Source organism: Atractosteus spatula, chromosome 5 (assembly GCF_055471065.1).
Source record: "Atractosteus spatula isolate fAtrSpa1 chromosome 5, fAtrSpa1.hap1, whole genome shotgun sequence".
Classification (NCBI taxonomy): domain Eukaryota; kingdom Metazoa; phylum Chordata; class Actinopteri; order Semionotiformes; family Lepisosteidae; genus Atractosteus; species Atractosteus spatula.
In genome coordinates this window covers 60,155,880-60,300,058 of record NC_142710.1, presented here as the reverse complement: position 1 = coordinate 60,300,058, position 144,179 = coordinate 60,155,880, and the positions used below count along the sequence as shown (strand labels likewise).

Sequence of the window (144,179 nt, the reverse complement as noted above, 5' to 3'; positions counted from 1 at the left end):
TTGAATTACAGGAAATGTGTAAATTAAAATGCTTTGATCATGTCATAAGGTTAGAAACAAAACCTCTTCAAAAGGTAACATCACCATTTGCCTACGAGTGCTGCCTTGGTAGTAGCACTAGGAGGTTAAGAAGAGTTGCCAGTAAAAGGTCCCAATTAAATCCAGGTAGAACTGCATTTGTTAGATTGGTGCTGCAACTTGAATAAAGAGACTGATGCCACTGTTAATGGATCAGTTGATGAGTGAGCTTTGGAGAAGATGAAAGTGTTTGAAGGAGGAGACTGTAAAAAACCTATTTGGTTACTAATATTGTTGCAGAAAGTGACATCCCACCCTTGAAACCTGAATTCATTGAATTCTCTAGCTTTTAGCATAATAGAATTAATTGGTGGTGTCCATCTTGATTGAATCCTGATGCAGTGGATTAATTGATTTGGTTGCATTTGTCACAGACAGATGCATAGATATACTGTATGGAGTGGGGAGGCTTTGTCAAAACTAAATTTGTTTAAAACTAGAACAACCAAATGAAGCAAAAGACCTGACACTCACATAGCACTGGTATAAAACAATCTTTCCCTTTGTAAGAGTCTGCACTAAAAATAAGATTCTTTATTCTCAGGGAGTCTCTCAATCCATTGACTTAGGACTTAGATTTCCCGGTTTTTAATAATAGGTGACACAAATTGTGTTCTTTATTTAAAGACTTTGCCCTTGTCTGGCTTTAAAAAGGGTTACATGTTTTGTATAAACAAAAGGAAACTTTTCTAACAGTGCATTGTGGCAGATTTTTTTGTCCTCATACAGATTGAGAAAAACCATCAAGAATATCAGCAGCTTCAAACTGAAAAGTTAGACATAGCTAATGACTGCCTTCTTGTGCAGCTTCTCAGAGCACCTGACAGCAATTAAGATAAAGTAAAGAAAATAGAGGTCAGACAACCATTAGGGAGCTGTGATCATAATATGGAACGCTTTGAAGGTAGATTTTGAAACTGTGCAGGTAAAGTCCAAACCAGAGGTTTGTATTTTCAGGAATATTGATTATAAATTTGCAACCAGTTACATCCTGAACCTAGAGGGATATCCTACTCTGACAGGCTACAAGAACTGAATGTTTTTAATAATGAACAACAAAGCCCGAAAGGCACTGGATTCAAATAAAGTATTCAGCAATGCTGACAAAGTCCTCAAAATCAACACTGAAATGTGAGTAAGAGGACTCAGGTGGAACTAAGGGAAGTGTAGGGAGGTCCATTTAAAAGCAAGATCAGAAGGCACTTCTTGAAACAAAGGTTTGGAACATGTATCCAGCAATGATGGCATGTTGTTGAAGCTGATATTTTCCTTCTTTCAAGAAATGGCTGGATGACATCCTCATATCACTTATCTGGCATCAATAAGTTAGGTCTCTTACATACAGTATATTTTCTTGTGTGCTTGTCTTTTTCCTTTTGAAAAAAACAGAGGGAATACTTTACAGAATTTTTAAGAGATGTACTGTATGTAAGTGAACATTTCGATGTTTGCTTTTAGGCATATTTAACAGTATATTGGTATTTGGTTGCTGTACTCTGGGTGAATGTAAGCTATTTCATAGGAGCAGAATGTTTTGCAGTTCCAGACCTATTATGTGCCTGTGGCATGATTGTGACCCACCATCAATGGCACAGAAGGGTCAATGGCAAGGTCCATCTCTTTTATTTTTAAAGGTAGTGTGAAGAAAATATTACAACTGAATTAAAGTTTTTTTTTAGCTGTGGTAGAGAACAGGAGGTTTTTTGATTCAGCTTGCCATCTTTAATCTGGAATCTGCACTGAGCCTTTGTACTTTGCATGGGAGAGAGCTTCAAAATATCAAGCAAATGAGATGCACAAGCTTTCAGCATTAACTTCCTGTACATAGAGGGTATAGGCACCATTCTCTAAGTGATGTAGTGTAAACCTGCAGTATCAAGGCATTTAGTGTGCCAACTTTTCATTGGTTGACAACAAGAAGGCTCTTTTCAGTTTTCAATTCGGTTTCTTCCAGGCATATTGCACTTATAGTAGGTGACGTAAGTTGAATGACATTTAATGTGTAAAACACAGGTATTAGTTCTCTCTCAGAAGAACAGCTTCATAGGCATCCCGAAATTTAAGACTGAAAACCAGGCTAGTCATCCAAATTCATTAATAAAATTTGCCGTCTCTTACATTTGCACAAACAGTACTGTAGGCTCTTAACTGAAGTCTACCTTTTTTAAAGGAAGAAACAAATGCGAAAGAGGATTTCAACATCTTTCTCAGTTTAGAAAATAAAGTTCTTCAGAAGAAGAGGTCTCTTTGATTTCACGTTCCCTCATTCAAGAATTAACTACTCTGTCAAGATAGGAAAAGCACCATTTCCGCTTACTGCATATTGTCTTGTTTTTAAAGTATATTGCATCCTATAATTTACTTCAAAGTCTTGCAGCCTAGCAACTATTATTACCAGTGTAGCTCTACAAAACCATCTGGTACAAAAGATCATTTTAGAATCATCTACAGTATATTGAATCTATATTGTGTGCATTGTCCATTCGGAGTTACTGCATTGTACTGTATACCTGCTGTACTTTGCTTATTGTGATTTTCTCTAAAGTATCTTGCTCTTTATATGAGACTTGTCCAGCAATATACTGTATTAGGCAACTTAAATTTATTATGCAAGTTACATTTAAAATTTCTGCACATACTTTATTTATCTTTAAAATATACAGTCTAAACAAATATCATGCAAACAGATTGCATACCACATTAGTATGGTATACTGTACTTCCTCTCTACATTTTCTAAGTAATCTTTCTTTCAGTACAAAATCCAACAGAATGTTTTCAACTCCACCTACATTTCCAACAATTATCGTCTGGTTTTGTAAACTGAACACCTTTGAATTTCTCCAGATGGATTCAGGAAGTGGGGAGAAAATTTTAATTTGAAACCTGAATTGTTTCCATAGGTAAATTCTCCTTTTTTTGTACTCTTCTTTCTGTAGTTCTCTGAATTTAGAGGATTTTTCTCAATAGGCATGTTTTATGTACAAGTGACATACAGTTGGTGATGAAATATGCAGCTGAGTATTGTATTTGCTTCATGCTTGATTGCCCACTACCTCTGAGAGTTGTATTTAGAAAAAGAAAAAAACATCTTAATCCCCTCATATCTCCCAATTTTGGCTCTTCTCTGTGAAAGTGATGTCGAATGGAACACTGCTTTTGTAAGTACCTACAACTATTTTAATTCTAACCCTGTGATGCGGGTTCTTTGTCACTGCATGTCTAATTGCTTCATGCTGCTATCTGTTGATTGTTGGTTGATGCACTGTTTATATAAGGAACCCCTAGCTCCACCAATCCCTCCGCATTCATTTGTGTTTTTCTTTTGAAACCCAGGGAATATTGTTGTTTCAAATGAATCTATTTATTTTATATACAGTACACCAGCATTTGCTGCATCTATGAATTACAATACAAATGAAACAGCATTACCATATATTAGGAAATAACTAAGCAATACAATTATCAAAACACTGTAGAAACAAAAGATTAGGACAAAGATTTTAGATTCCAGATACCATTTGCGGTTTCAGATTTCCTATTAAACATTTGAGCAATTCAAGAAAACAATACCAAATGAAAACATCTTTTTCCAGTGTCTAATAATGCATAACAATCATGTTTATGGTCTATTATAGAGAGCTGAAGTTCCCTCTAGTGTTCAAGAAGTGTGGTGGTTTTTACCTAAAGGTCCATTGAAGATATTTTATAGCAAAACTAAGAGGTGAAATTAATTAATCAAACAAATTAATGAATGAAAAGAACTATACATGTTTCTATAACTATACACGTATACACTATACGATGTTTTTTTTCAGAATTTAAAGACATGCATTCATTGCTTAAGTTACACATTTTTGCTTTTATTTTTCATATTCCACTCAAGACTCAAATTTGCAGCTTTCACATCCCGATTCTTATATTTTCTTAATTTTAACACAGACTCTCCATCTAATAAACCAGATGTTTACATTTGATTGCAACTGCTAAGTGCATTAAAAAAATAAATGGTCTGGTTATTTATCAAATCTTGATTTTCATTTGACGATGATTAATATCATTCGTTCTTTCATTTGACTGACACCATTTCACAAGGTGACGAATAGTGAATTTGTCAAGAAGCCAAACAATATGCACCCATGAGGTGACTCATTAGGAATCTGAAACAGGCAGACAAGTGGTTTTTATTTAATCAAGGGCGAATAATTTTAGATGTATTCTTTTATTCAAAATCATGGAATTTATTTGCAGTTCCCCCCAGTGAGGAAAAAACAAAGGCCAATCAAGCCAATCACGGCTTCACATTGCATCTACCCAGGGGAGATGAAGGACAAGGCTCAAGCCTTCTGCAAGACGTGCGATGCCCTCATCTTCCTCTCTACCTCTCTACGCAGGCCTAGAATACAAACAAGAATTTCGTTGGAAAGAAATTGCATTGCCCTCGCTAATCCTCGGTTGCACTCGCTTTTAGACACACGCAGCCATACAGTAAACAAGTCCTGAAGAAAAATACTTCTTTAAACCTGTTTCCTGCGGAAATCTTGTAGTGTGGAACTGCAGTTCATGAAAACCAACTCCTGTCAAACTCTTTGTTCTGCTGTACACTCATATTCTGACATACCAGCATATTTAATTCTTAAGTTCTTCTACAATCAGTAGTTGTCCTGTGCTGAACGTTTGTCAGCATAACATTTTGAAGTACAGTATGTTTAAGATGTAGCCTAAAATTTGTAACTGTGATACACTTTGTTTACACCTTCCTCTAGGTATACAGTAAGCTGGAATTGAATCACTCTGAATCACCTTAAAAGTGTCTGATATACTTATTAATACTTAATAATCAATGACAAGATTCCAAAGCATTCTTACCCTTGAAACTCTCCTGATATTACTGTATTTATAAGAGCATCAGTAGTTTATATTGCTGTACCAGAGCAGAGCAAGCTCTCACTTGCCTCTCTGGTCTTTCTGATCTTGATTGAGTTGATGAAAATGGAATCCTTTGATAAGATGAACAAGCTCCTGCTTAATGGACTTCAAAGGGAAAAGGAAAGCACTCAGGTTTCTATGTTGTTTTGGTGTATTTGGTATCGATATTAATTGTGTTTGTAATGCACTTGGTTGATTTCCCATCAGGCAACTTATGATGTTGGTTATGGAGAAGACGTATTGTGTGTAGTTTTACTACGTTTTCTGTTTGAGATACAGTATGCATAATAGTTCAACACCCTAATACCTGTCCCATACCATTTTAAAATTACCTGCAAGCAATACAATATCTGATCAGAAAAACAAGAGCATGAGAGAGAAGACCTACTAAGATAAAATAATCTCAGAGACCTACTGGTAGAGCTAGGAAACAGATTGAAGCAATCAGCTGTAAACAAAGCAATATAATTATGGTTATTAATGTTGCACGTCTTTTATTTATACATACAGCATGATTTGTATTGAATTTTTCTAAAACGATTTCTGATTTCTTTGCTTTTTTATTAGTTTAGGAGAGTACTATGGTTTCATCATAGCAACCAGCAGGTTTTCTGCTTAATAGTGTTTTTAATCAGACATGAATAATCTGTGGTTACTTCTGCTTCAGCTAAATAACATTTAATGTGTAAGAGTCATTGTCTCTTATTTATATACCAGCATAGCAGGGGGGCGATTAATAAGACAGGCAGGGAGAATTTACAATGAAGGACAAATTCGAATACTAATATTTGTGTAACCTTTTCATGTCTGGACTCAAGTTTAATGCCACCTGTTTTAAGTAATTCTAAAACATTCATGTACCATTTTAGCCTGAATTCATCTCCATGTGATTCTTAAATTAAATTACTTCCTCTAACAATAAACTCCATTAAACAGAAGTGATGTATAATTGTCAACAGATGGTAGGCAAAAGAAAGCAAAGAAAAAAATGCCTACAGAGTATTTAGGAAAACATTTTAAAATATTCATGGGTTTTGCCCAGTTTTTTATCAGAATAATATATATGGTTCCATCAAACATTAGTAAATGGTTTTTCATGGATTGGGACTGATAATTATTGGTATTCTAATGATTACCAGTAGAATGTAAACTGTCTTCCTTTTCTCCCTTTAAATGGAATGGTGTAATAAACTGGACTGGAAGCTTCCGGAATTTGTCAGGGGATGTTTTTCAGTTGGGAAAAATATTTTTGTCTGTGAAAAAAAAATTCTCTACCCTACAAGGGTAAAAATATCATTTTTTTCATTGTCTTCAGATATTGATCTGAAAGTGCAGTGCCGTTTTTTACACAGTACCACTAATATGTCCATTTGAGTACATTAGTTGTTTCTACTAAAGGTTCCACAGCTTCCTGCATTTTTGGAAGCTTGATACCAAAGGTCCTCTCTGCAGGCCTCAGGTACCTTGTGGTTTTCACTTTTTTAATTAATTTTCATTCCCATTCATTCTGTCATTTCAGCCTAAAATGTGGTGTCAAAGAATTTTTTGGTGTGTGTTCTGAATCCCTGATTTGTATTTCCATGGCAACCAAGCAAGGATGCCAAACTTGATACTTGATAACATTTCTGTTTTTTTATTTTTTGTAGGTCGCAGATTCATTCATTCAGTCCTCAGCTAAAAACCTGTGACGCATACAGTATGTGCTGGAAAAGGGCCCAAAATCGGGTATTACAGAACAGAACAGAGTATGACAACATTGAAACAATATCAGGCAGGGCTCCCTGTTTTAGTTGCAAATGATCGACTAATGAATTAGATTAATTTAAAAAATGAATACACTAGTAGTGGTGGATTTGTATTCAGCGAGAATTAGGAAAATAAAATAATGCGTGCCCAAATGTCCTGGGCTTTACATTAATAACTAGTCATTCAGGTGGGTAGCTGCGTCAGCATGCGTAGGCTGCAAAGGAACCTGAAGAAGGCCCCACGGTCGAAACGTGTTCTCTTTCTTCTTTTTTTCAGCATGGAATAAACCTATTACGTGTTCCAATAACTAGTTATGCCTCTTCTTGGGGGCATTTTAACATAGCATGTACTGTAAGTCGCTGGACTCATAACTGGTGGGTTGTGATTTCAATTCCCCGCTACAAACAATGCTACCTTAAAACAAACAAAGCCTTGAGAGAAGTAATTTACCCTAGTTGCCCCTTTTCACCCAGCTGTATTAATGAGAACTAGTATTCCTGAGAGTATAGGCCCTGTGATGGACTGGTGTCCCATTCAAAGAGGAAGTCATATACTCTCTAATAGCTACACACCTACAGTAAAAACCAGGCTGTGACCCAATAAGCCTTAGAGTTTGGCTTGAATAGAATTACCTGCCTGCCTATTCCTCCTGTTGATTTTTTACATTATAATATATTGCACAATTCAGTATTTTTGTCCATTTATTTTAGCCAATAACCATTTTTAAAGTATTCCTCTAGCCGTTCTATAATTCTTCCACAACCTCGGTAGTATTCTAAATGTCTGCAAAAGATTCGAGGTTAATATTCAATTATTATTCAAAGATTAATATTCAACAACAATATAGTGGAAATTGTTGTAAGTCTGCAAAGAAAAAAAAGTATTCTAGATAAGTGAAATGGAGTAAGTGTTAGTTAACTAGTGAAGTAACAAGCCTTTATCGTCTAACACAAAAAAAAACCCTTGCAAGTTCTGGTTCATTAGCAAAATTAAGAATTCATGAGTTTCTAGCTGAAATGGCATTTGCGAATCAGGGCTCCATTTTGTTTAGGGTGACTGCTTTGCAAAATTATTTAATTGGTCTCCAGCATTAGCTCAATGGATCATGTACTTTGATAAAATGAAAGCAAAGATGCAGACAAATTTCTCCAAAATGAGAGGGATGTGGGAAAATATAGAAGTCAGAAAATGATGAAAAGGCTCAGCAAATGAGATGCAAAAGGTAGTGAGCTGATAAAACCGAAAGGTGACAATTAGATGACTACAGACGTGTTTAATCATCATCAGCTGAAAACTGTGGAAAATAATAAAAATACTCAGCAAATGTCAAAGAACAAGCATTAGATTTCCATCAATAAAATTGTAGGTAATGGATGCGCCTTACATTTCTATGCTTGTCTTTCAAGGCTTTTTTCTATATCCCATTATACATTAAATATTGTATACATTCTATATCCCAGAATACATCATTTGTGTGCAGTGCTAGTTGTATTCCTTACAGTGAAATACTGTAGCATACAGTAGTTACAAATGAGCTACATATTCATATCTATGACAGAGTCTCAAGATTCTCACTCATTAGAGGTACAGTAATTATAAAATGATTATTAAATTTAGCCAAAAAAAAATTCAAAAATGGACGCACATTTGTGGGGTGGGTTAAGCCCTTTTTGGGGTTTATAGAATGTTAGCAAAAAGCATCCTTACTTTTGGTACAGTATAACATTATGGTGAGGTAACCCGAGCATTTAAGAGGGAAATTGGCCAGAATTGTTCATACTGCAGGGCTAGTAAAATAATTGGTCAACCACAGAAACAGCTTAAAGAGCCATATTATATTTCAATTCAAAAGAGAGCTCAGCTTATCGCTGACGAGCCCTCCCACCCTTTTCATTCCCGTTTCCGACTGCTACCTTCAGGGAGGCATTTTAGAACCCTGTGGCCCCCAGAAAATACAATATATACAAGAAATCCTTTGTTCCTTGTGCTTTCGGTATATTAAACCCAGCAAGTGAGTGTTTCCTGTATGAAGCTATCGGATTATATGTATTGGTCGGGTAATATAGGCAGAGCGAGATGTGTACTGTACTGTATATTCGTGTGTATTGTTTCCTGTCAAGGACTGTTGTTTGTTTTTAATGCGTATTTATTTTATGTTGAAACCAAAGACAAATGTCCGCCCTTTTGGATGGACAATGAAGTTATATCTTATAAGCAAACTTTGATATGTATACTTGTGATGAAAGTGAGATCTTGATCTGTGTGTAAGTTTAAAACCAGAATTAGTCTTCTCCGCACTTTGTGCATTTTAGTTCCAAAGTTCTGGGAACATGTGGTGGTTTTTATTACATATGAAAAATGTTGGCTATCAAATCAAGAAGAGAGGCTCTAAAACCTCTAAAACTAAAACTTCAGCTCTTGTCACCACATTTCTAAAATTACTTTGCAGCACCTGTAACGCCACATAGAACTTGAATGATACTGGATATGACAGGCCCTTTGCAGATGGCTTCAAAAACAAATAAGTCTTTGCAGAGATCTAATTAAAGTTAATGATTAAATTCTTGGTTCTAGATTTAATAATGAGATGACAGTGTGGAACAGTGGACAGAACTTTGGGCTGCTTGACCAGGAGATTAGATTTTCATCTCCTTAAAGTGAATACTTTTGCTGTAAGTTCTTTACCCAGATTCCTCCAGCAAACCTGCCTGTACAAGTGGATATGAATATTTTCTATGTAGAACACACGTACTGTAATTGCAATCCCATCTGAGTAATTCTGGCTAAAATCTATCAACTAAATAATGTGTAAAAAGTATCTGCTAGACGAGCTAAAATCCCTCCAAACGAATGGGACTTTCCCTTGAATTGTATTGAGTAAAAGAATATGCTTTCAACAGTGTACGACAGACTGTTCCGCCACAGCTCTGCTCCCGAGGGGACATGCTGCTCAGAAAAGAAAACCAAAATCTGAGAATTAAAAATGTCCGTAATGCAGTCTGATGTAAAAATTAAAAAAAAAAACACTGTTTTGTCTGAATGGAGGTAAAGCAAATTCTTCAATGCTGTATCTCCAAGGTGTTTCTCATTCATTCATTATTACATTGTTTGTAATATGAACTTTAGTGACATTTAATGGTTAATGATAGTGAAGATATTAGGCAACTCCACTGCTCTCTGGGCATCAGGTGGAATTGATTTGTTTTCTTAGCTGCAATATAAGTGAAGATGAAGTACAAGTCAGACTGAAAGGCGTGTTTCCTACAGTGTTTGGAAAATGATGCTTAATGGTAACAAAATTAAATTGTTTGTCACTAATCTTAATAGTTGAGGACAAGCAAGAAATTAAAAGTGAGCTTGTGTGTGGCAACACTGGGATAAATACCTTAAAAAGTATTTTGTTCTTGTTTTCCTGGATCAATTAAATGTTTTCTCGATCCAAATCAGCTATACTCTATTTAAATCACAATGCATCAAGAATTGAGTGCTTCATTGAGTTAAGAACCTTGTTGGTCTTATTTCTTGTAATACTACAGTTATAACATAATTGTCTAATCAGAAAAGAATATCTAAGCTGAAACAACAGCTCATGTGTCTTGATAAATTACTCATTTAAGATAATAAATTATCTTTCCTTATACATTTAGAGTATGTGGTTATTTTGTTTATTTGCAGTTTAGTTATAATTAATATAACTGCAGAATTTACATCAGAATTACACCGTGGGGTATAATTTGGGCTACTAATAATAAATAACTTTGGGTATTTCAGTACAAAAACTTTCAGTGCAGAAATGATTGATACTGTAGGTTTCAAGGCAGAATAAGTAGTATTAGTGAGGTCTGAATAGATGGGTTCCGCAGCATAGTTTTTCAGAACTATAGTTTTAAAAAAAGTATATGTTTTTTTCTTGAGTGATGTGATCTTTCTTACAATATGGCGCTGAGTAGCACTCATTTATACAACAGTCAAGACAAGGTCTGCTGTCGTGGGAGGTGAGCTGAACAGTTAGCGCACATGTTGCTGCTGGCTTTCAAAGACAGTTCCGCAGCTGGTGGCATATAAACTCCTGAGCAATCTCCCTCTAGACAGGATATGGCGTGTTCCTCTCTAATACCAGCAGACCCAGGCCTGAAAGCAAAAAGCCTCAGGTTGTGGGTTCACTAGAGTGACAGAAAATCATGGTGTTCACAGCAGGAACTACAGTGTCTAAGTGAGATTTTTTTTTTAATATGGAACTGTATAGACGTAGTCCTACAGAAAAGATATACTGTAAATGAAAAATAAAGTATGTGTTAAAATGATGTCCTTCTCTGCTGCTGTGGATCTGGCTTAGAAGCAAATGCACGTCTTTGACTCATCTTTCTGTTGGAAAAAAATAATTCCACTGCACTGGAGCAGAGTGCTGACAAGCACACGTCACCGTTACTAATGAAAGGAGCGAATGCAGAAAGAGAGGTGAAAAGAGGCTGCTGTCAAAAGAGGGTGACATTTAAAAAAATACTGTCAGAAACAATCAGCGGCAGTGGGAGAGACTAATGCATATTTAAATCAAGGTGGAGATAAAGCATTCAGGTGACTGAGCTGAATCGGCACACAAAACAGGACGTCAAAGGAATGAATAGGGAAAGGCAAAGCCAGCAACCTGAAATGTAGTAATGGTGAGAAACACCACTGGTTGACTGCACTTGAAGTTACTGTACACTGTTGTTTTGTAGGCATGTTAGTAGTTGTATCTGCAGAACTCAGTGCCTTGCTTGTAAAAAGTGCAGGATCTTTCCATTTTTATTACACTGGAGAACCTGATGACTTGAACATATCAATTATTGACTTACATGGCTTAGGTGTTTCAGCTACTTTTAAAACCGTACTTATCTGAGGCCGTCTGGAATCAATAGACTGCTTTCTACAGTTTTCTGTTAGGTGGTGTGTTAACATTAAGGAGACTATGTTGAACTGTTTTTTAGCAGAGTGCAGTTGAAGGAAACACTGTCTGGAGAATGCAGTATGCTATAGTGCTTTTGCTATGGTTTTATGATTGATTAGCCCTTTAAGTTGCAGACAATTCCAGATAATTAAAGTGAGTGACTTACAGCATGTTTTCAGGATTTGTATTGTGTACCTCTCAGTTAAACTATTATATTGTATAAAATATACTAGCGTTAAGTCAGTAAAGGTTTGTGTTTTGCAAAGTTGCTTTTCACTTAAGTACTGTAAGAGCGACCCTGCAGCCATCAGGGAAATTGCAGGGCCACAGTTTCACTAGGAGCGGAGGAGAATGACCAATCACAACACATTCCATGATAACAGTGAGCCAATGACGTGCTACCACCAGGGGAATTCAGGTCACGTGATGCAGGCTCAAACTCACAACATCTGCATCATAAAGCTCCATCTGTGCTTAGAGCAAACACCTATACTACTCCAGAGGCCCAATTATATGAACTTTAACATGATACTAAATTGTTATTGAGAGTTACAGTACATGTCTCTCACCTTGATCAATACATACAGTAGGTACATACTGTATACTGTAGTATCAGAAGGAAGTAAAATATCGGTACCTGTAGGTGTAAAAATGAAATATAAAGTGTTTTTTTAAGTACTATTTGACATTTTTAAACTCACTTTGCTCTACTTTGAGAAAAGAAATTAGATTAATTAAGGTTAGGTTAGGTTAAGTCCCTTTGTTTTCTAAATATCTATGTTTTTTTAATCAGATTAAAGTCAGCACAATTTCATAATTTTCTAGATGTAGAACTTTGTTCAAGATGAGGTAACTGACCCCTGGAGCCCCCAGACATGCCTTCAGAGATACTGTAGATGAAATGTCATCCTTCAGTAGCTAAACAGAAAAAAAAGCACCCAGCATAAAAAGAATAGTTGAAGGCAGGAGGTTATAACTCTATACTGGGTGAATCAGTCAGTACATACTCTTATTATTCAGAATTTGGAATTGCTTTTTTATTATATGTGGAAACAATGTGACATGGTGGACAATCTTGACATGGTGACATGGTTTTTTGTAGGCTTATGGTTGCAAGCTCTGTACTGCATAGGCATAATGAGGAGCTGCAGGCATACTCCCCTGGTCCCAGTGAGTCATCCGGTGACATGACCCAGGTTCGAACCTGTGACACCTGAGGCAGAGCTCTCAACCCATTTTCTGAGTGTGCACCTTTATTGATTTTTTTTCCTCCACCGTATATTTTTCCCCAAAGTAAAACATGGAATTTTGTATTTTATTTCCACATTTGTCCCATTCTGTCACCACGAAATGAATGGAAGAGAACAGGAAATAGCATAATTACTTCTCCCATGCACCCAATAGCAATAATTGTGGTCCACCCTGTTTGGGAAGTCTACATCAGGTTATTCTACATGTGGGAGATCTGGATGTTACCGAAAGCAAAACTATTAACCAGTAAAAAGAAAGTACATTGCAGAAGACATAAAAGCACAGTTCGTGGAAGGTTAGTGCAGAGACAGCATCATTTTCTCTCAATGTGGAGATGAGCCCTGTGTCCAATCAAGCATCCCCACACATTTTCTACCTCATATTGTTTGGAGATGAGGACTCACTTCAGTGCATTCAGCAAATAAAGATCAAATAACCTGCTGTGAATAATGTTTTAAAAACTCTGGTTCCTTTCAGGATCTAGTTATAAGCCCTTATACCCAACTAGATAAAGATTCAGTCACACATGGCTGAAAGCGGTATTGCTTTTGAAAAATGAAATGTTTTTCTGTCTATCTGTCTATCTATCTTGCTGTGAATGCATGTGTACGGTATTTTTACAAAACAGACCCTATTTAGTCAGCACCCACAGAGTAAGGAGACGGCCTTAAGGAGAGGGTGCATATTGACTCAGGCTGGTCTAAAATTACAGGCGCTATTGTTGTTCCACTGGCTTTTGTTTTAACAGATAGATGAATAATGCTTACAGTTGACAGCCGGCGTGCTTAATATTCAAAGGAGGAACACAGTCAAACATTATTATTCTGTGAATGATGTTCCAAGCACTTGGAGGCCAAGTACTGCAATGAATGCAGTAGTCATTGAGCACGTTCACTAGATTACAGATTTATTTTTACAAACATAAGTACTGCTGTGGCCCTCTTTAAAATCTCATACACATAGAAACAGACCATATACTCATCCTTGTAAACAATTTTTGATTATTTTTTCTGATGTAATGTGTGCTTTGTTTAAGATGTTTCCATCTGTTTTTAAAGGAATTTCTGGATATTTGCTACAGTATATACAATATGCTAGATACTGTATGTTCCTCCATTAAACACATTTTATGCTGTATGGAGAGGAAATGAAAAAAAAGATGCTAACTGCAAGATGATATTTGTTACTGTTTCTTTCATTTTTATCTGCTGACTAACATTGCAGAAGCTCTCAGCACATTTCATACAATAATTTATTGGATTGCTTATATGTTTGTTCATCCAGTAGTAGAAATGTGGAGTGCATTATTTATTTCTTTGTAAAGAAGATTAAATTAACACAGTATCACCGCAATGTCTATAAACGTGTGCAGTTACCAATTAAGTTAACCAGAATTAAATAACTGACAGTATTTCATGCAAGGAAGAAAATAAAGAGCACTTAAACACCCCTTTATTGTACAGTAATTTATAAGCACAAAGCATGATCCATATCATCTTAGATAGAGCAGATTAGATGCTGCTCTAATCAGAAGTTGGCCTGCTTAAAATACGTGGAAGGTTCTACATATATGTTACATTGAAAAAATGTTATATTGTGAAAAAATATGCTTTTCACAATAAATATGAACTCAGCTTTAATTTTTGTTTTAAGTGATTATTTTTAAAACATTTACATGGAAAGATATGCAGAAAATGCATCCCCTTAACACAACACACCTCAACAAAGTTACAACTTAATATCACTTCTGATAGCTTTATACAGAAAATATATGTCTTAAAAATTTGGGGGTGCATGAAAATGAGTCATTAATAGTGGATATTAATTAAATAGGAGTTCAATGGGTAGATGGTGTGCCCTGATCCCAAAATGAGAAAAGTTCATTATTGCCTCTGCTATGCTCCTGTGTAATTTCCAAAAATTAGTCCAGGTCTTGTTATGCTATCTTACAATCGTTGCCCATGATGTTTTTCTTTTTTGGGTACTAAAGCAATACATAAATTAATGTATTTACATCTCTGTATATGTGGTGTGAGAACATTAGGTTACAAATTTGTGTCACTAGAGAATTACAGTACTAAAACCCTACTGAGGGACTCATCAGTGAAGACCTCCACTTGGAGAACAGGGCTTCCACAGCCAGGAATGTCCTTCCCTTTCTCCTCTGGTCTCCTTTCTCCTCACGTTCCAAAGTCCTGGAGCATGCTGGAGCTCTCCTTAAATCATTAAACCCCAGGGTCTTCTGTTACTGTGTCTACCACCCATCTTGAAGAAACTATATATGTAATTTCTATTTCTTCTTTCACACAGAAAACGTTTCTTCAGAGTCTGCTGTTTCGTGTTAGGGATTATCTACCTACCCCTTGAGTGTCTCCATAGGGTAGTTGTGAGAAGCCTCTGGCAAGCAGGAAATCTCCAAGTGACATATTTGATGTTTTAATACTGGCAGGTGAGTTATGAAACTTGATTTCATCTAGGTCTTTGTGTATGTGAAGCAATGTGTAATCCAAAGAGGTGAAGGGTACAGTAGAAATCAAATGTGTATCGATTAGTTGATTTTTTGAAGAAAACATTTACAAACATTTTTTGTAAAACAAACCAGTTTAGCCTTTCAGTTAGTTCAATTTGTGAATGGGTAAAATGAAGACATACTCTCTAACAGTCTTCTAGCAGTACAATGTTAAAAATGTTAAAAATTACTGTCCATTATAAAATTAACAATAATAATAATGTTGCCGCTAATGTTTAATCATCCATAGGTTCATAAATGACAGCTAATAAGAAAAGATAAATCTGCATTGAAGGTAGATATATCAGTGACTGAATGTTCTGTGCAAGTCAGGGATAATCTGTAGTAGCTGTAATAAACATTTAGTGCCCTTTATATCTTTAATAAGTTCTTACATAGGATAAATATTTAGCATTCGGGAAATTACTTTGTATTCAGGAAAATACTTTGCAGTAGAGAAAACTACAGTTAACAGTTAGAAACTAACTGTAAAGGAATACAACAAATTATTTTACTTCACAATGATTTAAATCCCTAATTCAGCAAAGGAAAAATGTATACCTTAAATCGAAACAGTCATCCATTCTTTTTAAACATTATATAATGCAGTCTTGAGCAGCTCAGTGTTCAAGAGAAAAAAAGGGGGGAACAGAAATGAGAGATAAGAATTGAAATTGTATTACAGGCAGCCTGTCATTGAAAGTGTCCTTTCATTTGAAGAGCTGTCATTTATAATGTATCAGAAACACGGCAATGATAGCAGACTCTCATTGAGCTGGCATCTTACGTGAGCGAAAAATGCTATTCTAATTAACATTCCCACTGACCCGAAAATAAACATTTATTTTCCTATCTTCTGCATACGTCGTAGATTTCTGGCACTGTCCTTTGATAGCTTTTGCGATTTCTGTTTTTCCCCCCTGTTTAATTTATGCATCACATTCATGCATAATTAATTTTAAATTTACCACTGTCTGAGTATTAAAATACCCAAACAAATTCCTTTATAATGGAGATGTAGGTCTTCCTCATTAGAAATTAATAAGATATTTTTCAGGAAATGAGAAATATAATAACGTTTTGCGACCCTAGCACTACGAATGATGGCAATTATTCATTTCTACTGACAAGTCTTAGAGCTGTGGGCTTGATTAGTTAACATTTAGAAATAGCCAAGTTCAACAGTGTGTCAGACAACTTGATTTAACACTTACGATAAATCTGCACAAATTTAAAAAGGCCACTTCTGGACATATTTGCCTGATTCATTTTAAAGTGTAGAAATGATTATGGAAATCAGCCTTTATGCACAAAACCTATATTTTATTGTATCCATAAGCCGATTCTGAAGATACTTGAAAACATTTGGAACTTAAATAAAGAAATGGTTTTCATCACACATATCCTATCCTAATTAGTCAAAATAATGAGATGAATCAGAAACATAATTAATATACATTCATTAATAATGGCGAGACTTCTCTCTGTTTTGTGTATTTAACTGTTTTTACAGAGCATGTTTTTTAATGTTTTAATGTATTCATTAAAAGTGCATTCTTGTATTAAGCTAAGCTTTCTTCTTAACAACTATTTAAATATTGTATGCATCTAAAATATCTTGTTTTCAAAACGTAGAGCCTGTAAATAAAGTGGGAAAACTGATGTTGTCTGTTGCAAAATTGTAGGTAAACATGTTCTCACCTTCAAAGCAGTTGTGAGGATTTATGCTTACTGCTAGGCTTCAGTTGAATTCATTATACAGTAAGTACTGTACATCTACAAATGATGGCAGCATCACAAATCCACTGAATATTGGTTCTAATGTAGACGTATAGCAGAATGCTTCACGTACTTCACATACACTATAAGAATATATGTGCTTGCAGGTGGCTTAACTAGTACAGGATTCTGCTCTGAAAATATGTGCAAACATACTGTAGCTGTTTTGGATTTGGGCATTGTCAGTATTCAACTGTGACTTTGACAAACCACAGTGCAAAACTGTCAGAGGTTACCAAGTTTTGGGGGGTTTGAAACTCTCAAGGGGCTTCTCAGATTGCACCAATGTAACCCTCATGGCAAATTTGACACCTGGTAAGACTTGGTAAAGGTCCTGTTTCCCTTTACCAGAAGCTTAGCTCTGCTGTTTGTGTCATGAAGTCGTACTGCAAAAAGAAGCAGATGGCCTGATATCAGGTGTTTCAGAAGATGCTGGTGAGGTGTCTTCATATCTTTCCCTTGCTGGGTTGTAATGGAGAGTTGAGCTGATAGAGCAATTGACAAGCTCCAACAATTTGGAAGCATGGAAAGATAAATTAAAATCAAAACTTAAACTAAAAAATCTAACAGAAATAGATCAAAGTAATTTTGACAGTACAGGTATTCAGTGCCAAAAAAGAGAACATTCTGCTTGTACATATTCTTCAGAAAGGCATTTCTAACATTAGGGATGAAATTATCAAGAGACTGTCTTGATAGACTTCAAGATAGACTTGATGGACTAGACTTTTACTAGTCCAATGCTCAGTACAGGGTAACACCTTGGAACATATGGAGCAAAACGATTAAATGAGAAGGGATCAGTCCTTGTAGGAATTTAAAGGTAAGTGGAGTGTTTAGCCTACCAACTCAGACCTTAAAATTGAACCTGTAAGAGAACTTTAAAACTGGGGCAATATATTCAATTGATTTTTCACCTCTACGGATTCACGTCTTTGCAAGATGTAAAGTATTACAGTACAAATTTCCTAATGGAAACTTGGTCCTCCTTTTCCTAGTGGGCAAACGTCCCATTCCATAGTTCAAAAGACTGTGTTTACAACTGACCCACAATGATTGTTGTCCAATAAATAGGGAAGCAGAGTAATCTGTCTTCCGCTGGATAAACACAAGATCAGTGTTCTGGCATTGGAATGCCTCAAAATAATATGAAAAAAATAGTTTGTTGCAATGCTGCTGGTTTTTTTAACAATTTGATCTGGGTTTTATTTTATTGCTTATTACAACTTATGCATACAGTACAAACCAGAAACTTATTTGAAAGAGAAAAGAGGAATATCTAAATAACATAACTATTCATTATTAAGTTGTTTTTGTTAATTGTAGCTTGCTTTACTGGTGATTTGTTAAGATATCCAAAGCAATAAAGTTTATGAATTGTTTTTGGCTCCTGTGATAGAAAGATTACATTTATCCAACTTCACTGTATCCCTTCTGTATACTGTACAGCGTAATGAGTTGAGGTGGAAAAGTGAAAACAATTCTGTCTCAACTTAACTTTCAACAACAGAACATAATGTGTTTCATAGGAACAAGTAATAGGTTTATTCCATGCTGAAAAAAAGAAGAAAGAGAACACAACGTTTCGGCCGTGGAGCATTCTTCAGGTGTGAGAGAGACAGGGCAGTAGGCAAAGGTAAAGTAGCGGGAGAACAAAGGCTGGGAGGGAGGAGGAGTGAGAGGCGGGAGCAGGGGACAGAAAGAGAGGCCAATCAAGAGGTGTGAAGTCAGAATGGGTGCAGAGAGGTGTATGAATATGAGTTGTATGTAATGAATTGAGAAAATTTAAAAGAACAGTAGTCTGTTGTTAAGAGAAGGGAGAATGTGTGATCCTAGCTGCAGAATAATTTTGGTTTCGGTGGTCTTTCTGATGTATGAGTTCGGAAAACCGTCTTTGAGAACACGGACGGAGAGATTAGAGTGGTCGTGGCCGTCAGAGGTGAAATGAGAAACAATGGGCTTGGAGAGATCTTTAATCTTCACAGCCCTGACGTGTTCTCTGAAGCGGTCTCCGAGTCTCCTTCCTGTTTCTCCAATGTAGATGGCTGGGCATTTACTGCAAGAGATACAGTAAATAAGGTTGCTGGAGGTACAAGATGCTATCTGGGTGATCCGGAATTGTCCTGAGGGGCCTTGAATGAGTGTGGTGGTGGATGTGTACTTGCAGGTGATACAGCGAGCCCTGTTGCAAGGGAAAGTGCCTGGTGTGGATGGTTGTTGAGGGCGGTCAAGGGAGCTGTGAACAAGGAGGTTACGCAGATTAGGTGGTCAGCGATATGAGATGATAGGGCGATCAGAAAAGAGGGCCCCAATGGAGGGATCATCCTGTAGGATGGAAAAGTTGTGGTTAATGGTCCTGGGGATAGGAAGTGTGTTAGGGTGGTAAGGAAACTCCCTCCTCCCTCCTCCCTCCCAACCTTTGTTCTCCCGCTACTTTACCTTTGCCTACTGCCCTGTCTCTCTCACACCTGAAGAAGGCTCCACGGCCGAAACGTTGTGTTCTCTTTCTTCTTTTTTTCAGCATGGAATAAACCTATTATTTGTTCCTTTGCAGCCTACGCATGCTGACGCAGCTACCCACCTGAACTATAATGTGTTTCATTATTTGTAGGAGCCCAAAGGACCATTTGCCCCAGAATCAGCATTAGACTGGTTGGCATTTCCCTGAGACAAAAAATACATACTGTAGCAACAGCTAAAGAGAAAAGAAACCACCATCTTCTCAAAATCTTTACAAATGTATCAGTAAAAAAATCTACAAGTCATCAATAAAAAGGTTCTTGTTTCTACTGACTACTACTACTGCAAATGTCTTATATTGGTACCATGTGATTTCTTAACTTGAGAGATGATACTAACTTCTATTTTTGCTAAATGTAACCTGAAGAGTTCTACTCAAAACATCCAAACAACCTTCTTTAGAACTTAATTCTTCAATACTTAAGAAACATGTAATTGTTGTAGAATACTGTGGTGTAACCTGAAAAAATACCAGTATTTGGGGGAATATTCTAAACATAAAGTGTTACTCTTTCACTCATTTTAAATGATGAAAAACACATTGCTCATAATAAAATTCTAAAAGCTCTTAAATGCAGTTCTAAATTATATTGTGTAGCATTTCTTCATTGACAATGAAGACAGTCACAAAAGCTGATATAAGAGACTATTGTTCCTTGGGAATTGATTAATTACCATCCTTTGTAGTTTATATGACAAATATTTTGACACACAATAGTGAATGTGTTAAATGTGTTTCTTGTTAAACTTTTTTCTATTATAACAGTATTTGTTCTGAACAATGGTTGATCATATCAGCTAACAACTTCAGCGTACAAAAGCAGCATCATTTCTGTGTTCCTCAGAGCTTGCCTACTGTGAGGACTCTGAAATGGTAAAAATGTTCACAGCATAACCTTAAGAAAACATCATTAGTTCAGACTCATCTCTCTTTTTTTAATCTTTATTACTGTTATTTTTAAGGGTCAGGAATGGAATAATGCAAAGGTCAAAAGCAAGGCATCACACATGGCATTTATAAGCTTCTTTTCCATTGATTGGCAATAATCTAACTTAGACATAACTACTGCTGGCAAGAATAATAAACAGCATAAAAATGGAGAACACAAAACTGTCTGTACTGTGGAATGATGCAGTGCTTGCTCTTCTGTCTTTTATAATGAGTGCTCCAGGACTAGTCTGCAGGCTAAGGACATGCTGTTCAATACTGAGACTCATTATGGGAAACTGGATAATGAGCTTAGGTTTCAACAGCGTTGCATGTGTATTGCCATTTGTGACTATTCATTTTCTACATGGACAGAAAGGAAAACAAAGGAAGGGAACAAGAATGGTGTGGAAAAAAAGGCTTGGGTGTCTTAGTGGATTCCTTCTATGCACTGCACAAAAGCTCATTTAAAAAGCAAATCAGACATTTGGGTAGTTTGTTGTGAGTGTAGATTTCAGTCCTGGAAATTTTATAATGAAACAGCTTAATACTCTGGTTATGTCACATGTCGAATAATGCATTCAAGTTTAGGCTTAATCAGATAAATGTTATAGGTGACCTGGAAAAGATTAAAATAAGAGCAGACAGACTTCTACCTCATTTAAAGGGCATGAGCAATAATGATACTTTAAAAGAACTGAATCTTTTTTTCTGGCAAACCATTGTTCTATAGCTGAAGACCTAGAGGTTTTCATTCCACCTGGATAATTTAATGGGTTTTTTTTCTCATAACTGAACCAGTTGAGATTTAAAGAGACTTAGGAAGCCTCAAGATTTGAATTGAAAGAGAATTGCCCAAAGCAGTCCTTGTTGATAGGGATCTAATTGAAGTCTTCAGATTATTTAAATGAGTGAAGAAAAATGTGTTATGGTATCAATGCGAAGTTATATCTTCAAACAGAGCATTGAACAATAAGTGGAAGCTTACCAAAAAAAGATTTGTAATGAATAAAAGCATTTGTTTGCACTTTAGATGCTACAAATGACATCAGACTGACAGCATTTTTAAGAACAAACATCTCATAAATCATGATAAATTAAGAACTTGCTTAGAAACCTTGTAGTAACCGATTAAAAAAATTTGATCATTGCACATGTAGTGAAGAACTTAAACTTGAAGAAGTGTTTTCCTGGAACCTTGTTACTTCCTATATAACATGTTCAACTTTTCTGTGTATGATTTGAAGTTTTCTTCAGGTGGCTGTTTACCTATATTTTATATATCTATATCTATATTTTATCATTTAATTTCCTTTATAAGATGCACATTACTTTGCTTGAGTGCAAAACATTTCCCATTTTTTTCCAAAGCATCACTGGCAATGGTGTAGCTTAAATTGTGTTTAAATTGTGTTTCTCACTATGAATATGTTCACAGTGAGAAAAATCTCTATGTCAAAAACAAGGATCTTTAAAAACATGTGGTGTATTCTGCAACTAAACACTTAAATGGGGATATTTAAAAAACATAAAATGCAAATCTCCCCTTGCTATCTGTTTATTCATGAAAATCCCCTACAATCAGTAATTATGACTGGAATTTTAAAAAGCTGTGGTCTACTCAAGCATGTGATGGAGGGATTAGGACCTGCGAACTTTTGCTCTAATGAAAAGACCGTGAGTTCACAACTGCATGTCTGGAAGGAAAAATGTTAAATAAATAGTTCCAGGTTTTATATTTGCAGTTCTGTCTTCTGAAATGCCAGATATAATCGGATGCATGCTTAAGTGGGGGGAAAAGCTCAACGAAAGAGAATGGACTTTTTATAAGACTTGTGGTGCTTTGTTGTATAAACCAGGTTTTATCAGAAAATACTTTGGTTAAATATCAATTTGACAGTTGGATCCTGATATCACGTACAGAGTTCTGTAATTTTATTTAAAACACTTTAACAAAGCCAAGAGAATTATTAAGAAGTTAAAATCTAATCTGCTATAGTGAGTATTATATTTAAATGTTTTATCCACTTTTCAATATAGACCCATTCATGTGAATAGGATTATTAAATTTCCAATCTACTAATTGATATTTAATTTAAATAGGGGATATATGTGTTTAAAACAATTTCTGGCTATTAAATACACACTTTAAACATGATTTAAACATGTCAAGAATCACTGAAATAGAAGCCTCTTCAAAAAAAAGATACAAAATAAGGTGGAATCTCTGGTCTTCTCTGATGACATTTTATATGAATACAGTCTTACGTAGCTCAAACAACACCTCCAAAATGCAGAAAACCTTTGTTTTTATTGACAGACCATGAACTTTCCATATGTTTCAGTATTCTGCTGCAGAATTCATCATTCTGTTAAGGAAGCTGACATGTTAAAGCAAAGATTCCAGCTGAATTTCCTAGTTTTTTTATACTTTAAAAGTAATTACATTGTTCACTCAGTTTAGCTGCCTTTACAGAGTTAACTCAAATGTTACATGACAATGTAAGGTATCAGAATGTGTTAATCAGTTAATAGCCAGATTCTTTAGGAGCTGAAGCTTTCTTGTCTGTCTCAGTTTTGAATCACCGTTGTTAAACACCTAATTGTTGGTAACCTGTTAGAACACAATAATAATATTTCCTTGAACAAAATTGTATGTACTGACAATAATGATACAAAACAAAATTATTAGTACTGGTGCTTAATTGTTATGCAACCAATATTTACAGGTACACATATATATAGTACTACAGTATACAGTATTTGACTACAATTAGTTACATCTTGGCAAGTATATGTTGTGATGAAAACAAAGAGTGAAAGTGAAAAACACTAGAATTACCAGATTTCATCCATCCATTTTCTAACTGCTTTATCCAATACAGCATTTTGTGGGAGTCTGAGCCTATATCAGGAAGCAACAGGCACAAGGCAGGACACCCCCTGGACAGGATGCCAGTCCATCACAAGATGCACACACACACAGACACAAACACACACACTCACACCAGGGCCAGTTTTCCCAAGCACCACCTCTGGTCTGTGGGAGGAAGCCAAAGCACCCAGAGAAAACCCACATGAACAGGGAGAACACAGTACAAGCTCCATCTAGATCGCACCCTTGGAACTGGACCCAGGGTCCAGCACTGCAAGGCAGCAATGCTGATCGCTGCGCCACGTTCTGCTCACTTACAGTGCCAGCTTCTGTGAGCGAAAACTGCAAGCTGAGGCGGCTAGTGCTCTGAGCCCCATCATGTTCAAGATGTTATTGAATGCCATGAAAAACAACGGAAAAGTATGTTCCTGTACTACCTCTGAGTCACATTTTGCATCGTTCTTACTAGCTCATATCTTCTTGTAATGAGAATAACTGATTTTCTATGCACTGTAAACCCACATCTTCACTGCTCACTTCCTGGTTTTCCAGTGAATGGAAATATAAGAACGCTAACCGTGTTATTTCATCCTGCAAGCTATAATTTGTCATAATTTGTCATTTTTAAAACAAATAAAACAGTATTTTAAATGTGTTGTTAGAGTACAGTAACATTATAGTTACAATGATACTTGCCATCACTGATGTCCATTAAGTACTCAATAATCAATAGTCAATTTAGCCTCAGTTTAACAGAGGACTGAATAGATATATAGTATAAAATACTGTACTCTTTTCTGAACACCTGTTATATGACTGAGAGTTCTTAGAAACAGAGGAATGTTCTGTGTTGATTTCTGTACTGTTAATATAGGTTTACAATTCCTACTCAAATATCTTCTTCGTCAAAGTCTTTGTCCTGTCTGATGTTTGGGTTGTAAGTTTGTTTTAAAACTCAGTGAAAATAATTGAACAAACGGCAGCTATTAATGTAAGTGCTCCTGGAGCTAATAAAGAACACATTCCGGTGGCACATTTAAAGCTGCTCCATGTGAAACCACAGTAATAAAATGTGTCACTGTAAATGCCACTTTTATGAGACAGGAAACCATTTTTCTAGCCTTCTCACCAGTGGATCAATGATATGCGATTTTGATTCGATGAACCTGAAAATTCAAAAAGACTCCAACATTGAAGTCCCTGCATTTGTAAAACATTGTTCACGTACTGTATGTGCTCGTCTTATCTTTCATCTAATACTGCAGGGTACGGCAGTGACGTAAATATTCAGGTGTGAAGTAAATGTTCACGGTTCACGGGTAGTGTCAAATGTTATTTCATTGGAATAAAGGAGTTATTTTGCAAGACACTGTCGTGTCCACTTACTTAAATTCAATTTTTATTTGGAGCTTTTGAGAAGAAGTGGGGAGAAAAAAGAAAGAGACTACCTGAATTCCATCTGGCTTTGTGTCAGCGGAAGACCCTTTGCCTGGAGCATGGCTTCTCTTTATGCTTTAATAGAGCCATCATGGGGGCTGACAGCTTGATTTGCCCCTGGTTGCTTTGGCGGTCATGCAAGAGTGCATAGCTCACATGCACTGCATTCTTCACTGCACTGCACGTCTTTGTGTGCAGAATTAACTCCAACCAGTGCTTCTCCCTAGGGAGAGAGCATAGCTTGTGTTAAAAAACAGTGCAGTATTTCAGGTTCCCAAATAAATTTAGACCTTGCGGTTTGCTGTTCTTTCTGCCTTATAACAACAGTGTACAAGATTCCCCACCTCATGTCTTCTTTTCACTTTGTAACAGGGTTTATCTCAGATTATTGCTTCTAAAAAAGCAGACTAACAACTTACATCTTTTTGAATGTGTCACTGTCCTTTACAAATCAAGCTGTTGAAAATATGGAGCTTTAAAATATTCCTCTGCTTCCTTAAATGTATGCTAAGCTTAGGTAAACTGAAGATAGTGAGCAAGCTTTATTTCTCATCTGGGTCGTGCCCATTGTCAAATCGAACACTATCCAAAACGTTTCCACAAAGACTTATTGGATTTAATTTTTTTCAGGCGCTTTGATTTTATGTTTGTAGAGTGCACGACTCTTCGTTCTGCTGGAAAATGTTGCTTTGATAACTTTAATAATGAAGAAACATCTTTCCAATCGTATGCTGTCAGTTTCTAACCTTTTTTTTTCTCTATTGTAAGCCTGTAAAGAACACAGTGGCCTCACAAATGCAAATGTCTCTGTCATTTAAGTATGTTCAAAAAACATTCAGCTGGGATTTGCAAAGGTCGGAATAGCAAGAGAGCACAGCGAAAGGCATGCAGTCATCTGCTAATAAATATGGAGTATTGAGCTTCCTCCATAATTGTCTTATTAGATGTATCTGCAGTTTTTGACACTGTGCATCAGGTGAATCTTGCAAAATGCTTTGAGAAACAGATGGAGTGGAGCTGTATGATTTTACCTTGATTGAAATTCCTACACATTATATACCAACTAAAATAGCGGATATGCTCTATTCAGGTTGTATTTGTCTGTTTTTCAAGAGATTCATTAAAAGTAAGGTGCTGGTTTGTACAGTGCATTTACAAAGGTAATATTTTAAACTCCTGTGACATCTGAATTGGAGGAAGTGGTTAGAAAATGAATGAATGGATGGATATTAGTTCCCATGAACTTTGATGTGGCAATAGTCCTTATTTTACAGTGGAATATGAGATGTCTCCGAAATAAGCAAAACAAAATCCTAGGGCAAGGACCACTCACAGAGCCTTTGAGGAAGGACAAAAAGTATGTTTCTACATATTTTATGTGATTTTTATTTAAATTAATTACACGAACGTATCTTCTGGAGCTGAAGGCCATCCATGAAAGAAGGCAGAGTGTCAGTATTCACATCAGTATTCTGCACCGAGTGTAGTTACATAACATCAAAAGCCTGGTGACAGTTCTTAAAGTGCTTTATATACAGCAACAAACAGTTCAGCAATTTATTACTACTGTATATACTATTACTATATTGGAAGCTATCACAAATAGAATTTGCTACTCTGTATCTTTTTAGCCAATTTCTTTATGCATGTTTTTTTTTACTTTCAATGCAATTTCTATTAAACCTTTGAATATACAGAATTTTAAGATAAAAAGACCTTCTGTTAGTTCTTTCATTTAAAGGTTTAGAATAGTAGTTCATTTAGTTAGAATCCTTCATAAAAATGTGCAAAAGCCAAAGGAGGTAGGTATGCTTTGCATATCAGATGCTCATTACATTTTCAATTTCAATACAGCATATAACTTAAATTTTAATACAGAATGATTATACTGTACTGTAACTTAAAACGTTTGTTTCATTTAGTGTTACATCCCTGTAGGACTTCAACAAGATAAATCTTCTGCTGTTTCAGTTTATGTTATGACTCATATTGAAAGAGATTTAGAGATGTTAAGGTCAATGCATAAAAAAATATTTTCAACACTGTTAGCATTTCAGACCAGGTTAAGATCAGAAGATGATCTGATGTCAAAATAGACTCCTAGTTACTGTGGGTTCAGGACTACCATATGACGTGCATTGCAATACAACTTAACAAATGGAGACTATATACAATCTTGAATTCCAGAGAATAACACAGGACAAAACAATTAACAAAAATGGCTTGTGATCTGATTTTCTCTAAAAAGGGCTCATATAGTATAAGGCTTGCAATAACAATTGAGAAATAAGACACATGCATCCCAGCATCTACTGTACATACAGTATGAAGTCGGAACAGGCTAATTTTGGTAAGGTGTTTAAAGGGTGCTAGAAATGGTGCAGCCATACTGCTTGCAGGTAATCCATCCAGAACAATAGGGTAAAGGTAGAGGTTAGTACTTGCTGGGCAATCCATTAATAAAGTTGTGCAGTAACTGGTCAGGAGTAAATTTTCGGAAGCAATCAGATGAGCCACAATCCCTCCACCCCCATAATTGTTAAACATGATACGCTGATAAAATGAATTGAGATGAAGTCAAATTTAACAGCTTGAGACTACTCTTAAATACAGTATACCTTCTGTCTGCCCTTCTGGTTAAAACACTTATTTGTTGAATAATCAAGTTTAAACTCTTCCACCATCTCTCTAGGGATAAAATGCCTTGCTATATTGCCAAGATGACCAATCCTGCTGTTTAGAATCCATTGAGTTCATTTGCCAAGCTATCATGATACCCATCCATTCTGATCCTGTGACTCCCCTCGGCACAGCTTAAACTTTTATCCTCAAGCATCCAAAGGTCCCTGCTCTAGAGCTCTCACTCTCTCCACATAGACTGGAGCCTAAACATGGACTGAAGTTCTTTTCCTTCTAGCTGCTCTTTTAAGACCCTTAATTAGCCCAGAGGAATGGCTAATTCTGAATTAAACCTGTCCTGATAGCTCCTTTTCCTCACATGGAAATTAACTCCTTCTGAATGCTAAATGTTCAACATACAGATTTTCCCAGTTAACAGGTGGCTGTCTCACACTGAGACCTCTCAAGCACCAAGATTCTTGGATTCAGCTGCTGGTTTCACCAATTAAAAATCGCCTTTTCAGGGAAATATAGGTTTGGATTTGTATAATTCAGAAAAAAAAACATCTGAAATAAATCAGACAAGTTATTAACAACATTCCAGTGACATTCCTTTCTTCCTGTGCTCCAGCATCTTGAGAACATTGTAGAGGCATTTGAAGTTTAAATTAAATGTTATTAATGCACTGAAAATGTCATCAGGTTGCCCTGTTTTTGGCACCATCAAAAGTTATCGAAGGACATTATAGCTATCAGTTAAATTATTAATCTCAAACCCTTGATATTGCATTGCACCTTTTAGGATTAAAGTAGTGTGTTAAATCTGATGGACTGTCTTCAAATTCTTTGCAGTTTTGACCCTTTCTATTTCAGAAGACAAAGGTTTTGTCCAGAACATAGATAAACATTTACTTATTTTCTTTTTGATGCAGTGTGACCTCTGAAGGAAAAGAGTTGACAGAAAAAGACTTGGAAAAAAGCACAGATCATTTTCTAAACTGGGGTGGAGTGGTCCATAAAAATATGTGTCAAATTAAAGTAGCCATCTGCCATATGAGAGTACCAATTAAAAGCCTCCATGGGCTCTCTGGTTTAATGGACCAGAAGATTTATCAGGCATTAAGAGCTTAATACTTCCATGCTGGGCACAATCGTTTGTCAGTCATTAAAGTGCTGCACTCTTGCCATTCGAACTTTGCCTCTTTTTTTGTCCTTTTGTTAAATGGCAACAATCACAGCATTAAAGAAGATTTTTTTTTTCCAACGAGCTAAATCTGTGGTGGCCTTTCACCAAGATGAAAATTGAATATCAGACATCCAGGGCTGCCTTTGCTACCATTTCTTTCAACCTTGAAAGGCATTGTTTGCTAACAGATTTGTTTCTCTTTGTAGCCTCCATATAGATCCCATTCTAACAGCAGAAGTTCTGAAAGTATGTGCTTGTTGTCATCTAGACATTGCTGTCAATGGTTGAACTTTCAATATATACAGTAGAGGCCTATTGAATAGAATACACAAAGGACAATGACTCCATTTTTAAAGTAAGTGCAAGCATTCTCCAGAACATGAAAAAACTCATGAAATCAGAAAAGTAACATTTTTGTTAGCCTATATACAATAATTACAGATAAATAATTTAATTAATTAACAATTGATCCATTAAAAATGTTGAATTAAATATTGTTCATCACAAAAACAAGGCTGCAAGGAAGTATTTTTCCTCTTGGAAGATATCTGCTTCATCTAATCAATCTGTTATCTTTAAAATATTTTATGCCTTTTACTATGACACACCACTCTTCTACTCTGTAGAGTTCCTGTATGATAGAAACGATCAAATCAATGAGAAAATGAGACAACATTATGTTTTCTCATCTTGCATTGCAAAATATTACAATATTTATTGTTCTTGCACTTTTCTCAGTAAAGTAATGCTAAAGCCTATATAATCTGCCTTTCAGTGGAGATGCGTATACTCTGATTTAGCTGTTGAGAATTTTGATCAGGCAGTTGAAATTTTAATCAGACTGATGTGTTTAGAAAGGTACTATTTAGTTCAGGAAAGAGTCATCCACAAGGAGAATTCATATAGTCGCTGGAATGAGAAAATTTTGTCATCTTTATTTCAACGGCTAATTTTAAGGAGACCACTGATGAATGTCTCATATTGCTGTAAAGTGATTCAGAATATTGAACAATTTAAAAAAACAATCTAGAAAGGGGCAAACAAGAATATTAAGAATATTAATTAACAACGGGTGATGTAGTTTTTTATACTGTAAAACAAAAACGCAAGGCATTCCTTTCTTAAAATAAGGCTAGTGAAAATAGTTGATCAAGTTTAATTTACTGTATACCACCGGCAAAACCATAATCACAATGACTCTCCCTAAAGCATAGTACTGTACATTTCTCATGAGTGACACTCCTACCTTTTCTTTCTGAAGGAGATTACCTGCAGGTCATTCCAGTTGTTTTCATTTTAGCTAGGTTGGGGGACACATTTCTATCTGTGTAAAGGATTTAATGCAGTTATTCCTGACTCATGGGAAATGTATGATATTGTGTATTGATTTTAGACCTCTGAAAAGTCATACAAGTTCTAAAATTAAAAAAAAAAGTCAAACTGCCTCTTTTGCTGTCCTGCAAGCTTTCAGTGTAAATGAAAGCCTTTTCTGAATTGATTCTCCCGGTTAGTTATTTTCTGTTCTTTATGTAAAGATGTCTGTTGCTCTGTTATTACATGAATCACAATGGGCAATCTCTGATGATAATTCTTTTGCTTTTAGAATAAATGCTACATTCAGATAATTTAGCAAATTGATCGTGTCTGTGGGCAATAGCAATACCGTGCACTAAAGCTGAGTCGCATGGGGATGGATACTACTGTTCTCCCTCCAGACAAGTGATTCCACAGAGCACAAATCCTTCTGTTCCTCTGGGCTGTGCCGCTAGCTTGAGTAGTCTGAATTCCTGTGCTTTTGTAGCTTTAAGTGTCACTGTTATTAGAGATGTCTGTTGCTTTTTCCAATGATTTATTTTCTTGTTCAAGTTTGCCCTTGCAGATTTTTCTTTTTTTTTTACTTATTACACTACAGTATATTATGAGGCATTCAGCTACTTCATGGTGTTATGCTCTAACTGGAGTGTATTATAACCATTGCATGATGATTTTGAAGTGGTCGTGTTTTTTATTGTTTCCAATTATAGAGTATTACTCATAATTAAATTATGCATTGTTAAATGTAATTCACATTAAATTCTTTCACAAGCATACTGTATGTCACTATTTCCTTTTAAGTAAGCATAACAATTCCTACTTGTAAGTACCAGTAAAATAAATGGCATGTTAATTTCACTGAGCCTATGCACATATAATTCATGTATAATTACATATTTCAGTATTATATTAATGTATTTTAAAGTTTTGCCTACATTAGAGAGATCTACAGAGATATGAGATGGAATGAAAAAAAGTAAAAAATTAACATGGAATAATACTTCTCAAAAAAGTAGTGAAGCACTTGGAGCTGTAATTCCTTTGAAGAGCAAACTTTTAAAATCAGCTGATTTCATCATTAGTTTCATTACCTTTGTGAGTGTGTGATCTAAAAAGCCACAAAAACGGAGTTGTTGTATTGATGTACAGTACTTTCCATACAGTGTAAGTGTTTGATTAGCAATTGTACAGAGGATTTAAAGCAATAAAAAATGCAAATGTAAAAAAATTGTTGCAAATTACAAATCAAGTCAATGCATCACATGCTGTGGCTCTAATTCATATACATACACCTGGGGCCAGTATGCAGCATGTAATTGCTTTAGTGCCCCTAATGAAAATTACCAGTGGCTCATTAAAGAGAGAAATGGTCTGGAATCTCTTCTCATTTTCTCTGTGACTGTTATTGCTTCTGTGCAAAATGTCAGGACATTTCTTTTAGAAATAAAGGACCAATAGGTTTTATTTAATTCAACATGGTTTAATTTCCCGGCTCCAGATCTGGGTGCAGACCAGTTAAAAACACTATGAATCAGTTCAATGGTTCATTATCATCCGGGTACTTCACATAACTTCACTCTTTGACTGACAGAATATTTTTTTCATTCCTGCACCTAGAACTTATCCTTTATACAGTATGTAGGTTGAGCCAATTTGTTTGAAACATACAGTAGGTTTGTTGACAAATGAATATCCCTTTCAGGGTTTGTGGGAGAGGTAGGGTTGAAGAAGCAGCTGACTTCAGCATTTACTGTATGTGTGGAAGCTGTTTTAAGGATTAATAAAGAAGTTATTGTTTTATATAAGGAGCATTAAAAAAGTGCAGGCCAAAAGTTTTTTGGCATACTGTATATTGCAAGTGCAAATATTTAACACACGCTGTGATAGGTATATGAGTATGTGATCTCATAAATGAACAGGCTAATAAATGGAGAATAAAATAAACTTTTGCCACAAGTAGAATTATGCAATTATTATTTTTTTGAAGAAGTGTTTGAAGTAGAGGAGTGAAAATAATTCCTGGTCACATTAAAATTTCACATGACAGCTTAAGACAAACTGAAAATCTTTAATTTTGTGCAATGGGGGGCCAGTGAGGGTACAGTCTTTCTTTCACATATTTAAGATCCTGCATAAAAGACCATTTCAAAAAGAAAAGAAACAAAAGGGAGAAGCTGAGAAAACCAGTAAAAGTTGTGCACAGGTAGGAGAATATTTAATTATTCAGTTTTTGTAGGAATCTGAAATAAACTACCGAGACATATTGCAGAAGTTGTTTCCCTGGAATCCATGTTTTGATTCTCTTGACAAGAAGATTCTGAGTTCGATTATCTGCTTCTGTCCATGACTTTTTTTTTCTGACACTCTTACTGTAAGAACAAAAGTCTATGCACCTATAAACACAAGTATGTTGACCCATATAAATGTTGATCCACAACACTGAGCAGGACAGGCAGAAGAAATGGAAACCTGCTACATTCCCATGTAAAACACATTTTTAGCATGTAAAACCATTTCTCTGTCAGTAAATGATTCAGCAATGGGCTTAACACAAATGTCTAAACAACTTGGCTAGATTTCTATTTGCTTGGTGTGCTCTTCATATTCACATCAGTTTGATGCACGTACTCTTGCACACGGCCCAGTACATGAAACCAAAGGCATAATTACATTTTCACATAAAGCAGCATGTGTTCGCCAGTCATTTTAGGAAGATTACATGCTTATGTAAGTCTCATTAAAAATCTTTTTCTCTGGATGAATAAGCAAAATGTAAGCAAGAAAAGCCAAAATAGAACCGTAATGTTTAAGAAGGGTAACAATTAAAAAAGCTACTAATAATTGCTTCAGAAATAGGCTGAATCCCCCTTATCAAAGTGAAGTGTCAGTGGGTGATTAAAAGGAAACCAGCAGTGATGAAAATGCAGGGAGTTTCATACTTTTTTGACTGAAGACACCGAAGAGTAACAAGGACAAGACCAATTAAAAAAAATAGATTAAATAACTTTTCTTGTTAACTCCAGGTGCCTCTTTGGCAGCAGAATTGGCTTCTTGGTTCAAAAGAGAAAAGCTTCAAGTTGGCGGCACATTGTTTTGTATTTGCAAGACTGGAGTCTTCAGGGCTGTGATGTCGATCTATCAAGTTGACTGTTAGTCCAGCTGGAAACACAGAGCCTCAGCCCAGAATAAAAGTAATGAGACAGGATCCTGCCAATTCTTTTTATATTTAAGGACATTACCTTGGGGATGTAAACGTGTTTCGAAACATAGCTGGGTTTTGGCTCTGTAGTCTACAGTTAGCCTAATTTAACCAACCTTTCACAAATAAGAAGGCAACATTTTGATTGATATCTGACATTTTTACTTTTCAAGTACTAGAGAAAGGAGGGTGAGTGGGGTGTGGGATAACAGATAATAATCTGAGAAAAGGCTCAAATGTCTGTTCTGCTAGCTTAGAGCGCCGTTGTTCTGTTACACAATCTGCCTTTTTAATTCCCTCTGGCTCAAATGCCAATTTTCTGCTATACTAGCGCAACTGACTATGAATTGCTTATGTTAATAAAGCGAATAAAATAACAGTGCAATTAAGCAATTAAACTGTTCTAAATTTAATTTAAAATACCAACCTTTTCCCATTCTCAGCCAAGATGTGGACTAAAATCATATTTTTTTCTTCTACAAACTGTAGCTCATCAGTAATTAACAGTTCGGTCACCTGCAAAATCATTCACTTTAATGGATAATTTCAGTCCATGCAAAAAATAAACTCATTTGTCTGATTCAGAAGGGCTAATGATGGCTTCTTTGATGATTAAATAAAACTTCTTAAAAACGGATGTCACTTCACAAATTCGTGAAAGCAAAAGTTCAATAACAGCTGAATGAAGAAAAGGCACAAAATAAATTATGAAAGATTTAATTTATATTCATTTTTGTTTGAGAAGCAACACCCCATCTCTGTATTACAAAATGTACATTTTGATTTTTTTTTCTATGGCAATTACATATCATTCTGTTTAACTGACATTTTACCCCAGCTAATCCACTAAAACTATTGCTTCTTTTAATAGGGTGTATTTCTCACAGTCAGAAGATTTTTTTTGGCTAGGAGCGTAAGACATTTCTGAAGAAGAGTGATGAGTTATCATGAAGCAAGATGATAAATTATTATTTTTGTCCATAATTACCTTTTACAAGGAAGGGCTCTCTATAAGACACAATTGTAAGAAATGGCAAATGTCTTGAAGGATCTCACTCATTAAGGAACATACAACTGTGTAAAGGTTTTATAGACATTGGGTAAAATTCAGAAATAAAGCGCAGAAAGGTATTGAATGTATTACAGTACATGCGGAACAACATGGTTATCTGGGCCTAGATCATTTTTCAGCTGCCTTTTCTAAGATCAACATTCTACGCGCAGAACCACTTCATTTTTTTGCATATTCCTGTCGTACATTCAGCTACCAGAGTTTTTTTTTTCAGGTGTAGTGTTGCTCTGCTTTCCCCAGAGGATCCTATCCAGGTCTCTTCCCACAGCACAAAATCAAAGAGCTGAGACGAGACACCCCCACCGCAATCAGCCGTTCAGCCGAGCTGATGAAAAAGATGTGTGCAGCTGAGGAGAAAAATAAATCAAAAGATTTTATATGTATATATTTTCATATAATTTCTTGTTGGGGTAGAAAAAGAAAAAAAAATCAAGCAGCTGCACAACAAACCTGTTTATTCTGCACAATTTGGCATCAGATGCAACAGACGGTTGAGTGGTTGGTGGTATGGATCTCCCATTAAAACATAATTTATTGCTGCCTTAAGAGCTGTTGCATTTTTTCCTCCTTCCAGAGACTGACTGCTCTTACACAAACAGCTGTCAGATTCATTGTTAAATGCTCATTATGAGCCCAAATGGCAAGACTCAGCTCCAGTACCTTGTGCTGCACTCAGCCCTTTAATTGATGCCCGGGCATTGACAAGTCAAACACAAACCGCTAAACATCTGACAAGAGTGCTGCTAAGCATGATCCAATTATCAAGATACACTTTCCCTTGGTCCTCCGCATGATCGCTGAGGTCAGGGGATTGCTGCCAGTGGCCAGGACTCGAACGAGTTGCTACACAATGAAAAGGACAGGCTACTTACTGCTTTCGTGACATACAAAATTTGATCTGCTCCATGCCAGTCAAGCTTTATAAGAAACAATGTCTGCAATGCATGTGAAAAACAACCCATATCATGTGGGTGGTATTATTCATCACTTGCCTCAGTTCTAGCTTAAGTCACCTTCTGGATATTCCTGCTTGCTTACATACTATGAGATTTATTTTTTTAAATAAAACAAAAAGCAGCAAAAATACTTAAACCTTACTCCCGACAAATCATTTTCTATCGGTTTAGTTTTGCATGGTTCTTCTTAGTGCTTTGCTGTCCAGTTTTAGCATCCCTTAGGAAACAATTAGGAAACTGATTGGCTTCTTTAAAGAATAGAGACATTTCCATAGAACCCATACATATTCTGTGTGTTATTTTTCAAAGAGACTGAGAATGAAAACTGTTTAAGTTTAAGTCTTCTTGCCTAGTATTTTTGCAGCTATGCTGTAGTATTCTTGTATTAAGGTTTACTGCTGGTATTAAGCAGACAATTTTTCCTTAAGTTAAAGAGGTTGCTCATGTCGCACAGATGTAGTGATTATGCCCTACAATAGAGACAACTTTATACAATCTGCATAGTGTTCTCAATTTGCTTTTTTTCAACATACATTATTTTTGTCTTCAGTTACAACTACAGTATGCTGCACTGATTACCTGAACAACTCAACTTAAGTCCCTAAAATAACACGTCTTATACAGTAGCTCTGATACCTCTGAATAATGCATACTGTACAAGTTCATTAGTTTTGATCACACTGCCACACTAAGCAAGAAGTTGAAAGAATGCACCTCAGAAATACTGTTGACTAAAACTTTATAGAAGAAATCACTAGGGTATGCTAAATGCTGTCAATCACATATAACCACTCAAAGAATTGATCAATTCAGGAGGATCAGGCAGGAAGCCGGAGGCTACCCGGCAAGCAACAAGCTCAAGGCAGGGTACACCCTGGACAGTGCGCCATCGCAGGGCCAGTGCAAGCCAAGCATACATGGGGACAATTTGGAAGCCATGGTAAAGGCCAAGAGGGGAAATTTGGCCAGGACACCAGGCCATTATCGAGAAATGCCCTGGGATCTTTAATGACCACTGAGAGTCAGGACTTCGGTTTAACGTCTCATCTGAAAGACAGCGCCCACTTCAGTATAGTGTCCCCGCCACTATACAGACCGCAGTGTGGGCGCCCCCCACTGGTCTCACTAGCACCACTTCCAGCAGCAACCATAGCTTCCCAGGAGGTCTCCCATCCAGGTACTGACCAGCTTGACTACTTAGCTTCAGTAGGTAGCCAGTTGAGAGCTGCAGGGTGATATGGCTGCTGGCAGCAACATAATTGTGTGGAGCCATAAATTCCAACTTAAGGGATTTCTTTGTCCATGGTAATCTCAATGAATGGTCTTACAGAATGTTGACCATATTTTGAAATTTCATTCACCTACTATTACAGCATCACTAGTGTCATTTTAAACAATGTCCATGCACAGCACAGATCAGTCAGTACTTTCTGCATGAGTCCATATAAAAAAATATATCTGGCAGCTCCTTGACAGATTGAATGAAAGAAAAAAATCTTTGTGCATATTCATGTTTCATCTTCATGTTTCAGTTAGAGCTCACAGTGGACACAGCATTGTTGGGGACACATTCAAGTCTGGTTGGGTATACCAGACTCAAATACACATAGTATTCGGTTTTTAAATGTGAGAAATGTGTTTTCTGATGAAGTTATATCAGAGCTAAATCTAAAAGAATAAAACATACATTATTCTATCTTATGTGTACCTAGATACTGATGTTTCTGAACTGCTTTAAGAATCAGACTAACAGCAGACAGTGTTTCAAAATGTGGGGTATTCTTGAATTAGAAGATAAAAGAATGTGTAGTAATAAAATGTGCCAAAACATTATGAAAGCAATGGCTGTTTATTTCTGCCAGGTAGCAGTTTTTCTCGAGATTGATTTGTTCGAACGTATTTGTTCAGCAAGCACCTGAAAGCACATTTCTGATTTCCCTGAAAAGGTCACAGTGCTGTATTGTAAACAGATCTTGGAACCTGATTCATTAAAGATTGTAGTATTGTTAGGTCTATCCTGACGTTGTGGAAACTATACTCAAGGACAGATGAGAAAAAAACTCAGATGTACAGTACATGTGATTTTACTTACTGCACACCAAAATATGCAAGCAAAGATTATCCTGGATTGAATTGCCTAGGCTTCAGCAAAAAACTCTTGCTCATCTTAAAATCACCAGATTGACCAATACATTACCAAGTTTGGTAAAAGGGTCGGTTATCATAATAAGGAACAAGTAACGGTTTATTCCGTGCAGAAGAAAAGAAACACGTTTCAGCTGTGGAGCCTTCTTCGGGTGTGAGAAAGAGAGGGATATCAGCAGCTGGGAGGGAGAACAAAACTCCCTGGAGGACTGGAGAGGAGTGGGGAGCAGGAGGGAAGCAGAGTGAACACTCAAGTGGTGTGAAGTGGGGAGAGGTGAAGGTTAAGTGACTTAATTGAGTGTGTGCCCTCAGATGGACTGACATCCTGTCCAGGGTGTATCCTGTACCCAGTGATTCCTGGAATGTGCTCCAGGTCACCGAGACCCTCTATTGAGCAAGTGGTTAATGAAAGTGATGTGACAATGATGTTAATTGCCATACTGTATCTCTCATAATGATACATGAGATATGAAGGCACCGTGCACAAATCCATTGTACAGACTGTACAATTGAGAAATCCCTTTTCTTCACATGTTTTCCTCTTCCTTTGATACTCCTGTGTCACACTGTGAAAGACGGAAATATGTTCGGTCCAACCTAGCAAAGAAATCCTTGGAATTATTGTCGTTTTTTTGCACATAAAGAAGATTTTAATGTGCTTTGCTTAAAACTGAGTATTATCACACCAAGAACAGAGTAGCATCGATAACATTAATGTCTGACACTGTCAGTGCAAATATGTTAACAAAGCAAGACAACATTAGGTACAACAGCAATGTCAACCTCACAGATTTTTAAATTTTGTTTTTTGGATTTACTTTACTTTTTTACTCTGGCTAATTAAGGGATACAGATAAGTGACTCAGTCCTTGCAAAGCAAATGTTTTTATCTGTGTCATTTTATAGAGGCTCAGTATGAGACAGAGAGATAGAACTGCAGTTAAGAGTGCTTGCCTTCTGTTTATTTTATGCAGTGATGAAGTTTCATCTGCTTTTTTTTCTTTTATTTAATTCATTGCATATTTAATACAAAATTCATATTTTTTTCATTGTGTCCATCTTTGAGTCAATGTTATATCCTGTGCCATGTCCTTGAAAAGTAATGAAACACAAGCTAAATTTGGAGTCTGCTGCCACATACCATAGACAAAAGGTAATCTTCTTTTCCTCTGTCTGTGTTATTTTATTTATGGACAGAGAGGATCATATAAGGCTGTATAAACTGACATTCAACTATAACATACATTTCACTGCATAAACAATGTAAGATACATGGATAATAACGTTTTCTGTGTAGATATTGTAACATGGATTCTATAATAAGACATTCTGTCAGGATCTATAGAAGATCTTTTTTCAAGGAGAAAGCCATGCTTTTCCTACAAAACCAAAATAAAATACAAGGGATAGGTATCCACTGAGTGCAAATTAAAGTGATTCTATAGTATTATATATTTGGGGGTTTTGGTTTGGTATTTTTAAGACTAAAGTCCAATAGAAGAAAAATCCAGATCAAGAATTTCATGCAGTTTTGATGACCTCCAACCTGGTTCCATTGTCATGAAATACTACAGTTAAAAAATAGGAATAGATAGTAGTCACAAAAAATATAATTATGAGTGCCTTAGTAAAGTATTAAATTAAAGTGAATTAATAACTGATGTCTGGTACATTTCCAATTCTAATAATTTTGGCTTTGGTCTCAATTAAAATTATATACTAGACTTTTTCAAAAGACTGACAAAACCCTTCAAAAATAAACTGTAACATTGTACTGATGTAAAGCTGTACTAGTGCTACTTTAAGTATAGTGATATCAACTGATAATATTGCTGCATTTATCAGAAACCAGAAAACTATGAACAGATTTGTTTTCCCAAAAAAATGTTCACAAAGAGTGAAACTTCATCATTAAGATCATTAGGTTTCAGACTTTGAATCAAATTGTGTAGTCTGTCTTGTTTTTGCCATGAATACCATTGAACAATATGAAGCATACCCCTTTAAGATCAATGCTTAATGTATTTTTAATTGACTAAAGAGATTTTAAACAGGAGCAGTTTAAATTAGATGTGACTATTACAGTATTATACTGTTGCTGTTTTAACATCACAATTTATCACAGCGACCTACAGCACACTGAGCCAAGTAAGGCAGGTGTGGATGTTGATTAAATTTGTTAGGTTTTAAAAAAATTGTTTACTGGTCCTAAAAAGGGGGCTAACATTTTTTTGGACCTAAACAAGGTCTAAACAAGTATGTACTGTGCATACTTTCCAAGATGTTTCAAGATTGTTCCTCCAGTCGGAAGTTGCCTTTGCAAACCTTTGGGGTGGAGTTGTCTAGGGTTAAAACATTAAATTTCTTTTTATCCCAAGGATGTTGTCTGGCATGATTGGAGATACAGTACCTTCTTCAAGTGTTTTTTAATACAGGCAGTTTGAAATTTGAGGGCAATACGGCAGTCATCTCGGCTTAGGAAATTAAATAAGGACATTATTGTATGAATTATAAGATAATAAGAACAATCCGGTATGAATTCATATCATATTTCATCATGTTTAAAAATCCACATTAGAGTAAAAGAGCAATCAGCATAAATCATTGGTAGGACTGCCGAATGGGCATGTTCAAAATGGAATACATTTAAATGGTTTTTCTACTTATAAATTTATCTTATTAAACGTTATAACTTAATTGCCGAATTTGTCACCCAGCTCAAACTGTGAAAACATCAAATATACATCAAATAGGAATGACATACTGTATTCCAATTAACAACTTGGCAATACTGAAGAATTCTAAAGGGATGAACGTATATTTAATCCTTCCTTTTATCACTTGGGAAGCAGGGATACCTTTGGAAAAATAAATATTTTCACTCCTTTTCTCTCGACTTTACGAAGGTAATTGATTTCTCAGTAGTAACAAGGTATCGACCAGCTGAAAGATACTAAAAAGATGAGTGCTTTGATTCAAAAATTCAATGGTTAACCATTGGCTGAAGCATTTATTATACAAAAAAAGGTATTATTATCTTTGCACACTGCTTGCTGTGCCATCCATTAAAACTGAGTTAAATACAAAGAACGTAGAAGACTGGTTGACAGCCTTTTATATGCAAATAAATTATAGGATATATGTGGCATTCATTTTTATTGTGAACATCTGTATGCTTTTTAATATTAATAAAAATACTTATGACATTTTACTATTCTTATCATAATGATTATGATATAAGGAGTACAGGGGTGCAGCAAACTGCCATGAAAAAATGGGAAAATTGCTCTTTTTCACTGCAACTTTATGATTCCTTTTAATCAAAGACTACAGTAAGAATCCCGAGACTGACCAAATGACACAATAAAACTAAACCATTGTTCTGTGTATCTTTCTCTGACAACATTTCTGAAAGCCTGTTGTCCTTTATTCTGATATAAAAGAAGAAAAAAAGGATGAAGTCCTAATAGAGGGAGATAGTCACGGTTTTGTCTTTCTTTGCTTCTATAGTAGCGATAAAAAATACACAGCTGCTTCTTCTTTCTAACCACTTTCTTCTCAATAAGAAAAATCAATTTCATTGCTTTATTTCCTCTTAAATCAACAACTAAGGGCAGCAAAAAAACATAAGTAAATTAAAATTTCCTCTATAGTTATCTCCTTATTGTATTGACTAATTCGTATGCAGTCACAGCTGTTCAACCTAATTGATCACTTTTTTTTTCTCTTTGTCATCTGAACTCAAAGGTTCTTTTTAATATGCAATCATATTTAACTTCTTCTTCAGATGAAATCTATTAGGACCCATTAGTGGAACAATAAAGCATTGAGGCTACTTCATTTTCTATTAGTTAATTCAGAGTTTAAACACCAGCAGGGGGCTCTGACTTACCATAAATCCAAATGAGACATCAAAGACTGCGATTGTATCTGGAAAATTACTCCTATTTGAGATGATGTACCTGATCGTTCACATATATATTTATTTGAAAGTATATATTTCATTGCCAATCTTTTATTGTAAAGTTATTCAAGATTACTGGCAGTTGAGACGAATTAAACTTGCATTGTTAAAATGAATATCTGTGTTTAATATAGAATTATTATCCATCCATCAATTTCTAAGCATGTTATCCAGTACAGGGTCACAGGGAACCAGAGGCTATCCCAGCAAGCAATGGGCTCAAGATGGGATACACCCTGGACAGGAAGCAGGGCTCACACAGACTTGGCCAATTTTCCCAGTATGTGTCTGGACTCTGGTTGGAAACCAGAGCACCCAGAGGAAACCCACTCATACACAGGGAGATCATTCAATGGAAACCATTCTGCTGTCATGCTACCCAGTATAACTGTTGTTGTAACAATGCTTTTTATCCTGCTGACAATACAGTATATTCATTGCTGTGTGATCCTGGTTAATCAGACGTCATAGGCTTCTAATCTTCTCATTTTAACTTTTAAAACTATTTCATATTATATAAAACCAAATTATATAAAACATTTTTTGAGGGACATGAACTAAACATCTCCAACTGCATAGTTTTCACATTTCAAAGCAATTATATGTCCCTTAATTTGTGCTATGTGTACATTTCGGTAGGAGGCATTTAGAGATCATAATTTTACTGATGACTACAAAGGTTCAGGAAGGTGCAGGGATAGTTTAATGACTAACAGACATCATTTATTAGGAGATCATCCAGAACCTTGCCAACTAGCTGCAGAAATGTACTGTATGGGTGCACAATGGATTTATGCTGAAGAATCTTCCTGACCTGTATTATAGTGTATTTAGTGGATACGTTACAAATTAAATTTATGCACTGACCTGTCCTCAAGTGTATAGACATATAAACAATTAATAGTGAAAATAATCTTGTGTCTTCACAGAATATTATAACATGCACAGACTGCATCAAGTATTGAAGAAGCCCCTACATCTACACATGGTGGGATCTAATGGGCTGTTAAAAGAAGAGGTTTTTTGCTAGCGTAGTTTGTTAGTTTTTTAAAAAAAAATTATAAGGTGCAGGTATAATCAACAAATAATTTGCCTTGGGGTCATCTTATGATGTAAATAGTGTAGCAATTTATGGCTCTAGGAAAAAAAAAACATTCCCTTGCAGAGGAATGCACCTCTTGTGTCACCCTTAACCTAGTGTGCACTATGACTAAGACAATGGAGATGTTGGTTGAGCCCTGTGTTTTTTATTTTTAAAGTTGAAATCCACAGGTAACAAATTTACATATTTACATTGGACTGACCAGTCTGTTTTCTTTCTTTCTTTTTTCTTAAGTGCTTCCTAGAATGACAAAATATCTTCTTTTTAGAGTTTGTTTCCTTGGCAACAGGGTATATCATTTGAAGTGATAGAAGAAGGCTTTGTGTTTCTGTTTATGACGGTCAACATATTGGATCTGGCTGCTGTAGGAGTTTGCAATGGTACTCTCTGCACACAAATAATTTTTCAAATATAGGGAATCAATACACATAGTATGAATTTTGCAGTGCAGAGTACAGGTTTTGTTAGAATTTAGCAGGCAAACTAATGAGACTCCCACTATATAAAGGTAGCAAACTGGTCAATTTAAGCTGCAGGCTCTTACATATATCAACACCAAGTGCTGGATATGTTAGCCTTGTTACCTTATTGCGAATACATGTGTACACATTTGTGGACATGTGGACACATTTGCACATTTGAAATGACATCAAAGTTATTGCTTTTCTTCACTACTTTTGTAAAACAACTTAAAATCTGAAGTGATTAAATAAAATTGCTGATCAAAGATTCTTCTTTTTTTTTACAGGTGACAATTATGAAGTTGAAACACACGGTCATACGTTTTAATGTACAAACATATTTATTTTTAAAAATTGTGCATTGAAGATAATCCAAAATTGAATCATATTTCAGGAAGGAAATAAAATCACTCAGATCTTTGGTCTTTAAAATGTCAAAGGAACAAAATGCATTTTTAAAGGGTATGTGTTGTTTGTTGTTTGGATTCTCAAGGGAATGGGCATAAAAACAGCATTTTTCTTAAGAGTGTTTATAAATCCTGACCACTTTTAATAAAATGAACCCCCTGGAAAAGGTTGTTGTCACTGTTTTATTTTTTAATAAAATAAGAAAGAAAAAAAAACACAGCTGTCTAAGGTAAGCTGCAAGGCATATACAAATTCTAGGTAAGAAATGTAAACTATCATTTTGCTTTTTTGTTCCTCCCTTATGGGCTTAATAAAAACTAAAATTTCAGTTTAAATATCCATATCATCTACCTCCATTCAATATATTCCAAATGCATATAAATTAATGACTAACAAGACACTTGGGAAAAAAATGGAACTTACAGGAACGTTCTAAACTTTATCCTCATTCATTTTTATGTCACTTCAAACTCCCTTCTGTCATATTTGTGCACAAAGACCAGCAGTTCATCTGCAACCTCATCCTGTGAAGGATTCCCTAAGAAACCATCATGCCTGTGTCTTCACCACCAGCTGGAAAGTTGTACTGTCAGATCCATTTTTCATTTCTAAAACGTACTGTAACCAAGCAGTTGCATGAATTCTGAAGGAAGAAATGAAAGACTATATTGTAAAAGCTATCTCCTCAATGGTGTGGAAGTTTCAAGTCATAGCCATGAGCGCAGCAAAATGTTCCAGCTCTTTCTAAATAAAGAGTTCCCTCTCATAAACAAGTAAAGCAAATCGAAAGAAAAGTATAATGCTATTACCAACTTCATCACAGAATATGTACCATATACTGGAAGCAAATAACTACAGAAAGTAACTACAAAACTTGTGAATGTAGTAAAATAATATTTTTTCTACTGTACATAGTAAAATGTTTCCCCACTCATTCATTAACCAAAAGCCACTTTTTTTGATAAGGATCATAGCAACCCCTAACCCAAAAGTGTAAGGGTGCAAACTGTGTACTAGATCCCGTAGACCAGCTCGTGTTAAGGCATGCTCACACACAGGGAATATTTAGAGAGACAAATTCACATCCAGCATGTCTTTAGGAAGTGAGAGGAATCCAGATAACACCCATTCAAACACATGGAGAACAGGGAAATTCCATTATTAAAGGCAAAGGTGATATCTTCAAGTTACGGTTATAGGCGATATTGCAAAATTGATTAGTAATGTGGAAATATGGCAATTGTAGCTGATCATCTGATCATTTGTAGATGGATAAACTATGGTTGAAAACTCTTGCTATCACTCGAAAGCAACTCTCTTACTAAAGGCTTATCCCAGAGTGTAATCCTACACATTACTGTAATAATCCATTAGCAAAGAAATAAAAGGCAAAATCTTTTCTTTTTTGCTGGGAACTTAAAATCAACTCTTTCAGAGCGGAGCACAATTAAAAAGGTCAAATTAGCATGTCACTGAATTAAAGTAATTAAAGTAAATTTTGAAATTTAGGACTGAACGAGGATGAAAATCAGAAGCCACTGATTGTACTGAAGAACGCAATTATTTTAAATGGAAAAAAGCTTTCTTACTTAATACTTAACAAAACACAGTTTCTCATCTTATGATTTTAAAACCTACTTGGACATCATGAACAATTATTTGCACAATTCAAAACATATTTTAAACTTGAAAAATGTTCATACTGCTTCTAAGAAAAGGCCCTGGTGTCTGTTCACAATGCACAGAAAGCTTCATTCACAAAGGATAAATCAAAGCGAAATCTGTTGATTGACGTGCTTGAGCAAATCTAGCGGCAGAATGAGGATTCAACAATTCTTGATTTTTTTCCCTTTTTCTCTACTTAAAGGTCTGGGTGAACAGTTTCAATATCCTCTCCCTTTTGTGAAGAAAGGGTTTATGTTGTGATGCATCCTTTCAAGTTGAGTTTTCTACTAAGAAAAGTAATCCGGTTAGCCATGCAATTTTTTGGAGTGTCAATGAGTACCATTCAGCACATCAGATTATCTGTCTTAAACCAGTAATTGAAGTTTGTGCGATGAGCCAAATTGTATCAAAGTCATACTTTAGAGGAAAGGCGTTATTTTTTCTTTCCCCATTCAATCAATGTAATTTCTATGGGGTGAGACTCAATTGAAATGACAACAATAGGTTTTTTAATATATTGAATTAAATAGCTTCCAGCCTGTCCCGAAGGAGACAGCGGAAGAAAGGAATGTATAAATGTATTACCACGCACAAGAAACTTTCTCATTTTAGCTCCTTATTTTTGTTTCGGGAAAAGGGCTTACTGTACAGTATGTGTATCTCCTCAGAGAGCCACCGTTAATTCACATTTACTTGATGTTCACTTCAATCAATCCAGTGTTGTGGAGATTTCCTATCATCATGTGTGCAGTATGATTTGAAAGCTGAAGTTCTTGTTATAATCTGCTTAGAGGCTTAGAGGTGGAATATGCAGGCCAGAGGAATGAGAATGTTGTCCCCTTAGCTTGTAAATGCATGATAAATTTTAAGCATATAATTTTAGTGCTGTTTGATTGAAAAGTATAAAACGTCAGTCATTTATTACCAAGACTCTTTTTTACTCTGGATTTAAAGACAAGGTAGTGGACACTCCTCATCCTTTATTATTTGTGTCAAATCAAATGTCAAGGTTGCTTCTTTTGAAAATAAGAACTGCAAAAAATATACTGTCATCACAGTGGCTTCTGTTGGTGTCAAGTGAAAACAAATTCTTTCAAGGGGCAGATAGTGAGTTAAAGACAAGCAGTATATACAGTACGTTACACACCTGAAGTCTTGCTTTCCAAATCAGACATCATGATATTTTTTTAATAAAGTAAAGGGCTGAACTCTATCCCATTTTCTTCTCATTGTGTTTTACTGTAGGTACAGGGGGCATAGAGTGTCCTTCTATTACTTCCTTGGATATTTTCAAAACAAATCAAGAAGTGTCATCTCTGTTCCCCTTGATGTCATGTCATGGGTCAATATTTGTGTTTTGCGTGATCTGAGATATACAGTAGGCCGTCAAAATCAGCCAGTACAATTCTTGCAATTGTAAGAAGGGATCAAAGGACATATCAAAATGGGGGGTCATCCTCCTCTATCAAAAACAGCATGTGAAAGAACAGGCATTCAGAATTAGTTGAATACAATTCTTTTATTTCGAAGAAGATCAGGATGTGAACTATGAAAATAAACAGAAGTAGAAAAAATGTTATATATAATAATAATCTAGTTTTTAAAACCCTTTAACTTGCTCTTCAGATTGGTTGGAAAAAATATTTTATACAATGCTTTAGTGATTTCTGATGTTTCTTTATAACATGGACTTCAGATTGTTGTAAAATCTGTTCTGAGGCTTGGTCTTCTCAATAAGTACTGTAGCCAATGTTTTATTCTGAAGTTACTGTATATAAAAAGAGACCAATGTCAGCAAAGTCGTAGGTTTTTTAATGAGCGATCACTGACACACAGTGGCTTTGAGTTATGTTGGATTTATGTGGACACTTGTTTCCACTTTTTAGAAAAACTAAAGACATTTATTAAATTAGTCAAATGCACTTAACTGTAGATGTTTTAAATTAATTTGTCATTGAGATGAAGTACGCTGTCAGGGGTTCAGATTTGATCTCAGCAGCCACTTCAACATACTGTAGCAGAAAAGGGAATTCACGTTTACACTCATTTTAAAAAATTAATAACATTTGGCTTGCAGATACACTGCTCACAAACAAAGTCAATAAAACATAACCAACATACTTTCAAAATATTGGTAACCTTTACCAGTTGAGTCCTCTATAGGCAGCAGAAATAGCTGGAACAGGAGTTAAGTGTGTATTCCACATAGTTCTGAAGTATTCACAGTTGAATCCAATCCCATTCATATTCCAAAATTTCCTTCGGATCAGATGGTGACAAAGAAAATGTTATGCGTGTATAGTTCCACCAATTTTTCATAGGAAAAAATGAGATCTGAAGAATGTTCTTGGGGATGGAAGAAACTTCTCAAGGCAAATACGCATTGCCAAACAAATACCAGGGGAATTCATTTATTTGACATTGGTTGGTGCAGGAGTTCTAATACTTTTTCTAGTACTTTATCTAGTACTTTTTTAACAGTAAAAGAAATACACTGACTTTAAATTATTTTTAATTATTTTCAAATTCAAATGGAAGCCGTACTACAGTATGGTATATTGTAGAATTTTCTAGTGAAGAGACAACATTGACAAAACCTCAAGATTTACACATTCAGACATATTTTGAGTCACTGAGTCACAAAAAGTGACTGCATCTAGAGATACTACTGTCCTAGATGATCTCACTTATTGTCACAATCAATTCTTTAACAAATGTTTCTCTGTCGGGCACCAGTATGGTGATGATGATGTTTTCTCATTAAAATCTGGATTATATCACAGGAAATTGTGAAAAAACTAAATAATTTGTGTGCTCTGAGCTGGTAGTATGTTTTTTTTAATAAAACCTTCTTAAGGTTGGTACCAAAGCAATTCTTGTTTTCCAAATTTAGCTCTTGCTGTATACTGAAACATTTTTCTTATGATCTCTTCCAACCACATCAACTGAAAGATAAATTAAGGTGATCTCTCAGTTGATGTGGATGGAAGAGTTCATAGTGGTATCAGTGAGACACATTCAGGCAGAAGAAGGATATGAAGTGTTTTCTTACATTTTTGAACTGAGATGTAGAGTCAGAAAAGGCAGAGCACTTTTCCTTGATATTCTTTAGGAAACTAAGGTACTGTATTAGATAAAATAAATTATACTATTCTCTTAAAAGCTGGCATTACTTTTAATGTCATGTAGTTCTTAATCAATTGGTCCTTAATTTATGTGTAAGACAGCTAAGCACTTCATCCTCATTACAAAGCTTTCAGTTCTATGGCTATTTCTGACAAATTGCTACTGTGCTACTGTGGTCTTGTTCCAAGATTATTAAAGCCTGTTAATATGACCTCTACCATGACATGAAACAGAGAAAGTTTTTTTTGACATTGGAGAACTGACTATGTCTTGTTAATGTTCTGCTTAATTACTGCCGTCAATTTGTAAAGCATCGAGGCAGGACATATTCAAACACCCCTTGTATTAAATATATGTGTTTCGATACATAATAATGACGCTTTATTGCCTACACTATACCAATTCTATTGCAATAGCACCAATTCTGAGGCAATCAATTCTAGAGCCAATCTGAATTTTGCAGCAATGTCTGAAATTGACATCTGTCATGTTGCTTGCATCACCTTGCTCAATTTGAACTTGAATAAATCCATCTTTGCTCTCTGTGTTTCTTATTTTGTATAATAAGGAATGTAGTAATAGGGAAATGAGTGCGTTGTCCTTGTCTATACACATCTGAATGAGTCCCTTATCATTATTTTTATCATCATTGCTAAGAAACCAATGTCATGGGTAACAACATATTTGCTATTTTCCCAGTTATTGTTTATGTTTAATACAGTATGTACTGTAAGTATTCTTTTTAAATGTTTCGATTTACAGTTTTATGTATCGGTGCTCTCAGAAAGGTCTGAGGTCCCTGGAACTCCTTGCATTCACTGCGATAAGTAGAATTTCCCTAAAAAGAATGGACTCTGGAGACAATTATTCAAAGCAATAGCAACCTACTGGGTGTGTATAGTTACAAACAAAACTCTTCATTTGAAGATGCAGTTATCAGATTAAGGGTATTATCATGTTCTCACTTTTGAAGTAAATATTAACGCATCCAAACATTTGAAATCAGTCACCTGCAATTAGTTTGCCCGCTGATGTATTTTTTTTCTTTACAATAAAAGACTGAAGTTAAAAAGGATTCAGCTACATTCCACTGATATTTTTGTAATTTCTCTGAATATGAGAAAATAACAAACTCCTGCAAACAAGTGATTTATTTAAATGTAATCCATACCAATGAAAGCATTTAGAATTGTACTTATTGCCGTGCTCTGCCTCAAATAAAAAGGAATGGAAATGCAAATATTGTTCAACAATCATAGCTTATTCAGGCATTCAAGTTTCTATGCATCTCAAGGATGTATACAGAAAAAATCACCAAGGAAGTTAAAGTAAGTCTGAACCTCCCTGTCAAAGGCATTCAGCTATACCTGTACTTGCAGAAAGATCAAGGAGAATATGATCATGAAAGAATTACCTCCAGATTAATAGACTGTCATAGCTGACAGTCTTCATTTATGTTTCATAATCTACTTATGTTAATTCTAACCTGAGAAAGGAACCTTTAATATACTTGTTTAATTTTATTTTTTTTAAAAAGCTAGTGTCACCATTCAAAGCCCAGAGCTCTTACAAGATCATGACATAAACGGGCTAAACATCCTACAGTAGCTCCATAATCCCACACTGCCTTTAGAGTTTTTGAAAGACTAAGAAGAGGAACAGGTCTACTGAGACCTGTCAAGCTTTGCAGGGAAACTTCACAAAATACTTTTTTAATCATTTTTGACTCGCTTTCACATAACTCCAGCTCTCAACACCAAGGCTTGACATGTCTCTCACAGCTTAATACATTTAATTTGTTTTGTTGTAAGCATTCTTTAGTCATTATTGCAAGTGTTTAACTGTGAGCAACTTGACCAATTGATTTTCACACAGCTCGCACATGGCGTCATTTTTGGAAATTCAGCAGGGTTATAGCACCAAGAGTAATCTTTTCACTGACTGTGTAAATAAATCAAGCCAGGAAAACAATCTTCACTTGAGATATTGCAAGCACCTTCATCAGTGTTCTAGATCACGAGGTGGGTAAACAATTATTGTTAGCTATATTTGTCTGTAGACAAATTCCTTTGTGAAACACGGTGAACACAGTTTGCTTACAGTATTACCAAAAAAGTGGGAGATTGTCTGCAAAGTAAATATCAGTGTGGTATAGACAGTATGATATTAATTTTGCAAATATGGTAACCATGAATTAATCTGTGTTTTACATGGGATTATTGAAGCCCACTGGAAAAAAAATAATTGACACAAACTTTCTCAGGAATATTGCTATCAATATAAACCAAAATATAGGTCAGTAAACAAGTATGTATACTTTAATCATTATTACTAAGAGTGCAGGTTGATTTCAAGAGCATTAAAAAGCATCCTTATAAAGATGAACCAAAGCAAATATCTGTCTTAGTGCCTGAATAATGGTCAATATGAAATATACTGTACAGTGTAATCTGTGCATTAGCATTGGTAGTACAATACAAAACATTTTGTGTATATCTTCTATGAAACACATCCTTGAAGTACTGTGCTATTAATTTCAATCATTCGCTTTTTTCCAACTAATTAAACAGTAGGTTTTGCTACTTTTAAATTATTATAAGGTTTTACAGGTGTACATTTAAATCCCCTACATCAAAGGATGCATTTTCTGACCGGTTTGTGCAAGTTCTTCAAATAAGGCTGGCTACTTGGATATCATCAGTATTTTATTTAATATGAAGCACATTCAGTTTGTGACTCAGTGACAGTTCCTATTCATTTCCTGGTGAAAACCAACATCCAAATTACATTCATCATAGCTCCATGGTACTGGCAGGCTTTTGTCTGAAGTGTTTCACAAGTGAATTGTATTGTATTACAGAGTCTATTCTACTTTAAACATCACTAAGGGTGTTTTAATCCAGACAGAGCTAGGCATAGGTATTTTTAAGGCAGTAATATAACTGAAATCTGCAACAAAATGTGAGACTAATAATATTTTTTACTTTTTTAAACCTATCAATATGAAAAGGCCAGTTATTACTCAATTTACCTCATCATTATCAGACCTGGACCGGGAGAAACAATATGCATGTATTGTCATACCGCCAACCTCTTTTTGTGCAAGCCTATTTGTATTGCTAGTAGCTAGTGGCTACTAGCAGTTAATCACAGAATCTCTACCAGTTTTGTCTTGAAAGAACCCATAAAATCCTATTTTTAAAAATGGTTTGGGACTTTAATCCAGATGTTTTTAAATTTTCATTTATAAACGTATATGTAGTAAATTTCTACCTACTGTAGGTCCTAACAGTAGTCTTCAAATCGTCAATACCTTTCTGGATTTTGAATGATTGGAGACTCAAGAGATTCTCTGTCTGACATATCTTCCAGGCTAAGTGAAACTCTGGTCTCTCTTCTATAGAAGAACTCATCCCAAAGCAGCCAAATCCTTTTTAGAATGTGAAGGAATATTCATTAAAAACGTCTTGATTTATTAGATGCTAAGGGCTGATGGACTTTATTTGAAATTCATTATCTGAAACACTAAACACTGCATGTTTTCAGCAACGCTGAAAGACACAAAATAAAAGGCTGGAGGTGCAGAACACTAAGGCAAAGAATAGTTTTTACCTAGCTTATTAAACAGAGATGTAGTTTCCTTAATGTCCCCTCAAGCCTAGCTCCATAAGCATGTTAAAATTGAAGTTATAAAAACGATTGGTAGTTATAGATTTGAACACATGCTCTAAGGTGATCCTACAGTAACTAGTGGGTTTAGCCCTCTTCCTACTGAGGTTTTATATTTAGAGTTAACAAATCATTTTTAAAGCTTTTTGTTTTAATAACTAAATTTGCTCCTAACATTCTGAAAGTAATTGTATACGAATTGAATATTGGCTATACAGCATTTGAATGATTCCTCATTTACTCACAGTTATGGACAGTTACAGTAGTTTTTTTTTAGAGTTTTTAATTTTCTTGAGTAAGACTGTATTTGAGCCTATACTCTTATATTTATATTTATATTTATATTTAAAACATGAACAAAAGACTTAAAACTTTCTTTTTTTGGGTTATCCTATTTGCTAGCCAATAAGGGCACAGTGCCATGCAGTACATTTTATAAGATTCCTGTTGTATTTCTTTTAAACAAAAACTAAAAAATTTTCAGCAAATGTTTTACTAAACAGAAAGACCATCTTTACATATAAAAATGACATGTGTGGTTATTATTGGAAGTTCTAAAATATACTTTACCATCAAATAAAAAAGCAAATATAATTCTGTAAATTAGTCATTTCAAAACGTCAAATGTGTACTCTTGGCCAGAACTCTGGAAGCATTTTTTCTTACTCACACCCCTAGATAACAAAGCATCCTGTTTGCACTGAGCAGATATCCATCTCCTTCTTTATAAATGTGCTATTGATATTGATGAAGAGACCAGCTCACAATTATAACAGTGTCCTCCTTTTAGTATGAAAACTGTCTGCGGTGCTTGATAAACTATCTTTGGGGACCTTTCCTACATTGAGAATATTAGTCAATGGCCTGTCTCAGTAGACAGTAGTTTTCGAATAATAGAAAAGATATAAATTAGCAATCTCTCAAAAGATGTTTAAGAACCTAGTGAGGAACAATACATTAGGAGATTTCCATTTTAATTTCAAGAACCTGTTTACTAATAAAAAATGCTGCCACAAGTGATTTAATACTTAGTAAATTGTGGTACATGGTATTAATTGCTGTGCAAATATTTTTTTTTTTCAACGAAATCTTTGGATCAGTGTGAGACCAGTCCTGAGCTTAGGGCCTAAAAACCCAGATGTCTGATGCAGCTTGCACTTGATTCAGGAGTCTGAGTTGTCTAGAGGTGGAGGAGAAGAGGTTGTTACCAGGAGGTTTTCTAAATCAAAAATAAGTTCTGTCACAGAATATGACCAGCGCAGCCCCCCCCCCCCCCCAGGAATTGAAGGTGTTACAGACCCAAGAGCGAAGCCATGACAATCCAGAGGAAGTGGCTGGCTCACTGCACTTGGGCACAGGAGAGGCTGGCACAGTGCAGTGCTGGCCCAAAGCACAACAATCCACTACAGTCCACTGACCCAGGTCCTGGAGCATGGGCATACTAGGTGTCCCTCTATTCTGCTTTGGAGCGGAGTGCTCCCTGGGGGAAAGGTGGGAAGAGCAGGAAGGGGAACTCTAGGGAAAAACTGGTGTAGGATTGGCATGAGCCACCAATTTCCGGAGCTGTGCTTAGTCCAGAAGGTATCTCAGTGCAGAGGGGTCTGACCTCCCATGCTGGAAAGGAAACTCCAGTCCAGGGCAGTCCAACTGGAGGGAGCCAGGAGCTGGATGATTCAACGCGGGGTCTCCTCCAAAGACCAGGTCAGGTCAATATGACAATGCTGTATCACTGAGGAGAAAAAGAGGAGGGATTAAATGCCCTCAGAGCACCCGCTGTAGTGAGAGATCTACAGTAACTAGATCCAGAGTAAGACGTCTCCACGGCGATCAAGGCAGAGCAGGGGTGTGGCCTCCAGCCACTGAAACTGCAACATGCCCCACTGGAAAACAGTAAGGGCGAGCATAACAACGTAAACACATTTTATTCAGCAAAACAGCTTTGTGATAAAGAATGAGAACTCTACTAATGAGACTGCCCAAGCAGGATAAATCAAATGACAAGTAATTCTCCCTTTTAAATGTTGATCCTCTTGCTTGTGGTTATTGGGTTTAAATGTTGAAATAATAAGAAGGATTTACACATTTCCTCTACAGAAGACTCTTAAAAGAAGTAATTAATTGGAGCATTATGTTCTTAATGTTTTTTCATCAATTCAGTATTGCATAGTGTATTTTTAATTATTCAGAAGACCTTTGTGTACCTTTGAACAATAAAACATGCTTTTACCAGCAACTTTTTTTTCTCTTACTTACGCAGTCTTTCCTTTCCTCTTTTTTGTTGGGCACACACAGCAGTCATTATTATTCAAAGTTGAATGGGGTTTTAATGAAAGATTTATCAACATTTCATATCTCCCAGCTTCTGTACAAAGGCCATGTGGGCACAGTGAGTTCTTCAAACAAATGCATGGCTTCAAAAAGACTTTCAAAAGCAGGTTCATCTTCAGAGTCTCTTTCGAAACCAAAATCGTCAGGAGAATGTAAATTTAATCGTAATGCTAACCTCACAAAGTCATAGTGACATCCTTTGCAATTGCCATAAACACCAAATAGGTATTGTATATGGAAAATATTTGGGCCTTCTTTCGTTCATAGAAGTGCATACAAATTACATTGTTTCAAGTTACAAATGAGCCTTTCCTAATTTTTATTAATAATAGCCTAGTGACAAAACACTGTAGCTTTTTTCATGTTAATTGCTAACCTTGTTGGTACAATGTCCCTCCATATACTGTAGAGATTCAATGGGTTTACAGCAACATACTGTACACTGTAGGTGTAAGTTAGTGAATATGAAATTCACAGGAGCTCACACATAAAATAATCCTGCATGATAAAAACTAAATTGTACAGGGTTCATAAGGAATTTCTTCAGGATTAAGGTGGCAAAAAATATTCTTTGGGACACCTTCAGGAGTCCATGATTTATTTAATTATTTGAAGAGTCCTGCAAACATTTACTTAAAGGAGAATATGGAGTCAGTATCTTGTTTACAGATCCTGCAGGATTTTTATTTTTACAGTCTTTTTGTGAAAGGTGACACTACAGCACAAGAACATTTTCCATCTTCATAAATGTTAGTTTTTAAAATACATATGTTTCTGCATCTAACATTAATGTATAGTTTCTCTTTACGCCATTTCTTATGAAGAAATAATAAAAAATAGAACATCTTGGTGAGCAATTCATTGTCTAACTGCAAGTGTGGAGGCTGATGAGAAGGGGAAAGAGTATTGATTTATAAAGGTGAATTTCCTGCAGTACAGATTACTGTTTGCATGGTCAAAGATAACCAATTGCATTTCTGTGCAAATACACATGATCTCAATCCACGAGGCATGAGCATGTTAATTCTGTACAATTTTTAATTGACATCCAAATTTTTATTTATGAACCGTAATGGGTGACGAAAAAGAATCTGAGTGATTCTTAATGTCATCCGCTGAAGTAATTGTTGAAAAAAAACAATGTATACTGTATGGATTCCAGCAAGAAGATGCAGGTCCCTTTTCTCTATTATCCAAAATCATCACTGTACATTTACCTGAGGCAGACACGCAAAGTTATCTTATACTGTCTTTATTAGCTTGTTGTAAAATATTGCCTTTATCTGATCAGTTCTTGGTTGTTGTTTTTTTGTTGCTCTTGTAAATGAGTGCTTGTGAAGAGTGCGGTTGCAGGAAAGAACTATGCATTAACTTTCAGATATATGATGTCATTGCTCCCTCCAGTGGTAGAATCCTATCGCTTCCTTTTACTGTATATCGACGGCAGAAAAACGGCATACTGCATACTGAATTGTACAGTATTTCTGAATTATCTGATCTTAGTTGGTACTTGTCCAATATCCCTTCTGAGTGAAAAAAATAAATTTTAGTGAGTCATGTGTCCAGATTATGTAACTTTCATGCATGAAAGTTGCATGAAAATCACTCTTTATTTCCCTAATGTTAGAAAATTAGACAGATCACCGAATTAGATGGCAGTGCTCCAGGACTGGACTCTCAAGAAAACTAAAAAGAATGGCAGACATTTCAGTTCATATTTAAAGTACTGGTGTACAACAGTTCATATCATCCGCTTTCTTGAATATGTTTTTAAATAAAGATGTATGGCTTTCAAATCATTATACAGTACATACGGTGCACAATTACACAGAGGTGGATTAAGTTGCCATTTCTACTTGACAAAACACACAGAAATTGTCTCAGAGGTGGATAAATGGACAGATGATGGATTTTTTTTTACTAAAACTATCTAGCCATCCACACAGTGTATAAATAAATGACTAAAAAAGAAATGGAGGATTTTGTATTGTACACAATGTTTAAATGAACAGTAAACATTGTATTTTATTCATAATACTTTGTGTTACATTTTATAGGAATCTACAGATTAGATTAGATCCACAATAACCATTCCATGTTAACTGCAGTTTTATGCACACACTTTAGTTCAGATCATTATTACTGTACATTACAATAATTCTGCAGCCATTAACAATTGTGAAAACCTAGTTCAGCCCCTGCAGCACCACCTTGTTTTATTGCAAAGTACTGTAGAGAATCACTAGCACTAGGTGATGGCACTGTAATACATGATATCAGATTCTAGTGTCACTCCGGGATCAATAACATGACACAACATACTGTATATACAAAAATAAAGTAGTTACTTTTAAAAATATATATATTTTTGAGAGTACTGTCATTAATTGTGAAAACTGGAATGATAATTACACTCCAAAATACAACATACAGTATTTACTCATATTATAGAAATAATGCAAACTGCATTACTGTATCCAAAAATGGGTTTGATCATATAGTACATTTTTATTAGGGATCAGGTTCTCAGTGTTTCCCTTCTATGTAATATAATAAAATGATTACAGCAGAGGCTATAAAAATTAGACATAACATTTGTAATTTAGTGTGCAGTATAAGTTATACAGTAATAATCACAAAATTAGTCAATTAGGAAACGTTTTTATCCACAAGCTACACTTTACAAAACATCCTTGCTTTAGTGTCTCATCTGGAGGACAGAAGGACATGTTAAGCAGATCACTCAGGGGCTTCCTTGTAACAAGTCCTTTTCTTGATCACTGGACCACTAGGCCTTATTGTAAACTTATAATGTAAAAAAAAATACCAGCATCGACGGACTATCTCTTTAAATGAATACAAGACGCAACAAGTGTCTCTCGTCAAGAATTGAATTACATGCCATAGTTCCACATTTACAGAGATTTCTGAGTGGCATTTAAAACAGGCCCGTGCATGCAGCTTCAGTCAGTAAGCATCATGTAACCTTTGCTGATGCCTTAGACTGGCTGGATGTTATTTATCATTGAATCTGGTTTCCATGGCACAAATGAAAGTTGTGCTGAGAACCGCAAATCCATTTCAAAGTGCTTCATAAAGGCCAGTATCAGTGTTCCATTTAAGCCCAAATGAATTACACGTTTTGCAAATGCTACTCAAGGGTAATATATTCTGTCCTCTCTGCTGTGATTTGCAAATTAATTAAAATTATTTTTATCCACACTTAGGCAAATCTTCTAAGTGTGTTTCTTAAAGAATTGTGAATTATTTAGTTTACTTTATTATTTTTTAATGTTAACCTCTTAAGTAGAAAAACAAAGATAAACACTGTAATTTATATTTATTGGGGAAAACACTCAACATAAAACATTCTTCTGTGAAAACCGTTGAATGCTAAAAGAAACGTCTTACATGATTTGCGGGGATAAAAAGCACAAATATCAAAGCATTTTCAAATGGATGAAGTACTCATATGGAATTCAATTTTTTTTCCAGTCGACTTATGCCTCACAGATTCCCAGAGAAGGAGAAACGCGATGTCTTAAAACAAAACATGAGAAAAGAAAATCAACAACAAAAGGTCTGAGGCATAGCCTCAATAATACCTTTTAAGAATTCTTGTTATTTGAAGTTATACTACTCTTGATTTCTACTAAGGTATGTGGTTAAATTCATACTGCTGCTCTGTTGTTAAATGGCTATGTAAAATAAGTTCAATTTTGTGTTTTTACGGTGAATCATTATGACAACTGAAATTATTTTTCCCATTTAATTTATTTTAAACTACTGTTATGTTGTTGCTATAGTATTTGTCTTTGAACGGTTTGTACTATTGTGGCCTGCTTTTAAATTTATTTTTTATGTAAAACAAAAAAATATGCTAAAATGTATTGATAAAAGCAACCTAAGAAATAAAAAAGCACTGTTTCAAACATTTCTATAAACCACAAAACACTTTTATTTGCAACTCGTAAAAAAAAACGTCAGTAAAAACCCGTCGTTTTATTTCACGACCGTACCACACGATGGCGCTTCCCACACAAGACGGTGAAAAATGTTGGCGAGCATTAGGCGGCCTTATAGATCTCCTGAAGGTCCTTGCAATACGTAAATCGCAAATAAATAAGTTAAAGTGTTACGTTGTAAAATATATTTTTTTCATTATTTTAAATTGGTAATTCGTTTTTTTATTATTACGTTCAATTGCTGACATTATGTACATCTAAGCAGGCACTCGTTTGACCTCCTTTCAGGCCCATCACGGCGAGAATAAGAATCGCGCAGAAGCATTTCGCGGGGTTGCAGCCGGGGGCTGAAGATGGCGAGTTTGAGGCGGTGCAGTTTATGATGGTTACAAGCTTTCTGATCATCTAGTAAGATTATTTTCGTTTTGCCCCTAAGGTCTTTCGATCCATCTCGACTACAGCGCGAAACTGCAGTTCCTTTCGCAACAGACCGGTAGGATTCGCTTCATCATGCCTCCGACGGGTGGCGGTTCGGGGCGGGATGCGATCAAGTCCCAGATCCTGAAGTTAATCGAGTCAAACCAGGTGATGGTCTTCAGCAAGAGCTCTTGCCCTTATTGCGTCAAGGTATGTGCGATCTTTTTTCGAGTTGTCTTCACGTTCAGTTTTGGGTTACCACTGCCTTATAGGGGAGTTCGGGGATCCTGAAATGGGTTTCTTGTAGTTCAGCTGTGACCACCTTTCGCCACTAAAGGAGATATGCGGGTGTGTCAGTCTGCTTGGGTTACTGCGATTGGAAACTTGTTTAATTTGTTGTTGTTGTTGTTGTTGTTGTTTTTTACTGCTCACAATAATACGTTCGTAGCTGAACTTAACCCTGAGTGAAGTACAAGTTGCTTTTTTTTATGGTGTGTGAACGTGTTGAAATGGTACAGCATTTTCTGATGGAAAAGAATACGTTATTCATTTTCGTTGATACTGGGGAGGTGGTTACAACAGGGTTGTGTTGTAGTGAGACGCATCCCCTGTTGCGATGTGAAACTTAATACACGACTGAGTCAGCGCATACTTGGCTCTGTGATTCATAGATGGCAGCAGCTGTCACGAAGTGCATGGGCACACTCGGCAGACGTCTGAAGTCTTCTGTAAATGTTGTACCTGTCGGTATTGTTAAAATGCACGGCTGAGATGTTGGCAAAGAAACAATATGATGGCATATCCCCCCGCACTAACCTTAAATTCACCTTTTCTTTAAAAACAGCTATTTTTAGCTTAACTTTTAAATCCTGCTGAGTCACTTTAAGAGGCGTCGTTTTCGCTGTTCGGAAGAAAACGTTTCGTACTCGGGTGCATCGGGCATATCAAGATTGTTTCCTCCAAACATTGAACGTAGTTCAGTTGTGTTTCAAGCAACGCTAGAATAAAGCTATTGCCCCAGACTGGTGGTACAGAGTTCCTAATCAAACTACGGTGACACTGCATTGCGAAACAGGAACTGCTGTAAATCTTTCAACGATCAAAGAAGGTCGTTTCATCCGATTGAGTAAGGGGTGTCGTGTGTGTTTTAAAACGTTCGTGATTGTGCTTTTCCAATAAAGCTTAGTGTACAACAAAAGCTATAGTATACGGAGTTCAATTACCAAACAACGTGTAACTTCTTTTGCCCAACTAAAGAAAATTGTCTGGCAATGGGCATCTCAAAATGAAATGTAATAATGGACTTGTGCCAGTTTTGGAAGACGTGTTCTGCAATGGTTTCTGAAACGCTATTACGCCAGCTGTTTTGCTTAACGTGCGTTTCACACACAATACTTTCAAGTTTTCTTGCGCAAGTGCAGTTTTTTTGATACTGCACCGAGGAAGGATATAAATTATTTTTCTTACAGCGTTTCGAAACAATATTAAGGTTTAATGCCTTTTCAATGCTACCGTTTCAAGAAAAGACAGGAGGTGACCTAAAGTACCTAGGTGTCTCGTTTGTCTTCATAACCCTTCCCTCAAGTTAGAAGTCGCCAAAGCTGACCATTCTGGAAAGAGAAGTTGATTCACTATTATTTGGTCCACATTCATTGTTGGTTGTGCTGCAATTCAATGACACTGGGTGGTAAAGGCAAGATTCAAAGGGAGGAAATAATAAATATGCTCTTAAGTTGTTGCCAGAATGTCATCAAGTCTTTTTGCCTGTTTTTAATGCTTTAGACTGGTAGAATGTGATTCACTGCAATTGTCTTGATGTGGGTCAACACGTGTCCATTCCTAAAAACATGTGTTGAAAAGAGATGCGAGGTCTGTCTTGCATATACAGTCTTTATTAAAACTGATTTTGTAGTTTCAAATGTATGAATACATGTGGAGCCATCTCTAAGAACCAGTTTGTTTCTTTTAACAACTCGCTTCTTTTGCTTGACAGGTGAAGGGCCTCTTTAAAGACCTGAATGTAGAGTTCAATGCAGTGGAGCTTGATTTAATGGGTAAGTGTTACTGAAGGCCTGTCTTGTAAGTATTTTAAAATGGTATGGTTTGAGTGTTTATTAGTTATTTAACAGAACATTAATTTAGGAAATAACTTTGAGGGGAGGGGTCAGTTTCATAGATGTGGGTTTCTGAATACTTAACTGTATTAGTACCTGTAGGAACTTAAAAATGAAAAGGAATCTAATTAACTAAACAAGTACACTACATGTTAATTAAGAGGCTGTGATCTCTTTTGGAATGAAAACCAGCAGACTGGAGTACTCCAGGATCCAAGTCTAAAGCCTCTGCTTTAAAAGAACAATGCACAAATGACTTTTAAAGTGCAGCACATGATTAGGCAGGAGTGACTGGAATCGAAACATGAGTGTTTCACCTCCTCTTCTCTGAAATCACTTTCTTTGGGGCAGTGGTCAAGGCCACTCCTGGATTGTGATAAGGGCTACAATGAGCACAGCGGAACAAGTGATTAACTTTTCTGGTTTGCCACAATTGCTTAATAGGCAGGATATGCAGGTATTGGGGTTTTTTTATTGGTTTATAGCCTCTGCTTTATTGGTTAATTAAATTAAGAGCTTTAATTTTCATTTGCTTGGAAAATGGGAGGGGGGGGTGGTTAGCTTTGGCATTGTTTAATTGCAAAATTCTCTATTTTTTAGTAAGATGTGCTAAAATAGGTTCATCAAGTAATAGCCAGTCTAAATTCAGGTGAATTTAAAGCGTTATCCAAAAAAATACTTGGTGTTTTAAAGATACAAAATAATATATCCTGAGCAGTTGCTCTGCTGCTTCTCTAAATGAATGAATGAAAGAAGGGTCCCCCCTCTTTCATTTGAACATTGTTCTCCAGCAGTGTGAAGTGTTAATGTTTTACATTCGAGAGTACTGTTGACTTTCTGCAGGCAACAAGAAATTTGCTGAATCATTCTCAGGAAGCTGCTTGGCTTCATTCCATCGCCATTTGCAGCTGTTCAGAAATATAATGCATTTTCCTTAAGTCCTTTAATGACGATAATAGTTTAAGTTTGTAGTACTTTTTCATGTTTCTCTTACTGTTTGAGTTTTTCCTTGAAAATGTTAAATATTTTAAAAGTCTTGTAATTTTGTTTTTCCCCACTGTGATGGACATGAATTACAAAGTCTTGTCATTTTTTTTCTTGGATTTTTACTTCTAATTTGTCAGGTATGTTTTGTGACTGATGCTTAAATATTTGTATTAAACATCTATGAAATGCAAATTGATAGGTTGTCTACTTTATTTAGTGCAAAAATAATTCCCCTGTTTCCAATGTGAAGTTATGTTTCCAACTGAATCTTTCAGACATGGCTGAAAACTTTCTGAATGAACATGTGAAAATACCCTATTTGTTCTCCAGGACATGTTTAACTTTACTTTTTATTGGTTATCTGCTTTAGTATTGTCAGAATTATTATAGGACGGTAGTATAACGGGGCATCTCCAGTCATGATTTTGGAAGGTTGGTCTGACCACAGGTTTTCATTCCAATCCAGTTTTTGACAGTCTTAATGACAGTGTTCACTGGATTGATTTAAAGACTTCATCATGTTAATCAGTTGCTGGTGTTTTGTAGGAAACCTAGAAATTCTGCATACTCACTGCAGCTTTGGAACCAGGATTAAATACCCATTGTGTAAAGCATGACTTTGTTTGTTTGTTTTTCTCAGATGATGGTGGCGACTTCCAGGAGGTGCTGTTGGAAATGACTGGGCAGAAAACAGTCCCTAATGTCTTTGTGAATAAAACTCATGTGGGTGGATGCGACAAGACAATACGGGTAATGGTGATGAAGGTCTTTTAATAAAATGAGAAACAAAATGTCTTGGTCAATAGCCAGTTGCATGGGTAATACTTTTTAAAAGCTTGCCTCCTTAATAGAGTTTCTGCTGTGGGCAGTTGGATGAAGCAAACTCATTTTGGGACACTGAGCAAGTTGTCAGAATCAGAAGTGCTTGTGTTGCACAAGAGTTAGTAAGTCCCTAGGTCTTACAAAACTGTTCAGGGTAGGCTAGTGGGAATTTAGGCAGATATTAGTGTGGAGGGCACCAACAAACCTCTTCAGTATCTAATGGTAGACCTCTAATTAATGTTTGTTATACTGGATATTGGAGAAAAATACCCTTGGTCACTTGAACCCAATAGCCAGATCCAGTCCTTCATGCCTTTCATGAACAGGATTGTTTTAAAAAAATATTTTGGCTTTGGCAGGAATTTCATTGGGAGGCAAATAATTTTCCAATGTCTATTTAGGCTTGTGAGCCAAAGGAATTTTCAGTCCATGTTTGAAGACTATTGAAGCTGTGTAGGCTACAGCATCACATGGTATGTGGGTGCATAGCCACTCCCTGACTGTTTTTCAACAAATGAAAAATGTTGTGAAGTTTTCTTGTGGAGCCCACTCTGGTATTGAAGAACCCTGGACAGGATAGGTTTGCTAATTAGTTACAGTTATCTCCTTTCTTCAACATGCACACTACTGTTGAGCGTGGAGTCATTGCTTACTATTACATTTCATTTTAAATCAAGTTAAAATAACTTGATTTTAAAATCTTTTTAAAATGTATGTGTGATCTACAAGCATTAAAAGCCCTCGTATTGCAGCAGATCATTGCCTTTTTTTAAAACTTACATTGTTTACTAAAGATAAATCGTTTTGGTTTTGAGTCTTCCTCTAACATCCTTTTTGAGATAAGGGCATAAATGCTGTTGTCAGCAATTTAATAGCAGTAGCGAGAATGAGGTATTTGACCGAAGTTCAGTTTGTGCTTAAAAGGCATTAGTTTCTGTTTGCATAAATTAATTTGCAATATAGCTTTGTAAGTTCACTTCTAATGGATTAGAATATGTATAATTATCTTTGCACATTCCAAGTATAAAAACATTTGCCTTTAGATACTTTTTTTTTTTTTACTTTCCTCAGACCACTGGGTTACATAATGCATGTCATTAAACCTTGTGTGTTCAACTGTTTTAATTTCCTTCTATTATTGAAGGTTTTGGGAGTGTATTTTAAGACTTTAGTTGAAATTACTTGTTTTTGATAGTTGTAGAAGCCAGGATGGGTAAGCTTATCCATTCAGAAACGATGGGTGCCATCATGTTTGATAAATGATACCACCCCGATAGAGAGGTCTGATTAGTGCACTTGCAGTCCTTGATAATCCCATAACGGCAGTGTTCACGCAGTGGGGCTGGAAAAAACCTGGGTTCAGGGGTTCTACGGAAGTGCCTAATTGTGTTGTGCTTATGAAAAGAAATTACTTGACAAGTGATATTCTCTTCCCCCCCCCCCCCCCCCCCCCCTCCCCCAGCCAGATAAGAACTTAGACAATATAAACCCAAAATACTAAATGGTTATCAATCAAATGGACTACTTCAGGCTAAATGGTGAAAATCCCCAGAAAGGACAAGGGGAGATTTAAGTGGAACTGAGTTTAGCACAAGAAACAGTAGGCAGTGATTCTTCATGATACCTTCTACATTTTTATGGTCTTGGTGTAGTATGGATTTACTTCATTTCTTTGAAATGAGTGCACAAAAGCCTAATTTGTGCACTGTGTACATGGGCACAGTTGAGTCTAGAGTTAAATAACCTTCTTGCTTACATTTACAACAACAGGAAGTAAAGGGAAATCTTCCACTGAAATCTGATATTCGTCAATGTGTGCATTTGCACAGAAAGGAAAAAATATAAAGTTTGCCCTGAATTCTTTGTATTGTCCTTCATAACTGTGGTATGTTGAAGTGTTAACTGGATTGGGATACTGTAGAAGCAGGGTTGGCGATCCCAGATTTAAACAGCTGTTATTACAATGTCTAGGTCTTTATTTCCATATAGACTTTAGCTTTTGATGGTTAAGAATAATTTTATTAATGGATGTATTAAAATGATAAATGTTCTGTATTTTGCTCTGACTGGAAGTGCAAAGCATATTTTCATAGCCCTGTGCTAGACCTTTGGCAAAACAAGCTGAATATCTTGCAGCTTTCAAAGGGCATATATGGACAGCTTTGTCTTCACTGAACAAATAACTTTCAAAATCAGAGACTGATAACCTACAAATCCTACTAAATCGTGACCCTCTAGTGCAATGGCTGGCTGTCCCTTAAACAAATCTTCTGGATTAACTATATGCTGACATTTTTCTTTAGATCTAAAGCTGTTTTACCCCGATATTAACCACTAGGGTGTCTTCTAGGCTCATAAAAACGGAATGCTCCAAAAACTCTTGGATAGCACGGAGGTGTATGACTATGACCTCATTGTCATCGGAGGGGGCTCGGGAGGCTTGGCGTGCTCAAAGGTGAGGAATGGTCCTTTACCAGCAACATTTCTCCAGCTGTGTCAGATCCCTATAGTAAATGCAATGTTTCTAGCTTTTAAAAGAAAATGGAAGTTCTTCTCGCCTTCTCAAACCTTTCAAAGATTCTTGGCTCTTTCCCAGATGCTCGGTGATTATTTCCTAATAAGACCGGCAAAACCAAGACGTTAGCTATACTGATGAAGTATGTTTAGAATACTGAAAAGAAAATGAAGCTCTGACGTTTTAGCTATTTCTTTAAGGCCTCTTGCTTGCTTTATCTGTTCAGATTTGAAGCTTGTGTTTTGCTCTTGCCCTTTACATTTGTTCTCCTTGCTGTGCCTTATTGTTCTCAACATGGTGTATTTAACAATCTTGGGTTGCATCACCACAAGTTGCAACATTGCACTGTCTATCTTGCACTTGTCTCTGCATTCTTGTTATTGTTATGGAAGTTGACTTGAATAAAGATCATGTAATTTAACAAGTGCTGCATTGCTGCCTCCTGGTTTCAAATCTGCAGCCGTTTCAAATCTGTCTGCATGGAGTTTTTGAATGTGGGTTTCCTCCCACATGCTGAAGACTGGTGGATTAATTGGCCCTCGTGTGAGTGTGTGCATGTCTGTGTGTGCCCCGTGATGGACAGACGTACCATCCAGGGTGTACCCTGCCAAGTGCCTGTTGCCTATCGGCTCTGACTCCACTGCAACACTGAATTGGAAGAAGCTGATGGAAAATAATGGATAGGTGTTATGACCCCAAGTGTCTAGGGGTAAAGGGGTGTAACACTTAGGATAATTTTTGGAAGCAGGTGGGTTCTCGTGGGAGACTAGGTAGTGTGATAATAAGGGTCAGTGCAAAAGTAATTATTTTAAGTTGAATAAGTGACTGGTTTGTAATTGGACGCAATAACACAGAGGGTAAGGGAACTAGATTGGTGCCAAAGAAAATGAAGTTTGTCCTAGTTCCTAGCTGGCTAGGAAAGTGAGGGAAAGCTAACCTGACTACAAAAGAAAACCGAAACACGGTCTTCAGCGTCTTCAACACCCTAGCTAATCCCTACTGACTACCCAAAACCATACAAGACAAATGGCACTCACCCGTACTAAACTAGTGTGACTAATAAAAGAATCAACTATGTGTGTGCAAAATGTACCCAACGACCTAAACTGACTCTCAACACAAAAGTTGACACAAATACATAAGTGAACTACGAATACAAATGAGAGTAGACAAGTAACAAGGTACAAAAGAACACAAAGGTTGACGCAATAATAAGTTTGGGCAAGGTAATGGCGAAACGAGGATAACCGCAAACAAACGAAAGGACTAAGAGACGAACGGAAACCAACAAAGCCGAAGCTATGCCAAAATGCGCACACGCACGAAGCAAAACAACAAAGCCGAAGTGAAAACCAAAGCCAAGCGGGACCGAAGTCAAATGAAAGGCCGCTTCCTTCTGAAAGCCTCCATGTTTTATACTGGATAAGATGAGTTGTGATTGGTCGAGAAGCTAATTGGAGATGATGTCATACAGAAACAATAGTGTAATGGTGGGCCAATGGGGAAGGGAGAACAATCGAAGTCAGTGTGGAACATAACAACAAACCCACAGACCACACACTGGGACATAACAATAAGCAGTGCAATTTTTTGTTTTTGACAGGAAGCAGCTACATTAGGCAAAAAGGTGATGGTCCTGGACTATGTTGTTCCAACACCAAAAGGGACAACCTGGGGTAAGAATAGCCTTGTTTCAGTTTGCTTTCACTTTATTTGAATGTTCGGTCATCTTTATCTTGTATGTTAACAATGTCTGTCATGCATCCTTTGGCGTTCAAACAGTGTACCTAGGTCCATTATTGCAGGGGTGATATTTTTAACACCCGGGTTTCAGGTTTGTTTTTCTTTCTTTGCAGTTGTCCAAAGTGCCATTACAAGTCTTTGCTAATTGGAGCCTTGTCACTTGTTCATACTGTAGTTTCGCTTTTAGGTTTTTTTGTTTATTGGAGTTTTGCTCCTTCCCTCAGGGTTGGGAGGTACATGTGTGAATGTTGGCTGCATTCCTAAGAAACTGATGCATCAGGCAGCCCTTCTTGGAACAGCACTTAAGGACTCGCGCAGTTTTGGCTGGGAGTACGAGGAGAAAGGTGGGTGACTTCTTGGGACCACAAAATTGATGGACAAAGTGAGTTGAAGCCTCTCAAGTCTGTAAGGAAAGGATGTCGCAGTACACCTAGATATTTTTTAATCGGCTAACCATAAATAAGAGCAGTATGCATCCTGTAGCAGAAGATATGTGGTCACTCACCTAGAAGCAGCTTAAAATAGTTTTTTTTAGAATAAAAAAATGCCTTCCTGAAGTAGTGATGTGAGTTCTATCACTATGGCTATAGAATTTTGTTTCTGAAGACTGTTTTCCAGACGTACTAATATACCCAGTTTTTCTTATTCATGTGTATTGTAGACAATTTTAAACACTTTTCAAGCAGTCATCTGCAAAATGTTTTAAATGTCATTGAGTCAAAAATATTGATTGTGGTGTGACACTGGATTAAAGATATTTTTATATTTTGATTTGGTCTAATTTAACTGAAAATACTTTTATTTTAACAAAAATTATTTGTTTTTTCATTATACTCTAAGCCAACAGCTCTGAGGCTTTTGTCCTTTTCCCTCTGGTACAAACACATTTATTAACCCTTGTCATTCTCTTCCTTTACCCTTCAGTGCTCTCTGTGAGCCCTCAGTCGCTCAGCATAAGGGAATACGATCTGTATTTCTAGGTTGTCATTCCTCTCTCCAGCAGTATTGGAGACACAGATGCCTTGTAGTGTGTTGTACCACTTTAAACACAATTTCATGTAGGACTTTGTCGGATTTTTCCTGGTTCAGCAGTCTTCACACATTCCAGGAAGTCATGAGCTCCTATAGCAACCTTGTCATGACCTTTAGTAGGACTTGTAAGAGTATGGAAGCATATGGGAGAAAGAAATCTGCTTCAAAATGTTTTTTTTTTTTCAGTCCAGCACAACTGGGACACAATGAAGACGGCCATTTCCAGTTACATTGGTTCCTTGAACTGGGGCTACAGAGTTGATCTAAGAGACAAGAATGTCACTTATGTCAATTCATATGCTGAGTTTGTGGAGCCACATAAAATAAAGGTAACGGAGTCAATATGGTAATATTTGCTTCTTTAATGACAGAGTACTTGAGAGCTGAGGTGAAAACCTCATTTAACTGTACAGAGAAGGGAATATTCAAATTACAGTAATCAGCATTATTTTCAATGATGAATGAATGTCAAAATGTGTGGTTTTAAAATGTCTATTATCAAATTGAACTTATGCTCCCTTTCCCGCAGTCTACAAATAAGCGTGGCAAAGAGACGTTCCATACAGCAGCAAACTTTGTGATAGCAACAGGAGAGCGACCTCGGTATCTGGGTATCCCAGGAGACCGAGAATATTGCATTACCAGGTGAGCTGGTTACGTCTGGATGGCAGCACAGTGGGAGTTTGCGTTCTCAGCCTCAGCTCTGATAAAAGCTCCTGAATCCAAAGCAGTAGAAAAAACAAACATGGACGAACATGTTTGAGTTTTGGTAGTACGTGATGATTTGGTATGGAACTGTCACCGATTTTAGTCTGATCGTTTTGCTGTTGTCAATGCACGCATATCGATGGGAAGCTGTTATAACCTGAGGTTAACATTCTTTTTAGTACTCTTGCTAATTCTCATGATCGGTTGTTCCTCTGCAGCTGGTTAAATTTACTGGCTAAAGGAATTTGAGGGAAGAAGGTTTGCACTTGTAAAAGAGAAAATGAATTGTATTATTCAAAGCTGTCAGATATTGCATACAATGCCTTTTCTTATTAATCTCCAAGATTGTATTAAAGGGATAAAAAAAAGTTTGCCATGTTCTGCTAGTTGTGCCAAGCAGCCCCGCTGGGCCTATTGTGTAAAGAATATGAGTAGGGTGTGAATATTCATGTTGTGGTGTCCCATGCATTATTTGTTTTTTCATTATCGTTATGAGAGCTTTATGAATGGATTCTTTTGATTCTGGCAGATATCACCTTTTGATTTGCTTGGAAAAGAGACGGTTCAGTTCATTGAATCGGATCTCTTTACAGCGGTAGCTTCAGAAGGGAACATAGTTAAAGGTTTTAAGGTCACCTTGAAACAAAATATTTAATGCTGTAATACACCTGGCCATCCGTTTATTTAAATGTCCTTAATTTTATTGTCAGGAGTACAGTTCTGAGAGATTCATAAATATGGATATTCTTCCATCTATGGAAGCATGTATGGATATGCTGGCATTGCAAAATGTCATTTCATTATTATTTATGTGATAGAAACCCCCGCAGGGAATTTTAATTTTTATAATGAAATTAGCCAGAAGGAATAACAACAGTGTATCACACAACTATAAGAGCTGTGGGTTTTTTGTTTTATTCTATTAAATCTTTCAAAGAATTTTCTAATCGGCATAACTTGAATGCAAGGTGTTAGCTGGCTTAAAATGCAGAGCGTCAAAAAAAACAATGATTTAATCTTATTTTTCAAAGCGGAGGTGGTCTTTGGATTGGAAACAAACTGCATATCAGAGCTGCAGATCACAAATCCCAATACAAGAAGATGAGTGATGTTTTGTAGGGAAGCTGTTGGTACACTAGATGTGCTTTTGCACTTGTAAGTCCTCCAGCTTGGTGTTGCTAAATGCAGAAGTGCCACGAAGACAAATGAGCTGCATATGTGGGCTGTAAGAGCAAAAGCACACTTTGGAAAGCCGAGCTGCGCGAGAGCTCTGTTTGAGGTGTCTTGTTTGTGTTTGCAGTGATGATCTGTTCTACCTGCCCTACTGCCCCGGGAAGACGCTGGTGGTTGGCGCTTCCTACGTTGCCCTGGAGTGTGCCGGTTTCCTGGCAGGAATTGGGCTGGATGTGACCGTGATGGTGCGCTCCATCTTACTCCGGGGTTTCGACCAGGACATGGCGAACAGAGCAGGAGCCTACATGGAGGAGCACGGGGTCAAGTTCATCAGGAAGTTTGTCCCCATTAAGGTAGGCCATTGGATGCTTCAAGTAGAGGTTCATTCGTGTGGAGGGCTGGCTTGTGAGACTGTAGGATGACCCAAAGCACAGGCTGAGCAGGAAATGAAAGATTTTGCTTGGCACAGAGTTTTTTTTTCCCCCTCGGTCTTCTATATCTGATGTTTGGCATGTTTTATTTTTAGCTAATGTTGATACTTTTTCTCTTGCCTTTACACAAAAGGTGGAAGAACTGGAGAAAGGGACTCCAGGCAGACTGAAGGTGACTGCAAAGTCTACAGAAAGTGAAGAAGTTATTGAAGGAGAATACAACACTGTAAGGATTTTTTTTTTCTTTTTGGTCAATATTTAAGCCTAAATCAGCCCAAGTCAGACATGGTTAAATTATAATAGTGAAGTATTTTCTATCTTTTAGAACGGTAAAGTAATGTTGCAGGCATATGGAAATAATGAAGGACATTGGCCGATGTTGGGTTTCCTCTCAAAAATAATAACCAGTAAGACTACATAGAGTCAAAGTACTTATAGGTTTTTGTGGGTAATGTTTAACATCTTAAGTGCTTAACACTTTCATTGGAGGCTTTAAACGGTGTCCTTTTTTGCAGGTCTTGATAGCTGTTGGCCGCGATGCCTGCACCAACAAAATTGGTCTGGATAAAGTTGGAGTTCAAGTCAATGAAAAGTGAGTTTTTTTTGTATTCATCCCTTTTAGAAGAGGAAAGGGACACTGTCCCTTTAAAGCAGTTAGCTTCCAAGAGGTCACGGTGATTCAGCAGAATCTGCAGTCTGCAGGGGCAGGAGCTCCTGCAGCAGGGGAGACTGAGTGATTGCCCGCCCGAGCGCCTGTGCGTGAGGAGACTGCTGCCCCTGAAGCCTCTTTAATACAACTCAGCTGATGTTGTCTGGATGTTAAGTGTAGGTGGGTTTGCTGAAGCAGTAATAGAGTGACCACATGATCTTTTACACTTTGATTTTTCTGACATGCTGCAGATTACTGCAGGATTGTAATGTTATTAAGGTCAAATTCCATGTTGCATGGTTATTTTACTTGCAAGAATCATATGCATTTTATTTAGCTCAAAAATAAATTGTTACTGTGACGAGGTAAACACAGTATGCTCTTTCTTCGTTTACTAGTGCGGACGTGTTAGAAAATATTTAAAAGATTTATATATGCATTAGTATTTTTTTCTTCTGATAAATCCCAAATCGTTAAATTGGTATTGGTCATTTTTTCTGAGTTTTATCAATTCAAACAAATGCATCATAGAACTTGACCTCTAGCAAAGATGCAGTCAGTCTAATTGCACAGCGGTTTGGAAAAAGATGCATAATCAATAATACAAAATGGCCACAACAACTTACTAATCTGTACTCATGATGAGATGGACTGGAACTCAAGACCTCCCCCCACTGTGGTTTAACCACTAAAAAGTCATGTGCTATGACCCATCTGATCCTTGTAGGGAGGGTGTTTCACTTCTGAAATAATGCAAGCCTGGTTATGTTGTTTAACAAATGCTCTGCAAAGTGCAAGGTTTTGGAATGCCACCATCTCCCGAAAATGGTTCTTTTTTTCATCGCATATAAATATTTCTTACTAATTGATCCAATTCTGTATTTTGACATGTGAATTTATCTTTTGTAATTCACTTGGTCAACTCCTGTCCTTATCATGACATGCCAAACATCACTCTGGAAGAAAATAAGTTTGTTTTGTACTTGAGTTTGTGAGGGATGACCATAACCAATGATGTCTTTGTTCTCCATGGTATAACATCCTGAAGTCCTATACTTTACATATCCTTGTTGGCCTCTCTCTTGCTTCAGCTTTTTGCATCCTTCTTCCACCTCATTTCCACTATTGCAGCCACCTCTGGGTTAACTATTCTCCCGTCCTCGGGCCTGGTGGTCTGCCGTTAGCCAAGAGGGTTATGCCAACGCTTCCTATTCCTAACTTCTCAATTAACATTCCTAAATGTGTTTTTCTCATTGTGTGAGATTCTTCCTTGTGAAAAACGTATGGTATGGCAAAGAGCTTCAGCATACAAGGATGAACATTTGTGAGGAACTGTGGTGGAATTCATATATCCCGTATTTGTTTGTTTTTCCAGGAATGGCAAAATCCCAGTAAACGACAACGAACAATCCAACGTGCCCTACATTTATGCCATTGGGGATATTCTCGAGGGCAAGTGGGAACTGACTCCAGTCGCCATTCAGGCTGGAAAACTTTTGGCAAGAAGGCTTTATGGGGGCTCCTCAATGAAAGTAAGATGCTTTTTAACCACTGGCTATACCCTTACCCAGTGTGTGAAAGATTTGTGAGCTGCCCCAACACTTGTCTTTCTCAACTTTTTCTCCCTTGAAAGCTCTGAAGTCAGTGTTGGCTACACCTGCTGCAATGGCTAACTATTAGTGATCTGCCGATACGTGTAGAAGATGTTTGCCTGTACATAACATACACTTCATAATCTTGAAAGACCTGGCTTACTGAGGTGTGATCACCGGTCTTTAATTTGTAAAGCTTTGAAGAAACCTACCAGCGTGCTTTAAAACCTAAAATTCTGACTGTATTTGTACTGAATTTTTTATGTGTAATCTCTTTATTCAGTGTTAATATGAATGTAGAATATGAAAGACTAAGTTAGCTTGTATTTTGCCATGGGCATCCACTTTTTAATGCCATTTGGGCATTTTCTACAAAATGTTAACAAAGGTTGGAAGAGTATTTTAAGTTAATTCTCTTTTTTTTTTTTTAGTGCGATTATATCAATGTTCCGACCACAGTCTTTACACCTTTGGAATATGGCTGCTGTGGCCTGTCGGAGGAGAAGGCCATTGAATTGTATGGGGAAGAAAACATTGAGGTTAGTTTTAGAGTTTCTTGTGTGCATGATCGAGATCTAGCAGATGCGACTTTTGGATTTCCTTTGTTGCATTGTTTAGAAAACGGAACAAAGAAAGCCAATGACAGAGGAGCAAAGTATCAATTTCATTCATTCATCAGCCAATGACAGAGGAGCAAAGTATCAATTTCATTCATTCATCATTAAACAAAGTTTGAATCTCCAGCAGCTTGTGCTGCCAAACATTTTCAACCAGCAGAGATGTAGTTTTTGTTTTAGTCCAGTCATACTGGGGCTTGTTTGCTTTGTACTGAGGGATGAATGTGCCTTTTTCTAAGAAAAGATCTACTTTATCTTGATTTGTCGGAACAGATTTTCCCTTTATATAACTTCCTCTGTAGAATGACTTGGCATAATGTTTTTTGTGCACCACGCCAGAAAACTGTTTCATGCCAAAATAATTAATAAGCAGTACTGTCCTTGTCCTGCTTTTGCTGTCTGCAGTTTTATTCCTTTTTTTTCTACTATAAAACAAAATGCTCACTTTATATACCGTTCAAATTTTGAAAGTGCAGATAGAGACTTGAGTTCCTGGCAACTTGAAGTCTGGGCCATCAATATCTGCATAGTAGAGATAAGCCTCAGCTCTGAGCTAGCATCTTCTGTATCTGCTCTGTTTGTGAACTGCATTTGTTTTTATTTTAAAGTGTGCTTATTACATTCAGCAATCTTCTCTCCACTCAGCGCTGTCTTATAGGTTTTTTTTGCATTCAAAATGTTGAAATCATGCGGGCATAGCATTTTCAGTTACAAACAATTATTACCTAATTTCAACACCTAATTTCATTAAACTTGCAGTTCCTCATAACTTCTGTTACTCATTTACTTCAGTAGAATACGTAATGGAACAGAATATCGCTAATGTGCCTCGGTTAATGTTTTGTGGGGTTTTTTTCTTTGTCCTACTTGTTCTCTGTAGGTTTACCACAGCTTGTTTTGGCCACTAGAATGCACAGTCCCAGGGAGGGACAACAACAAGTGCTACTCCAAGATTATCTGCAATAAACTGGACAATGTGAGTGCAGCTTCTAGCAATAACCATGTATGCTCTTAAAGAGGAAATACCGTTTTAATTCCATAGGATTGTTATCGTCAATGGCAGTTATCAGTTCAATATATTTAATTTTGACTTAGATGATAAATACAATATTTTCAAACCTTTTAACATGATTCAGACAGACCTCCCTGCTCTGTTTTTTGGTGGACAATTACAGTTTACGGATTTAATTCATTACTAACTGTATAAGAAAATGCAAAATGTGCTAAATTATAAAATGATGGTAGGGGCTCTTCTACCTCAAGAACTATTCCAAAATACAACAAACTTGAATTTAGGGAGTGCTAGAAACATGCATACCAAAGATACAAGCAAGTAGACCATGAGAGCTGCTTTGAGAAGGGTATTGTTTCTTCAGTTACAAATTTCCTTTTGTCCAAGTGTCCCTGAGGTCTTAATATCCTCATGTTTTAACATTACAGTAATGAAATGCATAAGGAAGTTGTCTTCTAACTTCCTCGTTTGTATCAAAAGCTGCTTCTAGGAAGGGTTGAGTGTGTTTTGCCTGATAGAAATACTTGGAATTGAAATATCTTGATTTACCTTTACAGATTGTTTTCCGTTTTGTATGACTGTCATAGTAGAATGACTGGGCATATTGTAAAGGTATTTTTTCCTCTATACCAAAAAGGGGGCTGCTAATCAAAATGTCTTTGGAAGTGTCAATCCTAAACCCGCTATGCACTGTAAGGACTGAATGACCTACCCCGGGCTTGATGTTCTTCATGCCTCTCTCTCTTCAGGAGCGTGTGGTAGGATTCCATTACCTGGGCCCCAATGCTGGAGAGGTGACACAAGGCTTTGGTGCTGCAATTAAGTGTGGACTTACCAAAGAACTGCTTGATAACACCATTGGCATCCATCCAACCTGTGCTGAGGTAATGGGTTTCTTCAGTCCTGTGTGTTTTGCATGTATGGCGTTGTTCCTAAAGCACAGTGCCATGTGAAAAGTATTAATCTCCCCTCATACTTAGAATTTGGTAAAACTCTGCTGGAACAGTTAATCTGTTGGTCCTATCAAAACTTAATAAAATGTAAGAACTTTTTCTTTGTATTTTCTTGTTTTGTAGCAGACGTGCTACAAAGTGACTTTTGCCCTTCAGATTGGATCATTTGGGGGCAGTCAAAATTTCTACAGAAAATTAAATCAATATTAAAGCACTTTCAATCTGAGCATAAGAATAATATTGAAAAACCATGTCATAAATGAATAACCCCCACTTCTAGCACTGCCTCCATGATGGCAACATTAAGCAATACTAAGCTTTTCTTTCCTTTCAGTACATTTTAATATAGGTCTTTGTTAAAAGATAATCAAATGGATTTTCCCTGTTTTCTATTGCAGATATTTACCACGATGGAAATCACCAAGCGGTCAGGAGCTGATATAACTCAGAAAGGCTGCTGAGGTTAAACCCTGCTGATACCAACGGCTGTCTTGTTAAATAACATCTCTTTGTAATGTCCTGTGACTGGCTTAAACTGCACTTGAATACTCTCAGGTAATTTTAAGCAACAGCAAAAAGTCATCACTTCATAGAGACACACTTGGTGTCAGTCACAGATTAGAGATGTTTTGCAGGACAAGTCTGTTAATCAGCAGGGTTATCTTTATAAGCCTTCCGCCTGGACATGCTTAGAAATGTACTTTAGTGCTTTTTTGACGTCTTGGCCAGGAACCGCTCTGAGGTTGGCCAAGACTGATGTCTTCTAAGCAGTCTTCAGGATTCTCTTCGTCCATTTAGATATCTACACTTCTTTCCAGAAGGACCATCAGTGCACATATCGTTCCCGACTGTCATGAAGCTTAGGATCCTTATATGAAGATAAACTTGTAGTCTTTGGTAGATGTGGTAGTATTTTTACATTCCAGAATACATTTCGAAAGTACCACATTTACAAAACCACTCATTGTTTAGTGTGCTTGAGGAAAAGGTTTCTCTAGTTTGTGTGTGAAAATAGTTTGACTGCTTTCACAGCCTAGTTTATTTAAAGAACGCGTTCGGTGGGCATCGTTGGGTTAAATGGAAGCACTATTTAATGTGTTTTAATGCTTTTATTCACCGAATTATGAATCTCTTGGCACTTATTTTTTCCACGTTGGTTTTTGTTCTTTAAAGAAAAAATATCCCCATATCTACCAAAGCCTTTATCAAGGGGGTACATCAGAAAAGAAGCCAAAATAGCTAAGGGTATGTTGGTAGATTTTTAAATGTGCAAGTGCTATAGAGACTCCATAGAGCTCTAACTAATGTTCATTTAAAAGCTGCCTGTTTTGTCTATTTTTCTGTATTTTGGTCAATTACAGTAAATGTTATGAATGTTTTAAGCCCTCTGTCATGGAACAATTAAGTATTCATTCACAACGTGAATGCCTGTTTTTATCAGCCTGATCTTGCTATGATGTTCAGATGACATGTATCCTGATCTAAATAAAGTTAAAATATGTAAAAGTGAAAACTGAATTGGGTTTTGGGTCCTTGCCGAGGTACAGAAGATGTGATACTACTTGAATCATTTAATTCACGATAAAGAATATTACAAACTGAAGGAGGGGATCCAGCCCATTTTGATATGTATTTATCCAGGAGTTATCCTCAAGTTGTGCCTTGTAATCTTTTTCAACAATATTGAAGGTTTTGTTTCACATGGTTCAGTGTAAGTAGGCTCTGAACATTTTCCTGTGTTCCAGTCCTAAATGTACTTTTGCCTAGGGTAGGTGATAGTTTGGGATGAAATCTCTCTTGTTCTTAACAAAAATTAAGATTAACAAAAATATATCTTCCTTGTGTATTTCCTGTTTTTAATAGTTACCCAATAACCATATGGTTTCTGGATTTTAACAGATTTATTAATTCAGCCTATTGAAGATCTGAAATCCAGTTTATCCAGTATTTTCAGAGCTGGATTGAGCTCTGACAGTTAAGTGGCCTGTTTTAAAGAGATTATAGTTTGACAGGAAAACCTAATATAATAGATTTTAACCTAATAACCGCTGTTACGTACTATAATGCAGTACTCGGTAGTTCAGCTGACATATTAATAAAACTTTCTTAAAGGTAAAGGCTTACTCCTACGGAGACTTACTTAGACCAAAGGAGCTATCTTTTAAAATAGGTGCTGGTAGGTTTTAGAAGTGAAACATTTGTACTGCAGCTTTAGAAATGCACCATGGATGATGGTGTGGTGTTTTTATTTGTTCTTGATTTTGCCTTTTTTTAACTCGTTTTCTGCGGCTGCATACGTCTGCTTTAATAATTGCCAATACCTCTAAACAAGACTGGTTGTGCTTTTTGTTACACTTTCACATTAGTTCATTTTTGTCGAGTCGTGCATACATCAATAAGGATTATTTGAAGTAGTGGCTGTTTTATGCACTTCTTTTCGAGCATTAAAAATCTTAACCTTCTTCAGTACCGTCTTTTCAGAAGGCTGAAATCATCTGCATGGGGGCACACGTTTTACGTGGACTGTACAATACATGTGAGTTGTGCAAAATCAAACCGTTTTCCGTATTATCTAAATGCTATGCCTACTTTTTCTTCCAGGAAAAGTAAATTGGTGGTGGCAGAGGGGAGTCCCCATTACCTGTAAAGCGCTTTGAGTGGAGTGTCCAGAAAAGCGCTATGTTAAGTGTAAGCAATTATTATTATTAAACGTACCTGTAGGTGTTGCTTAGCAACCAGTACTGTACGTTTCCCTTTCAGGTTTTCCTGATCTGCCTTTAGCCGGTATCAGGTACAGTTAAGTACCGAATAAGTTAATATTAACCTGACCTTTTGAAAATTTAAAATAGATTTAGTTAATACTTTAATCAAAATGGTTGGCCTTCCGTTGTATTAACCATGCAATACAGAGAGTTTGCTCATATGTTTACTCTTCTTGCAGTTTTGATCTAGACGTTATCATGGTAAAAAATATTGTATTAATTTGGAAAAAGTGCAACTTAAAATGAGTCAATTTCTTTTTTCCTCTTTTTTTTCCTGTTATAGTGAAGGATGATATCAGTGTACATTTTTTTTTCTAAAAATATAATTGCTTTCTCTGGACAGTACTATAGTTCATATATAGTTTTTTAGACGTTAGGTTTCTCAAGTACGTTTAACGTTTTTAAAAAAATCCTGAAATATTTGCCGATCTTTTCGGTCAAACTCAGGTTTAAGGCTGCACAAAACACATTATCACTAATCACTCATAACCCAGAAACTCTCACATACACTGTAGATGTTAGGAAAATGCTTTTATAGTACAAAGACGTTTTGTCGAAGAGACACAACATTGGTAAACCATTCTTTTTAAAATTTGTCATTAAAAAAAAAAAGGTGATCAACAGTGGGTCAACAATGAAAGTCAAAGGGAGGTAGTATCTGTGGCCAAAGTTACAAGCAATACACTAATTCATAATGCCTTCTTTACACGGGTTTCTTGAAACGGTCCTGTGGAATTCTGTTCAATACCTCTTGTAGAGCCTGGATAAGCATATTCAGAGATCTTTGAATCCTGTGTCCCACAGATTATCATACATGCATTAATTGGATCTGAGTACAAAGTATGAAGGTCATTCTTGGCATAACTGTCATATTCTTCCAAGAAAAGCGTTTGTTACCCAAGCAGCATCAGAATTTGTTTTCCTGTAATGTTGTACATAAGGAAGGGCAGCAAATGAGGTCTAACTACAAGCTGAGTTCTGTAGTGATTAGACACGCCTAGACCTCCCCATTGCTTGGTCTGACATGGAACTTAGACTGTGCCACACTCACTGCCATCCATCAGGGTGGTCTACACAATCTTTATTCATTGCTAAGCCGAGTTTGACCCCACTGCCAGTGAGCCCAGTTGTTGTGACTTAATCAAACCTTGAACAGACTTGATATTCAACAGGTAAAATCAACTCATCAGTTGTACCCTGTCAGCTCTCACTAATGATCGGATATAGTGTTTATGCAACAATCGGAGTGACCTCAGTGCACTGGTCAGTCAACCAAAATGATTCCATTATTATGTGTTTTGAAAAGAGTGATAAGTTTTATTCGAAGATCAGTAAATATGAATTGGTTTGTTATTTTTTCTTCAATCCCAGAATTCGATTTTGACATTGATGTAGTAATAAACATATAATTTATATAAACAAAAATATTTTGTGTGGTTGTGCAGATTTTAGATATGAGTCTTTAATTTGTGTTTGAGAATATTATGTTAAGAATCCAGAATACAGTTTGCCACTGTTAAGTGGTAATAAGATTTACATTTATCTGCTTGGGCAAGGACTGGTTCAAAATATACTAATTTCTTTCCCCAAGCCGTAAGAGGTGTATCAAACTGTCTTTTTTAGAAAAAAAATGTACTGTATCACATTATTTTGCTATCGAGGCATTCACATTGTGCTAATATTAGATCTGTGTGAAATATTAATGATCTTGGGTGTCTGGTTTTGCTGCCTTTTGATGTGCGTTTAATATTTTAATTTAGTCAGCATGAAACAATAGAGATGGGAGACCACAATTCTGCTATAAATGAAGAGGAGCAGCATATTCCCAGATCACAAGAGAACATGATTAAATCATTTCATTCACTCAAATTTGGTCCTCGGGTAGTGAAAACCTTCACCCAACCAAAGCAGTGCACAGACATAATAGGAGGTAGGCTGGATGAATCGTTTTCGTTTTTCAAGTGGTCCTTTCATCAGGAAATTATGCATTTTGTGTTTCCTGCACAATTTTGTACAGCAACGACCAAGAGTTCAGGTCAAAAACGCAATAGAATACTAAAGTCACTAAGCAAACGGAGGAATACTTCTATTTTGCTGAATTAGTGAAACAGCATGAAGATATAACTGCTGAAATTAATTGGATGCTGTGTCACCACCTTATAGCCTGATATGTTTAGATCTTAGAAGCTAAGCAAGGCTGGGCTTGGTTAATAAAGAGATACTGACCTTCCAAGGAAACCATCTTCCTCCCAAGGAAGATTACTGCTGTAGGTGATATTGGGAATCCGCTAGGTGGCACTGTCCCCTCTGGACCAGAATTTCCATATCAATACACCAGGATGGGGATAGGGGATATTGTGCTCTAGGAGGTACAGTCCTACACAAGATGTTAAACTCAGGTCCTGGCTTTTTGGTCATGAAAAATTCAATTTCAGTAGTCAACAGCGTCAAGGTATTAATTTCTCATGGGTTCCTTCCTTCTTTGAGATGCTTTGGGAAGAAAATTATAAAATTATACTTTATAAGATAAGATCACTTTATTGGCCATATACAATTTCTTGCATTAGAAATTTGTGTTTTCACATACACCAGCTTGCTCTCCATGAGACACACAGGCACACAGATGGGGGGGGGGGGGGGGGGAGAGAAGCTTGGGGTCAGAGCGCAGGGTCAGCCATTTATACAGCACTCCTGGAGCAGTTGGAGTTAAGGGCCTTGCTCAGGGACCCAACAGGGTAGGATTCCTCTGCCAGCCATGGGATTTGAACCAGCAACCTTCCAGCCACAGGTGCAGATCCATAGCCACAGTGCCACTGTTTATTAAACAAAGACCTAGTGAAAACTCGTGTTTCAGAACGCCACCTGTGGCTGCAGGTTTTCTTTCCTCCCGAGTTCTTAGCAACGAGTTTGATCTAATTATTGCCTGAACAGCTTTCACCACTTTTTTTAGGAAATGATGACAGTAGCACACGAGTTGTGTAATTTTGGAATAAACCATCAGGCTTACAAAAGCCATGCACAAATGTGGTCCTGAAAGGTGGAAGTCAGAAGGTTTTTTTTTTTAATAATAATTAAACATTCCTTTAATTTATGTAGTGCTTTTAGTCCAAAAGTATTCATTGCTGCTTACAATTTGGAAGGCATCCACTTCTTCAATCACCTATAGCACCTACCTAGATGACACCATGCTGCCTTTGTGTGCCAATAGACTCACAACAATGCAGATGTAATTTCTAGTTAAATTAAAAGGGAATTTACGTAGTACATAATTCTGTAAGCTTATAGTGTAATTAAGTCAGCACACTGGTGGTAACACCCCTACTTTTATAAACATTTCTGCCATGTGATCTTTAAGACCAAGCAGTCAGGACTTTAACATTGAATTTGTAGAATGCCACCAGCAACAGCACATAGCTTCCTATTACTGTACCAATCTGGAGCACTGGTTAGAAGTTGATGTTCTATCTAGAGGGAAGGAGGGCCCCCTACTTTTACATAAAATGCAAAAAAAAAGTTAAAATTTTAAGATTGACCACAAAACATTGAATTAGGTAGTTACGAGCTCAGCTGGAATCAAGACTTAATCATTACATTGTCAGCTGCAGTCTACGCATTTAATGCCCTGTGAAATTCAGTGGTGAACAGGATAATTTAATCTATCTGTAGTGCTCAAGACTGAAGTTTAATATGTTTGTTACAACACTAGTCATAAAATTATTGCTATTCTCAGGCATCTGCAAAAATAGAGCATGCTAAATATTTTTTTGAAAATTGTTTTCAACTACCTACTGTACAGTACAAGAGCAGAACTCAAATGTTTGAAATACTGGATTCTTGGGGCTGTTCAAGTAGGAGCGTCCGTTCTTTCAGCAATTCGTGTACGGTAAGTTAAACAAATAAATGTTGGTTTACAAGATTTACCGTATATTCTTTATCTCAAATATTTTATTTAGTTTGTATATATTATAATGTAATAATAATGTAATGACATTCTAATGTATTTCAAAGCTGTGCATAAAGTACATCTCGTAGATGAGACGAAAAATGACATTTAAACCTTACAAAACCATTTATTTAATATAATTTTGTGGCTGAGTTTAAGAGAGCCAACCAATTTTGTGAATATACCATAATACAGTATACACAATCACATTTCTCTGTTAATTCAACATGTCAAATATTGTAAACTGTATTACTACTTAATTGATACAAGGTTATCCAGCTGTTTACCTATAGATTTGAGAGAGTTGTTTGTGAGAACTTGACAGATTGTTTGTTTTAGTTATCTATGACTCCTTCTGGAGATATAACATTGTCAGAACTAGGTATTTTAAAAACCCATTCAGCTCCCACCTCATGGCAGATACAAGCCTGCTGACCCTTCCTAGTCAAGAGAAAAATGCTTCCCAGATTTATGTCTGGTATCTGTAATGTACTGTATCCTGTAGCCAATCACACTTCTTCAACACTTCAGATACTAATCAATTGTGAAAGTCTGATTTATCTCGTAGTAGAATTTTCAAACTCATTTTTGGTATTTTGGAACATTGAAACCGTTATATTGTTCATGAAACATCTGCATCTTAAACACATGCTTTCCATGTCACAAAAATACCTAATGGAATTTACTATGTTTGAAGTTTTTGGGAGTGTAAATTATTGAGTGCCAAATGTTTAAAAAATGAAGGAAGATAAAATTATCAAAAAGGAATAATTTAAAAGATAAAGCAGTTTAAACTGGTACATTTATAATGAAAATATAGCATTATAAGCCAGAAATTGAATTTCTAAACCCTACAGAAAATAACATATTTTCTTTTTTTTTACACAGTGAAGAGAGAGCCTATAGTTTTGGAAAATTCAGTTTGGTGTCATAAAAAAGATGATACAGTTGATGGTATAGTAGTCAGAATCGTTCACGGAATATACCAAAATTAAATCTGCCTCTTTTTAAGCCCTGTTTGTAATATACTGATCTAATCAAGGGGTAAAGTAAACAGAAACAGCTGTTCTTGAGTTCCATTAAGTACTCAGAGACCAACAAATCTACAATGTTAATTATGGTTTTGAGACACGAAAGACACCATCCCTGCTTTATGATATTGATTAACTGTCACCTTTGCAGAGCTGAGCATCAACTGGTTGATGGAAGCCAGTATGCAATGATGGAGCTAGATGTCGCTATGTAGAGGTTGTTCTGCTTTTCTGATCCAGGCCTTTTGTGCCGTGATACTGTATGAATGGCAGCCGGCTTCTGCATCTGAAGAATACCCACAAGAGTACAGTTCTATCATCTTCCACCTCCCCCTACTCCTAGATGTCCCTGCCTCGGTAGACTTTGAAACTAGGTGACTAATTCATCTCATCCTATAGGAATAACAATTAGAAGAAAACTTTAACAAATGTAGCAAATATAGAAGGTCAAGAATCTTGAATTAAAAGGATTGTTTAGATACAACTGCGTATTGTAGTTATAAAGGTCTGGAAAAATAAAATGTAATTTAATGAAGTACAGTACATACAGGATTGTCTATATCAGTACATTTTTTAAATACTGTATATTAAATTTTAGGATTTCAATTGCTTTGACCCTTTCCCATTGAACACTGGTAACTTTCTATGCTTTAGACAAGAAGAGCAGTTAAAAAATAACACTTAATCTATTTATCTGTGTGAACATTGCTTTATGGCCTGGAAAAACTACAGTATTGTTATTGTAGAATAACTGTTCAGAAACAAAGTGTATTCTTTTATTTATTAGCATTGTTTTTAATAATATACTTTTTTATGGGTGTGTTATTAAATGCAGAATTCACTGTGAATAGTGTCGGTTACTTTTAGAGGTCAAATTTCACCTTGCTTATCTCATATTATATTGCTAAAAGGCTCATTTCAAAGACATAATCAAAAGCATTCACACTCATTTGTAAATGTTTTGTCTGTGGAAAAGCTCTCTTGAGCAGAGTACTACCCTTCATAAGCTTCTTTTGTCTCTTATTCTCAAACAGGTGGTTCTATTGAAGCATGCTGTTGATCACAATCAGTTACTGAACATGTGCCAGGAATTAACAAGCAAGCTGATACAAATTTGGAATCTGCCAGTGCTTAAGCTTTCATATCAGGTTGCTATATCTAATGGTGTGACTGCCTTCACTAGGATGCTTGGTGATTGCGACAAAGACTGATATTTTTTTCCCCATTTACTGTCATTAAAATTATGTATTTGTGAATCATACAGTTCATGCAGACCGATAACAGCCACAAGCTAAATTTCCTGATTTGTGATATATCATTCTTGAGGTTTAAAACTTACACTAAGCTGGAAGTGTGCATTAAATAAAGTAAAAATACTGGGCTATATATTCAAAGAATTTAAATATTTTAACCCTCATTATTTCCTATGTGGATTTAAGGACCCACAAAGGCATTTTTGATATAAGTATAATTAATTTTATGATGACTAAGTGTGTTATCATAAAAGCCCATTGTTGTCTTACATTTGTATATGTCCTACAAGAAAATAACACTGTTGATATAATTACGTGCAAAAACTATAAAGGAAGAAGGTAAGTATAAATTAGAGAATTTTTTAGAAAAAGATGTACAACTTTATCTGCTTCCGAGATATTAATTATCCTAATTATGAACCAATGTTCCATAATACCATCTAGAGTGTTAAATTAGTCTGCACTTCTAGTTGTTAATGTTGCATTACATGAGACTGAATCACTCATAATGAATATCTGTATGCCAGATTTAATTACTGTTAAACTGCGGAAAATGTAGTTAAATGAAAAACAATCAATATTACTCAATTTACAGTCTTTACTTATCTATTGGCAGAGTTATTACTATGATAAATGCCTAGTGTGATATTTGGTAAAAGCCATCTGCCCAATCTATCATCAATAAAATTAAATTATAATTAAATTATAAGTGCTTTGAGAAGCCACCTTTAAAGCACTATATAAAACAAAGTGTATTATTATTATTACTCATGACTTAGATACTTCATTTTTTAACTTATATCCTATATTCTATCCTGTTACTGATAATGCAGTGCTAAAATCCTTGGTAGAAACACAAAGTTTGCAGAAGGCAGGTGTGATTAAGCTATATGCTGGCAGAATGGATACCCAGGTAGTAATACACAGTTCCAAGAGTGAAAAATAAAAAATGTAAGCAGTGACTTCAAGGTTCAGCTGGTAAAGACCTAGAATAAAGACCTTAGATTTCAGGTGGTCCAGAGATCTATGGTTTAGCTCTTTGTTTTATAAATAGCTGTTTTCTCCTGGAAAGAGTGCAAGGGTGGAGTGTTCAGTTGGACAGCATCAACAGCGATTCTTCTGTCATGCCAGATGTTGGTAGTCTTGTGTGTAAATATCAACAAGAGCTGCATCAGTTTTGCCATCAGTCATTTAACTGTGGGGGATTTTGAAGTGTTAAAAATATAGAGGATATATGTGCGTTTCATTTGTCTTGTAGAAGTATACAGAAAAGTCCCACACCATACTAACTGCTTAGTGAAATAACAGATGGAAAGATACGCTGAATGTTTACCTTAATGTAATAATTTAATTTCAGCTGGGCTCATTGTTGCTGGGCTGTAAATCTGGGGCTGTTGCTGCAGCTGACTTCCTGCTGACAGAATGTATCTAGAGGATACGGGAATGTACTGTCAGAATAAAGGAACCATGGAACTCAATCCAGAGGCAGGTATCCCTGCATTGGCACCACTGATCATTTTGTTTTCTTGTCAGAACGCAGATTACCATTATCCTCTATATTTAGTGCATCTACTGTATAATATCAGGCATCAAGATAGATTTTCAAAGGCTCTAGCATATTAGCCATACCTAGTAATTAATTCAGTGTATGAAGAATTTTTCTTAGAAAAAAAAGGTCAAACTGCCAAAACCACCAATCTGGCTATGACATTAGTTAATACAATACATAAACGGACTTATAGATTATCCATAATAACACCATACAAATGTCTGAAAGATTACATTTCATTTTCTACACTTTGTCTAACAATATAGGCAGCCCTTTGCAGGGTTTTCCATCAGCTTACATTCTTTACATGTACTGTACATTCAGGCATCCTGAATAAATCTACATGTGGTCACACAGGCTATATCAACAATTGCCATCGCTTCTCATTTGAAAGCATCCAAAGTAGATGTTTCTAGAGTGGGACTCAAAAAGCTTCCAAGTACAAATTACTGGTTGAATGGAGTCCCTCAGAATATAAACTAATTGTGAATGTCAGATTGCCTCCAAGTCCATTTCATTTTAGTTGTGTCACTGCTATTGGATCAGTAATGTTCTGCCTTAGTTCACAACCCCTCATATAATTCCATCTAGTAGAATGGTTTGTATATACGGGTAGCTGAAAAGTTTGGTAAATAAGTACTGTCAATGACACCTGTAACTGAGCCAAGTGAATGTATCAATTTATAGTATTAGCTAATCGAATGGAGCTAAATTAGTTATTTTTGAGTGGTTTTTAATCCTATGAAGTGATCTTACATTACTGATAAGTTTGTTTGTGAATAGGAGAAGATTATTTCTGTCCAGGAAATGTGTCCAAATATGACCATCTTGGCTTTGTGCTTGTAATTAATACATTTTCTGGAGGTTTTGAAAGCTTTTCTGCAAACTTTTCTACAAAAGAAGAAATGTAATGAATAAATCTTGGGGGAAAAAGGAGCAAAAAGCTTTAAAAGTGAATTTTTGAATTTATTTTTGCAATAAATTTTGCAAATATTTCATTATATTTGTAGAAACTATTGCAAAAGTCAAAAGAAGTGGTGTGAAAAGATTTTCTTTATGTTGTAGGGCTGGATGATTCATCAACTGAGAAATCACCTTCCAAATATCAGGTACCATGTTTTTAATTAATAAGGTACAGGTATACAATAAATGTGAAATGTGTTACAAATGTTACATGTTTCAGACTGAAGGTGATCATAGCTACAGTAAAACAACTACAGCAAAACATATTCTTACTTTTTTCTCTCATCTGTGGATTTCATTTTATAATTCAGTCTCCTCAGCTCAGAAATGTCTACGTCAAAAAATGCAATCACTGTCACATTGTGACAGGTACAAAAAAAAAGCATTTTCAACACTTGACAAAAAGCATTCTATACCTGTACTGTAGGTACAAATTGTACTGTATATGATAACATTCCATCATAAACATAGATATCAGAAAAACATACAGTATGTAAAAGTAGCTAGTGATAGTGGCTGGTCCTTACATACATTTTTATGATATCTGACACCCTTGACTTGAAAGTCCATTTCCTGTCATAAGCATTCATTAGAATACAAAATGATAGCCAAGTGGCCTGTTCAGCATATCTGTTACACAGCTGAATTGTTATTAAGTGCATTGTAGCATAAATAAACATAATGGTTGAAGTAAAACAAAAGCTGACATTGTTAGAAAGGGTTTTCTAAGCTTTTTAATAAATATTTTATTTTTGCTGTTTAGAAGGACAGTTAATTCTTAGGCTTATTAAATGTTTAATAGTACTTATGCAGTGCCAAAGTGCACTAAAGCAAGGCAAGTTATGAACTGTTGGCACCATCTGCTGGTAAAACCTATATTACTGTACAAATCAGTGTTTCATGGTTTCATTGATTATTTTTTGTCATTTGATACCCTTTTAAATTGATATTTGTCTGGTTCTCTTTCTCAGTTAAAAACACTGAAAATATGCTAATCACAAAACATTTGCAAACTGCTGTGAGTCAATGAGACACCCCCTGAGCATTTTGCCTAATCCTTCCCTCAAGTAATCTCGTATACTGTACAGTATCCGTACAGTACATGGTTGTGCATTTAAGATGGATTGATGGCTAGTGCTGCTGACTTGCAGGTTAATAGTTGTCTCTAAATTGTTCCTACATGTGTGTGGGTTCTATAAGTACTGTATATTTACTAAAGATGCACTTACTGCTAATTACCTTTTAAAGGAAGGTACAGTATATCATTGTAAAACGAACACCGAAAACACAGAACATGACCAAATAGGTTCCCGTTAACATTGAGTTAAATTATGAAAATAAGTTAAGGACAAAAACTGCCATCAGGGCACAAAATTCCATTTGTGTTATCAAGCTCTTTAAAGCAATTTTTTTTCACTTCACAGAAAGATAAGGAAATCATGAAGTGTCCAATCAGCTCCTCAGAAACAGAAGCCCTAGAAAGAAAATACTCAAGTTCATCACAAATGTTAAGATATATTAAAACTAAACAAAAACACTTAGTCACACTTAATTTAAGTACTTGATTTAAAGACATTTTAATGTGCGTGTCAGAACTTGACCTTAGTAGTCTTTGATGCCTTGACTCCACTGATCAATCGTTACCTTTGCTGTGTCCTTGTTTGGGGTTAAAATGGGGGAGGAAGTGAACGAATTTGGACCATTCCCCATTAAGCACCACTCATAATTTATTATAGCTAATAATAATCCACCTGAAACATTGAGAAATTCGGCTGCTTCAGGAAACTGATTGGAAAAAACAATGTACAGAATAATTTCTTCTTTTTTAGATGTAGTTCTACAATCTACAACGTCTTACTGTATCTCTTGTTGTTAATGTTTGTTATTGTTCTATTGTTCTGTTGGACCCTGTGGTAAAACACACTGTAAAGCTTGAGCTGAACATACAGTATAATTCTATTAAACAGTGTGTATTCTAACATGTTCTCCACACTTGGCTTGACTTGTTTTTTATATTCCTATATGATGCTGGTATAAGATTTCATGGTCATGTACACTTGTGTTTCATGTCTCATTTTACAGAGGGAAATTACCATTCACAGTACAGTGATGAATCAATTCATAATGCACAGAGCAATGGGAACTGTGCCTGGACAATAAGATGGCACTTGCTGAGACTGCAGTAAATATCAAAATAAACCTGGCCCCACAAACCATTTGTACGCAAAATGTTGATGTCATCAAACAATAAAATATAACCCTTTTCTCAAAGAAATGTAGATAATGACATTACATGAGCCAAATTTTCATCTTTAAGGACTAAGGAATAATTAAACAGTCGAATATAGCAAGTGTGATGAAGAAGGGGTAATGGGTTTTGTCCCATTAGACCTTTGTGAAAATTAATCTTAACAGCCTGTTTAACTGCTGTTTGTGACCAGTTTTCACAACATGAAGGAAATGGTCATAAACTGTGGGATTCATATCACATAAATAATACTCAATAATTAATTTTTACTTGTAAAACACTAAACTATTTAAACTGGACCCAAAAGTAAACTAGTTGGTTACATTCAACAAAAATATGGTATAGTTGCAGTTAGAATGGTCACGTTTGACATTTATATACAATTTCACCTTAAGTGTTCAATTACAGACCTCCCGTGTTTCTAAGAAGACCTCAGGGAAGCTGGAAAGCACAACAGTGAGATGCAGAAGTAAGTAACACCCCGATCTTAGCCAAGAAATTAAGGTAAGCTTTTGGATCTGAATGAGACTTAAATAAATACCCTTAGCCAGAACCCATCATGTCTAAACTGTGTCTGCAAAAGGATCTAAAAATCATTCAATTAAAATCAGTTTGCAAAATATTTTATACTTCCACACTTGCTTTTACAAAAGTAGTTTTTTTTCTTCGCAGAACTCGACAGAAACATTGTTATAAAATAATTGGACCAACAAATTAAGTAGGGCTTTCAGGAGGTTAGCCTAACAGCTTTAGTTTAGCTATTCCATAAAACAGTCCCATGTACAGTAAGTTTCATAAGTTGATGTAACTGATAAGGAACTTAGTTGCTTATATCTTAATTAATTATTACTTTCTTAAAAAAAACATTTTGATTATGACAATAACAGGAGTGTTGAGAAAAACAAAACAGAATAATGACTTGCACTTTATTATTACAAAGTCACTTTTACTTTTGATTTCTTTTTTAAAATTTGATGTTTTTAAAATTATTCTCATATTTATCATAAAAAGAAGATTACACTATAGTATTTTAGACTAGCGGGGTGCCAAATGTCTCATGCATAAAACATTATTTCATTCAGCAGGCTAAAGATGAATAAGATAATACTCAAGGGAATCTTTTGGGGTCAGTGGATCTAAAAATAGTCTGTAGACAATCTTTATTCTATTTTGCAATGTTTTTATAACTATACCCTAGTGTATTATTGCACAGAAAGTATTAGAACTTTAACCCTTACTGCTCCATCAGATGAATGTTACACATCTGTACACAATACACATTTCTATAACATTTTCACCAGCACGTCTAAAAACAAGTTTGGTTTAGTCTATGAATGCCAGTGCTTTGTTGATTTACTAAAGGTCTGCTCTTTGTGTTGCATTTGAACACAATTTCTATATACTGTATAGTACTCCCTGGATTGTTTTCCACTTAAATAACTTTTGTTATTAAAAATTATATTTTGCATTTATAGAGCACTTTAATTTATAGGGATTTCTAGCTTTATTGCCTGTAGGAGATGATCACAAAAGTGCAACAGTAGTTTCACAGCAACCCTTTGTAGCATAGCACATAAGGAATAGCCAGTTATGAATAAAACAGTAACCACTTACCTGTATCTTTAATACTCTTCAACCACTGACTTTCTCATTTATCTGTGCTCAGTCTGATTTTTACAAGATTTTAATAAGTGGTAAAATGATTGTTACAGATTTTGTGTTCAGACGTCATGCTTACAGTATTTTACATTTCTTTTTCATGATACAAAGATTACACACCAGCATTCATTTTAGTTTTGCAACAAATATTACTCTTAGTGAAACCTTTTCCTCAAGATCTACCATATTTAATCTTACTTTCTCTTTTGAGGTTTTTTTTTCCAAGCAGGGGACATACAGTATGTGCATTGTTCTTGTGCCACTTTGTAGTAACTGGTTTGATGTTCAGGTCTGTACTGTACATTATCACCTAATTTCTGATAAACTTTACTTGGTTTTAATTTTTATTATTTCAAAATGCTTGCTTTGAATTACAATATTATTTCCAGGATAATTATTTTTTTTCAATTGTATATGTGCATGACCAGCTCAACAAGACTTTTTTTCTCTTAGTCAGATATATTAGCAAACAATGTTGTGCTTTTTTCTGCTATACAAATGAGATGAGAACAAAAAAAACGTTTAAAGAAACAAAGTTCAAAGTAGGTACTGTAGCTGCGTCAGCATGCATAGGCCGCGAAGGAAAAAGTAAAGGTTTATTCTGTGCTGAAAAGAAAACAGACACAATGACTCTTTGTGGTCATTAAAAATCCCAGGGTGTTTCTTGAAAAGAGTAGGGGTGTTATCCCAGGATCCTGGCCAAATTTCCCATTGGCCTTTACCAATCATGGCCTCCTAATAATCCCCATCTTTAAATTGTCCCCATTACCTGTAAAGCACTTTGAGTGAAGAGTTCAGAAAAGTGCTATATACTGTAAGTGTAAGGAATTATTATTAATTTACAGCAGTACTATAACTAGTAATACAACCATATCTACTCATTATTATTACTATCAATTTATTAATATACAGTAAGAAAAATGTTATTTACTATATGCAGCAGCTTTTGCAAATCTGTGAAAATGCTCAAGGATTAGATTATATTGATTAGGAAGTACTGTAAACAACAAAACTGACAGGCCTTCGAAGTACGAGCTACGTACAGACATAAATTCAAGACATGCTGCTATAACCAATCCTTGTGTGTTTTAATATTAATCCCATTGGCTGAGATTGTTCTAGTTCTTGTGGTAGATATAATTAGCTCCAGTATTGTAAATCTACAAAAGACACAACAGGGCAGCTCCAGGCTATAGGATCAGTGACACCACTGACAAATACATGGTCATCTGATCTGGTCACCAATGATAGTATTTAGTAGTGTTTTATTCCTTTTTCACAACAAATACTTCTTTAAGGGGATTGCTGGATACACCCTCCTCAATGTTAGCCTATACCATTAGTGCTTAGCTACACTCCTCAAGAACCACAGTCAAGTAAGCTTTGTAGGTCTTAACCCAGCATCTTCTTAAAGAGCTTGTAAAGGTCTTTCACTGATTTAGTTAATCCCATAGTTCTGGTTTGGGTGGAATTGAAGCCAGATAAAAATATAAAGTTGTTCACCCAGATTTACAGTGCTGGATAAACTGACTCATTTAGGCACCAAAAGAATTATCCTGTGAAATGTGCTGAATGGTACTACAGATTACCTAGATTGTTGGAAGATTTCCCTTCACCACTGATTGGAATGAACTGGAGCACAACTGTCCAGTATGTTTAAAATGGAGGAAAATCAGGCAATCTGTTTAAAAATACAGCAGGTTCTTAATCATCTTAAAGGATACCTGGAAACTTAAAATTGAAAATTAACCTTCAAAATTGTTTTTCATACAAAACTCTTCACACATCTACCAATTCATTTCATTTTTACTTATTTCATATGTCTCTTTCTTGTCACATTGCTTAGAACCCTATATACAGTACTACACACCAGTACCACACTCTCTGTGTAGGCTTCATTTGGAAATTTAGCTATACTGATCCAAAGGAAGGGAGCATAGATGCTGCAATTAGCTGTAAACTTTGGAATGTAGAAATTGTTCAAGCATGTCCCTTAACATTTTTGAATGAATAGCCTGATTATATTGGACACAGAATAAAGGCTTTGATATTGACAAAATATTACAATTGTATTTGAGATGTCTACATCAGTTTGTTTTTGCTGTCTCTATTCCATTTCTTTTATTAATTTTTCACCTTTTATTTTAATAACATTTTATAGTATGTACTTTATACTGTGGTTCTTTCAGTTCTTCAAAGTTCTCATAATAGAGCACAGGATTTTAGATATGCATTATAGTTATTGCTTATGTTGCTTCATTGTATATTGTCCTATAATCTAGCTTCTTATATACAGTATATGGTTTGAGACCTTATTATCCCATTTCAATTTAAAACCTATTATTTTAATATCCTAATTAGCAGTGAAGTATACATTTAAAACTTGTTTTTTACAGATCATGGATATTTAAAGTCTGCATACTGTACACAAAAAACTTTGTCAATTCAAAACATTAGGTCTGTAACTGTAATTTTATTATAAAAGTTCAGCTGTAAGATTACAAAATAGCAAAAATATTCACATTTGCTTCAGAATCACTTGGCCTTTATTTCGCTGTAGTAATAGTTTTGTGTATTCAATGTGTAATCTTTATTGGTTGAAAAAAGTCTAAGAAGGAATTGATTTTTTTGCATCTGGAACCAGGCTCAGCAGTTTTAGTGCCAATGTATGCTTCAGGCTGCAACAGAGACCCTCATATACTGTATGCAGCCAATATCTATGAAGCCAGCAGAAACAAAGAGACTTGAGGATCTCTTTGATGTTTGTTCAATGCTCAAGAGACCACAGTCCGGTAAACCCATCCCCAGCAAAAGGTGGGCTTATCTTTTCTCTTTGTTGTATTACATTAGCTCATTGGACAGTCCTCCAACATGGTAGAAAAGTACAGTTGTACGTACAGTACATGTACACTTTTTCAAAGCCATTCTGTGCAAGGTGAGCTATACCAGTATTGTCCTGTACAAAATAAACTGCTCAGATGTAGTACTTTGATAATATTAATATCCCTTTAATTATAGTTATCCTGATACATACAACCAACATTTGGACGTGTTTTACAAATTAGGATAATGGAGAAATGGGTTTTTAGAAGGTGTGGTGTAATGAGGAGTAACTACAGTACGTATTGGTGCAGAACTATTCAGGAGGAAAAAATGTCATGTGTAGTGGTCACTTAATAAATAGGGGAAATATTATTGCAGATAACATTAAATTGAGAAAACTGAACTACTATAATAGATTTATTTCTGAAAAAAAAATGCTGCATTTTAATGATCACACTTTCCTGGGCTTAGGTGTGCACATAAGGTTGAAGGGACTCCCAGTGGGATCCAAGGAAGCTGAGAAAATTGATTCATGATTAATAAGGCCCAGCAAGGCTGCAGAACATCATGGACATTCTGTGGATGTCTTGCACTGGTATTCAAGAGGTGTGTTGTTCATTTTACTACATGTCAAATATAGTAGCATATCCTTTCACACTGTTGTTTTGATATGCAATATGTGAACTACATAGTGTTTATGTTAAAGAATTGCAGTTGAGATGGCCTTGGTCGTTGCTGAGGACAGGAGACGTACTGTACAGTGGTGTGCATCCACCCAAACAGAATGTGATGGTAAACGGATAAGAAAGGTATTCAGATGTCAAAATCAGTTTGCGTGCATTTGGCTTTTCTTGCAGTGGATTGGTTAAAATTTGGAGTATTGTTTTGTAATTTGTGGCAATTTTTGCTACTTTGATGTATTTCACTGTGAGGTATCAATTGTATTCTTACGGTATGTTTCTGCAGACTTTAAACTACTCTGTTCATTTAAATAGTCTCACACTTAGTTGACTAAGTTGATTCACTCCCTTTCTTAAAAGGCAACTGCAATTCACTTACATTCAGTTGATGACATACAATCCAGAGAATATATCTTCTCATTATAATTGTTTGTAGTAGCAGAGATTTCTTTCTGCCTCACAGGGAATTCATTCAGAGAGTGATTTAGGTTGGCAAGAAACATGGGCAAGCTGCCTTTCGTAAAGAACCTCAGCTGAACTTTTTATAAATAGTGCTCAGAAGGTGAAGAGCTTAGCCGCAGGATGGAACATGTTCTGTCAACAATTTATAGGTCTTGCTTATGAAATGTCTCCTTTATTTCTTAATTTGTTTTTGTTTTTTAATCTGTTCATGTAAATTAAATTGTGTTGATCATGATAGAAACTTTACAAAAAAGGGTGGTTTTTGTCATATGAAGTACAGTACAATAAGGTAAAGCTTTAAAATAAAATAGAAGTGTCTGTGCATCTAAAAGTACTCTTAGCCAAAAAGACTTAAATAAACACAACGTTTACTGTATGTTTATTTGTTGGGCAATGTGAAAGAATTAGATTCAGGTATTAAAAAATGTGAAAAATACTAATGGAGTCAGTCCAACGCATTTCTTTTTACTTATCAGTGAGACAGTAGATATAAGGACACAAGATGAGATTATACTGTACTGTACAGTATGTGCTGTAGGTGTATTTTGTGAAGTGCAATAACAGAGGAGTTTCGGGAAGAACTGTACACACTTGTAACAAATGAACAAGGGTTTCCTGAATTGTTCGTATTGCTTTTGTTATGTTCTGCTTCTTGGTTGAATTACATGTATCCAACATTTTTTCATTCGGGTTTAGCATGATGATGAATTCAAGAGCAATCAAAGATGATCAGATTAAACAAATGAGAATTGATTATGACAAAACTCTTCAAAATAGTTTCAAAAGTAATTTAACTTTTAACCTTTGGTTTAATAAACTAGTAATAACTTTAGAAGTAGTTCAAGTAGGTAGCTGCGTCAGGATGAGTAGGCGTAGGACACCTGAAGAAGGTTCTGCAGCCGAAACGTTGTGTTTCTTTACAGCATGGAATAAACCTTTACTTATTTCTTGTCCAAACCTAGAGTGAACTAGAATACAGTATTTCAGAGGACCTTATAAATTACATTTCTGATTACCTCCAGCTGAAAATAAAGACAGTTTCCATTAATTGACTCTTTGCCACCTAAATTGATCAACTGACAAGGCTGATAGACCGTCAAGATGGATAGACACAATGCCTTTAACTGAGATAGTTTCCTTTTTCTAAAATTAAATTGCTCACATTTTTCTTTCACTCATTTGAAGAAGGTGTGAAATACTGAGAGTATGTGATACATTCTAAGTACTGTGCTCTTTTATGGATACCTGTACATGTTCAAATGAGAAAATGTTGGTCACTTTGATTGTACACTGACTTTCTCTAAAATAATGCTTGAAACATATACATATTTTGTATAGTGATACACTTTAGAGAACTCAGACTCACTAGCTGAGAAGTTTAACTTGTTGGTCAAACAAGGCACTAAGTAGTAAGGCACTGAGTAAGTATTTGGGTCACATTTATGGACTACTAAAGAGTAGATTTGTTGTTTTAATTGGTGATTCAGCATGATAGCGAAAACTGATGGAGCATTATCCCAATGTTTTAACCAGAGCTCATAGTCAGTTTCTGAAGAACTGTAATGTGGGTTTAGTGCAATGGGGGAATTGTCAGTTTTGTTATTAGAAACCAAAAACAACTATGGATGCTTATGTTTTCTGGAAATTGGATAATAAAGACAAGGAAGTTACCCACATGACACATTGAATATCTGTTGTCATTCTGTGGATATAAAACACATATGATGTCAGCAATTTTCAAAGGTTTTCTTATGACTTAGCCAAAATAGTTAGGAGCATTTGCTCTTAAATGTTCGCAAAGGAGATGGATTTCACATCTACAGTATACTGGATTGTACTAAATACCTAAGAATTGAATGCATAAACCACTGAGTCTACAGCTAATGTATTGTACATATCATTTGACAGCGATTTCTATCATTTGCCCAGAAGAAGAACTTATCAAATATTGCCAGTTATTTTTAAATCAGGTTGCAATTTACAATGCGCAACCAGACCTTTTATGTCCTAATTGAGACAGAGTCGTGATGCATTTAAAGTTGTCTGGAATTTTGATGGATAATCAGAGCAATTTACAGGTAAAGTCTTGGAATGAGTTCAAAAGAAGCTTCTCACATCTGGCAGGGGGCTGCCTTTGAAGTCTGGAGCTGTTATGTTCCTTTTCTGAAACCCAATTATGCTACTTTCAAAAAATCAAAAAAGGCACCCCATTGTGAAACATAAAAAAACAAATCCTAACTGGGTTACATCTAAGCTTGCAGACCTTGAAGGCTTCATGCCATTTCTGATTAGTGTTCTGTAGAAGGGGATACTTTCATTAACCACTGTGGTATGGAAAGCTAGTGTAACAATGTGGGTGCCATTTTACAAAACATTAAAATGTCTTGGGCTATATTTGTAAAACTTTTACTGCAAAGCAAAATTATTACCACCTTTTTACCCTAGAAAGGAAACAGCATACAAGATACCTGCAATACGACTTTTTCAAAAATGGGTAATAAACTGAATGTGACATAAATGCTTTATGGTTACAGCCTCTGTATTTAAAGACTAGATCTTTTAAATGTTTGCTGTGTTTAAGTGTACAGTCTGCTATTATATTTCACAACAGTATTAAAAGCTAAATAAAATATACGCTAGGAAACTGATGAGATTATTTTTAATAGAATGACAGCATTTGGATTTAATCAACCCTTTTTACAGCAGATAAAACCCAAGGTCATTGAATTAGGTAAGAACAAGATAATTTGCTAATAAGTTAGCAACATGGCTGGTAGTTTGTTTAAACGTTCATTTTGTTTCCTTTCTCTATGCAGTTTCTCTGGCTTTCCATTTGTTCTGCTTACATTATATTCCCTTGGGCTGATTACTAATACCTCAGAGCATCCTGTATCATGGAACCAAAAACCCTCATAGACTCCTTTGTTCAAGACTAAAAAGATGAATTTCCTTTAATCTGCCTGTATTACCTATCTTCCTTTAAGACTGGGAATTATTCCAGTCTTTTTTCTCTGAGCTCTCTCCAGTCGTCAGTATCCTCTTTATAACAATGTGGCCAAAATTAATTTTAAATGAGCGAAGACGGATTCTTGTGTAAAAAAAATAGGCAAACAAAATCAGACAAAAAATATTTCGCACTGTGTTTAATCGAAACTCTGAAAAACAACTCCGGAAACAGCAGGAATAACACCCTTCAATGTCCACATCAGAGATCATTCCCTTTGGAAAGAATACTCCAATCTGGTAGCCCCTGCCACTCCAAGTGTCCATCATTATTCAGGGTTCGGTGATGTGGACGACGGAGACTTCCGTCCCCGCTGGGTGTTAAATAGAAATGGCCAGTAATTGTACAAATCTTGTCATGTTTGTCAGGCTAAAGGTGAAGGACAGTGTTAGATGTTAGCCTTTTTTTTATGATAGAGAGGCGCTGTGAAAACCCTAAATTAAAAATAAAACGGAGCACATTAGAAACTGCAAATATTAATTCGTTTTGATTAAATTAATTCAACGTGTTGCATTAAAAATTGCCGCAGGCCGACGAACACCACGACTGCCTCCATAATATCTGCGTATACAGTATTTATATAGGCGCTGATAATTCCCAAGACAGCAAAAATAGATCTAAAGTGTTCAAATATCTTTACTTTCAGTCATACGAATACAATTCTTATACTAATTCTAATACAAATACAACGGCTATTGACTGCTTTGGAGGTGGAGTCGAGTATTATACAGTACATTCACAGTATGTTTCACCTTTTCCTGCGGAATCAGTGTGGAATTTTGTTTGCAAACATCTGGGAAAGACTCCAAGAAGATGCTTATTTAACATCTACATCCTTTGATTTGCTGGTTAGTGGTGTGATATCGTTTAGTTTTAGATATCTGTCTTTTTCCAATGCAAGTATCGGATACAGTGTATAATTTTCTTTTTGAACACCAATATTACTGCTTGCGGGTTAAGAATGTGTTCATCAAGTGAACACTTTTCAGAGTGGAGCGTCTTTTATTTGAATGCTTGTTACATTCTAGTCTTCCTACGTTATATGAAAAGTAGCGATTGAATTGGCACTGTCTTCAGTTCTAATGTTTTTTTATAATAATTGTGCGTAAATACAAAAGGGAGAAATCTCAAGTAATTTTTAGAAGTGTGACATTAAAAGGACTAATCTAATAAGGCCATATACTGTACATGTATGTACAGTACAAGCGCACGACAACGGGTTCTAGATGAAAATATACCTTTATTTACACGTTTTATCCACTAGGGGGATCTTCAACTCGGAAAATAAAAAAAATAAAACACATATGTAGACGTAATTCAACGATGTATGTAGACATCGTTATTTTAGCAAATTCAATCAACACGTTAAAGTTGATGTCGTATAAAAGCTCTTTTCGGTCATTTAAAAATTAAGAGACTCGGAGTAAATACTTCTTTGTGCAGTTTTTGCAACAAGAAGAGTATAAATACCATTTCAATTCGTTTTACAATCTAATTGGACTGCCATCGTTTTGTGCTTTATGTGAAATATGGCATCGCTAGTGATATTTAAAGATTAAGCCTTTTGTGCATAAAAATTAAGATTGCATAAATGTGCTGTAACATAAAACAAGTTTGCATTGCACTGGTGAAATGCACTGTTCAAGACTGCTTGCAGTACTATTGAGTAACCACGTACGTTCATTGACTACTAGTTAGTAACTCATTGAAAAGGGGGTGGCAACTTTAGAGCTCACTGTAGGCTGATGGGAGCTTCTGTAGCACTGCCATGTTCGGGGAAGTTTAGAGTTAACGGGAAAAGGTGCTCTAACTTTAGCGTCTTCGTGCAAAGGCAGAGGAATATACTGTATGCTGTAGTTAAAGCCGCGTTTAAAAGACCGTGGGAGCCATACATGTGAATATCGGATGGTGGTTTTGTCTTGTGCAAAGTTTTTTCTTTTTTTTTTATACGAGTGCGGCCGGCCGGGGTAAACGGACTCGTTGTGGTCCGGATCATGGAGTTTTTAAGAAGATGACCTGCAGGCAGAGAGGTCCCCTCAAACTTGTCATCTCCGCAGGAGTAATAAAGCACACCCAAACATTTCGCATGAGCTACCTGTCAGGAACTAAGCTCTGCAGCCCAAAGGAAGCTCAGGATGAGAAAACCGAAGATCTGCCGGATGGTTTTGGCTACGTGTTTGGGGTCTTTTGTCCTTGTGATATTCTATTTCCAGAACACCGGTAACGTAAACCAAAGTAAGAATCTTAAAAGTATGTATTGTATGTAGCTATATTTAGTAGGTAGTTCTAGAATTCCGTTTTATTAGCTACTGAAATGTTCTAACATCAGAATTTTAAACAAACGTTTATTGTAGAGATATCCCATTATATATAGAGAGACCAACCTATTTTGACCACCTCTTTTTTTGGACATTATAGTCCTGCACCAGTCTAGACTAGTTCTGATATATACCTACTATATGTACGTCTATGTATTACAATATGCTTTTTTTCCATTTAATTTAAAAACCCAGTGCAGAAATTCTCTTGAACTTCGGATCTGTCACTTGTGACTGGCTTGCTTAGCGGAAAACGCTTCCCGCTAGTACAGTGCCAGCGGATCGGTCGGCCATCCAACTCACACTGCGGGTTGTGTAGGACATCTCTTTTCAATTTCTGATTTTATTAAAATGTTTAAATGCTAAGGTCGTATATTTGATGGCTATGTGCCGAATTAATGTACTATTTTTACTGTTGAAAGTCTCAGAAGCAAACGTCTGTTCTGAACGAGAACGCTTGGTGTAATCTTGTTCCGCAAATTACATTTTAATAATGTTCACCTTTTAATGCATTAAAGAACAGTATTGTAGGTAAGAACAGATATGTTTTGAAACAGCCTCTGCTTTCTTCCTGGGTGTATTCTTAACATATAAATGCGGATATGATAAATATCGGATTGATAAAAATATGTAAGATTAATTAACACATCAGGGATTTACGAGGAACGCTATATAAAATACATTTGACAGGCGTTGAATTAATGTCATGCGCACACACATGGTCTTCGGGAAAATCCGTGCTTAACATTTGATTAGAGTGTCCGAGCACTAAATAATATAGAGACAATTTTAATGAATGCTTATCCCTGTTCTTAATTGCTCTGGTCATTCGGTACAGAACTAATCGCTCCTTTCTTGTTCCTCAGTCATACAGTACCGGCATTTAGCAGTGGTCCGCCACACCATAATTAATTCTCTGAGAGCTAAACAAGTGAATAAAGTCATTTTGTCTTTATGCTTTAGTACTGTATACGTTCACTGCTGGGAGAACACCCCGTGTGTCACTTGTGAATTTCTGGACATCACAGTAAGGCTGTTGGCTTTTGAGTACTCAGTCTTTTCACAGTCGTCTTCGAGTTCTGGGACAGTGTCCAGTATCCAAATGAGGAAATATTAGGCCCTCGTCTCATTCTCAAACCACTGTGAATAACTCTCTGTGTAAACTTTTTTTTTTGTTGCTGAATTTGATTAACACAACAAACACAACAGTGATTAAAAGACATACCTGTACTCTTCTAATTTTACGTGAACAGATTAGTTAAAAATTACATGAAACATGCTTGTACGTATGCTTTGGGAACAAAGCACCATTCTCAATTGATGAATTAGAGGTAGAAAATATATTTGCCTTGGTTTATGGGTCACGAACAATGTTCTACAAGTCAGACTGAAATACTGCACATTAGTAGTCCTTTAGCAGAACACCTAAAGCTGTTCAGATGGCATAATTTCCAATTATTCTTCTAGGAACCAAGACTGGACATTAGGTTTAGAACATTATTTCCAAATAAGATAAATAATTATTTCCATACAGAAGAAAAAAAGAACTTTCTAAAGCATACTCATCCAGGTTTTTGTGCAAATAAGCTTTATATTTACTTCTTGAGGCTAATTGATTTCTTAGTTTAACAGTTTTATTAGTGAGATTTTTTTTTTTAAAAGCCTTTTTATTAGTTTACTGGGACATGAGTATTTACCATTTGGTCCACATGGACGAGCGCCATTTGTGGTTTCTAAGGTATTTAGAAAACAGAGCTCTGTACAGGGGAGGCACAGTGTCGCAGGGGTTGGCATTGCTGCCTCATAGCTCTGGGTCCAATTCCTGGGGTGCTATCAACAACGACTTTGAATGCCATGTTAGTGAGGGTTAACTCTGGGTGCTCCGGTTTCTACCCAGTGTCCAAAGATGTGCTGGTAGGTTAATTGGCTTTGGGAAAATTGGCCCTGGTGTGAGTGTGTGCGCGTCTGCGTTTGTGTCTGTGTGTTCCCTGCGATGGACTGGAATTCAGTTCAGGGTGTACCCTGCCCTGCACCCATTGCTTGCCGGGATAGACTCCGGCTACCTCACAGCCCTGCATTGGATGAAGCAGTGAGAAAATGGGTGGATGAATGGATGGTTTTAATACCTGGCTGTGATCAGGATCCGTCGATAGGAGAGGGCTTGGATTAATCACTGTATGACCCGGCACGTCCTGCAGCGCAGTGTCTGCTGTCACTGTACATTGCACTGGTCTTAGAAATTCTGGTCCAGATGGGGGAATGCTGTTGGTATACTGGTCCTGCAACAGTCATTTGTTTTTGCTTGGAAATCCCCCATCCTGGTGCTGATCGGGCCCTGCCTTAGTCTAACTGTGTGAATGGTCTTCACTAAGTGATGGAACCATTACATTTAGCACTTTGCCTTAGAATAATACTAATTTATATCTGTGTTTGGGGACATGTTTAAACCAATAAAAGTGACTTCAGCAATTAATCAGTTAGATGTTAGATGTTATAAGTTAGATGCATTTGCTTGGAAGAGAAAAGTAAGAGAAACACTATGTTATCATCAGCCTGTAAATAGTATAGGCTATTGGGATATTCTTACTGCAGACCAGTTACTATTATAGTTGAGAGAAAGAAATACAACCTTTTGGCTTTTAGTGAGCGGAAGTACTAAATTGCCTTATCTTGTGATGAAGTATTTTAATCTGTAATGTGCTTTTATTGGGTCTTACAATCTAAAGCAACTCCTTAGTCCTTACTTCCTAGTAACATGGCAGATGTTTCTTTTTAGTATCCACAGTCACTAAAACTGTAACAAAAGCGTGTAAAAATTGTGAAACCTGAATCATCTGCTGTCATTATTTGTATTATAAAAAGTGTGTGATCCCCAGTCAGTTAATCACAAATTCTATAGGCTTTCTCTGCTTCATGTTAAGTCCAATTACCAGACGTTTTTACTCCTGTCATGAGGAAAAACATTATTTCTAAATTTAAATCCTAATGGACTGCTTCTCATTAAGGCTAGTGTGAGTCCTTTATTTCTTCTGCTAAAATCCGTACTGTATTATGTGTTAAATTAAACTAGACCCAGTCTACTGGTCATTATTGTTCAATAACTATGTTTCTGTCCAGGGAAAATCCTGTTGGAGATATTTAATTACAAATGTATCAGTTTTTGTAATTGATACTATTTTTTTAAAGTAAGGTTAAGCTGTTTTATGTCTGAAATTTTTAGATAATAATATCACTGTGATCAACCAAGAGCCACATTGTCATCTTCTCTGTGCTTTGTTACAAAGCTCTTAAGGGATTTCTGTAAATGTAAAATATGTTGTTATATCACAGTGTTCATATGAACTTAACTGTTTAAGCATTAAAAAAAACCCTGCAGGCCTTTCATCCCTGTGTCACGGGGGACCCTAAAGAATCTGATCCTACACCACAGACACAATGGTAGCATTGAAATCTGAAGTAAATATTTAACAATTAAATTACCGTGAGAGGTTTTGTTTATTATGTGCTATCAGAGTTAATATTTTTTGGCAATTCCTTAGAAAGCATACACCCCAGCTTTGGTTCGGCTTGATCATTGCTGCTTCAGAATGTGGTAATTCAGCTGCAGGGATCATCACATTTCCTTCATTAAGATGGTTTTAATGATTTTTACTTGATGTTGAACTAGATATGGAACACCGCATTTAATCCCAATGGAAACATGTGCACCATATAGGGCTGTACATGTGTTACCTTTATCTCATCTTTAGGAGCACACATTAAAAGGCTGGGATTTGAATGATTTTCTTTATAATATAATTGCCAGTATACTGTAGCCTCTCCATTAATCAATAATGGATTAACATAGCTCACAGGTTCTGTGAGCTGTGCCTGCTGTATCTTTTACTCAAGTTCCATCAATGGGACAAGTTTTCCATTGTCTGTTTGGACATGGCTGTAGCGATCAGATTTCTATAATTAAGAAATTGAATTCTTCAATGCAGCTAGGATTGGGATTTTTATCTGGTGTTAAAGTATAAAGTAAGTTTATTACAGGCTGGTTCCTGCAAAGGAAGACTTTTGGCAGGGAATGGAAGATATGTTTCTGGTAAGGGCAGGAGGCTTTAAGAGTTGCTTTCATTGTTTTAATATTGATATTCTTTAACAAAGGCCTGGCTGCTGTTTTGGGTCTTGGGAAACCTCAACTGACTGTCAGTGCTTTGGGCTAACCTCAATATGTCTGAACAATGTGGGGATCTTGGTTAAACAAAGGTAGGAGGCATGCAAGTTCAATAGAGACCACATGATCTCATTAAGTATTTAAATCCAATTGTATACAACTCCCCTGTGAGGGTTACATCAGCCTAAATCTCAACAACATTGACAGGGAGGATATGATGACATAAGAGCTTTTCCTGGTTGAGCGTTCACACATAATATGCATGCATTGTGCTTGCTGAGTGCTGTTTTGCTCTAACTGCTCATAATGGAATTCAGCTGTACCCTTGAGGAAGAAATAATATTAATCTTAGTCCCTTTGTTTTCCAACATTGTTTTCATGAATACTTAAGGCATTCAATTACATCTCATCATAGGTAACGTAGACAGTTTTGGTTACACTTTAGGTTACAATCAGAAAGTCATGTTAGACAGCTAATCAGAGTAAATTTCAATCCTCGATCTGTATTTTTAGAAGAGACTGTGATGGTTAGAAATAAACATTTTTGTTTATTTATTTTTAAATACCCATTCTGTCAGCACATTAAAAATGTTGTTTATTGGGGTTCCAGAAGTGGTCTGGAACTGTCAAACCATAATCACAATTCACATACTGCAGTTTTAGTGTAAACTGCAGTGCTGAAAGCAAAAATTCCAATATTTTTTTTGCTTCCATGAAAGGATTTAAAAGGTTGCTTGTATCCACCATGAAACAGATTTGCTTCTGAGTCTCTTGTGTAGAGCTTCCATATGAAAAGTGGTTTAAATCTGAGATGTGACATGTTCACATCAAGCTGACATCGAGGGTAGGGTGTTCTCATACCTTCTTTGCCTGGACATGCTAGAAGATGCCTGTGGGTCCCATTGGGTTAGAACTGGCATTTTACAGCTTTATCAGCAATCTGGAAATGTTAGGCATTGCTGATAAAACTGACTGACCAATGCACAGTGCTTGATAACTTGGTTAATTAGGAAATAATGTATCTGGGTTGATCTAGCTATCTAGAAAGTCTGGGTCAAGTCTAAACTTGTTCCATGTCATTTTGCACATCTCTGCCTAAGACAATGCAGAAATTAATAAAATTGTTTCTTTTCTTAGTTTCCCAATCATCCTAAATGTACCAGCCTTCAAGACTGTACATTGTGAGAAGACTAATATAAAATTGGTTTTCATTAAAGTGTTACAATTGTATTTTTCTAATCATATCTGTATTTTGTAGAGTCCTTACATGTGGACTGGAAGAATTGCTCTTATACAAACAATCAAACATAATAATATACTGCGGAATCATTTTCTGTATGACAATAGGCGTACAGTATATGGATATTAAAGCATTAATCAATTTTCTATAGAGCAACTCTATATCTTTGCTTCAGGAAATTCAGTGATTGAAACTGGTTATCCAGACATGATGGATTACATCTGAATGAAAAGACCCAAATCCAGGGGCAAGGATAAACATCATAAACATTTTTAATGTTTAAATGTTACAAAATGTTTAGACAGAAAAATGGAAGAGGGGAGGATCCTAACAAGATCCGCAAGAGAGAGTAGAGTGAAAAAACAAAAAACAAGTAGAGCCCAAACCAAAAAACAAAATATCACAGGACCAGGTAATTAGGTGCTTATGCCTAAATACTATTTATATAAATAGTGATGTACTAATACTATATTAATAGTATTAAGAACAAATTGCACAGAAATAGGACCTCGTATTGCATAAGCATGTGGTTATGATTTAATTGGAATACAGAAGTATCAATAATGAAGAAAAATGGTAAACAATACAATGTGTGGATATACCTCATGTGAAAGACATGCTGTAGGTGGAGTCTAGCAAAATCCAGTACATCAAAAATAACAACAAAGTTAACCTAGATAGTTGACACACAACTCTAGTGCTTTCTCTCTACCTCCACGCTTGATGTCCTTATTGAACTAATTATTATCTTAACTGGACCAATATTATGCTTTCTACAGGTCTTCTGATACTGATGAAAGAGCTCTAGAAATGCAATTAGATTCCCACACTAGAGAAGTGGAGGTGTGGTTGCGCCTTTGCACTTAGAAATGATTGGGTTTCAGTTTTACTGTCGGCTTGTTTGCAGCAGAAACTCATAAAGGAACAGTGGTCTGAATTGCTCATCTACGCTTCTGCTTTGACTTTCCATGAAGGGTTCTGCTTTCATTTCCATTTATTATTCTTGACTTTTCGTTCTTCTTTTGGCCTCCTCTTTGCCACGTGGAGGTCTTTTGACTAACCCATCCGTCTATTTTCTAACTGCTTCCTCTCATTCGGGGCCAGAGGGGAGTCGGATTCTGTCCTGGCAAACAATGGGTGCAAGGCTGGGTGCACCCTGAATGGGACGCCAGCCCATCACTGGACAATCAGACACAGAGAAAACTACAAATTCCACGCAGTTAGCTCCACTAGGTCCAGAACTGAACCCAGGACCCCAGTGCTGTGAGGCAGTGATGTTAACCACTGTGTCACTGTAACTAACCATTGTCAATAAAATGTTAGAGTGCCTAACACTTAAGGTTTTATGCACTTCTGTAGTCCCCATTTTGCCCTTTCAAAACACCATATTCTAATATTACTGCTGGATTTGAACTGCATGAAAATAATTTAGTTATCTCATTATTTATACCACCTAAAATACCACTTTCATTCTGACCAAAGAATGCCTTACATTTTAATAACAGCAGCTGTTTTTCTATTGCACCTCCAGGCACTACCGTCTTAGCATACATATGTACAAGAACAGACAATTACAGTGCTTCTCATTGCAGTATGTGCACAGTAATTACTTTTTCAGAAAACTTTCAAAGCAGGAATGGGACTTCCAAGGGTGTATTTGTAAGCACAATCGCGCTTGTTTTTCAAGAAGGAACAACATGAAGCACACATTTGAGATAAAAAAAAAATTACAGCAGGTTATTCTGAGTAAAACACATTATCATGCACTTGACAGGATGATTAAAGGTTGCTACATGAGAATTTATAAAATGGTGCCTGATCCATATCCTAGAGAGGCACAATCCAGCAGGCAATGGTAAGTTTCCCTTCACTGTTAAACTGTTAAAGACTGTGGTCCTGTTTAGCAAGTTAGATTGTTCAATTGAAAACAGAAGTGGCCGCCTCTGGTCTTTGCAAGCTGTATGAATGGTTTTCTTATTTTAATTCCAAAATTCTATCAAATTTATGAAATTGAATTAAAAAAATTAAGTGTCAAGGGGGATTGTTCTTCCAAAACTGCCAGCAGAAGCAATGCTGCACAATCTAAAGCCTATTGAATTGCTGGTCTTTAAATCCAGGGGTGGCCGCTACTCATCTGTCAGGTGATGTGGTGCTTGTCAGTGTGTTTTAACTTAATGTGATCAGCAGGGGCCTATAAGAACCTTGTGTTGTGGTTGAAAACCTTAACATTCTCAACAAATGTCTTATTTGCTGCCTTTCAAGCAAGAGGCAATTTGCTTTGAGTTGGTGATTTTTTTTATCAAAGGACCACCAAGGATTACAGACTAACCTGCTTAACCAACCCCCTTGTGCGCTGAGCGCTATCCAAGTCCTAGCTCTAGATTTCACTCCAAAATTTGTTTTTTTTAATTTATAAATTTAACATGGCACATCATTTCTAATATCATTTATGACTGACAATAATGTATTTGGGAACTTAATGTGATGAATCCCATTTGAAATGTTGAAATACTTATAATTAGCAGGAAATTGTTGTACTTTGTCACTCAACAAATTATAATAAACATCCAATGTAATTTTTTTTTTCAAAAATGGAATTTTAAATGTGCAGAACATGGTGCTCTATGATGTGGTACCTTCTCTCCTTGATTACTGGAAATACATCATAAGTTCTTTTTTATTGTACAATCAAAACCCTTCCTCTTAGGGATTGCTGTATAATCATCGCAACCTTTCCACTGTAATAATACTGTAGCAAAATTGTTATTGTGCTAGACAGACTGTAACAAAGAGTCCATTCTGTATTCCATCCCACATAGCCTTTTTAAGCCTTTGATTTTTATGAGCTTTACTTTCCCTGTGTCAGATTGTCTGTTTTAATAAATGATTTGTAATTTCTCACATGATAACACCACGGTACAGCTATATCAGGCAAAATAATAAAACAGGCCCTTTTTTTCTCCTGCAATGAAAAGTTGCACAAACTCTCCTAAAGCCAGCTGGCTCTTGATTATATGATTTTTGTAAAAGGTTGCATTAGCAGAGCGTTGTGTGTTTAATGGGAAGAACACTGGGAGACGGCGCATTAATCAATGCCAGTCTGGCGCTGGCACGGTCTGTGAGCCCATCACTGTTCTGCAAGCCTGACTGGGCAGGAGTGAGCAGGCCACGCCAAATTTCACACTGGCGCTGACAGAGACCCATGAATCAAGCCTTTTCTGCTCCGAGCAAGGGCCAGGGACTTACAGGAGCAAATGAGAGCTTCTCAATAAAAACAAAGTTCAGTAAAGCTGATCGAAAACAAATTAGCATTTATATATTCTTTTTTAGCTAATGCTACTTTGCATTTGTTTTAGTTTCTTTAGCTAGAAAATTTATTTTTTTCCACAGTCAAGTCGGTTAGAATTTATTAGAAAACCAGGATATACTTAGGTCATATTATAGACCAAAATAGACTGAATTATACAATAGACAAAATAGACATATTATAGACAGAAATCCATGGGGGATGAAATTGTATATTAGATCAGTAACACTAACACCTACAAGCTGGTATGTGCATTACACTCATAATCCATGGGTGTGCACCTGAGTCTCTACCCTAATCCTCTGAAATCAAAACCTTTGTCTCAACATCTCTATGCCATAGTTCCTTAATAATCAGCATCTGATAACAGTGCATTCTCATTTTGGTTCATTATGTTCATTCAGTGCTTTATTTGAATTGTTTACTTGCTTTGACTTTTCTCCAAAAAAGCTTGTTTAAGCTCTAAAAATCCCGAACAGATTTAAACATTAGCTCTAGCTCTGTACCAAGATGGGTGATTTCTGTTCTCCCCTGATATCCCTTTAGAACAAGTTTATTTATTTAGAAAGTTGCCATATTCTGAGTCACCCTTAAGCTGAAAGTTTTTATCCCTTCCAAATGTACGGTCATGCTTTCATTTCTTGATAAACTAGGAGTTTCTTACTGCCTGTTTGTCATCATGTAGAGTAGATAATTCGAATATTTTTGTTATTGTGTCAGTCTAAGTTTTGAATGATGAAAGCAAGTACTGTCATGTGTTTACAATTAAGTGCACACCCAGAGTATTGCTAATTAAAAAGTGACTTGTGAATTAGGCAATAGTAACTTGGAAAGTAAATATGCTTTTTTTTTCTTTTATCCCAGTTTCTTTCACTCTCCACCTCAAAGTTCCATTGATCATCCAAATTTTTTAACATCTGCAGCACATCTAGAGTGGGATAAAACAACATCAGAAGGGAGCAGTATCCCCTTGTGAAAAGGAGAATGGAATGGACAGCTTTTCCAGCTGTGTAGACTCCCAGGCTGGCACCATGGATGCAGCCTGAGGAAAGGGCAGTGTGGGAAGGTGATGGTTGAAAGACTCTGCGCATTTCTTGCTGCAGGAGGCAGGTCAGCTGGCGATGCAGCCTAAACAAGGGGTTTGTAATAACTCCAACCACAAACTTTCTGTGCAGGGCAGCTGGTAGCCCTGGTATAATGTGAAGCTGTGGATCAATGTAAAGTCAGAAAAAAAGAGCTCAAAAGGTAACATTCTTGTTTTTTCCCTACTGGATACCTGTTTTCGTTAATGGCAAGTGCTTTGCTTTCCTATGAAGACAGTCCTTGTAAGAAGATGTTACCTCCAGCCTGCCTGACTCGTTTGGTTGGAGGTAGCTTATTGGTCCATTGACATCATCAGTCTGTGTCCAAAGGGCTTCACTTGAAACAACTTCCATAGTATGGTTAGGTGTTTCATATTAAACACTAAATCGTTTTGTGACAAGACGTGATGTAGATCGGAAAAGTGCGCTAAATTTGTTCATGACCTGACATTTTTTAATAGGCCATATGAGTCATTTTTTTGTGTGTCATGAGTCAGCTACCCACTCTGTAGATCAGTGACATTAACTCCTGGTCCTGGAGGACTGCAGTCCACTGATCAGCTGATTCAAGTAAAGTAATTTAGTCAAGAGTCCAGGATGGAATGAAAACAAGAAGACAGGGTGGCCCTCCAACACCAGGAGTTAATATAAATGCTATAGATGATGTATCACAAGTTTTCACAGAGTGGAAAATAAGGAGTCGTTAGATCACTTTGTTGTGTATTATATTTTTCTATTAATATATTATACTTTCCATTGTTCCATTAACTTTATCCCAAAGTAGCCACTAAGACAACTGCAGTTTTTCAAGAAAGGCTTCACATTTCACTCTCCAAATCAAACTTTCCAACTGTCATCCATCTGTTTTCAATAACCTCTTATTTCAGTACAACTGTGGCGAGTCCAACGCGGATGATAGTGGAGACTAGGCAGAATTCACCCTGGCTGGGATGACAGTACATCACTGGGCATACACATGGGAAACATTTCTGAGATGTCAGTTAACAACAGAAATGTTGTGGCAGGACCTGAAGCGGGGAGTTCATGCAAGAAAGCCCCCCAACATCACTGAGCTGAAGCAGTTCTGTAAGGAGGAATGGGCCAAAATTCCTCCAAGCCGATGTGCAACTATTACCTTAAACATTTGGTTGAAGTCATTGCCGCTCAAGGGGGTCACACCAGTTACTTAAACCATACGTTCACATATTCTTTCCAACAAAGAATTTAATGTTGGATCATTTTGATCAAGAAGAGAATGACAAAGTACATCATTTTGTGTGTTATTTGTTTTATTGGGTTCTCTTTATCTATTTTTAAGACTTAGATGAAGATCTGATCACATTTTAGGTCAAGTTTATGTAGAAATTCATATACACTATGTACAGTTCTTTTCTCATTATCAAGTTTAAAAGATGTATTTGGATTTACAGTGAACTGTCACTGAAATGTCTGGGCAGGACTTGAAAAATTGTATGTTGTTTTTAAGTAATTTTAGGTTACCTCACATAACCTACAATTTGTAGACATGCTGTACTGATGTTTGTGATTGTCAGTTGCAAAGGATAAAGTTACTGACATGAGATTTGATAACTATTGTATTTTAGGTGATTTTAGATGTCGATAGACATATTATTTTGTGAAAGCCTACTTTACTCCATCTTGTAAACTTCTATATTTGCTTAAAATGTCACTATTTAGGTTCTTTATAAAATTATCTGGGACACCTTTTGTCATTATTATCTGACCTGTCTACATTTTGTTGGTCATTACTGGGAGTGACCCTGCAGTCTAGGAGGTTACTTTCTGGATTGTTTCATCATAATAAGTTGTTTGACTTCGCTGGATAATATGAGCGACTTCATTAAAAGTGATATAAATATCTATAGGTTGGAAAAACACTCACGGAAACTGATATGTCAAGTATGATTATTATTTTCTAAGTTTTGTTTTACTTTGAAAAGAACAATGCTAATGCAATACAGTTAAAAGTAGGACAGTATCAAATTGCAGTTTTTCTATAAAATTTGCCATGCAGTCTTCCATTCGCCGATTTCACAACTTTTACAAGACAGAGATTTCTAGCCATTCCCTTTTCAACTGCTGCAGGAGCCTCCCTTGGGACAGAAAAACGTTTCTATCCTGGCTGCTCCAGATGGAAAGTTTGTTTGGCTAGCTAATTGAAACTTTCTCTCGGTTTAATACTAAGTGATTCTTTAACATGTTTTTGTAAGATGGGCTCAAATCCTATGAATTTGCCGTTTTTATTCCTTCACTGGAAAAGAAGCACAAAAGCAGCATTATATTCCTAATAAGAATTTGACTTGGGAGCCAGCGAAAATACGGTTTAACTTTTCTTCTTCTGAGCGCTGGTCATCTTAATAGTCATCCTTAGACTGGCTAACAGTTTTGTATGGTCTGGTCAGTTTCCTTTCCTGTGACTTGTAATCTAGGTGCAGTATTGAATTGTAACACTAATGCAGTTGTGAACTAAGTAAAGGATGCTTGGTTTCTAAGAGCATAGTTAGTAGAAGATAGTTATTGTCATTTATAGGGTATTTTTAATGAAGGGCTGATCAGTTTTCCATTTAAAAAAAAATTACAGGTCATGATGTAGTTTGATGACCAGGTCAAGAAAGCACTACATGCAAGAAGGAGGAGTTTGTTTTGGACTGAAATAAGGAGCTGCTTCCTTACACAAAGGGTTTTGGGGCCTCAAACAAATTCCTCAAGTTGTTAAAGCTGATTCACTGTTCCTTCAAGAAATGTCTCAATAAGATCTTTGGACCTCATTGATAGGCTACTAGCACCCAAAAACAGCAGAAAGGGCTGAATGACCTCATCTTGTCTGTGCCCTTTAATATGTTTTTATGTTCTGGTATCTTGATTTTATTTATTACAGTACCATTAAGAATATGAACACAAAATATAGTATAAGGCTCTCTAGTGAGTTACTTGGAATGGCACACACATTCTCCTTAAATGTTAGATTTCTTTATTTTGGAACCACAATAACTTTTGGCAGCATGAGACACATTTACGATGTACTGTAGATGCTGGTCTGGCCAGCATTGGAATCCACACTCCCTTCTTTCGCAGACACACAGAGATGCGTGTAGACACACACGCACAACGCCTGCATGTTCATAGTGTGCATCCGCACTGCCACAACACTTTAGTTTTATATTTTAGCTTTATGTTCTTTCAGATTTGATGGATTTCTCTTGTTTTAAAGAACTGCAACTCTTGATACTAGCTTGGAACAGCTTGTAATTATTATTATTTTTTTATTTCTTGGCTTTTAAAAGCTGTTTGCTTCAATTTCAGTGTATTTCAGTGTATTCCAAGGCACTGTGTTTGGTTCCTTGGAGTGTTACATGTGACATCACAGCTCAGATGTCTCCACATTAGGGTCAAGCTGTCCCTGTGTGCAACAGACTTGTTTACTTCTGCTTACAGAGGAGGTAACCCAAATCTGTTCGCCTTGGCTCCCCCATCCGTTTTCAGAGAAAACAGACAGCTGACCACCACCATTTATAGAAGTGTTGCCATGTCCACCACATACAGAACTCAGCAAAGAACTCAAAATGTTTAACAAAAGAAGGAATACTTTTCCAGTTTTGTCTCTTGTAGTACTTTTCCGTTATCTTAAGCATTCCATTTGTTGTGTTTCCAATTGTATCTTGCCTGCATTGGTATTCCTGTGACATTATTATTTGTGAAAAGAATTTATATTTTATTTATGTCATAACAAGTATCACTGGGCAGTTCCCTCAATCAATTTAAAGCACCAGTTAGCCAAATTAAAAGTTAAGAAGAAGCTCTAAAAAACTTGGAAAATGAACTCTCCACCCCCTGTTCCTCCTGCGAGCTGAAAAGTTCTCTATGACAACGTTACACCCAGGCTCTTTGATGGGGGTCACATGGTGCTGAGGTTTTAACGGTCTGTGAACCACTGTCTCTGTGTACTTACATGTCATCACTGGATTGTGTATAGCTGGCCTGCCTGCACTTTCATCCCGTGGTGTCTAGGTCAGAAACCCAGTTTGCCTTTTCTGCTTTTACTGCTTTTCATTGTGTCCCTCCTGTCGTATTTTTTTTTGGATTGTCTGGTCTGGTGTACACTGCAATACCTGTTAGTACAGTAGAAGAGCCCCACACTCCTTGAAGGTGGCATCTCTTCTTAGTTTAAATGTCTTTTAAAATCAGACTCAAATTTAAGGGTTCATTTTTTCCATTTGAATAAATAATTCCAAAAAATAAAGCAAGTGAAAGCTTGACACTCGTGAACAGAACAATGTGGAGCTCCTGTTAAAAACACCTACTGGGGAGGGTCTTACTGAATTGCTTGTGCAGAAACATTTACAGACAGTAAACTTTTAGGATAGGTCATAAGCTATACGGATAGTCTCTTCTATAATGTTTTTTTTTTTCAGTGGGCGCATTCTGTGGAAATTTCCATCAACAGGAGGTGCCTCATTAGTGCAGTGTGTTTGCATGTGTAAGGCAGTATTTTATCTGAAATTGAAATGCAAATAGCTTTCCTGCATGGCACCGCATATTATAAGATCCTCCTGCTGGATCCTAACTGGCTGCCATTTATTCATCTGCTAGTAATGTAGGGCCCAAAGCTGTAATGTCAAGTCACATTCTGTCTTGTGCAGAGGCAGTCTTGTGCAAAGAATACTGTGGCACTTCAGGATTTGATCAGTCCTTTACTGAGTACATTCTGGGGGTATTTGTGTGGTTCAGCAATGGAATTTTATACCTTTACGTTTTAAATGAAATTTTAGCGGGTATCTTTGCGTTCTTGCTTTATTTTTAGAATGTAGTGAGAGGAGCTAGATACAGTAAACATACAGGATACTGTGCTTGTATGTGTGTGGGGTATATGTGTTGTGTGGCTCCTAAAACAATAAAACAGCTAATTCCGTCCAACATATAAACAGTGTAGTGGCCCATTGAAGCATGTGTTTGTATGTCAGATAACACTCTTGCCTTTTTTACTTGAAATAAAAATTCATAGATGTTTTTAATACCTCTAAAACTGCTTTTTATAACATCGGAGATGCAATATGCCACAGTTGCCAATTGCTGAAACTTCATTACTCAACATTCATTTGTCCTAAGGTTACTGGATGCGGTGATATACTGTATAAGGAATTAACAGCAATTGTCTGCTTTGTTAATGGTCAGGACAGTATAGCTGATATATTACAGATTTTTTAAAGTTTGTTAGTGGCCATAAAGCATATGAAATCAAATGTTTTATAAACGAGATGGTCATTTGGCTCATATTTTTAGTTTATTTGGGGGCAATTGATTTGAATGTTGTCAAGAAGGTACGTTTTAAAGGTTTGAACTGAATTGGGTTAAAAAGGGGGGAAAAACGGTTTGGTGGTTTCTTACAAATGCCCACAACATTCCAACCAAAGATGTGCTTCCCATTTTCTGAACTAGAAATACTTCTGCTTAGTTTTCTTGGTGTTATTGAAGCAGTTATTTTGGATAATATTAGGCACTCCATTTAAGATTCAGAAGAGGCACTATTACCTTACGTAGGGTTTATGGGAATCTGGAATGAACTACTCAGCAGTGCTGAAGCTAATACCTCTACTTCATTCCAGAATTGGCAGAATGAAATTTGTGAATCACTTCTAGCAACTAAATTATCTGGATGACTCTAATGCTTTTCTCCTATGTGTAATCTTTCTTATATTTCTTACCAAAAAATAATGCAGCCAGAGTTGGTAATACAATGCAGGGTCTGTGTACAGTGCATGAAAAAAGACTTTTATTAGTTTTACTCCAGGGTATTCATTTGGTGTACACCTTGTATTTTACTGAAACCACGCTCAAGCACCTTTCAGCGGCCAAACACTGCCGGAATTTGATGTTTTTGTTTTTAAAATGTCTTTTATCTCACAGGAAACACCGACAGAGCTGTTCTTTGAAGTACTCATTTTAGATTTTCTAGACAAAAACGCTTAATTGTAGGTCTTTTCAGCTTTATTTTAATGGTAATCTTTGAAGTTTAACAAAGCATTATATTTGCACAACGTCTTGCTTTATGGTATATTTGCTTATCAACAAGTTTATAGTAATAATGAATTTAATTACAAACTGTCAGATGTTCCTAAAACATTACATATATAAAACCATATGAGTTTATACAGTATCAGCAATATTATGAGAGAGTTATATTTAAGTGTAAAAACGACATAGAGTAGTGAAAAACACAGTTATTAGAAGGGTGTAATTACATTTTTTGCATATGCTGTATAGTAATGTCTAAATGACTATTACTTTACTACTAGTAGATTTTAGATTAAAAATATTTTAGGCAGCAGTTAAAGCAAATATTTATATATTAAATTATTTTAGGTATGAGTAGGTAATTACAAGGTAAGTACTAAATGAATAATGAAGTCAATATTGTATAGGTTAATATGACGTTCTCTTCACTGTGTTGGTGTAGCTGGCTTAAAATCTTGAAAGAATATTTTATAGGAAAAGAATGTTTACATTCTAAGATTCAAGTTGTTTACTGGTATTCTGTATACTAATGCAAGACGTTTTTGTTTGCACTATTTAAATCAAATAAGGGTTAAAGCAATAGAAAATAAAATGTGATACTGTCTGGAAAATGTTATGGAGGCTTATAAGATAGCATGCAAAAGCATGCAAACTGGGCCAAATACCACAAAAACAAAATCTGTTCTCTAGGATTATGGGCTGTGGTGTTATGAGCCCAAACTTAACTTCTTGTAGGGTTCTGATGGAAAGGTCTTTGTGCTTCCAGTTGGATGGTATAAATATGCACGTGTTGTATGAAGGGTATACTGTACATAGTGTCTCATTGTTGTGGCATGTTATCTACAAAGCATTTATCATGAAAGAGATTTAGACCAGTTTTATGCTCAGCTAGGTACATATTCAAGAAAAGACGCAACACAAATTCTCAGATCCATCCTAATGGTTCATCAGGCTGGAGCTCATTCTGGTTTATACTCTGTAGGATTAAGTGGACTGAGGCTGTGAGATTCGTAGCTGATGGGAAACTAGTCCATTGCAGAGTAAGTCCCAGCAATTTTCGTACCCATTGCAAGGTGGGCTGGAGTAATTTTAAACACAAGGTCACACAGGGTACAACAGCAGTGTCTAGTGTAGAGACTTGATCTCATAATCTTCCAGCTGGAAGTCTAGAGCCCTAGTCATTACCCTACACTGTGGTCTTACAAAGATTATGACAATTCAATGGCAGGACAGGATGACAAGTGACAACAGCTATGTTAGAGAACAGCCAGGTATGGAGATACTGTAAAGAAGTAATGGTGCAAGTGATGTCTGTGCTGAATGCCTTTTTATGGGATTATCCATTAAAGCATCCTCTGCTGAGCTGAGCCTTTCTGAATGCTCTTGTGGTAGTTCAACATGAGACAAGATTGCATAAAGAACAGCTTCAGCTCAACTAAATAAAAATGGTTTCTCAACTGACACATGGGCACAAGATGTCTGTAACCTGAAGAACTGTCGATAAATAACTCATGATGACATGCTGCAATGTCTGAAACAAATTGTGTCCAGCTGGTCAAAGAAAAGAGACCAAAGAAAGATCCTTCCTGAGGTTAAACCAAAACACAATATGGTGAGGGAAAGCATTCCTTACAAAAAGCCTTTTTGATGACATGAAAACTCCCCCAAAAAATTAATAATAGGCTTTTCTTGTCACTGAAGACTGTCATCTTCAAACAGAAATGTTTCGTATTTGTACAACTAGTTAAGGTCTTGAAACGAAATACCCAAAGTTGACAGCAGTCCATTTATTTTGGGAATCACAGATATCAGCATTATTGGATATAAACCTCTATCAGTGAAGCTCCCTAAAGCAAAGAGGGTGATTAGCCTGCCTAGCTGATCTATTCCATGTCAGATTGTGTAGAAGACAACAGCAAAAATTGATAACACCCAATCAACTAAACATGTCATTAGATTTTAATGATAACAGTTGATAGCTGTGTGATAACAGTTCTTCAAGAGCATCAGACAAAATAATTAGCATCTGAGAACTTGTTTTTGCAAATGTGGAAAAAATGCCTGTTTATTCAGTTTACTTTTTGCTTTTGTGATTCCTCACTGAAGAAAGGAAAGTAAACCTAACATTTCGGGACCAAAGTGTTTGGATCTATATACATAAAATATTCGTTAAAATAGCGTTTAACTGTATGAGATATGTTTGAGGCATTTCAACAGATGAGGCATCATAAGATAAGATAGCTAACCACTTCCTCTTACCACCAGAGTGCTTTCTATTTCACAAGAACAGCGTTTTTGGTGACTGATTAAGGCAAGAAGGCCTGCTCTGATGGTGTTGTGACACTAGCATTTCCTTGAAGTAAAGTATTTTTATCACATCTTTGTCTTCTTCCAGAAGGCCTCCAGTATGAAACTTCTGTTTCAGCAGTTGTTAACTGCTTATTCATTTTTTAGCTGTTCCTTTTTGTGTGCCTTGAATTTTGAAACGTGTGTTAACTTCACCTGAATAATTTAAGGTCACATCCAAAAATAAAAGTCAAATGCAAAATGCAGAAGGAAATAAAGGGGTCGCCAATGAAATGCCCTTCGGGCTATAATGGTAATTATGTGATTATGATTATAAACTTGAGTTTTGAAATGAAAAATCAAGTTTATATTAAAAATTACAGTGGTACCTTTCACTTCTTGCCAGCAAATGCAACTGTTGCTTACAGCGTAACCAGGATTTTTAAATCTGTATTCTGTTTTTTGGGGGAGGATCAGTAAGAGGAATGCCCAGTAACCTATACTGAAAAAAAAAAATGGGTAGAATTGTACAGAACTGAATTTTGGTAGCGTCATCCTGCTGTTGAAAATATTGGAGAAAATAGAAGTATGTGGTGAAGTCAGGTTTACCCTACTAAATATCAAGTTGACGCCAGTCAAGGAAAGTCCCATTTCCCTAAAAAGGACAATGCAGGGCTGCTAAAAGAACTCCTGGCAGGAGTTGGCCGCAGGAAATGAAGCGCATACAGTGGTGCCTTTGTTTTTGGAGTGCAAGCTTTCAGGATTCATCAGGGTGACAGCTCTCTGCCAGGTTTGTCCTTGGACAAGGTTCAGATGTGACATCTGCTGACTCAAGTCAGTCCCTTGAGTCCCTACTACTGAGTAGTGATGAATCGACTTTGAATGTGTGCTAAGTAGTATTTTCGGTAGGTGATGCTTAAGGTCTTCTGATTTCCATTTTTGTCTCTGTCTGACATACACAAAAGACAATTCACTGATAATTTCAACTCAAGACGTTTGTGTGGGAAGTTACGTCAACATGCATTGGCTGCAAAGGAACAAGTAAGGGTCAATTCCAGGTTGAAAAGCGGAATAAAGAAACACAAAGTTTTGGCTGTTGAGCCTCCACACCTGAAGAAGGCTGCCTCAACAGCCAAAATGTTGCCTTTCTTCTTTCTGCTTTTCAATGTACAATCACCCTTTCCTTGCTCCTGATTTTTTGGATTGTGTTTCCTTGAAAAAGATAAGGGGCTGTTTAAGTTTGCTAATCGGTTGCTGTAAGCACCTTGTGCCTGTTTTTGAGCTGAACAAGTGAGGGCTGAGTGGAATAACCTCTAAACATGTAAGAATCTGTTTTCATTTCGGCTGTGGTAAAATTGCTGGCACTAGCACTTAATTGCTAGTAATTAGTACGGAGGATTTTTGATGGCAGCATTTGGGTAAAACCGGGCAGGCCTACTCAACTTCAGCCCCCTCCATTCCATTGCTGTACTTCAACACAGCTAGCAACTTAACTATTTCATTGGTCCAGCTGATTAAGTCAGTAATGGAGGAGTTAACAATCTTCTGCCACGTAGGTGACAGGCAGGGCTGCTGCTTACATACCCCTGCTTTAGAACACTGAGCGGCATATCGACACCTAAACTGCATCATTAAAAATACGTATACTGTACATTAATTTTTAGTTAGGGCTTTCTAAACATGGTCATTTTTTAGTGTGTCTTTTTTAAAGTTAATTTATTTTACAGTTTTTCAAAGCCTGTGCAGATGCATTCAAAATAAGCTTAAAAATTAAATACCTAGTGCCTAGTGTTGATTTATGTTCATCTGCAGCTTGTAAACCTGTCCAGTGAGTCATATGTTTCCATATGAAAAGTCAATCATTATATAGAGTGTAACTTGTCGACCAGCTAATGCCAAAATTGTATTCTACATGTGAGTTGTTTTTCAGAGCGGGTACTAGCTCTGGGTTTTTGCTTAGTGTCACTATGAAAGACCTGTTGTTTTGCTGTGTGTATTGCAGGCGTTTTGCCATGCGAGTACACAGGCCATCAGGCTGGAAAAAGCATGTCACAAGGTGACTGAGAGCGTTTGAGATGAAAACCTGAGTCAGAGATGGAAACTGTTGCTATGTGCTTACGTTGTGAAAAAAAAGGCTGTCCTAGTTCACAGAACTGTTTGTGTTGCTTACTGAGAGGAGAGAAAGAATGCAGTAAGACCATCTAAAAAGGTCTCTGCAAAGCAAATATGCATCATTTTAAGAATGATGTTAATAATTCATTAGGTTGTGGCTACTTATGTACCTTAAAATCACCTTGGAGACAGATGTTCCATTGAGGGCAAGTGTTAAAGAGGGAATTTTGCGTTATATACACTTTCCTGTCACCATATCTTTATCGTAAATTATTGCTATTCTGCGTTTCATATGCTCATTCATTTTGGCTTCTATTTTACCTATCAGGGGACTAGTGCTCTTCAATGAATACCATTGTAATCAAAGTTGACAAAGTTGTCATTTCCGAATTAATTTTCCTTGTTTGTCTTTCAGTGGCAAAGAAGGTCTATTTGAAAAGAAAAGAAAAAAGGTCTTTTGAAGTATAATTTTGATTGTGTATTATTATTCCTACTATTAGAGTGCCTCTGTTTAGTTTTACAAAATTTTAACTCATTAGTAAACAATTCACCAATCAGTTAGCAAGCAAATCACCAACTTGTTTCATTGGAGAACTAGTTACTGTATATATATCAAATGTAGCCTGATGTTGGTAATGGATGTCAAAAATCTAATTACAAAAAAAATAGTTAATAGAAGTTCACATTTTTAATTAATAATGGCCCTAATTATTATTATAAGGTTAATAAAACCGTAGCTGGAAAAGTTCTCTTCTAATGCATCCCAAAGCCCAGTGCATCCCTTCCAAGGTCTTAATTAGGTGATTTATAAAATAACTTAATTAGATTAATTTAACTCTTGTTTTCCACCAACGTAATATTTCCCCAGACATGACGGGGCCAGATTCATTTTTTTAAAGAAAGTGGCTCTGCTTTTAAAGGTTTTAAATTTAAGTCTGAGGTCAAAACATTTTACTTACAATAACAGTTTTTTTTGCTTTTATCGTAAAAGCTCAAGTCCCGATATAATGCATGTCTGCCCTAGCTATAACATGGCGGTATGTTGCTGCCATTTTCAAAAATTTCTTTGAGCTACATCCTTTTTAAGCCTTCCTATCTTGATGTGTAATCTGATCATGCAAAATGACTCTCCAAGAAAATGTGGTGCAAAAGGGTAACTAAGTCAATTTCAGTAATTATTTGAAAGTGCAAATCTCTGGAAAGGCTGTTGTTCAGTCATTCATATAAAGAAACCCACTGCTGAGTGCCAGTGCAATTTTAGAAGGTTGAAATTGTTTGACATAAATCTTTCACCAGCATAGTTGTCTTGCAGGGTAAGATACAATAAATGCATTAAGGGTCTTGGGAGATTATTTTAAGACCGCTGGCTTTTAATTGACCTGAAAATACAGGGTATTATTTTGCCTAGCTGTAGTTAATGGAAAAAAAATCTTAAACCCGTCATATCGTCTGAAATGGAGAGGGCATTTAATATAAGATCCATTTGTTTGCTTTTATACCAGATTAGACAAAACGTCCTTAAAATGCAGTGGGGCTACGTTGACTCTACAATAAAGACTTTTATTGAAAGGAACAGTGTAGAAAAAAGATCTTTCCCCATTAAAAAAGAAAGATGGACTTGAAATGAAAATTCAGAGGTTTTTAAAAGAAGCAGGGGTCTGTTAGAGATCGTTTGCTGTTAGTTATTTAACCAGGATGTGGATTTTAATGGAGCTGTACTGTAGAGGTTTGTGGAAGATTAAGCTGTTTGCCAGTTGGAACCGCACACCTCTTTTGCTTCTCTGTTGCTTCATTGTTGGTAAACCTGCAGTATTGAACAACATTGAGGTCATTTTAAAAAACAAAACTACAGTAGCTCATTTTTTAGGTTCTCTGTAGTACTAGACTTTTTTCTTTTTTTTCCACTATTCTACTAAGCAGGTTAATATCGGTTATCATTAGCTTCTTTTGAGACCTTCGGTATTCACTATTACTTTGAGACTCCTTTTCGCCACATTGATACATCCCCTGTAGGCTCCAGCTCCTCCAGTGACCCTGCATTGGATGAAGCGGTTATAACCTCTCTTTCTTAGGTCTGTCACTCAGGGCTCTTAAAACACTTGGCTTTTACTTTTAGGACGTCCATATTGAAAAAAGGTGCTTTACATTTCTGATCAGCTCAAGAATTGATACTTAGATTTATTCAGTATTTACAGGATCACACATTTCAAAGTGAAAGATTATTATTTCATTAATTTTTTTGATGCTTTTAAAAAAAACATTTCTATAATATTACTAGGGCAAGAAGACAATGAACAGTATTCCACCAGTATTCAAATGAAAATCCTAAAAGAAACACCTCAGAGCCTTTGTCTGTTATTCTTTTTCAACACAGTGTGAAGGAATCAGATTTTCCTCTAAGTGGAAATGTTCACCAAATACCTCCCCACATACAAAACGTTTGTGATGACAAAGTCATGTCTGGGTCTCATACAGACATTTCTGTTTTCAATTGGAGTAATCTCTAATGAATTAAGCAGTCTGGTCTCATTCTTATAAATATGGACAGTAAAAGAGAGAATTCACTCTCAGTTTTATTACTAATGCAGCAGTCAACTCACTTCTGTTTGTTCAGCCCTGCCTAAGGAAATTACAGTACCAAATGATGTTTTATAAAACTGATACAGTAGGTAATTTTTGGAAGATTTTATATTTATGAGTCCTGGTTTAATGTTTATTTTTATTATGTCACTTTTTTCAGGGTAGTGTTCCTATGTTTTGCACTGATTTTATATATATATAGATTTTAAAGGTGAGTGCTCTTTAATTTTAGATTCAGATTTAGGTTCTTTTTGACAAAATTTAGACATTTAAACAATTCCGTGGTTGAACAAATACTCTGACCAGGTTGTGATTGTTGATCTAACAGCCATGGGCTCCTCTAAGCAACTGTCTGAGGACTTGAAAATAAAGATAATTTGTTCTTACAAGGCAGGGGAAGGCCATAAAAAGGTCTTTAAACATTTCCATCTTGCAATTAAACATCATTAAGAAATGGAAGTTAAAGGGAACTGTTGAAGTCAAGGCAAGATGTGGAAAACCCTGAAAATCTCTGATAGAATTGCTTGAAGATCAGCAAAGCAGAACCCACAGATCACTATAAATGACCCGTATAAAAGTTTATGTAACACTGGAATAGGTGAATAGGTGCATTAAAATTTGCAGAAAGATGTCATGTTTAAGTATGTGCCCTACAGACGTTGTCAGCTTCTTTTTTCTGAGAGATTCAGTGAAACGTACAGTAGGATTTGACCAGGGGTGCCTACACTTTTGCACATAACTGTAAATCACTGATCTAATAGCAGCGGGAAGTCACTGCAATGCTTCACCCTCAGTCCATTCATATTAAAATCAATCTTGAAGCACAAAATTTTACAGGCCTATGGACATTTACAGAAACTGCTTTCAGCTGAATTTTTGTTGTTCCTTTTTATGTGTCTCTTGAGTTTAATGGGTGTTACACTAAGTAGCTGAACACGTTTAAAATCAATATTCTAAGGAAGGGAACAGAAATTCTTATTTAATAATATATTTGGGATACTTACAAAGCTTTATGCAACGAGGTCCTTGTGATTCTTTGTAACTTCTGTTTTATTTACATCTTCACCTTCAATTTGTCAAGACATTAATTGGATTTTTTCCTATGCATTTCAGCATTTCATGTGGCTGGTATTAGAGCTCTGTTTTCTTTGGGGTATTGTTTCAATGCCCAGGTGTCTGGAACACAAGCACGGGAGTGCATCCAAAACATGTTTCTTACTGGAGTTTGTGACCATATAAATCCCACCTGTCTCTGCACATGAAGGGTTGTTTAGACAGCTATATGGGAGAAACCAATTGCTATGTTGAGGATGGAGCAAACAGTTCTGTTAATTTATTGACAATGGGATACTAAATAAAGAAACAAAGGACAAAATGCAGAAAACCTGCTTGTTGTTGTTCAGAAAACAAAGTAAGGGTAATTAAAATTCTTTAAGTGGAGTAGTAGAAACAGTCCTGGATACCTGACCAAAAATATAGTGGTCTAGTGTATGTTGTCCACTTTCGAAGCAATAGATTTGTTGCATTTCTACTGCTTATTGGTGTATTACCGAACAGAATGTTACTCCTGATAAATGTAGGGATTCCATCCAGATTTACAGTTGCCTCCATTGTCCCTGATTCCTGCAGTAAATGTGTGTTCATTTTTTATTCATATTAGGAAGACCTTGAGTCTTTCACACTGAAGTACACACTAGTTTCACGGAATGAGTACCATATACAGTAGCTGCTCGAAAGGTTAACTGTCTTTGCAATATAATACAACAGCTGAGAGTTGACTGTACTGTATATGAAGCCATGAAGTTAAGGTGGTATTTCTCTTTCACTATTTCAAACTGAGGTTTCTTATTTCTACAAACAGAGCTGTTGAGCAATGCATAGTTACAATAGCATGTTAATACAGTTATATGTGAAAGAGGAATGTTTATCAGAAGGAAATATTACAGAGTCATGCACCAGACCTCAGTCATGTGCATGTTTAAACTGTTGACATAATTGCAAAAAAGGAAGCTTTATCTACGATTGCAGAAGATAAGAAAAACCTAATTCTCTTTTTTTTTAAAGAGTGCTAGTGTTAAAAAAGGGGAAATCACATCAAAATACAACTACACTATCTGGGTAAAAACACTTAACTAAGACATTTTTAACAGAAACCTAAAATACCTTTATATTCTAAACACCCCTAGGCCCCTCAGTTTCTTTGTCATATACAGTATCAATGTAATGAACATGTTATTAACGTGCTAATTATTAGTGCTAAATAAATAAAATAAACTGTTTCTCCCCTACACTTGATGAATGAATAGAGTACTTCAAATATTTGGCATATTGATTTATAAACAGATTTGTACCCTGTTGCCTATTTCTATAATAGTTTTTAATGTTGCTGTGGATAGATTGACCATGCCTTGGTTTGGTGACAACCTGCAGGTGTTTGTATGATTGCTTAGCTGTCTTTGATTTTCACAGAAAAAGTCAGTAATAAAATCAACATCAATAAAAGTTTATAGATTTCCGCTTTGGAATGTCTACCATGGTAAATCTACATGGAAAAATCGCTTGCTTACTGCGGTTTTTCTTTTCTTTTATATGGATTTCATTGTGCCAAATTTCTGCTGAACTTTATAATGTGAATTCTTTAAAATCTTTAATATGGATATTTATTTTCTCAACTTAATAGTGTGCCTTATAGTGACTTTTAGCATAAGCTTTAAGCGATTAAAGAGAAATGTGTGCCAACTTAGGTGCAGAATAGCTTGAGCCTTTGCTGCGAGCTCAGTCAAGTCTTTGAAATAATGTCACCAATAGCCTTTATTAAATTCTTCTCATGTTGGTTTGTGTGTGCAGTGTCTTGCAATTTGTGAAAGCATCTGTAATGAGATGGTCTTTAATCCCAGCAAGAACTTCCTGTATAAATATTTTAACAGGGCTGGAGCAACATTTTTATGTGCATCTGTGGATTGTGTGCGTGTGGGAATTTCTGTGCTTAGTCTGGGGGAATAGTAATAGAACTGCAGCAGGAATATTTTATTTTACATTGGTCAATGTTCCTGTTTCAAAATCAAAAAGGTACAGACCTACTGTAAATTCAAATGGTCATTAATGTTAGAATAGATAGATACTTCATTGATCCTGTGAGGGAAATTGCAGAATTGCAGGGTATCTGATAATAATGTGGGAAACAAAGAATAACTTGTGAATTTAATTTCATTATTACAGTAGTGAGCTACCCATAAAACCTACAGACCCGCCAAATTATACAACTTCAGTGTAGAATTTCAGTTTCAATGTCAGTCTGTGGAGATTATGGGAAAAAGTAAATGGTTAAGTGGAGAGTAGCATCAGTGTGTGTTGGCTGCAGAGGTACAAGTAAAGGTTCATTAAAACCTGAAAAGTAGAAAAAAAGAAACACAAAGATTGTCAAGCCTTCTTCTGGGTGTCACCTGAAGAAGTATTCACTGCCAAAACATTGTGTTCTTTCTTTTAACATTTCGGAGTGTAATTAACCTTTACGTTTGCAAAAGTAAATGTTGTTGCGAATCGCTAAAATTTAGTAATGTCTGGTCATTCTGAGTTATATAAACCTGCCATGTAAGACTTCTGTATGTAACTAACATAAGAATAAAAGGCCCTACCTTTGGCAAAATGTTTGTGAAGAAAGTATTATACTGTGGCGTATCTCCATTCAGAATAAAGGTAAAAAGAGTTTCAAATTGAATTATCTTCCAACAAAACCTTAATAGTAGTGTTGTAGCCTGCATGTTATTGACTTCACACCGATATGCAGAATGTTACATTTTCTCAAAGTTGTTTTTACAAACATTTTGAAGGGTAAGAAGTAAATTCAATATTATTGTGTAATTTTCAGTAGTCCGTTCTCCCCCTCAAACTTTTCAAATCATTATTAAATGTGATGAAATCATTTCCTGTGTCTTACTTGTAGGAGTAGTCTACGGAATAATAACTCATTTTAAAAAATGTGACTTCAGTTATCAGAACATTACCTGTTGAGTTCAGTTTTAGGCTATGCACTTTTGAATGAAAGTTTAATAGGATATTAAGTGTTCTATTTTTTTTTTTACCTCAGCTTAGTCACAAGCTTCAATGTGTTTCCTTCAAGCTATCTTTAAAGAACAAAACAAAATGCAGAAATGCTGGACACCCTACGTTACATGCAAGATATGCATATAACCCTTCAGTAGTTTCTCCCTAAAGATATGGATCCAGCCAGCCTTTTTTGTATTTTTCACAAATGCTAAATCTACACTGTACTCTGTAGGTTTACCACCTACGCAACAAGCCAGATTAGGCATATGGATATTAAAACACCAACGTCCTGAGAAAATTACATGCTGGCCTTTACAGGCAGTTTATTAGTAACTGAATATATAAACTATATATATATATTCAAAATCCTCCAATACTAAGTTACAGAAAGATGTTCACTTTCTAATTAAAGGGTTCATCTGTGAAATAACTCTTACTTTTCCTAACAGCACGGACCACACCCTTCATAATTTATTTGACATTCTAAGCAGAGCATCTGCCTTTTTTATCTTATTGTATTAGGGATATTTCTTTTATAATAAGCCAACACATTCCTTTTTTATGTACTAGGCTCATACTTTTTCCCCCTTAGGAGATTTGTAAGCACATAACATAATCAGGTGGTAATAGTGCGTTATTATTGCTGCAGTACTAATATACAGCAGGTATAATAGGTATGTAGACTAAAGGTAGTGCTACCATGATCAGGTATTTGCAGTGATGTACAGTACTGTTGTGCGCTGTTTTGCAATGCATTTAATACTGAAGGCTCAGGCAAGGCAGGAGCCTGTAGCACAGATTCATTAAGACCGTCTGGCTGGGGCATGCAGTTTGATTGCCCCCTTTCTTTTCTGTAAAGTGATCTCTTTTTTCACTGTTGGCACATTTGCAAAACCAATTATTGCATTCTTGCAGAATGGGCCCCAGGTTAGGTGAGGTGGTCTCACAGGGAGAAAGCAAAAGGAAGAATAAAGGAGAGTCCAGACAAAGAGATTCTTTGGATGACCTAATTTACTGTATGTCAAGAATTTTAGGATGTGCTTAGATGCTTCCAGACTTCTTTGTGTACTTTTTACTGTTGACCATGGGTTTATCACTGCCTCTACTACCATTTCAGACCAGTACTGTGATCTGACTAGCATACCTCTTCTTCATGTGCCAGATCAGATCTGTTGTGTTTTTTCTCTGACAGTGAATTATGTAGAAGCACATTATGACTTGTTATTCTACAATCAGGCCCTTCAAATTTAATGCTCAAGAACAGGGCTATGTTTTCGATTCAGGGGAAATGTATTTTTGCAATCATGTGGACTTTAGAAAGCCATCTAGTATTTGCAATATACTGTATACTAACTTTCTTACAGGTTTGCTTATAAGATTGCTAAAATAAGATTGAGTCAGCTTTGAATTGCCTGGGTTTAGGAGAGCAGGTCAAATATGTTTGTTATTCTTTCTATACCTGCTCAGTCTTTTTATGTCTGCCTTTCTCCTCCTCCCTTCCTCTTCTTCCCCAGGCATGGAACTCCCTATCTCTATTCCTTTTTGACTCAACCATCCTGTCTCCCTCCTTTTTCCTCTTTTATTCCCAAAACATTTCTTCTCTGGTTCACTCCTATTTTTTTGTCTGAAGCAACTTTTCTAGAATACACCCTTTTGTTACCAGCAGTTCTATACAGTTTATAATTCAGGCCCTAGACGCACCTAGACTAATGCAGCTTTCTTGACTTGCTTTCTTGCAAATACAATCCACCTACTCCAACCCTTCCAGAACTCTGTGGCTCACCTTGTTTTTTCTCATGCTAGTGTAGTGCTCCAGTCCCTTTATTATCTCCCTGTTGAATTGTATTTGTATGGCAAGTCACTTGCTCACCCTTACTGCTGTTTCAACCACTCCTCTCCTGCCAGCCTTCAGTCTCTTATCTCACCTGAAACACCCTATTTCCTCTCCTCTTTTGCTAGATTTTCTCTTTGTGCTATCTCTTTTCTCCTACTTCCAGAGCCAGTTCATTTTTAACCCTTGATCCTCAGTGGTGGAATGAACTACCTACAGAAGTTCATTCAGCTGACCAAATGACCACCTTACCACTTTTCAGTTTCTCCTTGAGAAATTATCTGTTTAAACACTTTTGACTTACTGTATAGGCTCTCAACTAATCCTTCTGCAGCTCACACTCTACCTTGCTCAAAAGGAGACAGTTCTTTAACTAAAGGTTATTAAAGTCTGGAGGAAACTATCAAGCCATGTTGTGAAAACTGATGTTCTGGTTTAATTCAGGAAACCAACTGAATGAGATCAATTACTGTCAACCAAACAAGCTCCAGCATAGGACCGGTGGCCTATTCTTCTCATTCATAAGCTTTATTATGTTTTTTATATTACTGCTCTGTATCAACTCTATCTATGTGTGTTTGCTGTGGTTTTGACACTTCATTTTTTTCATGACTTCAATTTTTATTTTGTGTTTTGGAGGCACTTTCACTCGCAGCGTGTCTGGGCCTTTTTGTAATTGTATTAAATGGCTTTTTTTTAAATACTTTTTTGCAAACATGCCTTTGGTTTTCTCGTACCATTTTGTCATGGAAAACTTTTTATAAATGCTAAATCTATATGTGGATATTTTTTAAACAAATAAGTAACAATTCCAAAAAAAGCAACTGTAATCATAATAATATAAAACGGTTACTTAAAAAAGATGGCGTAAACATTTAAAACTGTGCGAAAAGATATTATTGGTGTAATTGTGAGCAGCAAGCTACTGTGTTTTACTAAGAAAATGGAGTACTCCCACTAACAAACCATGATTTTGTCCTTCCAGCTGCTGAACAGACTATTTTGGGGAACAGCTGGCCAGGGAAATCTGGAAGAAGTCCACTGCAGACCCTGTACGATAGTGACCAGGTGGGCAGACAAAATCTAAACAAATTAATTTGTTATACAGTACATGCTGAAACAGTTTACATTTGTATAATCGGGATTGGTTCTTTAAACTGCAGAGTGGTGAACTACATGCCCTCATTCATCACTTTACATCATACTTTTTAAGTATCCTAAACCAGACTTCGTAAGAGATATTGTAAAATGAAACTTGTCATTTTTAAAATACCCCTTCTTCATGAAGTGCTTCAAACAAATTCCCCGGGGGAAAACTGAGGCAAGGGTAATCTGGTTATGAATACTATTGTGGTCTCAAATATCCCCCTTTTGGTTCATATGATGGAGACAAAGTTTGTATTTCTTTGGATGTACAGGATGACTAATAATTTTAGTTTGTTGGTATATATGCATTACATATTGGTGCTCTTTTGGAAATCCACTACTATTGGAGCAGGTGTAGACACACATAAGACAGGGGAAAAAGGGAACATTTATTTTTTTAACTAACTCCTCTCAAATGTTTTAGCCTTGGATACATTTTGCTTCTGAATCTCTGCCGGATTTTTTTTTCCTCGTTGTTAAGTGGGCAACAAATTCTGAAGCTAAAATGAGAGTTTGATTATGGTAACAAGAAGACAACAAAACTCTACTTTAAGTACCTTAAAGCTTAAACTTTCAATCAATTTTGCAATTCTGTGTACAGTCAAGTCAAAGAAAAAAAAACATCATATCGATATGTCAGAGAATTTAAATGGATTATTGGGATGACCAAATGTGGAAAATTTTGTTTTGCTAATCTGTTGTCCATTTTGGGACTCCTAAAGGATTTACTAAAGTCAACAAAGATAATGCTATCTTTATACACCCAAGTATTTAGATTTTTTCAGTGAGAGGGAGTATTATCTTGCTTTTAATGACGAATGCCAGTTGTGCTACGAGATGGCTGAAAAATTCCTCCGAAGTTCAGTCAGCGGTTTATTGAATTCAAACAAAAACACAGTACTTAAGTCATTTCAGCAAAATGTATTCATCTGGAACAGACCAATAAAAATAATAGGATAACTTGAATTATTTCCATGTTTAAAGGTAAAATGATTACCCAGCAAAAAAAGGCTTAAATATTAATATAGTACTTTAGCTTTCAGTTTTAATGTGCTTTTATAGTCCATCTTTTTAATTTTGTGTTCTAGGGTACACATTTGAAAGGCCTATAGTCAAATGCATTTGGTATGCAAATCGGGATTTACAGAGAAGCTTGTTGCTGCTCAGACTTGTCAGTGAAATGTCTTCTGTTCTGACAGTGAGGGGCTGCCAGTGCACAATGATTTCACTGAGCTATGCAAAACTGTGACACAGAGCACAACATTTTGCAACATACAGTAGGCAAGTGATAGGACAGCAACATTACCACCTTGCAGGTGATCTTATTAGATCTCTGAAGCTAAGCAAGGTTTCTAAGAAAAAAACATTTTTCCACTGGATATAATGTCGGTGGACAAGTAGATGGCACTCATCAGGACACACAATTTCCAAACCATTACCCGAGTATGGAGACTGCAGATGCTGCAGTTCAATGGTTGATGAAGATGAAATTCCCACACAATCATCGAGTTGTCCCAATATGATTTCAATACTCTGCAAAAAATAATCCTGCCTCTGTACAGTATATTGGACTGTAAGAGTTATAGGAACTCAGAAGAAGTCTGGCATAGGTTTAACATTTTCTGTACATTCAATTTTCAGTTACTTTTTCACATCTTTTGACACCAGCTCAGTAGCCAGTGTAACACATAGACAGGCAGTGTTCCCTGGGTCTCTTCACATTAATGATTTTTCATTTTGTTTTATTTGGTTTGATCACACTGATTAAAACTACCTCAAAACAAGCTACAGCACTCCTTCAGAACTGTTTCAAAGCAATCCTAATAGGGCATGTACAATATGCAAGAAACACATGGTTTACATAGAGAGCTAATTCTTAAATTCTGGCAAGGTGTGTTGCTTTGTAAAAGCCCTTTTCTGACAGCTTTATGGTGCATGTTTCTTGAGCAGTTTTATTTTTAAGAAAAATGCTGTTCTGTTTGATTAAAAACACTGCAGATATTTAGGAATCATAGTCATTAGTCACTTCCCATGAGAAATTTAAATTCATAAATACACCACTAAAATTCAGTTAAACAAAACTCTTATACTGTATTTACTGTAACATGTCAAATGAGTGTCAAATTCCTGAAGGACCTAGTTTCTTTGTTTTTGTTCCACCCAAGCTCTGATCCACAGCTGCTCTACTAAATTAATACATTCATTTATTCAACTTAATTTATTATTATTTGTTCAATTAATTTAATTGTAATACCGTACTTCTGACTAGGCTCTGAGGTGATTCATTAGTAACTAACTTTAGTGAATATTTTGAGTACACAACAGTAGATGACATTAGGAAAAATCTTGTGCATGCTTTATTGCTTAATTGAGTACTCAGGTTGAAACAAAAGCCAAAAAACACTAGGTCCTCCAGGAATTAAAAATAAAATTCTTGAGTACAGCATGAGATGTTTGCAATAATGGGTCTTATCAAATAACAGCAGAATAGCACTGATTTATTTAATTATTTGTATTGGCACAAGGAAGTGTAGCTAATTGTTTGACTAATTTCAATGGGCTCACGTATTAGAGCTTTATGAAAATACAAGAACAAAAAAAACAGAATGAGAGGAAGCATTTTGACTGCTTTTGTATGGTTTATAGCTTATCCATTCTAGAAACCTGTAAATCTGTTTCCTGGAAAACACAGAGAACCAATATCTAAAATACAGTTGGACAGAATTCCATACACCCACCGCTCTAGAAATCCATCCAGTTTGCACATTTGAAACTATTGTGCTTCATTTCTTTTGGTTATGGCGTCTGCATTTTTTTATCATTAAAAATTAAACCCAAATTAAAAATCTTCAATTATTTTGAGATGTGGCTGTCCAGCTAGGGGGAGATCGAAGACCTATAGTTATCCTCCTTTTACAGTATATGACTGCCAGTTAGAACAATTCATCTTTTCAAATACTGGAGGCTTCACAGGGCCCTGACAAGAGTGTGTGCCAATTGGAGGAGCAACATGTGTCTCATTGATGTTACTGCAAATCCATAGGCTCCTGGCAAGTTGCAGAAAGCTAACTAACACCTGCCTTACTCTGGCAGGCAGCACTCTGCCAATCGAGTGACACTACTTAAGAAATCCCAGGCATAGCAGACTAGTGACATGATCCAGATTTGAAGTGGTAATGTCTGGGCCTTGTCTTCTAAAGTTTTATAGATTTGGTTAAACCTATGATTTCCATGACGGTAATACACAGTATAAGTAAGAATTGCAACCATGTGTAAAAGTGAGCATTATGAAATCGGGATACATTTATCATGCAGAGTCATCTATAACATCAAGCGTGCAGCATCATTGAATTTGAACAAATTACCCTTACGAACTTGTTTTAGTTATGGCTGGAATCCATGCACCTGTTTTACAGGATTTTTACATATGGTAAATGCTTTGAATGTACTTCTTTGGGCTTTTGTGATGTCACTATACGGTACAGGCCGTATAACATTGCAATATTGTTTTAAGGATTATTTTAATGCGTGCCAGTTTCAGAAAAAAAGACCTCATTGCCCTTTCAGTGCTGTGTCAGGGGCCAAGACTGGGTACAAGGCAAAGCTAGAGTTACATACTGTACTGTACACACATAAAATAATGTCTGAGGATAAAATAAATTTGGTTCAAGAAGATCCTCATACAAGCCAGGCTGTAAAACCGAGGGCTGTATTTCTTGTGTACATTCCAGCTCTGCTCTGCGGTACGTGAATTTTATATAACTTTTTTCTTAATGGAACTGGTGATTGGAATGGTGATTGGAATTTGCTTCTCAAACCCAGAAGTCGGTGAAAAGGGGAAGTACTGTACAGACAAATTACTGGCATAACCCCACGCATCTTAAAACAAGTGTTAGCCATTTCCTGTTTCTTCTCCAAACCCAAAGAACATTATGGATGACAAGAGAGAACAACCACAAACACGAATGTGGTGGCAGTGTTTACCAGTTTTTGAGAGTACATGGTTAAAAATGTATAAATTTACATTTACTGTAAAAAAATCTAGATGTACAGAATAATCCTTATTGGACATTTGACCAAAGTTTGCAAATGAGAGGAAGCCATTCAGTACATCTTGCTTGTCTGGTAATTTAACAGGGATCTAAATTTTGATATATCAAGCCCAGGTAGTCCAACCTCTAGGCCCTTTTACGAGGCAGCACCTGAAGTGCTGAGAGAAGCTGGTATAAATTAGTCCACTTGTGAGCTGATTTTAGGTCATTAACTGCATTGGAGCTGGACAAAAATGCAAGAAGCATTTTGTTAATACAAGTGAACTTGTATTTAACATATATGTGCTATTGAAGGTAAATCAGACTGAAAAGTGATCTTACAAAACTTAGTATTACACTTGTGAGAAAGGCAAAAAAGAGTTCCCATTATTACAGACATTAAACACATAACTTACTTGAACAAACAAACAAACATATTTTCAAATGCATTTTCAGTTCTTGTATTTGTACAGTTGATAAAAGTTCCACAATACATTGCTTTTTAAATGGCCACTCCAAATCTGGAAACAGACACTCACACTTTATAAATACATATACCTCTTTTTTTTTCTGCAAAGGCTCACATCCTTCATGCTATGTAAGAACAATGTCATAAACTGAGAGGGTGTTCTGCTTGAATTCAGGCTCTAATTTTCTCACCACATGTACTCACCATCCACTCACAAAGCACGACTCTGTCAGTCAGTGTCAGACACTGGCTATCTGTCAGGATGTGTTATTTAAGGTGCTCAGACTCTGCCTCCAGGGGTTTTAAAATAACAGGAGGAAGTCTATGGAGTAACATTCAGACAGACAGGCCAGCTGCCTTCTGGAAAAATATACCTTAAGAATGTAACATACAGATGACCTTGTCCATAATGACTTTAGACGACTGCATTCTGCTCAGGCATGGGTGTCTTAAAGGGACCACAAGTAGGATATTGATATACTGTAGCATTGTTATTTTATTACATTATTCCATTTGCGTGTAATTATCTTTTTGTGGATTACTATGCTTTTTGTTTTTCAAAGGTCTTCTTGCAGCTTTTTAAGTCCTTAGCAACAAAAGTAACAGATCACAGTGTTAGCAATGTTACAACCCTTTTAAAGTTCTCTCAAAGAATTCCCCAGTATGATTTGTTTGGCAGCCTTATTTACACATCCATATATTTGAATGGAGCTGATGGCATGGTTATTTACATTAAACACTGTTGTGTTAGTTCTGTTTGAAAAAATAGAAGTGGATCTTAGTGGTTTGTGCTGTTTCCATGGTTAGGCTAATACATCTTTTGCTCCGTATAGACCTGTTTGTTTAGAGATACGTGTGACATCCACCACTATCTTCACTAGGACTGTACTGCTACTTGACTTACTATATTTTACCTATGGTGTTGGAGATTATATACAAGGCATATTATATATGCAATGGATCAGGGTATGAACTTGGAACCTTCTCTTGTAGAATGTTGATCATTGGTGAAAAGATCAGATAATGATGTTATAGATTTACACTATTGCTTTGACCCTTGTGTGGGGCTTTTAAAATGTGTAAACATTAAATACATGTTTAATTTATCAAATTAGAGGAAGCACACATTTCTGTCTGATATGAGAGGAGATATCAGTGCAATTTTCAAAAGACAAGTCAGTTCAACAGCCTTGTTCCAGAAGATTACTTTCTGAATAGTGGGTAATTTACTTGTTAAAAATAAATTGTTTTTCAGTTATGCTGCCTCATGTTTTCATTCACCTAGGAAATGTAATGTCACTCTGTAACTCATTGACAAGTGCTGGAAAGGTATGAAGGGTATTACTGGACCTCTTTGTTTGAAAGTCATTGACTCTTTTGTGTTTACTAGTATATAAGAAATAGATCAGCAGAGTTTTCAGTTCAATTCTGCTGCAAGCATGTCTCATGTGCAGCAGTTGAAATTCCTAGATTATCCTAACCCTACGCCAGGGTAGTCAAAAAATCCAAATAAGTAGCAGATTCTCCTAGGAAGGTGGCAGGAAGAGTCCAGAATCTGGATAGGGAAGACTCCATGCACTGAAAGCAAAGAGCACTTTGCAGAGTCATGCTTTTCATTAAAACTGGGAACACATTTTGCTGCATCTGATATAGCAGGCAATATCTACTTACCCTCCTTTCTTCTGGGACTGTGGCCAGCTGGCTGTTTTTCCTCTCGTTTAATATTTTCCTTATGTTTTATATTGGCATTGGGCAATAATGTTTTTTTTTTCTTATCACTCGTCTTGAAAATTTTATTTTCATGCAGAACAAGGAAGACATTTGTGCTGCCCTAGCAGAAACTGCCACATGTTTTGGAGAAGATGTTATCAAGTTTCAGACTAAAACGCTCTATGGTGTGATGGAGCAGCATGAGATACATTGTTGGGAGGCTTAGATTTCAGAATGTTAAGATATACCCTGCCAATTAGCCATTCTTTTATACAGTATATAGAACCTTGAAATGGTTTCTGAAATAAATGTTTAGGTTATTCTACCTATGGAAAAAAATGTGCACATGGAAACCTTGCTGAAATTGCACCATATGAAAAAGAAACATTTACTTCTATGTAAGTTAGTAATGTATTCTACAGATGGGGAACACAGTTCCTCTGTGCGTTTGGTTTTCTTCTATTTCCAATTTGGGCAGGTTTGTATAGACCTATGAAGACAGAAAATGAGCAACAACATGAATTACATAGTAATTGTCATGTAAAACACTTTGAAATTGTCATTTCAAAACACATTATTGCAATTCGCTCCATGTCCACATTGGTCATCAACAACAAAAAAATGTCAATTTATCAGATCTTACCAGGACCCTTACCCTTATTTTAGGAGTTCAGATCCTATTTCCTTTGACTCCTGTACTGAACTCAGCAAAAACTTTTTTCTCTCTTTTTATGGAGTGTTGTTTGGCCCAAGTCGTCTGCTACCTGATGGAAAAAGCCTCTCTGAAGTGCTTTCCTCGCCTTATAATTGGACTAAGCCAGCCGAAGAGAACAATTTAGATTTTTATTGTTAATGTGTTGGCTTGTGTCTTTCTTTCCTAGTTTGAGTTGTCGGCTGTCCAGGCGATACACCAGGGCCGGAGAGAGCTGCTGGGCAGGGCTTGCCAGGCGTACACCAAGAAGAGGCGGGTCCTGATCCCCGATGACCTCAAGCACCTCATTGTGGATGACCGCCACGGGCTGCTGTACTGCTATGTACCTAAGGTGGCCTGCACCAACTGGAAGCGGGTTCTGATGGTGCTGACAGGGGATGGCAAATACCAAGACCCACTGAAGATCCCAGCTAACGAGGCCCACATTCCAGGTAACCTGCGCACCCTCTCCGAGTACAGCACTTCCGAGATCAACCACCGCCTGCGGAACTACCTGAAGTTCGTCTTCGTCCGGGAGCCCTTCGAGCGTCTCGTTTCAGCATACCGCAACAAGTTTACACGCAAGTACAACACAGCCTTCCACAAACGCTACGGCACCAAGATCATCAAGAGGCACAGGGCTGACCCCAGTGAGGAGGCCCTAGAGAAGGGTGATGATGTCTCCTTCGAGGAGTTTGTGTACTACCTGGTGGATCCCCACACCCAACACGAGGAGCCCTTCAACGAGCACTGGGAACGCGTGCATTCCCTCTGCCACCCCTGCATCATCCACTACGATGTGGTGGGGAAGTACGAGACCCTGGACCAGGATGCCCGCTATATCCTGGAGCTGGCAGGAGCTGAGGGAGCTGTCCAGTTCCCAGCCTCTTCCAAGAGCACCAGGACTACAGACGACATGACTGCCCAGTTCTTCCGCAAAATCAGTCCCTTCTACCAGAAGAAACTCTACAACTTATACAAAATGGACTTCCTGCTGTTCAATTATTCCATACCTTACTACTTGAAGTTTAGATGAATTTACTCTCTCATCCTTCTGTATTTAAAATTTCAGTTGGTACAGCTTTTTCAGCTTTTTCTGAGCCTGTGTGTATGCTGATAAAATGTGATTGGATCCTTGCTTTGAAACTACTTTTAAATTAATAGCCCAGGGGGATTTTAAGGGGAGAAATTAATCTCGTCTTGAACAACATCAGTTTTTCTCTCCATACTCTTAAATATTTAAGCATGCATCTGTGAATACGCGTACATGTCAGATACATCTGAAATGCTTCAGGCATTTTCGAGCAAATCACATTTGGTATTAAAGAACATTTATTTAATTCTACAGGTTATTTGGCTCAGATAACTTTATAGTCACATACTGTATGTGCTACACAACACAATAGGTAGATATGTAAAGAACATCAAAAGCAGGTATTTGGTATTTCCACTTAGACACGTTGCTTGAATCTGAATTGAATGCACTCTAGGTTGTTAGAAAACATGTTACCTGAGCTGTTTATAAATTTTTTCACAATTTTAATTTTTTTGGCAGAGGGCCTTAAAGGCTGTATTTATGTACTATTTTCTGATGTTTTGGTTTTTTTGCATCAACTTTATTTATTGCTAGTTGATCTAGTAGGTACTCTGTAAGTACTACAGTAGGTCAGGTAGGTATGCATTGCATATCAAAGCCACCACACTGTTATGTCTTAAATAACAAATCCTCTAAAACTACAAGATCCATCTTGGAATTTGTGTGGTCTCAGCTATGAATATGACCTGAGCATTAGGGCCTTCGTCACTTTCCATAAAAATCAGGAAGTTCTGCTCAACAAGCGATAATTATTTTAATCTAATGTTCAGCAGCATGTATTTGCACCATGATATTAGGTTTACTACACTATTAGTAAACATTACAGTGTTAATTATGTAATAATACAGCCTAATAAAAAAACATGCATTTGGAAGAAAAAATATTTGAAAATGAGTTACTACTTAAAACTTACCAGTGCAATCACTAATCACCATAATCATAATCATAAACTAAAAAAAATGGAAATATGCAACATATCTAAATGCTCTTGATTGACAATATTGAGGTTCCAGTGTTGTACAGTTTGTATAATTATGCACACTTTTTTGTGTCAGACACTTTTTAAATACTCGTGCGGCAAGTCAAATTATATTCTGACACTATGAAGAGAGAGTTTTGTGAAAATAACGATATTAGAGATTTCTTATAATTTTGTTCTTCTGTTGCTTATTTGTTGCTAGCTTTAATTTTTGTTTGCAATTACAGTACAGGTATGTTGCTAATTTACAGTATGTTGGAAAAAGAACTTAAGGAAGAGCAAGCAGATTTGAAATCACTGGAACAGGCATTGCAGTGACATGAACCTTTAGGCTTATGGAGTTTCTATCTGAAGTCAGATTAATTTAGTCTCATTTAAGATGGTCATTTATGAAGCTCCATCTCTGGAGAAAGTTACCCACAGAAAAATACAGCAGAGGGTCAAATTTAGGCTTGCTGCCAGAGTGTTCAGTTCTGGGTATCACCATGCCTTCTATGCCTTACTGAAAGTACTCCTAATGCCTTTTTCCTAAGAACTAAAATATCTGTCTTCTTTTTGACACACACACACATACTGTATATATATAGTTTTTTGGATTAATACAGAAAAATAAAAACTAAATCATCAACAGCTTTATTTTGAATGGAGAAGCTCCGCAGCTCTCAGTCAGACTGTGTGAGGAATTTACAAACTGTCAATGTCATCTTAAACCAATCCGTTAACTTATGAAGGTTTCAATATGGCGGTTTGTGCTCACCACAATGGCTGCAAAAGGTGTCACCCTAAATGTATCAAAAATATATTTCTGCACTTTGCCTGTAACAGATTGACTAGACCACAAAGGCTTCTAGTGTAGTCACTAAATATAAACTGTATTTTCAGTGTAGTGCATGTAGGAAAACAATGTAAGAAATAACCTGTTAAAGTTACCTTTTTTATTTTACTTTTACTCCGCTTTAGCCTTAATACGTTTACTTTTGTCTTTATTCACCTTTCCAAGAGCTTTAGGTTTTGCTCATGTGTGTGTGAAGAAAGGCAAAGCACAAAAGGAAGGAAGAAACAGAGCTTATATCTGCAGCTGTGTTTAGGAAGTGGTGGCAGCTAAGTCTTTCAGGTCAGATCCATTTTTCACTGCTAAGTAAGCAAGTCTGTAACAGAGTGCTGTGGAATAGCTGCACTGCAAAATGGTCTTACACAGACTTTATTTACCCGTTGCTGAGACATTTTAATGTAAACTTGCATAAAAGCAGAAAATGTTAATGAGATGAAAGTTGGTTTGGCATTAACTGTTGCAGTTCTGTTGGCAGGCAAACATCAAAGAGGAAAACTATCATTTTATGATGCTGTCTGGATTATAAATATAAAAGCCTTTTTGTGGGTTTTTTTGTCACACTTCACTTCCACATATCAGTGAAGCACCATTAGGTAAACAGTACTTTTAAAATGTCACTTCTCCCCACCTTACATTCACAAGTTAAATGATCAGTCTTTTTTTTAACTGGATACACATCTAGTGAGCATTTGCACACTATTCTAAGTGGGGCGGTGCACAAGAAAGATAATTTTTTAAATAAGAAACTGTGAATGTGAATAGCTGTTTTAAATTCCAATCAAAATTGCTGACCACTTTGGAGAAGCATTGGAATGGACATGTAACTTTTGTGTTAAACTTTGTAATAATTTAAAATGTTCTATTCAAAATGCAAATATCTTTTTTTTTGTATAAAGCTTAAATTCTGTATTTGTTTTTAATAAACATGGGGCAAAAGTCAATATCTTATCCTGCAGATAGATTTCCCTCAACAAAGTTATATAGCCAAAATGCTTTCTTTCTCAAAAAGGGTGTTTGCCATTCCTACACATGAGTGAATGCTTTACATTTGCAATTTTGTTGAAGGCGAAAGCTACAAATTGTCTGGAAGGAGTGCAGTCTCATCATGTTTGACAGCTTTGCAGTATCCACTTGTCAGATGAGAACAGCCAAACTTGCGTATCAGAGAATCGAGTCCCAGAATACATTAGTATGCAGTAGTAAATGACTCTGCATTCCAAAAGCACGAGATAATACAGCCTAAAACAAATGTGAAATAGAAAAAAAATGCAACAGGCTGCTCTGCAGGAGGTTGTCTTTTATTTGTGCATTTTTTTAAAGCTGTCAGTCAATGATACTGTATGTACAAAATGGAACATTATGAGATATAACTTTAATGTAAGAAGCATTGTAATACCAATGACAATCTATTGCTTGAGCACATTGTGTACAGTAAGAATGGTAATGGTAACACCCAGGGATCCCATTAGGATACTGCTGAATGACATTTTATATTAATAAGATCATACAAACCAGATGAACAAAAGGGATTGGAATGGGACGCTTTTTGTTTGTAATGTTTCTTTTGTTCTCAAGTTCGTGCTGGCGTAATTACTGTACATGCTTACTTGCAATTAATTGCTGCTTCAGCAGAGGCATTGATAGACTGTCAAGTGGTTTGTACAGCATGTAAAGCTGTCCCAATGCCCCCTATATTTTTATTGAGAAAAAATAAATTTAAAAAACATTTTGGAATTCTAAGGATACGTCTGTTGTTTTGTGCATTTTTTTAAAGCTGTCAGTCAATGATACTGTATGTACAAAATGGAACATTATGAGATATAACTTTAATGTAAGAAGCATTGTAATACCAATGACAATCTATTGCTTGAACACATTGTGTACAGTAAGAATGGTAATAAACCATTTCTGTTATAGAAGAAAAAGATAAAATCTGGAATACGATTACAGTAAATTAAGCTCCAAGAATTGTGGATGAATGTGGAACCACAATGCTAAATACACATGACAGTATTCAGTAATATACAGTTTTGTGTACTAATGATACAGTAAAAGTTACAATCAACTAAGACATCAAAAACAATAGTTAAACTGGACAAAAATACCAATGATTTAGTAAGAGTTAAATGTTCCATGAGTGCACTCTAAGGTGTCCTAAATATATTTGGATACAATATTCTATACAAGAAAACTTTGCTATGGTACTGTAAAACTTTGTTCTCAAATACCTAAAAAACATGGATCTAAATCCAATATAATGTGAATCCCTGTGTAAAGAACAAAGTGACATTAAGTCTTATAATGAGTCCTAATGATTATAGTGACTGCAATTTTTTTTGCACACGAAATAATCCAAGACAAAAGGCTGTGAATTGTTATTTGAAGCCAATTAAGCAATATACAGTACAGTATATACAAAGGAACAAGTAATAGGTTTATTCCATGCTGAAAAGAGAAGAGAGCAAACACAACCTTTTGGCTGTGAAGCCTTCTTCATGTGTGAGAAAGACAGGGCAGACAGCAACAATTAAATAGCGCAGAAGAACAAAAGCTGGGAGAGGGAAAGTGGCAGTAGGGGCAGAAAGGCCACTCAGGAAGTGATTCACAGCTGAAACGTTGTGTTTTCTCTCATCTCTTTTCAGCATGGAATAAACCTTTTACTTGTTCCTTTGCAGACAACACATGCTGATGCAGCTAATCACCTGAACTACTTCAACATATATACAGTACAATACTACTTTGTCTTGAAGCATGAGGTCAGGCAAAGTGGTATAACGTTAAAAACGTTTATACTGTACATAACGTTTCTTTCCATATTTTACATGGTTGATTTAACTAAAGAGGATCAAGTGGCATTTAAGCACAGACATAAGTTCAAGCTAAACCGAAGTGGCAGCCTGCAGCAGGCTGTTGATTTCCGAGCACATTTAAAAAAAAAAAACTTTTGTGCCATTTGTCCTTATTTGTGTTGTTTCAGGTGCTGGTCCACAGCTTTGTGGAGGGGCTATTAAAAGTGTGTGTTTGGTAGCACTTTAAGGCACCAGACAGGCAGGCTTGAGGAAATAATCTTGCAAGACACATTCATTTGATGGATGCGAGGTCTGTGTGTCATTCTCTTGTGTTATCTACAACTTACTCAATATTCTCTTGTGTTATCCAAAATGTACTCATTATTCAGCAATGACAGCGAGGACGCCTGTGTGGAGTTGATTTCCCAGTAGTTTGGACATTGGCTGGCCAAACTCACAGAGATGCTAGAAAAGAGGAAAGCATGGGAATGATTCACACCTGGTGTCCGTTGTGTTAGCTTCTTGTTTTGCAGGTTTGCCGAGTTATAATAATGGATTATTACTGCAGAGGTGTGTTCATATTAACATGATTGCATGAGAGTTTAAAAGGGAAGAAATGATACCGCTTTATAAAGGTATGCCAAAAAACATGATATATTTACTAATTTTTAAAAGTAAATTACTATTTAGTTTTTTTTTTACAAGTGCCCTATCTTAAACGTACATTCTGTGTATATTTATTACTCTTCGTACCTCACAGTTGTATTTTCCCAATACTGTAAAATGAAAATTAATATACCCTGCTGCTCTAAACACAGATGGTATTAATATTTTCTGTGCCTGTGGCACCTTTGCAATTAATTCTAATATTTTTCCTCCTAATTAAATTTTGGGTCGAAGAAATCAAAGGAGAACCCCAAGGCACTTCTTTACACAACATCACATATGTCTGGACCACACTCACATCAGCTGTGCCATTGGAGCTGACACCCAGGGATCCCATTAGGATACTGCTGAATGACATTTTATATTAATAAGATCATACAAACCAGATGAACAAAAGGGATTGGAATGGGACGCTTTTTGTTTGTAATGTTTCTTTTGTTCTCAAGTTCCCCACGGCAAAAATAACTCGAGTTTCTTTCCAAAGGAACTCCCCTCCAGTTCCATCGTAACTAATAGCGTGCACAATATGGGGGTCCCCTCGGCTGGTTTTGTGGAAAAAATAACACAAAACAACCCGTAATGAACAATTTAAAACTTTGCTATGCTTTCAAATGCTAAAAAAAAGTAAAACATTTATTAGCATTTGAGTAAACAAAACTAAAACCAAATCTAATACTTGCTCGGACTTCCTGAAAATTCCCAGGTTATTTGTTAAAAACAGTTATGGTCTCACACGTGTCATTTGATGAGTCACAAGTCACACTGTATATAAACAACATGTACCGCACAGGAAACAAAGACGACAAACACTGCTATCACCTGAGAGAATATGGGGGGGGGGGGGGGGGGGAGATGAATATCTATTCTCTAATGAGAGCGAAAAACAAAGTTATAATGGCAAATGATTTGACGTACGGGGGATACTTTTATCTAAAGAAGCATACTTGTTGTAGAGTTCTTACAACTTTTAAACAGACTTTTCAAAAATCAAAACTATGTACACAGTCCTGGAATTCTATTTGGATAATCCATCTGGCCCAAAATGGCACTGAGCTCCTAGTCTCACAACATGTCAGAGTTTAAATGCCTACACAGTCGTGTCCTAGGGTACAGTGTATGGTCCCGTATTTAACCGATTATAAGTCACACCTGAATATAAACCGGTCACAGAAATGTGGACTGTGGAATTTGAAAAAAAGAACTTTACAAAGCACAAGTTACCTTTCTGAAAAGAAATGGTTGAAATGACAAAAAGTTATCTTCGTTTTAAACAAATAAAGGAAGAGTGGAGTTTAAAAAGTAAACAATACAGTAATACAGTAAACTGGGTTCCGCATACGAGGATTTTTTCGGATATATGAGATTAAAGCAAATTGATACGCAATGTCACCTAGACTAAAGGAAAACGATAAGAACACCACCACCGTGATAAAACCGATTCCTCCTTATGAAATGCATTATCCAGGCATGGGACGC

General features: G+C 36.2%; 2 protein-coding genes and 1 long non-coding RNA gene across 3 annotated transcripts; all 3 read left to right on the top strand.

Moving 5' to 3' along the window:
* The first annotated feature begins 58,443 nt into the window (after positions 1 to 58,443).
* Positions 58,444 to 76,435, top strand: txnrd3 (thioredoxin reductase 3). Its single transcript, XM_088915439.1, has 16 exons — positions 58,444 to 58,784; positions 60,568 to 60,628; positions 62,316 to 62,425; positions 64,848 to 64,952; positions 66,616 to 66,688; positions 66,980 to 67,099; positions 67,974 to 68,116; positions 68,317 to 68,432; positions 69,796 to 70,021; positions 70,233 to 70,325; positions 70,615 to 70,691; positions 72,124 to 72,280; positions 72,772 to 72,879; positions 73,838 to 73,933; positions 74,719 to 74,853; positions 75,321 to 76,435. The coding sequence occupies exons 1-16, from the start codon at positions 58,668 to 58,670 to the stop codon at positions 75,387 to 75,389; spliced, it is 1,806 nt and encodes a 601-aa protein (XP_088771565.1). The 5' UTR covers positions 58,444 to 58,667; the 3' UTR covers positions 75,390 to 76,435.
* Positions 76,436 to 83,717: 7,282 nt separating this feature from the next.
* On the top strand, positions 83,718 to 87,969 carry LOC148835380 (uncharacterized). Its single transcript, XR_016091040.1, has 4 exons — positions 83,718 to 83,806; positions 85,269 to 85,396; positions 86,526 to 86,569; positions 87,848 to 87,969. It is a non-coding gene; the product is annotated as an uncharacterized LOC148835380 (long non-coding RNA).
* Positions 87,970 to 99,053: 11,084 nt separating this feature from the next.
* chst13 (carbohydrate (chondroitin 4) sulfotransferase 13) lies at positions 99,054 to 140,991 on the top strand. Its single transcript, XM_088917462.1, has 3 exons — positions 99,054 to 99,534; positions 129,280 to 129,362; positions 136,532 to 140,991. The coding sequence occupies exons 1-3, from the start codon at positions 99,435 to 99,437 to the stop codon at positions 137,375 to 137,377; spliced, it is 1,029 nt and encodes a 342-aa protein (XP_088773588.1). The 5' UTR covers positions 99,054 to 99,434; the 3' UTR covers positions 137,378 to 140,991.
* Positions 140,992 to 144,179: the final 3,188 nt, after the last annotated feature.

What these genes read in the sequence shown, in the direction of transcription:
- chst13 (XM_088917462.1), top strand. Translation starts at nt 99,435, where the DNA reads ATGAGAAAACCGAAGATCTGCCGGATGGTTTTGGCTACGTGTTTGGGG. An exon ending in CACCGGTAACGTAAACCAAA is followed by an intron (nt 99,535 to 129,279) that starts GTAAGAATCTTA and finishes TTGTCCTTCCAG; the next exon opens with CTGCTGAACAGACTATTTTG. An exon ending in CCCTGTACGATAGTGACCAG is followed by an intron (nt 129,363 to 136,531) that starts GTGGGCAGACAA and finishes TTTCTTTCCTAG; the next exon opens with TTTGAGTTGTCGGCTGTCCA.